This window comes from Scomber scombrus, chromosome 19, assembly GCF_963691925.1.
Source record: "Scomber scombrus chromosome 19, fScoSco1.1, whole genome shotgun sequence".
Lineage (NCBI taxonomy): Eukaryota > Metazoa > Chordata > Actinopteri > Scombriformes > Scombridae > Scomber > Scomber scombrus.
The window spans coordinates 15,711,063-15,832,958 of NC_084988.1; the positions used below are offsets into that span (position 1 = coordinate 15,711,063).

The 121,896-nt window shown below is 40.3% G+C and overlaps 14 protein-coding genes across 15 annotated transcripts in view; 5 read left to right on the plus strand and 9 right to left on the minus strand.

Moving 5' to 3' along the window:
- Window positions 1–3,607, plus strand: part of cipca (CLOCK-interacting pacemaker a) — a 5,649-nt gene extending 2,042 nt beyond the window's left edge. For both annotated transcript variants that reach the window (XM_062440524.1, XM_062440525.1), the window contains exons 3-4: window positions 1–79; window positions 594–3,607. The exon at window positions 1–79 is cut by the window's left edge and continues 91 nt beyond it. In XM_062440524.1, coding sequence (XP_062296508.1) covers window positions 1–79; window positions 594–1,391 — 877 coding nt within the window. In that variant the 3' untranslated portion in view covers window positions 1,392–3,607. The remainder of the gene's footprint in view (window positions 80–593) is intronic.
- Window positions 3,608–4,580: 973 nt separating this feature from the next.
- On the minus strand, window positions 4,581–5,494 carry zdhhc22 (zinc finger DHHC-type palmitoyltransferase 22). The gene is made up of 2 exons (XM_062440898.1): window positions 4,939–5,494; window positions 4,581–4,858 (listed from the first exon to the last, which is right to left on the minus strand). The coding sequence occupies exons 1-2, from the start codon at window positions 5,492–5,494 to the stop codon at window positions 4,581–4,583; spliced, it is 834 nt and encodes a 277-aa protein (XP_062296882.1).
- Window positions 5,495–19,272: 13,778 nt separating this feature from the next.
- Window positions 19,273–35,320, plus strand: tmem63c (transmembrane protein 63C). Its single transcript, XM_062440388.1, has 22 exons — window positions 19,273–19,482; window positions 22,779–22,858; window positions 24,608–24,695; window positions 26,499–26,536; window positions 27,285–27,427; window positions 28,377–28,428; window positions 28,542–28,654; window positions 29,153–29,222; window positions 29,387–29,467; window positions 29,549–29,669; window positions 29,883–30,016; window positions 30,170–30,292; window positions 31,236–31,389; window positions 31,485–31,591; window positions 32,232–32,318; window positions 32,458–32,523; window positions 32,622–32,784; window positions 32,889–32,994; window positions 33,824–33,991; window positions 34,090–34,202; window positions 34,299–34,373; window positions 35,090–35,320. The coding sequence occupies exons 1-22, from the start codon at window positions 19,273–19,275 to the stop codon at window positions 35,318–35,320; spliced, it is 2,523 nt and encodes an 840-aa protein (XP_062296372.1).
- A 9,312-nt stretch (window positions 35,321–44,632) lies between these two features.
- ngb (neuroglobin) lies at window positions 44,633–45,878 on the minus strand. The gene is made up of 4 exons (XM_062440705.1): window positions 45,781–45,878; window positions 45,208–45,316; window positions 44,941–45,060; window positions 44,633–44,785 (listed from the first exon to the last, which is right to left on the minus strand). Exons 1-4 carry the CDS (start codon window positions 45,876–45,878, stop codon window positions 44,633–44,635), a joined length of 480 nt encoding a protein of 159 aa, XP_062296689.1.
- A 2,571-nt stretch (window positions 45,879–48,449) lies between these two features.
- fam161b (FAM161 centrosomal protein B) lies at window positions 48,450–54,216 on the minus strand. The gene is made up of 9 exons (XM_062439770.1): window positions 54,207–54,216; window positions 53,375–53,606; window positions 52,764–53,122; window positions 51,393–51,706; window positions 49,519–49,637; window positions 49,236–49,403; window positions 49,017–49,116; window positions 48,755–48,939; window positions 48,450–48,531 (listed from the first exon to the last, which is right to left on the minus strand). The coding sequence occupies exons 1-9, from the start codon at window positions 54,214–54,216 to the stop codon at window positions 48,450–48,452; spliced, it is 1,569 nt and encodes a 522-aa protein (XP_062295754.1).
- A 1,689-nt stretch (window positions 54,217–55,905) lies between these two features.
- On the plus strand, window positions 55,906–65,378 carry coq6 (coenzyme Q6 monooxygenase). The gene is made up of 12 exons (XM_062439959.1): window positions 55,906–56,282; window positions 56,611–56,745; window positions 58,880–58,938; window positions 60,782–60,908; window positions 62,060–62,190; window positions 62,289–62,396; window positions 62,699–62,761; window positions 62,868–62,975; window positions 63,624–63,826; window positions 64,035–64,150; window positions 64,519–64,685; window positions 65,237–65,378. The coding sequence occupies exons 1-12, from the start codon at window positions 56,093–56,095 to the stop codon at window positions 65,264–65,266; spliced, it is 1,437 nt and encodes a 478-aa protein (XP_062295943.1). The 5' UTR covers window positions 55,906–56,092; the 3' UTR covers window positions 65,267–65,378.
- Window positions 65,379–67,137: 1,759 nt separating this feature from the next.
- On the minus strand, window positions 67,138–72,763 carry entpd5a (ectonucleoside triphosphate diphosphohydrolase 5a). Its single transcript, XM_062440654.1, has 13 exons — window positions 72,319–72,763; window positions 71,860–71,939; window positions 71,409–71,552; window positions 70,957–71,032; window positions 70,471–70,506; window positions 69,976–70,064; window positions 69,811–69,890; window positions 69,611–69,672; window positions 69,415–69,516; window positions 68,569–68,712; window positions 68,397–68,453; window positions 67,420–67,535; window positions 67,138–67,221 (listed from the first exon to the last, which is right to left on the minus strand). Exons 1-13 carry the CDS (start codon window positions 72,761–72,763, stop codon window positions 67,138–67,140), a joined length of 1,515 nt encoding a protein of 504 aa, XP_062296638.1.
- Window positions 72,764–78,509: 5,746 nt separating this feature from the next.
- Window positions 78,510–84,511, plus strand: LOC134000367 (basal body-orientation factor 1-like). Its single transcript, XM_062439685.1, has 11 exons — window positions 78,510–78,553; window positions 78,645–78,897; window positions 78,984–79,049; window positions 80,464–80,607; window positions 80,706–80,786; window positions 81,008–81,078; window positions 81,691–81,835; window positions 82,361–82,854; window positions 83,074–83,178; window positions 83,963–84,021; window positions 84,212–84,511. The coding sequence occupies exons 1-11, from the start codon at window positions 78,510–78,512 to the stop codon at window positions 84,493–84,495; spliced, it is 1,746 nt and encodes a 581-aa protein (XP_062295669.1). The 3' UTR covers window positions 84,496–84,511.
- Window positions 84,512–84,658: 147 nt separating this feature from the next.
- On the minus strand, window positions 84,659–92,218 carry aldh6a1 (aldehyde dehydrogenase 6 family, member A1). The gene is made up of 12 exons (XM_062439684.1): window positions 92,063–92,218; window positions 91,153–91,194; window positions 90,995–91,069; window positions 90,576–90,737; window positions 90,355–90,433; window positions 89,574–89,876; window positions 88,815–88,936; window positions 88,245–88,434; window positions 87,563–87,744; window positions 87,265–87,444; window positions 85,134–85,232; window positions 84,659–85,025 (listed from the first exon to the last, which is right to left on the minus strand). The coding sequence occupies exons 1-12, from the start codon at window positions 92,099–92,101 to the stop codon at window positions 84,921–84,923; spliced, it is 1,578 nt and encodes a 525-aa protein (XP_062295668.1). The 5' UTR covers window positions 92,102–92,218; the 3' UTR covers window positions 84,659–84,920.
- A 630-nt stretch (window positions 92,219–92,848) lies between these two features.
- Window positions 92,849–94,835, plus strand: gstz1 (glutathione S-transferase zeta 1). The gene is made up of 9 exons (XM_062439686.1): window positions 92,849–92,995; window positions 93,099–93,150; window positions 93,251–93,318; window positions 93,674–93,754; window positions 93,846–93,971; window positions 94,088–94,163; window positions 94,254–94,306; window positions 94,397–94,446; window positions 94,646–94,835. The coding sequence occupies exons 1-9, from the start codon at window positions 92,978–92,980 to the stop codon at window positions 94,770–94,772; spliced, it is 651 nt and encodes a 216-aa protein (XP_062295670.1). The 5' UTR covers window positions 92,849–92,977; the 3' UTR covers window positions 94,773–94,835.
- A 105-nt stretch (window positions 94,836–94,940) lies between these two features.
- Window positions 94,941–98,518, minus strand: zgc:163014 (uncharacterized protein LOC100038766 homolog). The gene is made up of 13 exons (XM_062439771.1): window positions 98,346–98,518; window positions 98,092–98,262; window positions 97,907–98,012; window positions 97,620–97,730; window positions 97,417–97,524; window positions 97,175–97,349; window positions 96,975–97,097; window positions 96,641–96,828; window positions 96,349–96,545; window positions 96,157–96,248; window positions 96,013–96,067; window positions 95,659–95,756; window positions 94,941–95,497 (listed from the first exon to the last, which is right to left on the minus strand). The coding sequence occupies exons 1-13, from the start codon at window positions 98,405–98,407 to the stop codon at window positions 95,268–95,270; spliced, it is 1,716 nt and encodes a 571-aa protein (XP_062295755.1). The 5' UTR covers window positions 98,408–98,518; the 3' UTR covers window positions 94,941–95,267.
- A 1,491-nt stretch (window positions 98,519–100,009) lies between these two features.
- tmed8 (transmembrane p24 trafficking protein 8) lies at window positions 100,010–103,318 on the minus strand. Its single transcript, XM_062440333.1, has 6 exons — window positions 103,222–103,318; window positions 102,746–102,857; window positions 102,540–102,621; window positions 102,354–102,447; window positions 101,839–102,132; window positions 100,010–101,657 (listed from the first exon to the last, which is right to left on the minus strand). The coding sequence occupies exons 2-6, from the start codon at window positions 102,853–102,855 to the stop codon at window positions 101,440–101,442; spliced, it is 798 nt and encodes a 265-aa protein (XP_062296317.1). The 5' UTR covers window positions 102,856–102,857; window positions 103,222–103,318; the 3' UTR covers window positions 100,010–101,439.
- Window positions 103,319–104,138: 820 nt separating this feature from the next.
- Window positions 104,139–106,854, minus strand: noxred1 (NADP-dependent oxidoreductase domain containing 1). The gene is made up of 6 exons (XM_062439772.1): window positions 106,697–106,854; window positions 105,550–105,725; window positions 104,919–105,099; window positions 104,716–104,834; window positions 104,385–104,583; window positions 104,139–104,280 (listed from the first exon to the last, which is right to left on the minus strand). Exons 1-6 carry the CDS (start codon window positions 106,852–106,854, stop codon window positions 104,139–104,141), a joined length of 975 nt encoding a protein of 324 aa, XP_062295756.1.
- A 202-nt stretch (window positions 106,855–107,056) lies between these two features.
- Window positions 107,057–121,347, minus strand: LOC134000713 (autophagy-related protein 2 homolog B-like). Its single transcript, XM_062440164.1, has 43 exons — window positions 121,309–121,347; window positions 120,263–120,674; window positions 119,988–120,150; window positions 119,726–119,878; window positions 119,539–119,641; window positions 119,126–119,288; window positions 118,863–119,042; window positions 118,664–118,760; window positions 118,390–118,554; window positions 118,112–118,263; window positions 117,727–117,838; window positions 117,233–117,476; window positions 116,942–117,104; window positions 116,693–116,785; window positions 116,397–116,585; window positions 115,905–116,178; window positions 115,690–115,798; window positions 115,410–115,611; window positions 115,006–115,148; window positions 114,264–114,421; window positions 113,990–114,165; window positions 113,725–113,875; window positions 113,400–113,602; window positions 112,835–112,915; window positions 112,594–112,700; window positions 112,411–112,503; window positions 112,240–112,310; window positions 112,072–112,148; window positions 111,793–111,963; window positions 111,568–111,700; window positions 111,281–111,480; window positions 110,951–111,180; window positions 110,740–110,857; window positions 110,438–110,629; window positions 110,256–110,357; window positions 110,056–110,134; window positions 109,760–109,970; window positions 109,603–109,672; window positions 109,438–109,520; window positions 109,137–109,258; window positions 108,647–108,801; window positions 108,403–108,552; window positions 107,057–108,321 (listed from the first exon to the last, which is right to left on the minus strand). The coding sequence occupies exons 2-43, from the start codon at window positions 120,422–120,424 to the stop codon at window positions 108,091–108,093; spliced, it is 6,231 nt and encodes a 2,076-aa protein (XP_062296148.1). The 5' UTR covers window positions 120,425–120,674; window positions 121,309–121,347; the 3' UTR covers window positions 107,057–108,090.
- Between the last annotated feature and the right edge of the window lie 549 nt (window positions 121,348–121,896).

Genomic DNA, 121,896 nt, shown 5'->3' on the forward strand with positions numbered 1-121,896 from the left:
GCCGCAGGTGGCTGTGATGGGAGGGTCGTATGGTGGACTGTCTCCAATGATAATTATGAACAACTTTGTCCTAAAACAGGTAAAATGTGCTGTATGTCTGCCTTGCACTGTTAAGAGTTGTTATTATTTGTGTCACTTTTTTGGCTTTAAACCCAAGCCTGTAAAAATGTGTTTCAAGTTTGTTCTTAAGATTGCTAGTAACCCAGATTCTTCTCTGAAATTTGACTTAAACCAGAGGGAGCTAGCATAAAACAGATAGTCAGAACAACAGATGTATCACAGTTACATAAAGGGGCTCATGTTGAGCTTTGTATTGTAATTTATAACAGTGAGTTGACCAGCTTTTGCAGCTGAGCTACGAGTTAACATTCCTATTTTTATTTATTTAAGTTTATTTTTTAGCTAGGTTTCTTGTCTCATTTGGTAATAACTCGTGGAATTCGTAATTGTTAATCCAGGATTTATTGTATTGTACGCTTGTTGGACATTATTTTTCAGGGATAACATTTCCAGTGTGCTGTATGTTTATTCCATCTGAAAACTAAAATACAGTTATTGTAGAAAGATAATAAAGGCCTTTTTTGTTCCTCTAGCCAACCCAGATGGCTCCAGCAGAGAAACAATGGGGCTTTCCTTCACCCCTGGAAGTGATGCCTCAGTCTCAAGTGGTTCTTCTTCAACCCATGGTATCAAACAGCAGCAGCAGTTCCCCAAAGACTGGCTCTGAAAATATCAGACAATCAAAAAGCTACATGCCCATCCTCAAGTCATATCCTCGAATTGCCCCACATCCTGGGGAGGCGTCCTCTAAGAGGCATGGATCTTCCAGAATGAGGGGAAGTTCGACCTCGGGATATGACCACCGACAGAGGAGACGCCACCACCACCACAGCCACAGACCCTACAGCTCCCCGAGCCCACAGCCAGCCCTGCAGACTCCAATCAAACTCGTTAGCAACTTTGATGTAGCAAACAACCAAGTGCAGGCAGCTGAAAGTCAGGAGCAACTCAGCGACAAGTCTCCCTCCCCGCTGACAGGGACAAGCTCTTTGCTCCACTACACGCATGAATGTACGATAGAGGTTGACAGCGACAGTATCCACGAAGACAAAGACAATCTGTCAGTGAACAGTGAAAAACTCAAACGTTTCAGCAATACCTACAACATACTCAACAAATGTGGCTTGCTCGGTATCACCATGCGCACAAAGCAGCTGATCAAGGAGAATAAGCGAACCCAAGGCCAGCTGCAGCAGCTTCAGGAGCAAACGGCTCTGCTGCTGGAAGCTCTGAGCAGCGGAGACCCGCAACTCTGGTCTAAACTCCAGCTCTCTCTGCAGGACACAGACAGGGAGCAGTTAGGAGTTAAAGCTCACAGAGTCCTTGCGTAATATACTGTAGTGGTGGTCATGGCCAGCAGTTCTCAATCAGGGGGTCACAATATTTATTTAATGTAAAAAAAAATATATCTCAAATCTTATCAATAAAATCTTTTTTTTTTTTAAATAGTCAGCACCATTTCCATCTAGCATCATAACTAATCCAACTATAACGTATAACTAAATTATATGCTTTTACACTACTGACGGGTATAAATCATCTTATATTTGGGGGTCATGGAGCCAAAAACATAAAGAACTGCTGGTCTAAACTCCAAACATGAAGCTGAAGCACATCCACTACTACCAAGTGGAAGTTAAGAAGCATGCGTACATTTCAAACCCTCGCCTATAATGAATTTTCTTGCCTCTGCTGTTTCAAAATAGCAAGTATTACTTACTATAGGGCTATGGCTTCTATATTTTGAACTTTTAATTGCATAAACGCATGCCTTACTGCACATGTGAGGACAGACAGGGTTAATTTCATATTCATGCCTTGGATGTGATTGCTTTAAGAAAAAGAAAAGAGAAAAAAAAGATTAAGCATTATTTTAAGCCACGGCTTGAGGGATGATGAAGCCAAATGGACCACTTTGGTCCAGACTGAAATGTCACAACTGTTGAATGGACTGCTATGAAATTTTGTACAGACACTCCTCAGAGGATGAATCCTACTGACTTTGGTTATCACGTGACTTTTCCTCTGGCACCACCATGAGGTTGAGAGTTTAGTTCTGTATTGTAATATCTCGACAGCTATTAGATGGATTGCTGTACAATGTGGCACTCCCATTCATAATCCGCAGAGGCTGAACTGTAATAACTAATCTCCTGACTTTTCATCTAGCGCCAATATCTGCAAAACTCATGACATTACCCTCAGCCTTTGCGTTCAGTGTTTATTTGCAAATATTAGCATGCTAACAGGCCAAAACAACAAGATGGTGATGTTAAACATACCTGTCAGACGTCAACTTGTTAGCATTATCAGTGTGTGCATGTTAGCATGCAGATATTAATACTTAGCTCATGTACAGCCCCACTGAGCAGCTAGCGTGGATGTAGCTTGTTACTTTGTAGATCAAATAGAAAACTTGGTGTCGATATATGTGGGCTGTGTTTCAGTTTCCTCTCTAAGGGGCAATGACTTGTCAGTTTTGTTTAGTTACATGGTCTTTAAATGTAATCGTAATTGAAACCCTGAATGAAGCAGATGTTTACTTTGTCAAAAGGTGTCTCCACTGACTGCTTGTGTTCTCAAACAACAGCTGGATAGCTCACAGTGAGGCTACAGAGGGCTGGCTAAATGATAACGTTTTTTTAATTTATAATTTTGTGTGTCTTTGTGTCATTACTATTTATGTATAATATTTTTGAACAAGAGCTCAAGCTATGTTAATAATATAAACAAACCAAGCACATTATAATGTGTCTACCAGTTCTTCTGTCTAACAGAAGATCCTTTTACTACGTAGGAATTTTCAAAAGCTTAAATTGTAGCAAGTGAAGTGTTGTAGCCATATAAGTGTCTTGATCTTTGATCTATCTGTTGCTGCCGTATTCCTTCCTGCTGCAGTTTGAAGCTTAACAAGAAGTTATATTAATTTAAACTTCAAGGCAGAGAAATGACAGCTGAATATTTTAATTTAGTTTCATATCACAGACTCTTGCACTTTAGTTACAAGATTACTGACATTTTTAGATTCTTCTTTCACGATGAAACAGTGTGAATATGAATGTTTATCTGGTTGCCTGTGCCTTTTGACGTCTGTGCTTGTAATGTATATCAGTGCTTGAGCTGCTTAGATTTCTGTATCATTCTGTGGACTACATGTGGAAGAAAGATGAATGTACTTAAAGCCCTCCAAAGAGTGAATATTCCTCTGTGAAATATGTAAGAAATTGAAGCACTGGTTACCACCAGAGTGTCTGTAGAAAGGACAGAATGAAGACATTAAAGATGGTCATAAGAGTTTTAATGTTAAGTCATATTTAACTGTAGAAGTATTTATTTTAGCAACCATATGTTACTGTTGCATTATTTAACAGTCTGGAGTCGTTAAAACTAAGAACTTATCAAATCAGACTTGGTTTTAACAGCAAAAAGAGTTACAAAAGTTTTTTGTATTTATAATCTAAGATTATATTTTGCTTTTTTCCTGTTACTGTGAAAAGTGCTTTCTGTATCTTTAGCAAAAGTCACTTTGACTAATAATTGTCATAAAACTTTGTTTGAAGACCACTTCCTCTCTGTCATTTATTGGGTTTTGCTTGCTCTGAATGTTTAATGTGTTAAAGATGAAAACGTAACTGCTTAGTGTGATTTGAATACTTTTATTGGTTTTTATAACAGGAATAGACAAAAATAGCTCTAAAAAGTAAAGATATTTTTATTGAAATCCAAAACGTGTTTGACATAATGTTGTCATACAGTAGCTGTAGCTGCAGCATAACAGTGAAAAGTCCTTACTATTATTACCAGAGGACCCTATCCTTAGCAGTGTTGTGAATACTTCATCTTTGGGGTCATCTGTAAGCATGTAGGACATGATTTTATGGCACATAGTGATTAATACCCTGGATAATTATGTGGCACATCATCTTTATATTCCCCCCTCACCGCTTCTTATACAGGAGTGTTTAACCTCAGGAACATCAGGCGCAACATGTAACAGTTTATTGTGATAACTATGTCAAGCCTTGTCTGCTAGCCCTTAACATCAACGTGGATTGTTGTAAAAACTACTTTAAAGTTCCTGAACGTCACACTGTAGCATCCTACGAGGAAGTATGGAAGAGCAGCACACTGGGACTGCAAATCTCATAGCACCGCATGGCACAGGCATTCAAATCAGTAGCGTAATACAAAAATGCAAAGCTGTGAATGCATGCACTTATGCAAAGCCGTCTTTATATTTTGATGCAAGCATGTAGTAGTGTATGTAAAACGTACTTGTCTTATTTAAAAGATACACTCACACTAAGCACTTATTTAAAAGTTTCACATTGCTTATATGGCTCCTGTCCTTTAAAGGAATGTATGCTAAGAGCTAACTATTTCACGGACTACTTCAGAGGTCATAAAGCATCCATTTATATTTAAATACAATAAACGGATCTCTAGAAAGCCTTTTCTATAACTTGTGATGCTTGTTTGACCTATTGGGAGTCATTATTGATATCAAGTGTGGTTATCGCTCAGTCCTGTTTATGTGCATCTGAGTCTTCAGAGCATATCTCCACTGTCTCCACAGGCAGGATAAGGCCAAGAAACCAGCGGGTCCCAAAAACATCCTTGAGGTTGGTTCTCCAGGGGCTGCGGTTCTCCACAAGCTGCCCCCTCTGCAACTGACACCAGGTCTGTCCTCGGGCCACCAGCAGCACCTGCTGGCAACAGAAGCCTGCACACACCAGGCCGATGCCCAGCCACACATACAGCATCAGCACCAGGAAGAGCTGCAAGCCTGAGATTGTTCCTGATTGGGAAGAAATAAAATCCTCAGCAAGGTATTTATCTTAATTGATCTTCTTGAATTGCAAGTGTGAAACAACTCACCCATGAAGAAGTAACCGGTGGAGAGGGGAAGAAGAGTCAGGAAGGTCAGCGGGTTCTCAAAAGAGATTGAGTACTCCACTGTAAGAAAGGCCACACCAAGAACCAAGGAGTACAAACACGTGCATGATGTGTAGATGCAGAACATGATGAAATAGCGCATGTTTCTGTTGCCAATGCAGTTTCCAGTGAAGAAGCAGTGATGATCCCTCTTGAGAATAACTTTCTTACACAGTTTGCAGAAGTGGCGACCATTGAGGAGGTAGTGTGAATCCACTTTGTCCGAGCAGTGTGGCGAACACACTGGAACCACAGTCTCATTGGCGCTTTCAGCAGGATATTTGATAGTCATTATGTAATTCCCCAGTGCGTTGAACATCAAGAAAAGGAAAACAACTGTGTGAAGAGTTGTGGACCCCCCCAGTGACGCCTCAGGGGTTGGGAAGATTGTTGGGATGAAAAAGCAGAAGTGTAAAATGAAGGTGACAGCTGTAGCCATGAAGAAGTACGCAGGTGCTACAGCGTTGAGGAGTCTCAGTTTCAGCATCCGGGTGAACATGTCTGTGTGAGAGTAAGGACAGTCAGCAACATGACAGTGGGCTGACTTTTAGGTTAAGGGGAAAGTAAAGGGAAATATGAATGATGATGATTTAGCAGCAGAATAAGTATTTTTGCAACACTTTAAACTGTGTAAAAGATGTTAGACATTGCTGTAAATGTCTTAACCTGTTTAAAACCTGCTTTCCGATTTATGAAATCTTTATTTTACTTGTGAAAACAAAAAAGAGGGCAATCGATGTACATAGGTACATACAAAACAAATGAACGACTTATCAAATATAATGTACTTTATAAATTCCCCAACAATACATAATGAAGAAATTAGCTTCTGCTCATCATTAAAATGCTGTTTAGACATGAAAACATTCTGCTACAACATAAGTAATTGTGCTTTTAAAGCTTTAAGTACGTTTTCTGTATTTCTAGCTGAGTATAATTATGAATGCAGAGCTGTATTTATATGGAGATAATGCTGCTTTTCCTTAAATAATAATGTTATTATAAGCTATTTCACAACTGCTAGATGAGTGATTATTTATTGAAAAATAGTAGATAAGAGGGAATAACTCTAACCAAAAGAATGATACATCATACAGTATGTAGTGTGTGATCTAGCTGTTCTTTGAAAGGGAATGCTGCTGAGAAAAATCTAATTTCTCACCGTCCTGGGATCTCGGGACTCTCAGGGGCCGCTGAGAATACTAAGAATATCTCACCTTCTCCACTGTGATCTCTTACAGTACTGTGCCCAGTTAAATCACAGGATGTCAAACAATAGAGGGAGAGATGGAGCTCCCAGAGACTGAAACTGGGTCTTTATGCTCATATTTAAGTGAGTCGACATGAACACACTGGGAAGCCCTACTGTAGGCCAGCGCATACCCTAATTGACAGAAAGCATACTGTAGGACAATCAAGGACAATCGCGCGTGTTTTACTCAAGAAAGCAGGTTTTATAGCCTACTGGTGCCAATGATTGTTATTTTCCATGAGGATGCGATGCAAACAGTTATCTGCTAAAATGAACCTCATCGTGACCGAGCTGCTGCCTACCTGCAGGCGTCAGAGAGCGGAGGAGCTGTCCTTTCAGCACCACGGAGCCGCGGCTCAGAGATCACCACATTCATTCAGACGCACAGCAGTTGTGCCGTGGACCCACATCTATGTCTTTCTCTCATTATGAGGGTGTCTGCTCCTTTGTGTACCGCCGCCTGTTGGTGTGGATGGGTCTCTTTTCTGACGTTTTTACATACATTTCACCATTTTAGGAAGACCGTGTAGACGCATACTATAATAACAACACACAACCCACGCAAGATAATTGATGTGAAAATATAGAATTAAGGAAATTGCATGAATTGTCTTTTCTTGAAGTAAAATAAATGTATTATTGTGCAGTATTTGGCTTATAGTGTATAGATTGTGGCCACTTTAAATGCTCCTTCGGCTTTATGTGGATGTGGGGGGCTTCAGCCTGCATTATTGAAATTTTACTGATTGAACTAAAGACTCTGAGTTTGGGACAGTGCAAGAAAGACAAATTGCCAGTAGATGGCAATACATCCTCGGTCATTTTACCTCTCAGTGTGAGCGCTGTCATATTAGTGATTTGGATTTTTCACACTGTGCTATCTTCTCTCATCACCTGAACCACTCTATCTTAAAAATATAGCTAAATAAGCGACTTTAATCTTGATAGCTGATTAAAATATTATACATGTCTCGGCTAATTAACTTGCATATCCTGAAATTAGAGGAAAAATCTGGAGTTAACATTGCTCGATGCTCCCTTAAGCGAACCTTCATGGCAGGTGCTTCATTGTCAGACGGTCCCTGAGTAGGTGGGAGTTTCTCTTGTTTCTTGGTGTTGGAGACAAAAACACACACACATACACACACACAACAGCAGCAGCATCCCCATCGCCTAGCGCCAACGAGCGGGAAGCTTTCTAAGGTGAGCGATAATGAATTTTGAACTATCGTGTGTTTAGTCGTCTAAACGCGGACCCGGCTGGGCGGGGGGTGGGGGGGTATTGCGCTATTTGTGGCGCAATCGTTTTCATTAACTTGCCGAGCTGGAGGAAGGTGGGTGTGCAGACTGTTTTGAGTGCTGCAGTCAGCAGGGGGGATACAGAGTCGCCAAATATTGTCTTAGTGGAGAGAGAATCACATGTTTTTCAATTTCTAAAGATCTGATTTTGAAGTGTAGTGAATCAAAGCTCCTTGAATCAGGCTACAGTGATGTTATTGGTCGGTGAGGATGAGGATGTTTCTGGCAACGTGTCAGACTAATACACCCAAAACAGACACATCTCCTAGTCTCACCACAGCACCTATGATTCCTCATGCAGTTTATTGTGTGGTATCGTCACCCTTATCTGCGAATGTGGATTTCCCTTTTGTCAGCTAAGGGATCTATGAGGCTTTAACCATGCTGCGACCATGCTTCCTTTCTCATTTAACCCGCTGTTGTTCAGTCTGTGGGATTCATACAGACACAAAGCCTTTATTGGTCAAGTGTGCAAAAGTAGTTTGACCTGTTGCGTATTCAGTTAACAGTGACTGCAACAAGGCAAGCTTTGACCATGAAAACGCGTAGTAACTCACCACTCCTGCCATAAGCACCTGATTATGATGAAGGGAAATGGCCTTTAAAATTCCAGATATACAATGGCTTTTTGACATTTTATTGGGTCACTCACTGCATTTGCATTTCAGTGCACCAAAGAATAGGCTGTGTCATCCTGCACTGTGAGACTGAGTTTGTAAAAGGGAGTTTCACATAAATGAAGGTTTTATTATTTGTAGTGGAAAGTGAAATTTGGGTTCTCAAATTGATTTCTGAAGAGGAAGCTTCTTATAATAAGACCAATATGCAAACACAGACATCTAACGATAAATGACTGAGTGATAGGAGCTGGTATCATGTTTTAAGGCTCCTGTTCATTATCCCTTCACATTCAGAAAATAAAAAAGTAATTACAGAAGAAAGCTTTTAAATATAAAACAAAAAAACAAAAAACATTGGGATCTGTTCAATTAATTTAAGATGACCACAGACTCAATGCTGTGTAAGGCACAAAATAAAACCACAACATTAGTGGTCATCCTAAAATTGTATTTTGTCGAATGCACTTTTGATTGATTGTGGCATCCTGTGGTTCAAGTGTAAAGGAAATTTTAACACCTCACAACTTAAATGTTGCTTTCTCCTGTCAGTGTGCAAGAGTTTACTACGTTATTTTGTTTGATAATCTATAGGTTTTTCTGTCAAATGTCCCTTTAAATTTTTATGTGAGAGTGGCTGAGTGCAAGGTAATTCTCCCAAGAAACAGGAGCAAATGAGTGCTGGTCATCCTCAAGTATCACACAGGCATTAATATTTCAAGAGACTCAAAGCTGAGATTGGAAAAGAGCTAGCAGCAGCGAGATGAATACAGTGTTCTTGTACAGCATTGGACAGCTTCAAAACAGCTGGTCAATAGTGAGTTACACATTGGAGAACATGTTAAGCAAACATGTACCTCCACCTTTGGACATGAGTTTCTTTTTAGTTGTTTCAGCACCTGGAGCAGATGGACAGCTCCAGCTGCTCACAGTGATCAAACAGTGAAAACGGAGGAGAAGGCACACAAAGATCCGTTGTGGTTTTATAATCGTATTCTTTTTTGTCTGAATTGTAAAGAGTGAAATAAGCAGAACAAACACATTGCCTATTATTAAGGTCTGAGCATTAGGGATATCAAAAATTAAAACATCAGTGTGAAAGATTATTCTTGACCTAAAACCAAAAAATTAATTTATATATAAATGTATGTTAATGACTTTTTTGTCAATGAGAAAGTTTATTCTGCTGATCTAGTACCTTCAGAGCTCAAGATCATGGACAGGCCCAACAAAATTATTTTTATTAAATACTAAAAAGTCGATGTCAGTAACAGTTGATGTTTATGTGATAAAAGTGTTATTATGGGTTATATGGGTTAGCAATATGGATTAAGTCTTAAACCATTTTTTTTTCTTAGTTGCAGTATAATTGTATTCTGTGATCAACAGTAGTAAATACTCTGGAAGTTTGATTGACAAACTGTCACAAAACTGTTTTGTGTCTCATCACATTAATGTAACAACCATAGAAGCTAAAATATTGGAACAAACAGTCTAGCATCATTGCCATTAATGTCCTTATAAACCCAGACATAATGTTATGATATTACTTGATATTAAATGGATAACTACAGATACATTTCTGTCGTCTCACCTTGGATTACTGTCCAAAACTAGTACAGTAGACAAATCATCTTGTCTATTAAACGCTAGTGCATGACAGCTAACTGTTAATGGATTGCATAAACTACTGTGAAAACCAAAGCGGGCCTCTTTAGACTTTCTCTCCTGCCCGTCCACCCCACCCTGCTACTGCTTATGATGACGCCAGTGGCAGGGAGCTGTGGGGTGCAGGTGTACTGTATGTGTGTATGCAATATACATATATCATGTTGTGAGATTAATATTTCTGTGACTAATCTCCCCAGCTGCATGTCTCTGGCTGCTGGATATGATTAAAAATGTCAGAAAACACTTTGGTGAGACCCTCTTGACAGAAAATTGAACATAAACAGAATATCAGAACAAAACAGTGGCCACTGATGTTGCAATACGCTGTGATACATTTATGCTGCATTTGTATAACACCTGCCATCTAACCACAGCAGTTACATACCAAACTGCAGGCTCTGCTTTGTTTTTGTGGCTTTTAAGTCTTTATTGGAGAAAAGGCTCTCTGCTGTTTGAGATTCCTACTGTGAAGTTTGCAGCTATTCCACAGGGGTCCATCACAGCAATGCCGACGCATGCAGCGTTGTCACTGACGTACTGTACACAGAGTACAGTATGTCAGTGTGCTCTTTGCTCTTTATCTACCAGCGCGGAGGGTACTGATATAAGCTTACTATAACACCTGGAAGCAGCATCTGATATTCACAAACATATGCAGATGCCAGACTACCTCATGCTCTCGCTCACACATATTACACATTTTATACTGACTGTGCCTGATGTATGCATCCTCCAGGAGATGCTGAGGTATGTGAGGTGTTGTCTTCTAGATGAATGATCCACACTTACAAACAGTTGTTGTCTGCCATAAGGGCAAAGCCTAGAGGGAAAATATTAATGATGTACATATTTGACTTTGGCTGACTGAAATTTCATAACAGTAAAATTCAGAGCTCAGAAAGACTTTACAAATACAGACTCTGCCAAAAAGACTTTGTAATTTGTAAGACAATGAGCAAACAAGGATGTTGAGTAAAAAATCAATTTGGATATTTTCTGCATTATAATGGTTGCTGTTAGCAACTCAGAACTGAAAGGTTGGAGCTTTCTTGATCAATATTAGGCCCTTGAGTCGCCTGCATTAGCCCAAAATCATAATTTCCCTTTGAAAGTAAATACAGTAGATTAATCAACAAAGGTAAATAATTGTTTTTTGCTTTTTGCTATCCTAAGTCCATTTTAAGCATCAGCAAGCTCATTTTTATATCACACTGAAAGGAATAGAAACCACTGTTCTCCCAGAGAGTAGGAAATCAATCAACAGACATATGATACACCAAGAAGAAAATACTGGCATTATCTTAAAAATTGTTGCCTGATAAAAAATACTTCACATACGGATACCATGACTCTGTGTCTATAGGGCTCATAAGAGTATGGCTGATGTTTTATTACTACACAAACATGTAGGGCTGCAGCTAATTATTAATAGATCAACTGATTATTCAAATATTAGTGCAGTCTTTAAAATATCAGCTAAAAACATGTATCGATGTTCCAGAGAACCTGGTGACTTTTCAAAATGTCTTGTTTTGTCCGACTTACAATCCAAAATCTAAAGATAATTGGTTCATTATCATAGAAGAGTATGAAAACCAGAAAATATTCACATTTGGGAAGCAGGATGCAGTGAAATATACAATTTTTGCTTTGATAATTTAAAAATAGTAACCAATTAATTTTGTCAAATAACTAATCAATTCACTGCTGCAGTTGTACTGAGATGTGTTGTGTTTATATTGACTGCATGTCACTTTTGAATACGATTTAGATGCTTACAGAAAGGAAAGATTTCTCTCTTTCTGTTCGCACTTTTTGGCAGATGAGGGGGTGAAGGTAATTTTGACTCAGGTTTTCTCATGGGTTTATTGTTCGGAACTCCAGCAGGTTTTGCAGTGAAAGGAGCTGTAGGTGGAATCTTACAGAAGCTCGAAGAGATGCAGAGAAAACACAGATCGGTCCGATTCTGTGGTTACGACTGGGTCTGAGTCAGGTTAATCATCATCATCTAGCTTAAAAGAAAAAATCAATTGAATGCATGTTAGACTCGAGTCCTTACTGATGCCAGATGGATCTTAATGAGGAATGACCCAGTCCACATAGGAGCAGCAGGACAGACAGGAAGCGTTCCCCTGGGGGCCTACTGAGCATGTGCAGCCAGACAGGAAGCAGGTGTTTTGTTTGTTGAGAGTGGCTCGAGTGTGCAGTCATCGCTCCAGTCATGCTAGGAGGGGGGGGGGGGGGGGGGGGGGGGGGGGTTGTGTGTTGTATGATAACAACACATTGAGGTGTGGAAGGAGTAAAGGCCCCTCCCGTTCCGCTGAGCAGGTGGTGAGCAGATTGTGCTAAAACCTCCGCCCCCTTCTCCCCCTCAGGCTGAGACTGATTAGGTTGGTCCTCTTCGCACTTCACAACACCCTCTATCCTCCAACCAAACCCATCACAGCCTGAAGCTCCTGTAGACATGAGAAAAAGATGCTTTCACAAAAGGCATCATTAAAACATCCTAACATACTACTGGCCACAAATATGTGGACACTCCTGCCTACATTCTGTGGCTATTTTTTTCGTGATTTGAGCCCCCCACTTCCAGTTTAGGAACATAAACAGTGAGAGTGTTCACATGAAGTGTAGTATTTATACAATTTTGTAGTGAGGACATAGCTAAAATGTTCATAAACAAAATCTATAAACAGAATAATTTATATACATAAGGGTGTTTGTTTATTATTTTAGACAAAGGTTCCAATAATCATCATCACTTTGTTTCAAAGTCTTTTTCCTGAGCAGCAATTGAAGATTATCTTAATCTTCTACAGTATATGAAGATATTTTAGACAATGGTGTGCTTCCAACTCTTTGGGAACAGTATGTTTCAAAATGACAATACCACAGGCACGAAGCAAGATCCATAAAAAGATGATTTACTCAGTTTCATGTGACCTCAAACACAACCAATACCTTTGATGATGAATTGGAGCTAGGCTTGATCACCCAACATATGTGGCTGACCTCACTAAAGCTCTTGTGGCTGAATGGGAAGAAAAAAAAAATCTTGTGGAAATCTCTCTCAGAATAGTGATGACTGTTATAGCAGCACTGTACTAATGTCCATACTTTCAAAATGACATGTTCAATAGTCTCATATGGGTGTACTGTTTGAGTGTCCACACAGAGTCATAGAGTGAATGTAAATGAATGAGAGTAGTGATAAGCCGGAGAAGTCTCATTATACCCCTGATGTGATTGTGCAAATGTGCCGTCAACTCCATTCTCTGCTTTGAAGACATTATTAAACCATTACTCTATCTTTGGTTTGAGTGGATTATTGGAGAGCTCAGCTGTGACCTGCAGGAAATTGAAGAGTTGAAAATCCCTCCACAGGTGTTGATGGAAAACTACAGGGGGTAGACAAAATCATATAAATACAAAATGAAAAAATAATGTCTTCACTAAAGTAACTTAAAAAATGCTGCTATGAAGGTTGAATGTCAGTTATAAGTTTGTGTGTGTAAGCCATAAAATAGGTATGTCACTCATCGCTTTGATGTGTGTATTTTCAGAACAACATGAGGCAACCCACAGAGCTCTAAAGAGGCCAAATCATGTGTTACGAAACTGCAGGTGCACCTGTCAAAGAAAGCTGCGCAATTATATGATTCTTAGCCTCGATTAACAAGTAGATATTGCTCTGTGTCGAGGGCAGTCACGAAATATGTGACAGCATATGCTAAACAGAGATAAACTGCATCAACAAAGAGCTGCGATCAAAACTAAGCAACAGAGCAACAAGTATATGACGTGCACAGAGAGTAGATAGTGGGTTGACATGACAATAGGCATTTAGCATATACTGTATGATCCATCTACTGCACCTTTGTAGTTCACAGTGGAGGGTTAGTGGCTTTAAAGCTGCACATACAGTTTATTGTTTTATATTCACAATGAATCATGTCACCTTGTGGAATGTGAAAGGGGTCTTTCAAAGGGATGACTCAACTATCATGCAACTCTGCAGCTCCCCTGAGCTCTTCAAAGCATTGTCAGCATTTAGTTAATTGTTTTGAGGTTCTGGCTCATACCTCATTTTTGACCTCAGCAGGCAGCTGTTTTAAGTGAAAAAGCTCTTATAAACCCATCTGCCCAGTGCCAAATAGCAGACAACCAAAAAGTTAGCAAGAAGATGGTGAACATATTTCATCTAGCAAACTAAAGAGAGATACTTCCCTCAAAAGTGGGTGGCAATGAAAACAGAACTGAAAAGAGAGTGAATATTGGACCTAAATTTGTCCAGAAACACAACTCCAAATAAATGCTAGACATGTATATAGGCAACTGCTTACCAACACTTTATAAGGTGATAATATGTCCATGTTGTGGTTTCACCTCGTACCACTGCTCACAATCACCAGAAACCATTTCCCAGTGAAGATGCCCAACATGATTCTTTGTCACACGTCTTTCCAAAAAATTAATCTTTAGAAAATTGCCTGAAAGAATCAATTCATGCCGTTTTAAAGCTGGCACTCTTTAAGTAAAAAAAATCTTGTTTTGTTTTCTCTTTTAGGCTTTGCAGTACGCTCTCCTGTATTTCATCATAGTGCAAGTGAGAAGTGAACAGTCTGGTTCTCACTGGTTTCCCCCGCTCTTGTCAGTGGAGGTTTCTTGGCTTGTTAACAGTTGATTGGAAAAGATTTGTTTCTACAGAATACATTTTAAACAGCAGGATTTTCTTTAATCAGGGTCTCAGTTTTAGATTGACATGCAGAGCACAGCTACAAGATGCTCATGCATATTCTACCAGCTATGGGCCTTCGAGATGAAGCTGATGAAAGGGGAAACGTCAAAACCCTTCTTTCCATGCAGGTATCACTGTCTCCAGCAGACAGGACAGTCTCTGCCAGCACAAACAGAACAGGTAGAGGAAAACTGCATGTTTAACAAGGTTGCAGTTCATGCAGTTAAGAACAGAACAACAGCTCTGAAGCCATTTTATTTATGATTATTGCAAGTTGTCCTTGGGGGTAGTGTTTTATCTCACAGTGACTGGCAGTTGATTAGGTGCAGAGGCTTGGAAGTCAGCGCAAGTTCACGTTTTATTTATGGTTCATTTCTATGGCAAAACCGGGCGATCTCCCTCTCATTTCCTCAGGCAGGTGATGTATCTTGATCTAACTGAGTGTTTGACGATAGGAGGGAAAGCTCTTCCTGTGCTGTCCACCACATGGTTTATGGTGTTGATTAGGGTCTGGTACAGCTGGAAATTAGTATTCAAACCAGTTTAAATGTAAATATGTTTCCTTTCATGTAATTTTTTATCTGATAACATAGATCCAACTTTTTATTTCAGCATGACAAAGCAGTTGTTAATAGAGCTGGTAGTGATTTAAAGGATGGTAAAATTGAGTAATGGATGAACTTTGTTACATGTCATCCCCCTCTATTTTTTTTCCAAAATCTTTTCTCAATATTTTTAGCCATGTTAGTAGGCTCGCTCTATGGATGGTAATGTCAGTCTGTTGGTCTGTCCAGCGCTCTGGTTTAGACTGAAGTATCCCTTCATATCCCTAAACCTATTGGAACTTAAAGGACTGAGGTGGTTGGTTAATAGTAAGAAGAGGAAAAACACAGAAAAGAAAATAATACATTCAAATAAAATAAAATTAGATTCAGTTCTAAATGATTTTCAAATATGTACTCATTAATTGTAATCTAATTAATTGCACATATACCTACAGTACTTATTTGAAGCCAATTTTAGAAAGTATGTGAAGGGAAGGGAAATAGAAACAGTTGTTAAGATTAAAAAGCAATTGTGAATAAATAGAATTCCAATCAAACCATTACATTTACAGCAAAATCGAGAGTCTTTGCATTTAAAATATAAAAACATGTTTAATATATAGTTGTATAGTATATATATAGTAATATGAAAATTATGTTTATCTAACAACTAAAATATGACCAAAATTTGGCAATAAGGTTACAGTAGAAATCATGTTGAGGTTCACAATTGTGGCTGGAATTGATGGATTGGAAATCAACTTTGGTGCAGACATTCATGTCACCCTCAACATACTCTGTATGTTCTTGATGCTGATGCTCATATGTTTAATCATCATCAGCTCAAAATGAAATATGCCTCAAATACCTGCAAAACTAACTGCATCCCCATCAGCCTCTGCTGTACTTTAGTTTAGTGCTAACTAGCAAATTGCTGACATGTTAAAGTTAGATGGCGAACATGGTAAACATTATGCCTACGAAACATTTTTGCATTGTCATTGTGACCATGTTGCTATGGTAACCTTAGCATTCAGCTCAAAGCACCACTTTGCTACAAATGCAGCCTCTTAGAACTGCTAGCATGGTTGTAGGTCTTTATCTCTATTTCTATTTTCAGGAAAAATGAGTAGTTGACTTCAAAATCATGATGTTTTAAGACGATCTTTGGTACAACTACATTAGAGGCCGATTCAATGAAATATTATGGGGGCTGTGGTGATAGATTGCTGCATTGAATCAGGGTTTATTGCAAGTCATGGATCTTCTGAGTTACAGTTTAATTGTTTTATCTGTATCACCTCTGGGGTGATATCCTCTCTCTTTTACACACACAGATACCTCAGCTGTTTTTTTCTGGTACAATGAACAGATTAGCTGTCCTGAGCTAGCATTTCCTCTTTACAGTGTGTGCTTTTTTTTTCTGCTTCTCTGTCTCAAAGTCAGGTATAGCTCATCACCAGCTCGTGGCTCCTGTACTTACTTCAGCATCTGTGATCATAATAGTCTAACTGAGCACTGAGGAGAGATTTCATTCAAGTTGCCAGTGGGAGGCACAACACTGCTTCCCAAGCCAAACATCATTTGGTAATCTGCTGCGTTGGCTTGAAAGCCTGATTTAGGGAAGAGAGGGAGAGAAGCAGAGGGAAGGGATTAGAGAGACTTCAGATTTGCAGAGTTGAATGTGATGAGGACGAAATGGATACCATGGGATGAGCATGTCTGAGAGTTTATACACCAGGGCTGAGACAGAGTCTTAAACTGCTGAGTCATGCTGTGACGTTTGTCCAAATGTTGTGTTAAACCACGCCACAGTCATCCTGTATCCTTCAGCATCCTGCTCTGTTGTGGAGGTGGAGAGGAAGAGTTTCACTGCTAGCATCAGCAGCTGGCAGCAAATAGAGTGAGTGACGTCTCTGATGCAGGGAAAAGAGCAGCTCAATGAGCTGATAAAGGTTGGTTTCAGCTTCTGCATGTCTTGAGCTCAGTATATCTTCAGAGTACAGCTTGCAAGTTTTATTTTCCATAATAGGGCATCACTTATTTTAGGTTCAGCTGTTGCTTAATGCCACAGTTCACCAGTGCTTTTTGATTTGTGTGCTACCATCAGCTCATCTCAGGAATATAAGTATAGTCACAGAATATTTTCTTTTCACTGAATCTCTGCTTTTCTGACAAATGTAAAATGCTGTGTTTTTCAGGCAATATGTTTTATTTAAAGATACAATTGAGAGTCAGTCTGGATGCTGTAGCTGATTTATTGTTATGTTATTCATACAACTTTCCAAAATGCCTGTTTTAGAAACAAATCTTCACCTTATCATTTAGTATCCGTAAAAGACAAACAACCTTGGGACATAAATATCCACAATTAAAGGGCCATTTGTTATAATTTATCATTGTTTCCTCATATTATGAGTGGAGATTTTTACTGGTCGTTTTTCTTGAGAACTGCACTGTCCCTCCTTGTGCTGGAAGCCCATGTGATTATTAATCCATATTTAGGTGTAAAATTATCCATTTGTACATGCTGTATTTCATAGCTTAATTCATTATCAGCTGAGAGAGAAAATGTGATTCATGGTACATTAGCTTCTTTGGAAACACAGCTCTGCAGATGAACAGAGTGTGCGTATGTTATGGATTTGCTTTGTGATCCATCCTCAGGGATTCTCCACCCTAGTCTTCTCCACAGGGAAGCTCAGATGCGGTGTATCTGATGACTGCAAGCTATACAGTTTCACAACAGGAAGTAAGACAGAGACTACAGCAGCACATAAAGTGCTGTTAAGAGATGACTGGGTTGTATTTTTATACATTTCTACTCCAGACCTCTCTGACAGTGTGATGTACACTGGTCCAGCCACTCTGCCATTGATCAGCTCACCTTCTATGCTACACATCCTGCTGTGGCTTCTGTTGCTCAAGCATCGTTTGGTAAAAACTTCACAAAACGGTGATGGAGCTTCTCAGGAAGTGACATCATTGGTGCACTGAGAAATCACACCGTGGTTTGGTTCAGTAATTTGTGTATGTTTGGAGGCCTTCAGCGTCCTCTCCTTTTCTGCTTGTTGTCCTCCTCCTGTTAACCTCACAGCTCTTGTGAGATTTGGAGAGCAAAGCTGTTGGCCGGTGTTGTGATGAAAATTTGGCTGCCAATTACTGCTACGGAGCACACAGCCTGTTTACTACAGAGCATGCCTTTCTGTCACAGTAAAAACATCTCCAAATGTATTGTCAAATCTCTTTTTTACCATGAAATCTGAAGATTGATGCCTTTCACTCAAGTATGGCAGTATTGATGCATAGCTTTGTCAGCAGTCTGTTGCTGCTCCATTTCTTCGGACTGTTTATTCAGCGAGGAGTGTACACAAGCTGAGCAGCTGGGAATCGGGACTGTATTGATTGAAAGCAGGGAGTGTATGTGCTGCTGGAGGACAGATGGTTCAGGCCTTCATTCTGTGGTCATGGCAGTACGAGTGATCATATCCTGTCCATGCTTCACAGACAGAGGCAACATGCAGTTGATAACACAGTCAAAGTTTTTATTCTTAAATGATGTTCTCACAACAGAAATAACCTCCTGTTTGTGTGGTTAAATGGACTTTTTAGCATCTTCTTGCTACATACGATGGCTTTTTAAAAAGGCTGCACTACATCTGTCATCCAGTCAATTTGTCATTTTCACGTGACATCTCCACTTCCATTTGTCAGATACAGAAACAGACACAAATCAATGGTCCCTAATGGACTGTGATGGTCATTAGACTGATCGCTGCAAACATTATCATAGCTCCACTTAGAGTGCTGTGAGACACTTTTTAGATTAGTCACAACATTTTTTTGTTAAAAAGAATCAGCCCATTAAATCCCATTTCCTTTGCTTATTGGCGACACCACACCGTCACTGTCTCTATAAAAATCTACACAAGTTATAGTTTTCAGTCTATAAATACAGGCTTGTATGTGAGAGTGAGTGAGTATTGGAACTTATGAATAAGACTTGATTATAAGTAAATAAGAACTTAAACAAGTTACGGCTCAAAGCTTAAACAAAAGACGAAGAGTCATCAGTCTGAAAAATCATCAATCTTAGCTAATGGCACATCTCTCACTCCTTCCTTCTTTGTTTATCTTAGATATGGTCCAGTGCTGATGGCGGACTCTGATCTGTTTGTGACGAGAGCACCCCCTGTGGAGGGGAGGCCTGTGGAGCTGGATGTCCTGGGCTTCCTGGAGTCCTTTGGGGAAGAGAACAGCACGGCTGAGAGATGCTACCGCTCCCACTCTCGCAGCAGCGTCCTCCAGGGTCTGCCGTTCGGAGGGGTGCCCACGGTCCTCGCCATCAATGTTGTGATCTGGATGGTACAGACTGCACACTCGCAACCCAATAACATATACTATTTACACAGTTAACTCCAGAAAAAAACACAATCTTTTGTAGTCTGTTCCCCTTTTCCAAGTCCTGCTCTCTATAATATTTATTTTTTAGATGAATTTTCAAACGCATTTTTCCAACAGTTTTTAAGAAGTTAACACATGGATGAACCGTAGGTACCCTCTTAAACATTAAGTCTATTGATTCTCCTTTCCACCACCAAATAACCTCTTCTTCATATATTTCTGCAGCTAGAATGGCCTTAACAACACGGTTTCTGAATATATCCAGAGCTGCCAACACCCCTTTTAGACAATGTGAAGAGCTCTGATTTAAACAGACAACAAGAGGTCGTACATACTCAGAGGGCTGTTTCAATACTGATACATCCTGTCTCAAGCATTTCTCTCTGTCGTTGATTGTAATGAAGAACAACAGCAGCATCAGGGGTGTTGGGCATCAAACATAAATGTGTGAAATGAAAGCTGACATTCTGCATGTTTGTAACATGCTAAAATACATTTCTACATGCATGTAATTGTAAACCCAAACTTATTTTAACCCTAATCCCAGGTCCTCATTTTAACCTTAACCTTTACCTCCATAATAATCTGCACATACTCCTCACACTCAAATGCATTACAGCTAAACCAGGCAAGATCAATGACAAGGGTGTAAATTATATCACTTTAAACATACTGTATGTCTCCATTGGCTGTGTGAAGTGAAATGCTGTGGATTTTATCTGCAGGCCATGTCTTTATTGAAAGTTCCTCGTACAGTGTGTTATTATGATAATGCTTAAAAACACACTCTGTAATCCAAAATGTAAACAAAAGAGAAGTAAAAACACAAAAAAAGTTTCCAAATCTTCAATCTCTCTCAACTTTACTGATGACTCTTTATACAGAAACTAAGATTTCACTAGATGATGAAATCTAATTATAATGATGCTGTTAAATGTCTGTTTATAGCACTAATGTGTGTTATCATAGCAGGAAGACAGGCTTATATTTCCGTTATGATTAACAGAGAAACACACAAAAGTCAAAACTTTCATCCATAAGTCAAACATACTTCACAATGCAGTAGCCCAAAATAAAGAAAACTGAGTCTTAATTATTGCAAATGTTGTGTACATAGCTGTCCGAGCTGGATCATTATACTGGTCACACAAAGAGGGTCCTGAGGTTAAAAACCTTGGCTGGGAACTCTGTATGAAGTTTGAATGTTCTTTCCTGGGTGGGAGAGAGCATACATCCCAGTGGGATGGGCTCCAGACCCCTGTAACATGCAAAGGATAAACTGGTATATATAATGGGTGGTTGGATGTACAGTCCTGTCAGTGATTTTCATCAATGAAAGCAAACAGATGAGTGACGTCTCATTGTAGAAGTACATTTGATTAATTCAACTGGGTCTTCATGTGGAGTGAATTATATGTCAAACATCTCTACTCAGTTTCCTCTGCTGAGTAAGGGACTTTAGGAAAAAGTCTACGAAATTTAATGAGACTTTAATTAACACTCTAAACGCTGAGGCCTGTCAAAGCTGTAAACACTGCCACTGTGAAGGTCTTTGTTTTCCTCTCCTCGTCATCATGTCTGGATTTCATAATAATACAGATAGATGAACACAAAGACTCAAAATTAAACACATTTTGTAAACGTCATATCAAGTTGCATTAAAGCTACCTATTTAAATATTCCTTTCCCACACTATAATAGTGTTTTGTTCTTTACAAACATACGTGCATATTTGCAAGCTATGCATATTTCCATATATGGTCTGCATCAGCAGGTTTGCTGGCACCAGCCTCAGCACAATGGGTGCCAGGGCCTCCCCCTGTGCTGCACCCAAACCTTGGAACTCCTTCCCCCTCACATCCGCATACTGGACTCCATTACAGGATTCAAAACTGCTCTTAAAACCCATCTTTATAACTAGCTTATTCATTTTAACTGTATCAGATGCGTCTTTTATTTTAAATTTTATGTTGATTTAACCTGTTACTTAGCTATTGCATGTATTACTGATGATTGTACTTATGATTTATTACTCCTTGTTGATTATTGTTGATGTTGAGTGTCATGAAAGTCACTTTTAAATGTATTAGTATTAGTATTAGTATTAGTATTAGTATTAGTATTAGTACTTGTTCATGTTCGATAATAATAAGTTTCCACTTTCAGTTATCAACTATCTAGATTCCATTGTCAGGTCTTGTCAGCTTGATCTCCTTACTGATATGTTGCTCAATCTGCCGCGTTTGTCTTTTAATTGGCTCATTTTATCGCTGCCTGGTTGTCAGGACAACATGCAGGGTTAGGCACTGTCTCTTAATGACAAGCATGAGTCAAAGCACGCTTCCCCCCAGGTAACAGGAGCACGCCTCTGCATCAATTCCATCATCATACAGAATAAATCATCTGTGAGACATGAGGAGAGCATGCCCACGCATTGAGATGAAATCAAATAAAGCAACAGGGAAGTGATGGACACAAGGAAAAAGTTTAGACCCTGACTGCTAATGTGAACATGTATACTAATTATTCATCTACAAGGCCTCAGTCAAGGTAGCCCTGATTGCCTATTCATGTATTTGGATCACTATAGAATGAATCATTCAGTATTAATGGGAGCTTCCCTCCTATTAACGTGGATGTCTAAACTCAAATGAGTTAATGATTTAATGGAGAATAATTAAAATCAAACATTCATCAGCACATTTATTCCATTTTCATTTGTAAACATTCATCATGGCCCAGTTATGCTCATAGATATTTAACCAGGGCTGTTTAGCATTAATATGCTATTATGTACCATAATGTGTGAGTGAATTGTGATGTGTTTTCTCTCTATTTGTGGTAGAATGGAGGCTATTCAGATTTATTCTTGCTATTGTCCACACTCATTCGTCATTAGTGCACAGCGTGTGTTCTCGCGTGCATGCTGACCTGTCTCTGGTAGTTTCCAAGACAACCACATACTACTCTAAAGAAAGAAGACGGCTTATTATTGCTGCAGTATTTTGAACCTGCCTATTATTTGTAAGCTCCTTATGTAAATCCAGAGACAAGCCTCATTTTGTCAGGATCAAGCAGTATGGGGAGGTTTGGTATAATTTTAGACCCAGAGCAGATGAGGACATGTGCGCACGTGTGTGTGTGTGTGTGTGTGTGTGTGTGTGTGTGTGTGTGTGTGTGTGTGTGTGTGTGTGTGTGTGTGTGTGATATGTGTTTTGTAAGGAGGTCTGCATTCATGTGTGTGATCTGTGTTACAGTTCCTGTTGCTCATCTTCTCCTGTCTGAGGAAGGCTGCTTGGGACTATGGCCGCCTGGCTCTGCTGATGGAGAATGACAGGTAAATCCCTCAATCCCTTGCCTTCTTACACTAACAAAAAATCGTATACACCCGCCACTTGGTGAGCCATGTGAACATTTAAGATGGAGAAATAATCCCCAGAGTCCTGATGCTGCAGCCTCCAGCTCCCTCTGCTGAGTAAAAGAAGTACTGCGCAGGAAGAAAAGTACTGGAGAGCTTCTGCTCTGCTCTGTCCTGCTGAGCTGCTGGGTTTTGTTGTTATTGGAGTGATGACTTAAACTTTATTTATTTCTTCTATACATAAACAGGGAAACTGAAACCTCAAAGTGTTCATACAGGCCAGATACAATCATTTACATTTCATGTGAAAAAACAATGCTTTAGATGGAGAAATGTAATCACTCCATTCAGATAAGGGTTGATAATTTTTGTTTCATTGAGGTACAAAATGCCAGAATATTGTGAAAAATTCCCAATCAAATTTCCCAAATCGACATCTTTAAATTGACTGTTTCAGTCCCAGACCGTAAGATATTCAATTTACAATGATATAAATGAGGAAAAGCAGCAAACCTTCACATTTGAGAAACCAGGTCTAGCCACTGTATTTACGTCAATGCATTAATGCTGGGATTCTGTTGTTAATCTGTAGTTTTCTTATTGTCAACAAATACCATGAAAAGACCAAAACCAACAACATTTGGAACTTTCTCTCATTATTTTCCCACATCCCTGCCCTATCTGCAGCACCCAGCTTCCAAGTCCATTTGTTTCTTAGAAAGATATACATCTCTAAAAACAGGTGACAAATATTAGTGCTTTTTTTGTTTTTAAAGAAAAAGCTTTTCTTTTTCTTAATAGTAAGAGAGTAAGAGTATTTTTGTTTTATTAAATCAAAGCATTTGTTGATGACGATTTTCAACTGCAGACTAATGAAAACTTTGTGAGGGAGTAATTTTTTTCCATGCAAGATAGTGTATCTGGGATTGACTGAAAATAGACTAAAGTGCTTACTTTCATATGATTGAACATAGGTACTGAATCAACATATGAATGTGTCACCCAGAGCAAGCATTTGGCTCATTCATGTGTTTACAACTATGGAGCTGTACAGCACAGAAGAATAAGTTATATCAGGCCTTAGCTAGTACTTGTTAGAGGGATCATTTCATGGTTAATTTTGTTCCTTTTCATGGGATATGATATCAACTGACTTATCCTTTCAACAATTAATCAGTTATTAATTATATTCTCAATTTGTTGTCAAACTACTAAATGAGACATTTTGTAAGCACTAATTCAGATACCTTGCCGGTTACAAAATGAGTCCAGCTGCCTCTATGAATCTACAGCTGTTTTCTTCTGCTTGACCTGAATCACCTCTCCAGAGGAGTGCAGGCTTGATTGATTCTGCCTGACCGACGGCGGCTTCATAGCACCCGCAGGCAAGCAGCATCTGTGTGTTTTGCCAAGCGGTCCTCTCTCGTACTAATTCAATTATGCTGCTTAATTTGACACGCTGTTGAACTGTCAGCGGTGCAACTACAGAGAAATATCCTTGAACCCAATCATCACTGGCTTTATTAGATTGAGCTATATTGTATGTGTTTTATGTCCTTGGTATATAGAGGGATTGATTTCATACAGGTGCTGTACTGTGACTTGATGTCTGCAGCAGTTTTCTTTACAGCACTGAGTTAAATATTGAATCTATTGATAGGATTGTTTCAAGTTACAGTTAATATAATGATCCTGCTTTTTTTTGTGTATGTTGTCTTCCCACTTTAGTCTCACGTCTCTATTTTATGGAGAACCAAGTGAGAAAGAGAAATCTCCATCAGAGTCCAGCCCCTCTGATTCTGAGACAAAGGACATGGTGAGTTTTGTTCAGCATGCAGTTTTTCAGTACCTTCTAAAAGAACCAAGCCTTTATAGTATTTTCAGATCAATTAAAGATACTCTGTGGAGTTCAGTTTAAACTTTGTTTGCATTACATTCAGAAAAAACACATTTAATGTGTCCTGAATTTGTAACAAAGATGTTGAATGCATCCCTTACGCTTGAAATATTTACAAAACCTTTTTCACCTTTTCACCTCTTTAATCTGAATTGTTTACATTGTGAGTTCACATCAGTTTGTGGTCTTCTTCTGAGGCCTTACATTAAAGCTGCACAAATCAATATTTTCATATGAACAAAAGATCAATTGTGTAATATAAAAGAGTAAGGTTCCATGTAGTGACAAACCCACAGATAACTATCACCTGACTCTGCAGTTGTGTCTTTTAGCTCCTTGTTTAGATTTTACAGTTTGCAAACTCACTCTGATAAAAACACTGGTCACTAACTGCCTGGCACCAAACTGGAGACAAACAAAGTAAAACTACTAACACGTTTGCTGTATCAACTTCATGTTGTCAAAGAACGCAGCTTTAAGACTATATATTTAGTAATTTTTTATCTGCACAACTAATTAGTACTAGCTCTCAGAAAAGAATACATCAAAGTAAGTTATTGCTAACCATGCTTCAAGAATATTATTAAAAAACGCCTTCATGTTGATCTCCATTTTTTAGCCTTGTCCACCAAGGAAGAGCCTCACTAATATTTAGACATTTTCACTCTTTGCTATTTTCATTAAATTCTTCTGGCCTCCTCCACGATCCGCTCTGTTGCCCAGCTGCCTTCAGCTCCTCTGCAGAATGAGAAAACCCAAACAAATCCACACCAAACAATGGAAAATATTCTACTGTTGCTTCTTTTACTGCCGGCCTGTGCACCACAGCAAACACCCTGGTTATGAGCAGTGCAACTGAGCCCTGGAAAGGCAATCAGTTGCGCATAGGCATTTTATTACTGAATGAGGACAAGAGAAGCTATAAATGTTAAAAGGTGACGACACGTGCTGTATGTCCCCCTAAGGAAGTGAATTACGTCACCCTTGTGCTTGTGCACATGTATCCTCATGCAGACACTGGTGAGACATGCAAAACATTACAGGTTCATCAAAATTCTGCTCTACAGCACCACCAGTGGTTAAAACTGCACAGGGTACCTTTAATCACCATAATTACTGAAATACAAAACTGTAAACTGTGAACAAACAGACTCCAGCTGTCTGTACTCAAAATCGCGAACTATGATGGAGAAGGCATTATGGAGAAATAAAACACTATCATGTGCAATACCACTGATGTTTGACAGTCTGTTTACATTTATTTACAGTAATTATACCAAATTGTCACAGTTAATTTGTCAGTGATATATTGATGTTTAAAAATGCTCCCTGCTGCACATATATAATGAAATACACTTGTCTAAGATGGCACCATGTCAAGCTTTGTCAGAGGAAAGTTTGGGTCATGACTCAGCTGGACTGTCTGTGACTCCATGACACCTGTGTGATAGACTTGAGGTCATTGCCTTCGTGTTTATGACGGTGTAAGACAAAGAGTCAGACTGGAGTCATCGCCCAGTGCCTACACAAAGCTGAGGCTGCAGTAAAGTGGTTACTGCTCCAGACTAGACCTATTAAATCTCCATCTCTGTGTCACTCTGCAGACCGTATTACTATGCAAGATAGTGGATTTATGCAAAAATCCAGATGTGGTGTGCGTACATAAATTATCTTTAATAACCAATCCATTGGATGTTTTTTATGATTCTCCTCTCCTTCCAGGGCTTCTGCTCGTGGCTCGCATCACTTTACCATATGAAGTAAGTACACAAAGCAGTTGCCCTTGTAATTATTTTACCCTTCTCTCGTCTTAGCTCCCATCGTTTTATTGTTCCCTCTGTCTTCAAAGCTGATGTCACCCTGAAACGTAAAGTCTCGTGTTATATCTCACTGAGCAGCGAAAACAAACAAGTCTGGGCTCACGCGACCACTGGTGCCGTGGTTTTCCCATTGAATATTTGCACTTTGCTTCAGTCTGACTGCACACAACAGATTTAGGCCTGTAAAAAAGCGATTTCCCCGGTGTCCATGGTTTCCATAGTATTATGGTGGAGTTTGGGCACTTCTGTTTTTAGTTCTTGTGCCAGTGGCTCACACTGGGAAAGTGCAAACCCACCCTACAAGTTCTCGATGTGTGGGCTGCCATGAGACCAGCTTGCCCCTCTTCTTCTTTTTTCTTTTTTTTTTTGTTCTATTTTATGACCCTGGGTTTCCTGAACCTCCCGTCTGGTAACCGCAGCTTCTGACACCAAAGTGGTGGTGCCACACTTTTACTCATGATGAGGTATAAGCTGTAGGCCCGTTTGCCCTTGCAATAGACAGGCCTGCATACATATGCTACATTAAGCTCTGATTGTCATTACATCTGTATTTGTAGAATTTCCATCACAATAATTACTTCCTGTGTCTGACTTTCTGTCTATTACTGTCCATTTAGAGAGTATGACGGGCCTGGTATTGTCCCATGAGAGCGTCCCCTCTTTCACGTCTGTCTCTCTGTTTGTGCAGGGATGAAGAGATCCGTAGCAAATGTGGTATTGACGCTGTCACATACCTGTCCTTCCAGCGCCACATCATCCTGCTCATGACATTGGTTTGCCTGCTGTCTTTGGCCGTGATCCTGCCGGTCAACTTTTCCGGGAACCTCATGGGTATTTTGGTTCTCATATGATGGTCTAGCTGACTGTGTGAAAGCCCAGGGATATCCTTAACCTCAGGAGAGGCAGACGGGGCACCTCGCAGGGAGAGAGGCCAGGCCACACAGAGACAATCACACACGTCTACATGCCAAAGGACTAGTTGGTTAAATGCACAAAAACTTAACATTAAACAAGCTGTGGTCAAAGCTGAGTAATAAAATGCCAAAATGTCTGACCAAAACAAAATTAGATCAAAACTGAAATGGTCATTTTTAACTCAAATCAAACTGTAAAACAATATAACGACACCAAACTACATAACAACACATGCACATAAACACATACATACACAAAAGCTGCACTTCATCTAAAGGAAGTTGCTAGCATACCAGTGGCAATTCATTCAATAGCTTCTCCAAGTTGAATTGTAGGAATAGAAAGTGCCCCATTTCCTCTCAACATACACATGTAGGTGTCAGGGGTAGGGGGGCGCATAAAACCAGCTGCTACATAGCAACAGAAATGCCTTTTGGCAGTTGTGTGCTTATTTTGTGGGAAGTGTTGAGTAAGCTATTCCATAACAGGGGGCAGGAGCCATTATAGGGTCTACGAGGAGCTGGGTTATCCACAGAAACATTTTATTACTGCTGGCTGTCATCTTATAGACCAGTGTGTCACCCTAGTCATTAAATAAGCCAACACACTTTGACAGACTGCCATGGCAACAGAAAACAAGTGGGCCCTAATTAAAACAGCAGAGTTAGGCATGACTGCGATGTTTGAATTTAGTGTGAAATTTCATTGAGATGACTGAAGTTTCATTAAATTGGATGAATTTTCTTTGAATAGTGACATTGCTTCATTGTTGCTTCACCCTCCAGACAAGAGAGGAGGGGTTTCCTTTGAGTCATTTAGAAATTACAAACGTCTCACTCTCTGTCGTGTTGCATTATTTCTACAGGAGACAGTCCTGAAAACTTTGGAAAAACAACTCTGGCTAATGTTAGCGCAAAGTAAGTCTAACATTGCAGGAATGACATCAAATTGTATGAAAAATCACAGAACTGTGGAAAAACTTGGGACGATCTATATTATTAAATTACAACAATGTTTCTGTGCTTTACAGGGACCGCTTTCTGTGGCTCCACAGCGTCTTTGCTTTGGTCTACTTCATCATCACATTGTTGTGTATGGCTCACCACTCGATACGGCTGGAGTACAGAGAAGACGAGAAGGTCTGTCACCAGGGCCTGGCCACTTTTCCACTGCAGAAATTGTCATCTTCTCAAAACAATTTTTGTCTGTTATTGAGTACCAAAATACTTATTTTCTTCAAATAAGCGAAAAGAATCTGTCAGTGCAGTAAGATTGTTTTATTTTATTATTTTGTATAAACAAGCATCTGTGTCTTGATATAAGATAATAAATCAAGAAAAAAAGCATTTGATTTTGTAAAATTCTTGAAAGAAGTTAATAATCTATTAAAATTATATATTTTTTTATTATTTAAGTATGTTTCTGGGTATCACATGCTTTAACTGGTCAACAGAGATGCAGCAAAGGTTCCTGGCCAGTCTCAAACCAGGGACATTGTGATCACATAGGCCCCCAAGGGTGCCTCCAGATTTATTTTCACTTGTTTTAAGAAAATAAAATAATGGATAAAAGTTTATACAAATAATTTATTTGAGTTTATTACAACATAATTAAAATTGTGGTTATATGTGTTACAGATAGCCCGGACACTGATGATAACGTCCATTCCCAGAGAGATCTCTGACCCGGGACTCATCACCAAACACTTCCAGTACACATATTTTCTTCTCTATTTTATTGCCAAGTCAAGTTGAGAGTTGTCTCACTTGAAAGATGCTCGCTACAAGGAAATCCTGATCACGTTTCTTTCCAAATACATGCAGGCACAATCTCAGTATGTTCATTATGATTCACACCTTTTGCTCCATTTACTAGTGAGGCCTACCCCAGCTGTACTGTCACTGATATCCGTTTCTGCTTTGATGTCCACAAGCTGATGAGGCTGGACTTAGAGAGGTACAGTAGTAGCTATAAATATAGTGCAATGCAGTTTGTGATCAATACCATGCTCCTGTCTGAAGATGCTGGCTCTTCCAGGCGCAAGGCGATGAAAGGCAGGCTGTACTTCGCCACAAAAGCCCAAAAAGATGGGAAGATCATGATCAAGACTCATCCGTGTGCACAGATATTCTGCTGTGACATCTGTGGCTTTGAAAAGGTAGATTTTATCAGCATCACTGAGACTTGTTAGTGACTTTCTTTGTAGACTTGCAGTAGTTTTGATGCACATAAAGGATATTACCACTTGATGGCACTGCAATCCAAATGTAGGCAGATGTAGTGACAACATACAGTCTCTTGCCTCTGAAAATATGGGATCTTTGAGTGTGAAAGATGCAGTGAGTAAGGTGCCCTCTAACTTTCTCTGCAGGTGGATGCAGAGCAGTACTACAGTGAGCTAGAAGAGAAGCGCACAGACGAGTTCAATGCTGAGAAGAACCGTATCTCTATGAAGCGGCTGGGCATTGCCTTTGTGACTTTCCGTGATGAGAGGATGACTGCTGTGTGAGTAAATAACAGCATGGGATTGAGGTCCTCTCATCACATAAACCCTGTCACGGCAGGGAGCAACCATAAAAAGACACAAAAGCAGGCGTTACTGAGTGCTGATGCAGCTTTTCTCTCCACCACTTTTGTACAACTTGTTTTGTTTTCTAGCATTGTAAAGGACTACAGCCGCGTGCGCTGCCATCGCAGACCCCAGCAGTCAAGCATCACAACTGTGGTGCAGTCGCATAAATGGGGGGTCAACTATGCACCTGCTCCCAGTGACATTATCTGGTCAGTACGAACATTACTGCAACTCAAACCGTATACTTTTGGTACTTTTTAAACATCAATGCCCCAATATTCTTCTGCAAATTTTTTCAATATGGACAGACCAACATTCACAATCACATTCACACCTAAAGGGAATTTATTAAACTAACTTGCACATCTGTGAACTGTAGGGAGAAACCAGAGCACCCAGAGGGAACCCACGCAGACACATAATTCAAGTGTAATATATAGTTATACATACCTAATGCATCATTTAGACACATTTCCCTGTAATTAAGTCTGGCATATTTGGTATCTTTGGAGACCTCAGGATTGTAACTAGACTTTAAACCAACTTTCTGTAGGCTTTAATAATGCTTTTGCAGCATGGGTTTGTAACGATGGACCTCAAAGGGCTTGTGGGCTTTATATCTGCATTTGTATTACTATTGCTGGTTGTTGTTTTTTTCACTGAGCTCTCTGTTTATCTTTAAGAAAATGAAAATGTGTGTTGCAAGTCTCAAAGGAGTAACACCATTTAAGGCTTGTTCCCTGCCGATGATTGGATTAGCTATAATGCATGTTTCTTATCTTGGAAAGCAAAATGCAGCAGTGAGATTATGTAACAAATGAGTGATGCATATGTGATTAACTATAGAGATGGTAGCGTTCACTGTGTGTGCTTCATGGCTGACTGGCTGCAGTGTGTTTGTGTACGAATGTTTTGTACTAACTAGATTAGTGGAGCAGTCGCAGGCTGCGGGGTTGAGCAGGGACTTTTGTTTCTTCAACATAACTGAGCGTTGAGGTGTGCTGTTCCCAACCTGCTCTTTGGTCCAGTCCAGTGCAATGGAAATACAAGAAACGTCTAGCTGGCTATTCCAGGCTTATGCCAATACATACAGTACAATCATGTCAGGGGAGAGAAGTGAACTCCTTTCTGTGTTAACTGTCCTGTCACCAGGGAAAACCTGTCAGTGTGTGGATCTCGCTGGTGGCTCCGCTGTGTCCTCCTCAACATCCTCCTCTTCCTGCTGCTCTTCTTCCTCACCACTCCTGCCATCATTGTCAACACCATGGACAAGTTCAACGTCACAAGGCCTGTGGAGAGTCTGCGGGTCAGAGTTTGAAATTGAGTCGAACAGCGACACCTTAAAGCTGCTTTTTGACCGTCTTTGGTCCCATTAATTAATCGTTTTTCTGTTCAATACAGAGCCCTGTCATTACCCAGTTTTTCCCAACCCTCCTGCTGTGGGCGTTTTCGGTTCTCCTGCCCTTCATCGTCTACTACTCAGCCTTCTTTGAGTCCCACTGGACCAGGTACTCACCAGCCATGAAGCACAGCTCTCCTCTCTCCTCTGAAATGGAAATGCCTGTCCTTTGCTTCTTCAAATGGACCCTTCATGTGTAGCTGTCTTCCTCTCAACTCTCAGTATTTATTTTTATTTTTTCATTTCAATTATTTTTTTTTTCTCTTTCACCCTCTTGCTCTTTTTTACTCTCTCCCCTCTCTCCCTCCTTCTCTCTGTCACTCTCCCCGCACTGTTATTCTGAGCAGGTTGTCATAGAGATCTCCATGTGAGGATAATGATATGCACAGTAGTCACCATGCGCCGAGGAAGCGGTGCATGGTGACTAGCAGGAGGAGGAGCAGAACAACTGTGCATAAGGAGACAACCTCATGAAGCACCTATGAGCGCCCTGTCTTTACATAACCACCCCCACAAACATGTTGGGCAGGCGTGATGTGCGAAGGACCACATGCAAATCAACTGTTTACTGGAGTGAAAATTGTAGTTTGTGCTAATGAGCCCAACAGCCCCTGTAACTGTAAAGTCAGCTGACTTTGCATTACATTATTTCACATTATGTATTAATCATGTTGACGGTGTTTTTATATATCTATGTATGCATTGCACAACAATGTTCTTACATTCCCTTGTCATTCGTTATATGTCAGATCTGGTGAGAACCAGGTAACGATGCACAAATGCTTTTTTCTGCTGGTCTTCATGGTCATCATCCTGCCCTCACTTGGTCTGTCCAGGTACATCCACAGTAGATACACAGACTAACAGCATACATACAATAAGACCTCTGTTTTTATAAAAACTTGAGAGCTTTTGAGTGAATCAAATTTCAAATTTTTAGAAGTATATCCTTTTCATATTGTATTCTTTTTGTAGTCTGGATCTGTTCTTCACTTGGCTCTTTGATGTCAACTTCCTGAATGAAAGCGATGTCAAATTCCAGTAAGATTTCTCTTTTCTGTTGAAAAAATATAAACCAAAAGCAACAGGGCTCCAAAAATGACATTACATCACCATGCATCATCTTTTTCTGTGTGCAGGTGTGTGTTTCTTCCTGACAATGGTGCATTCTTTGTAAACTACGTGATTACGTCCAGTCTGATTGGCACAGCTATGGAGCTACTTCGTATCCCGGCGCTGACTGTGTACGCCCTCCGCCTCTGCTTTGCTAAGTCCCAGGCTGAGCGCATTCATGTCAAACGGGTTAGCTGACAATTTCATGCATATCTCAGTGTTTTCATGTGAGGTCTGTTACATTGTGCTTTCAGATTTAAACAGCTCATTATGGTTGTGTTTTTTGGCTGCAGAGTCAAGCCTATGAGTTCCAGTTCGGCCTGGAGTACGCCTGGACCATGTGTATCTTTGCTGTCACTGTGACCTACAGCATCACATGTCCCATCATTACACCCTTTGGTGAGAAACACACAGTAACCCTCTTCCTTCTTTCCCTCTTTTTTTCTGCGCCTTTATCACATCTACCTCCCTGTTTGTGTGTGTGTGTGTGTGTGTGTGTGTGTGTGTGTGTGTGTGTGTGTGTGTGTGTGTGTGTGTGTGTGCTGTCTCTCCTCAAAATGTAACCTCACTCTCCTCTACTGCCTGCCAACCCGGTGCAGACTGTGTGAATTTGCTGCTGTAGTCCCAGACACCCAGACACAGCGAGTTGCGAGCCAGACGCCCACTCTGCTCCTGTCTCTGCCCAGAGCTCAACAAGCTTCTATTTACTTCTGCAGTCAGATCCTCAGTCCGAAGAGGCCCTTTCATACTCCATACCCTGTTATTCCGTGTGTTTGACTTCTGCTGTTTTGGCATTTTAGACAAACAAACATTTCTCCGAAGAAGAGCGGAGGCAAGTTTAGGTTAAGATTTATTTTTACACGCCCCCCTTTAAAAAAAAAAAAAAAAAATCAAACTACACAATAATTTCATTGTAAGATGAACATTACATTTAACTTTTCAGTGAGTGTTTCAAATGTGTCAGAAGTCTTTGGACCCTTATGTGTGGGGGTTGCTGGAGGTTGAGGGTTGGGGAGAACAAAATATAAGATATCAATATAATGTTAAAGTACCATCCAGGGTTTTCAGCCAATTTAAATAATGTACACTGCCTTTAATGCCATCCACTGTCCACAGAATGCTGTCAAGGTTTAGATATTTTACTGTTTTTTCTGCATCTGTTTTCCATGTACTTTTTTCAATAATACTTATGGTGCTGATGAGTCCATGTGTGTGTTATTATGCCTAGGTCTGCTCTATGTGATCCTGAAGCACCTGGTGGACCGATACAATATCTACTATGCATATGTTCCCACCAAGCTCAACCAGCGGATCCACAGAGCAGCCATCAGCCAGGTCATCTTGGCTCCCATCCTCTGCATGTTCTGGCTGCTCTTCTTCTCCGTTCTCAGATTGGGTATTTATTCACCACCATTTCTATCCCATTATAACAGCTTATTACAAGTATTGTATTACAATTGTACAGTGACACTGTTCTCCCTCTTATTGTCACAGGTCCAGTGCATCCCATCACCATCTTCACCTCAGTGTCCCTGCTCTCCTGTGTTGCCTTTTCCCTCTTCCGCTTGTGCCTTAGGAAGCAACCAGACAAGTCGATGAGCTACCAGGTCAGCTCTGCTAAAACTCATTGAGATCAAGTTAAGCTTTAGATGTACGCATTATTAGTGTAATTGATCATTTTCCCATTCAACTCTTTATTTCAGATGTCCGACCAGCCAGCAGAGGGAACGTTCACTGATGCAGACAGGAGTACTGTAATATCCACCACTGCCTCCAATGTACAGTAAAATGCTTCCCATTCTTTATTATGAGCCAGTACAACATTAAATCTCATAATCTGAAAGGATCATATTACTGTAACCTTTTGCAGGTTTCCTATTTTTGCAGTAGCTTTGTGGTAGTTGCTGTTGACACACAGAGATTGATAGCTAACATCAGGCTCAGTCGGGCTATTGTAATTGAAAGAGATTTCCAGGCTGGTGCATTTCAGTGCTTCTTGGAAGCTCATCTGAGAGTCATCTTTTTCTGAACAGTGTTGCATTCATGTACTAGAGGAGTCAGAAAAGCAACACATACGCAGAAATAAACATTGTGATGAAATTTGATAGCATCTCTTAAGTACTCCATAAGATTCAGACCCATACTTATAAACAATGGTAACGTGCAAAAATATGTAATTTGTAAAACTTGCAAAACCATTGTGTGTTCTTTAAAAGCATAACGGTCATGCTGTATTGTCTGTGTTTGCTTTGTTTTTATATCCAGAATTACACATAATTTCCAGAAATATACAGGATAAGATCTTAACTTTGTGTATTGTTGCAGGTGCATGTATATTATGTTACACTGATTGTCTACAATGCAATAGTCATGATGTATACACAAATTTGTGGATAATTACTTCCTAAGTGTAGGGTGGGAAAACAAACCCAAAATTAGTGAAACTCCACAGTGATTTTCTTTGAGCGTGAACTATATGTTCATCTTCCTTCAGCTGTTTGTGGCGTCCGTGTTGTTGGAGCCAGAGCTGGCTTTGACTCCGATGCCTTCCCCGGCTCACCACAGCTACGGCGCCATGGCCAGCTCCCAGAGTTCAACCCATGGCCCAGAGGAGGAAGAGGAGTGCGAGGAAGACCACACCCAGACCCATGAGACTGAGCTCCAAGACCCCCCAGATCCTTACTGTTCCAGCCCACTCATGGACAGCCCTGTGGGCTACCAGTAATACCAAATCACCCAAGCTGATTTCCACGTGTCCTTCACCTGGGGAACACAGATTGCTAAATGGCGCAATGCTGCGTTTTTGCGACTGACCTCAGACTCCAACTTAGCTGCCTCACACCCTGAGACTAGACTGGGCTTGTTAGAAATGACAAAAAATGGACGAGGATAGCAGTTTCTCCTCAGAGTCATGATGAGAATACAGTGGTTGGATCCATGTAAACATCAATATAAATGTATAGACAGCCGTTTACCAAAACATCTCCTGAATCTGAATTGTGGACATGAACCACACACCAATCTCTACAGAAGATACATTAGCCTAAATATACAGATTGTTTTAGTTAAACTATTGGATGCTCAATGACAGGGATTCCATCTTCTTCTATGGCTTTATTTGCAAGTGAAAAGTGATTAAAAGAAATGAAAGAGGCCGGGATAGAATTGCCTTTGGGTATCCACCAGAAATACTCTGTCCATGTTGTGCCACTCGGACATGAGTGGAGGTGAAAGTTCCCATTAGAGTGGGTGGTGTGAGCAGGCTTGCCCCGGCAGACTGACAGAGTGGTCTGGGCACGGGTGATATCTGGTTCCTTAGCGGCAGAGCGCAGGGAGGCTGAGGGTGAGGGCAGCTAGTTGTGAAGCCATCTGCAGTGAGAGCGCAGACAGACGGAGGGCCGAATGTAACTCAGAGATGTACTGTAATATATGTACACTCTCTGTGGAGGCACAAGCAGCGCGACTGTACCTGAAGCTTTGTTGTAACTATTGTCAATTTAAGGTTGCTATTTTTGCTACAGTATTTTTGGTGTAATTAATATTGTGCTTTGGGCTTGGAGATTGGTCAAGAATTTGCAGGGCTGCCCGATCTTAATCCGAGTATTTCTTCATCTTTCTGTTTTGACTGTGTATGTGATGCAACTGTATTTTTATTTATTCATTTTAAATTTTATGGGAAAATTACAAGCACATGCTGGAATTACACTTTCTTTTATTGCAAGACAAAAACTTGGAAATCTATTGAAAAATTTAACAATTTTTGGTAATTATGAATAATGTTGAACCTGAGTGCACCCAACAAAATCCATTATATTTACATATATTAGTTGTGAAATGCTGAAAAACATCACTTTGTTGCTATATTGGCTCTACAGTTATGTATCATTTATGTAATGTTGGTCAAATGTTTGTGTGATTAAAAAAAAATAATAATTGTTATGTCCCAAATACAAACAGCAAAATTCAAACAGTACCCATCTATACCATACTGCATGTTGATTGCATTGTATAAAAGGGGGTTTGCATTTATATCCTTGTCCCCAAGGTCAAGTGTCACATCTGCTTATCTAATTGATTTACATTAAGTCTGTATGTTTACTAGTTTTGTATTCTAGGGCTGTTTTAATTTACTCGTGCTGTTATTTTTTTCATGAAAGTGAATGTAAACTGATTTTCGTTAGTTATTCATGTCTCTTGCTGTGCCTTGAAGAAAACACTCCCTTTCGTGTGACAATCCAGCATGGCCTGAAATATGCTGCATGGACTGAAAACTGAAGAGCGGGAAAACAAACCAGAGATGAAGATACAGCAACAAAAACTTCACAACCCAGAGTGCAGTGCATTTCATTTTATAAGGTGGTGGGTAATTTCCTTACAGTTCTTTTTTTTAGGAAGCAGACAAGCAGTGAGCTCATTCAGACCGAACTAAGCTATTGACAAACAGCTTTTGAACATACCACATGGTCTTCATCACCATCTTCATTTTCATTAAACAGTAGATGTTCACTTCCAATATTTTTGGAACTTAAAGGACTTCTCGTCCATTTTGGTTTAAATATTGAGCTTGATGGTTCATTCATGACCTTCATCTCCACTCAAGGTCCACTGACTAAATTTTTTCTGGAGCTTTCAAGAACAAACAATGAAGGTCAACCATACAGCCAACATGAGAAGCCCCAAGAGTGTTGAGAATAAAGGAAAGTCTGAATATTTACAGTTCTGTGACAAATTAGCCATTATGGTCTTCTGATGAACCATGCGTTACAGTCAAAAGCTCCAGAACAAGTAAGTAAGTGGACCTTGAGTGGACATGATTTTGTCAAATGCAGTTTTCAAGGTCAAGAACGAACTGTAAAGCTAAACACTAAACTAACTTTCTGTGTGTCTTTACGTCACAGCTGTCGTGTTGCTTTTTAAAGATGTTTTGTATCGTGGCCTTGTTGGTGCCTTGTTGTTGATTTGATTTCAATCAATATTTATTCAGTTCTCAGCTGCTGTATTCTTTGATCATACATATCATATAAGATGTATGGCCAAGCTCCCTGTAGAGGATACAAATATATTTCAAAGTTATTTATCCAGTGTCATTGCCTTGTTTCTGATTTGTGTTTGGGGTGATTTTAATTTAAGCATTTTTGTTGATCAGTTGACCCAAATCTCTTGTTGTTGTTTGGTATTGGGAACAATTTATTTGTAGCTGTGAAAGTTACCCAGTGAAAGAAATTCCAGGCAGTGTTACCAACATTTACAAAAGCCCATTTTGTGTTCTGTCTGAGAAATAGTTATTGTGTGTAATATTGTGTGTTGTGTCTTATTTTTCAGTTTTTAAAAAAAAATGATGGCTTATTATTTCATGAAATGAAATATATTTGTCTCATTTTACAAGAAATCTAATTCTAGTTTCTCATGCTACATAAAACAGATGAAAGCTGGCAGCAGTATGAAGTGGTCAGTGTAGAGGATCATGAAGTAAAATCTACTTGGGGAAAAAAAACATCAAAGAGCATTGCATAGTTTCTTCCTCTGAACCGCCAACATGTGTGGGTTACTCTTGCAGAAGCTTGTTTCACAGGTTATTAAACTTGCTTTCCTTTGAAAAATACATAATAAAACCCATTAGGGTATTCTTAGCTCTAATGACCATACAAGAAAGGATTGACCATTTTCTTTCTCAACCAGTTTTACTGTATGCTGTCACATCTATTCATCTACTGTTGGCTTTGCCATTAGAGGTCTATTTGTAGGTACATTTGTTTTTCAGATCTGTCCATTACTTGTAGTCTTGGTTATGAAATTTGTGTATCATAAGTACTTGATTTTATGTGACTAGCCTGCCGTAATTGTGGGTTGTTCTATCTCCAAAATGGTTGGGGTTAAGTGACAGACTGTATTTGAGATTCAGGCTTTAGTTTTCATCTGTCAAAAGTGATGTGATCTGAAATTCAAATTAATTCAGCTCAGTCTACTCTTGTGCCATGAGCTCTCCTCGTTGCTCTCCTGTGCTGTGGTCTATGGGGAAGGGTTTTTTGAGAGGCAGTGGGTCAGACCTCATGAAGTAAGTAATAGCCTACTGCAAGGGTTCATGTACACAGGCTGCTTTCTGGAAATGTGATTAATGACCAGTGTTAAAATGTATCATTTAAAGAAAACAGTTTTTGTTAATAGTTTTTGGGAAATAAGCTTATTTACGTTCATGCCAAGAGTTAGATGAGATTGGACTCATATTTTTACTGAGTAAATATTAAGCTACAACTAGAAGCTAGTTAGCTTATCTTAGCACAGTGACTGGAAATAGAAACATAATGCTATCTAGTTGTTTTTTTTAAACAATAATTTGGACGAATTTGGGTTATGGGGTTGGAAGGGGTTGTTGCACCCGAACTGAAATATGCTGCATTGACTGAAAACTAGAGAGCGGGAAAACAAACCAGGGATGAGGATATGATGACAAACACATAGAAAAACTTACAGTGCGCTCATTCAGACAACACTATGCTACAAACGAACAGCTTGACAGTCCATTTTTGACATTGGAAACATCATCACTCAAGGTCTACCTACTTAGTATTTCTAGGGTAAAGTCACTTTACGAGTGAAAGTTACTGCACCAGACCAAGAAAAAGTCCAGCACATAATCCCCTTTATTCCATTTTTGTATGGAATAAACAAAGATATTTATTGTGAATTAGTACCAGTTAAAGGTTTGGACACTCCTTGCCATTCACTTGAGAGTCCAAACTTTTGAGTGGGGCTGTAGGTGATGGTAGGCAGATGTTTTACATTTGGACATATCTAAGCTAGCTAACGTTAAGCAGCCTGGTTTCTGACAGTGGCTTCATTTTTACTGTACATACATGAGAGTGTTATGAATCATCTCATCCAACTCTCAGCAAGCAGGCATATTAGCCCAAAATACTGAATTATCCCTTTAATATCTGACAAATTGTCACTGCTGGTACCAGCTAGGGAGAGGCAGCCATTTAGCATTTAATGAATGCATGTGCATGGCAGCTTAGTGTTTGAGGGAGTGTGTCTGCATACAAACCAGCTTTGGGACAAGCCTCTGTACATACTACAGACCTCAGTGGCCCCTGAAGCCACATCAGAACGTGGATGGGGCGATTAATAACATGAGCATCTGCATTTATCCAAACCACGTTGGAAAGCAGTAGCACCATGTGATGACAGTTACTATTCCAGCAAAATGGTGCATGCGCATGGTTTTCCCGTGATTTCTCACAATGGATGGATGTCATTTTCTTGCAGTAAAAGGGTTTGAAAATGAGGGGCGTCGGTGGGGTATATACATACAATGCTTTCTCATTGCTGAGAGTTACGAGAGAGAAGAAAGAAAAGTCCATGACATTTCCCCTGTCACCCCTGGCAACTGCTAAGAGCATGCTTCTCAGTGAAAGGTGAATTCCTCTGGGTGTGCGGCCGCTGATCTCCTTTCTCCTGCCCAGATGCTTAGAATAGAAAATGTCTCTGCCTCCTGCAGAAAACATATTGTCTCTCCCTTATGGGTTAGTTTCATCATGCAAATGTAGCTTAATAAGTTGGTGTTGTTTAGGATTTACATAATATTAAGGCTTAATTAAGTATCAGTAATACAATATTTGAACTTTTCTATCACAGAGTGTATATTCTTTTAACAAAGTTGTGTAATGGTATTCACATTCTGTTGTCATTATGTCAAAGGTGAGATATTTTATGGTGAAATCCAGACTGGAGCAAAAGTTTTGGTGGGAAATTGCAATTTATCCTTGACCTTGAAAGCAGTAGTCGACTAAATAAACTGACCACCAGCATTAAGTAGCTGTTCTCAAGGTTTCTATTGTATTACATGATCTCAACCTGAAATATCATCTGCTGAAGAAGGTCATGTGATAAGATCTGAAGCTCCAGAGCAGCTATAAGTGGACGTTGGGACATTGTTTTATCGACGTGGTAGAAAATGTGTCACAAGGGAATTACCCTATTAGATCATAAAAAGTGTCACATATGGTTTGCTTTCCTCATTATATCTAAAACGTGTGAAGATAAGGCATCTAGTGCAGCACACCAGGTAATTTCAGGTCATGTAACCATGGCTACTCCAAAACTCAATAACGTTAATGTCACTTTTGGACAGCCAAAAATCTCACCATTAGAAATCAGCTGTCATTGTCAATGGATTTAATTGGCTATTTTGTTTCTGCTCACACTGATCAATCTGTCTGAAGAATTTGCAAAATGTCGTTAATTCATCAGATTTTAGCATCTGTTACATAAGTCTATAGTTTGCTTATTGTCAACAACTGACATTTTCCGCATTGCTATGAGCACATCCACTGTAGTCAATCCAGCAAACACCATCCGGCTGCTGTAAATATCCTGCTTACTAAAGCATCAGATGTGTATTAATCCACATCAGAAAATAGTCCTCAACAAACACGCTATTTATGTGTTTTAAATAATGTTTGCTAAAAACTACAGTTCCCAGTTGTTTTAGACAATTACTGAGTATTTTTTAAAATTTATTTGAAACTTGACTTGTGACTTGTTATTGAAGATTATGTATTCAGAAGGAACTCATGAGAGACTAGCACATTGTTTGTTTTCGTCTTTTCATAATAATAATTTACAATTATATAGCACCTGCTGTTTCTTTTCACTAGTTGTACTTCATGTGTGTTATAACTGTTTTGCAGCTGCTGACAGACAGCGCATTTCCAGTGTTGTGGTTTTTGCTTTGCTGTCTGAGCTGGTGGGCTTGTGTTGCAGGCTTCAGCTCCTTGAGGGCCATCAGAGTGAACCTCATTATCCTGAGCCTGCACGCCTGGTCAGTCGACTCCTCGACTGACCAGTCGAGGAGTCGACTGATTTAACATGAGTGAGTGATTGAGCAATGCCTTGATTTCCTCCTTCATCAAAAACAAACGTGTGTGCGTGCGCACACAAACACATACATACATGCACACGACTCTGGACCATCACTTAACAGTTGCCATGACAACGTTCAATATCCTTTCATTCCAAAACACATTGCAGACTTTCTAAAAATAATGTATGTTGTCCTTTCTCAGACTCCTCTCCAGACGACAGCCTTCAGAGCAAATCCTTGTGCTCTGCAAGGTATGACTGTAAAGCTGTAGGGACCAATTATAAATTAATACACGGAATCAGTAGGGACCAATTACAAATTTGCACAAGGAAAAGCTACTACCAAAATTGCAGTTCTAATTGTAGCTTTGGTGATTGGTGACCTTAGAGGGGTTGTATCAGTGTCTCCTTGAAGTCCAGTGACTAGACAACTCTGGCTCAGTACTTTTCTGTAGGCTGAACCGAGACATGGAGCATGGAGACAACATAAATACAGCAGACTCTCATTGGGACAGAGGGAGTGAGGATACTGCTGGCAGTGCAGGGAGACAGATTAAGGCCATGTCAGCCACTGCTCCAACAGCAGAACAGACAGCCAGCTCATGGATGTGACTTTTACAATGATACAACCAAATTGTATTTATGTGAAAAAAGAGCCCTGTGTATTCAGATAACTCATCATAAGTACCCTCCCTTCTGCATTTCTCTCATAACTATGGCTTGGCCTATAGGACACACGCAGGCTGATATTCAAGCTGAGACACATGAAAATATATGAAAAAGGTTTTTACCTGTTTTTTAAGGAAAATTAAAACAAACTAGTCAACGTTGTGATGACAGACTGGCTAATTTGTGCAATTCTTGGCAAATTTATGATACTCTGAAAATATTCTTGATGTGACATTGTGCAGTTGCATGAGTAAGTGGGCTGATGTGCCTGAAGTCGCCCTCGTCTCTGTAGCCAAGGGCGATGAGCCATTCGGCGCTTGGAGCTTATGTAACACAAGGGGATGGGCTGTCAGTGGGAAGGAAATCAGGCATTGTGTGATTGATTTCAAACGCTGACAATGGTGTTGTAACTATTATCAGTCTGTGACAAACAATCTGAGAGCAAGAGGAAAACACACTGACCTCGTTTAGCAGTAAAATATCCACAGAAGATCACTTTATTTAGTCTCAAGTAAGCACACAACACGTTTTTTTTTCTCAAAGTGTAGCATGGAAATCCAGTTTACAAAGAGTGCGTGCTTGCATTAACTCTAATAATGTGCGGTTAGTTGTTTTTCTGTTTGTTTTTTGTTTTGGTTGAAGGATAACTAGGTGAAGTCATGGCTGTTCAATAGCAGCTGATAATGATGAGGTAGACAGTGACACACCCAATATGTACAGGACTGGAGGTTAACAGGATAACATCCAGCCAGTTGTCAGTCATGCCTGCTAAAAAATACCTACTGTCAGCTAATTGAAAATAGAGACACGGAGAACAACAACCTGCATAGGGCCATGAACTGATACTAAGAAAAGAAACACTATAAACACACCACCTACACAGTCAGTTTAACAAACACTACATCTGTGGGCTGGAAAGAATTGACTGAACAAACCATTCAGGGATAAAATATATTCATATAAAACTCTGCTTTTATCATTGTCTGTCAAGATTGCACATTTAGAAATTACCTCATATCATATTTTTGTGATTGAATGAAACCTATTCTGTTTTAAATATTGGGTTTAAGTTAATTTACTGGAAATCCACACAAGATAATACAGCTGGTGGATACGCTGTACATCACATTTGAAGGAAAATCAATGCTCTTAAACTACACACACATTTCAGAATATAAAAATAAACTTTATAAATGTAAACTCAGAATAAAGCGATAACCACATATCAGCAGCTTGGATTTACAGTTGTATGGTGTTATTATCTAATACTTGGCGCACTGTTGCTAAGTTACTTGGCATTATGACCATGAATGTAAATAACAGCTGAGGATGATAAATACAGTGTTATGGCAGCAATTATAATACACACATACTGGGCAGTGTTAGCAGACAGTATTAAAACGCATCAATAAATTAAAAGGAAAATTAAGTGTTCCCTTGTGTCATAGTCAAAAAAATAAATATTCACTTCCAGTTTTCATATAGAAGCTCTGTGGCCACCTCTAAAGCCGAGGTAATACTACATTTGTAGCCACAACAACACAGTTTATAAGCATTACTGAGATAAGAGACTAAAGTACAACATAACTACTTTACACCAATAATGACTGGAAACTAATAGCCACGGAACAAAGATATTGTAATTCCTTAAAGACCCCATTTACTCCCAAACTCTAAAGGTCACATAACAGTCTATTGGTTAGAGTTTAACAGTCAGATGAAGCCTATTGAAATACTCACAACCTCTACTGAGGAGAGCATCACACACCATGTAAAGTAAGGTGCACAAGGACGCTGTAACAGTCATAGATCACTGAAGAAAGCTATCAGAGAGTATAACAGTTCTTGTCAGTATCTATTGAAGATTATTAAAAATCAAGAAGAGGTGTACTGATGTGTAATTACCATTTTAAAAAACACATGATTATGACTAATGTGATAAATAAATCTTCTTCTGTAAAGTCACATTGCTTTGTCTCAAAACGTTGAACGTGTTTTGTAAAGTGTCACTGTGTTCCAGTTTGATTAAGAGCTGCCAGTGCTGGCCACAGTAACCATCACAGTTTGAGTAGTGCGTGATGCCTAAATACAAGATCTAGTGTTTCACAATTGTGCAACTCTTTTAAGATACATCACAAAGACCACTACAGTCACTGTTATCATTTGAGTAGATATATCAAAGCCATTATATACAGAGACTCAACAGTTATTCCTTGATGCCTTTTCTCAGGTCCAGACCTAGAGGAAGCAAAGCAGGCTGGCTCAGACCCTCACAGCTGTACAGCAGCATTGCCTGTTAGCTAACAGCGAAGAAAATAAACTCTGTGATTGGTCGATCCGACTGTAAAGTGTAACCACACCATACATTTGCTACACTACATGACCCCACTCACAGAGCAAATGTACAGCAGCCAAAGCCACAACGCTGCAAGTTACACAACCTTATTCCATGGCAACCACGTTGAGTGATTTGACAGCAACTGCTCTGCAGCTCCCGCTGTGCGCCTCAGTCAGCCTTGTCCTCGCCGTTCTTGGCCCACCCTCGGCTCATGGCTGCCACCACAATGCTGTACATGTTGAGCCAGGCTTGACGCAGAGGCGCCGTGTAGGCCTGGCCCAGACTGCACTGCAGCATGTAGAGAAGGGACTCACCCACCACCTTGAAGGAGCCCAAAACAAACAAGTACACAAACACACAGAGAAAGCACGCACATATGGTCACAAAACCAACAGATTTTTTTCCCAAGTCATTCATTTTAGAAATTGCTTTTTGAGAATTTTCTCAAAAGTTGTAGTATTGGATGTAATTCCTACAGCAAATGATTGTGTGTTGACTCCCACTGCCTGATGCTTCCTCCCAAGGTTGAGCAGAAAATCCTCTAAGGAGTGAAGGTCGTCCAGGTGGCTGACTGCTGCATCGATTACAAGCATCACCTACAATCACGTCCACAGACAATTAAAAAAAAAAAAAAACAGGTGCAGAGACACACATATACACAAGCAAAGAGTTCAGAACTATGCATGAGAAGGGTTTCAAATGTCTGTATACTTGTAGTGGTCACTGTGGTGAATTAAACTCACCTTAGTGACATGTTCCAGGAACTCGGGGCTGGAGAGGCAGTCTTGTGTGGAGCCACAGTTTGTACTGTAGTGGAAAAGACTGAGGAGCGCAGGGTCCAGCTCAAACAGTCTACCATAGACACATACCACACTTTTCTATAGGCATATACAGACGGCATGGGTTGCCAAACATCCACACAGACACAAAATCAATCTATAAATCATATATCTACAAATCTCTGCTGCTAGTGTCTGATTTAGCAGCAGCTGTCTCAAAGTAAATTGTGGATTATTGCAGCCGGTCGCCAAGCAACAAGTCAAGCCTCCGGTCCCTACATGGTGAAAGAGTGTGCAGCAAAGGATCTAGCTTGATTCTCTCTCCACACCTGTGTTACTTATTATAACATCACAAATATAAGATAAGTTACAACATAATAAAATAGCAAGATCCTATTACTTCTGCTCTAAGTGTTGTTAGGATGTATGTAAATGAAGGAATAACTGCACAGAGTGACAATCTTAAATGTTTTCTTCTTATATATTGTTATATGTGTCTTATGCAATCTGAAGCATGCTATTTGAGTAGGACATTACCTGGAAAACATGATCACACCGTGAGGAACTTTGTTCTTGCCCAGGCTCTCCCAGCTGCCTCGTATCAGCTCCTTGTCTTTCCCTGACAGCTTCTCCATCCTCCTGTGGGCTGCAAACGTGAGACAAGTTCTTCTGGAGGGGGGAAATGCACAACTCCTCTACAGGATAAGAAGTCTCAGTTTCCGGAAAGCCATAATATTCAAGTGAATCCACAGATGAAACTTCTTCCAACCCACCTGGAAAACAAAGTGGAGCATCAAGTAAGTGTAACACAGCTGATTTGCAAGTAATGCTTCAGATGTAAGGGGGGGATATGATTTCCTGACTACAGACGCACAAACATACTGTACCTTCTTGAGGTCAGTCTTCTCTCAGAACTTCTTCTGGTGCAGCTCAGGGGTGTGTGTGTGTGTGTGTGTGTGTGTGTGTGTGTGTGTGTGTGTGTGTGTGTGTGTGTGTGTGTGTGTGTGTGTGTGTGTGTGTGTGTGTGTGTGTGTGTGTGTGTTTGTGAGCGTGCAGGCAGCAGCCTTGCCTGAAACTCTGGTGCACTTGCTCTCTCTTTCCACTGCCCACGGTGCAGTCTGAGAGACAAGTTCTGCCACACTCTTATCTGTCACACTGGCTGCTATCTCTCTCCCCTTCCCGTTTGCCTCTTGATATGCTCTCTCTCCAGCACTGGGGATATTATTCATGACACTGAAGGAGAAAAAGAGGGATCTCTCTCCTCTGCTCCAGTCAGGCTGCAGTGAGCCACAGCTCCTCCTGCAGGTGAACCAAGGACTAAAACATACGAGGACAAACACAACATACAACATACACTGCACTTAACAAAAATCTTGGCCTTCATACTTTTACCTCATAATCAAGTGAATACAAATAAACAAAGAATCAAGATGAACAACAAAATAACCAGAAAACACAACATCCGTCTTTTGCAGTTGTTAATGTTTTAAGGCAGGTGACCCATTTGAGGCCTATAACATCTATTCTAGGGTGTGTCCTGGGTTGCCTATATTTGCAACCCATGCATTTAAATGTGTGGGAATTTTAATATTGTACAGTGGCTGGAAAAATAAGAGACCTGAACGCGCCACCTTAGTGAAATTATATTGTTCATCTGCTAGAAGGGGCCACTCCTCAAACAGCGTGATCATAACATTCAGCGGCCAAGCGCACAGCCTCTCATTAATCTAAATGAGATGTGTTTGCACCCTCTCTCAGCCTCCACATTCAAGCACTACAGTTTGTTTAAAAAGATGTCACAGGCGCCGGCTCATTTGCGCATTTCATGGAAGCAGGGTCCCCTCTTGGATATTATCTAACAGGTTGGGAGAGATTGGTTTTGTTTTTAGCCAAGCACCGGGGAATTCAGAGGTGCACAGCGTTTTCCTGAGGGACTACAAGGCAGAGTGGGGAGAGATACAAGGTTCCCATGACAACCTGACAGGATGGAGCCCTTGAAGCTTTGTCATGTGATGTCTGAGATCTAAAGGAAGGGATTATTTATTACATCTATAAGTGCTATGTGACAACATTTTTGGCTTTTTCTGTTTTTAATGAATTTTTTATGACAAAATTAATCATGTGCTTATTTTAACACTCACTTTTTTGTTAATTGTGACATAATGGGCTTTTATCTGCAGAGTACACTTATAACACTAAATGAAATAGCACTGCCTTAAGACAAATGTTTTTTTTAATGATGTCTGGATCTGATGCAAAAACTGACTTCAGTAGTTTCAGGAAATGACACACTAGCCTACAAAAAGTAACCATGTGGTATGTACTGATTGGTCTTCATGATGACCCTTTGATTATGATTGTATACATATACAGACATTCCTATGTGGTTTACAGGAAAAAACAATCTCTGAAATTCCTGGCAGTCAGCTCTCTAAGCACAAGCGCACAGTGAAGTCCAGTGTACAAGTGTATTTGATGTGGGTCTATGGGCTTTGAGCTGACCACTGGACTGGTCTGTGTGAATGCAGAATGCACAGTGAGGACTGTTTATTTAGCTGGCAATGTGGCTGTAGAAATAACTGGAACTTTAACCCAACCGACTCTGAAAAGCTCATGTCAGACACTCGCTGTCCTCACGGGACCTGTCCGATTAAAAATATACATTTTTCTGAGAATGGAACTAAATAAAGTATACATAAGAGCAGTGGCAGATAGTATGTCTCACTACGCAAGCATAATTATTTTTATGTCTATCAGAAGCTTCTGGATACATTATGGGTAAAATACAGCACAGTGGGCTCAACTTGTGTTCTCATTTTGTTTCTGAACTGTTTATTCTGGTTCAAGTCTTCATCATCCTCCAAATTACAGTGTTCATATTCCTTAGCAAAACTGTTATAAAACCGAAAGTTGCATATTTATTTTCAGTTTAATCAGCTTCAAATATACACTAGTGTTAAACTCAAAGAATATAAAATTAACATATACAGTTCTATAAACCTTTATATATTTTCTTCCATTTGCAATCCTTAACATTTGTTATTGTGAAGTCCAGATGTTTTGTAATTACTTAATTTATAGTTGCACATCTTAAACAAGCTCCGCTTTTTGCAGATAGTTAGCCGTGACATGAATCATTTTTGAGGACAGTGTTGTTTTCTAGCGGAGAGGCCACAAAAAACTCAGTGCCGCCTGAACCTTTTTGATCATGGCATTTCTTCCCCTTTGGACTTCACGCTCTTCTCTTCCACATCTTCAATTTTCTCCCCGTCGTCTACATTTTCTTCCCTAAATCAGACATGTTGGGTTAGAAAATGGCTATATTGTAATTACATCAAACTTTTACTTGGCTGCAGTATTTGTCTTTTCTTCAGTAAAGACTGCAGGGTAAACAGAAAATTATGTAATGTAATACGACCAAACCACATGAAGTCCTTGGCTCCACAGCACCAGTGCTATTCATAATTTTACCGGACACAGTGTATGAAGAAAACTTGCTATAAATTCTCACTCTGCATAGCCGCTATGGATGTCATTTTCTCTGCTGTGGTCATTCACATATGTATCATCTTCAGATCTGGATGAGGTTGAGGCTCCTTCATCTGCTTCTCCATTTTCTTCAACGAATTTCTCTTGTATCCCGGCTTTCTTTAGCTTGTTCCTGTACGTCTTCTCTGCATTAGCCTTTGCATTTCTCTGGCAATACAAAATCAAAGTTATGCCACTGGAGAGGCATGAAGTGACATAATGTTTAATCTTACTATGTCACGTACCTGTTTCACCTGTTCGAACAAATAGGGGCGTTCACTGACTCGTGCCTTCATGTCCCATAACTCTTTCATGTACTCTTTCATCCTTTTTTGGTCAGACTCCCTGCATGTAAGAGAAGATTATAGTTTAAGTTACTGCGGCAGGCGTGTGTGGTTGTTGTAATGTGAGCTGCAAAGGTTGCTAAATTGGAGAATGAACGCCCTCACTTGACCAGCACTCACCGATGGTGTAGCAGTTTTTCATTATAAACTTCTTTCAAGCTGTTGTGTGGGTCCAGCAGTTTTGCATGGAGGGCAACTGTCTTCCTCATGGCTTCAGACCTCTGTTGGTACTTTCTCAACCAGTCTGAGCTCTCTTGATTCTTAGTGTCCCTCATCTCCATTGACTTTCTATAGGGAGAAAGACATTCTGTATGTCAGCAGATCTAAATATTTAGTCTGTCGAAAGTACATAGGAAAAATCGACAAACTAGTTTAAAAGTAATGCCAGTAAGATCCGACTCACCTGATGGCCATGCAGCGCTTTCTTGCAGCGTCTGTGATGTATGTCGGGAGTGTGTCGGTGGAAAGTGATGTTAAAGCCCCAAATGACTTGCTTCTCCTAAGATTACTTATATTTGGCACCTGTACATGAGAAAAAAAAGTCTAAGTGCAACTAGTTACCATTTTTGTGATCTGAAATAAAAACAAAATATGCTGTTTGTCCGCATTTTGTATTAATTAACTAAGAAATAAAACCCAACATGGTGCAAACAAAGAAGAACCAAAGCAGCCAAAACAAAAATATATACGTGACTCAGATTGGTAGAACTTGTTCATCAATTTGTGGGTTAGGGTTAGTCTCAAGTTTCTGTCTCAATCATTTGTTTGAAATGTACTGTAGGAGAAGTAGTGAAGAACCACACTGTATGTAAACTGATGTATTGTACAAAGGGTTCATGGTAATCTCTAACCAATATGCTGAGTAATAATGGAGTTCTTTTGTTCTTTTTAAAATAAATATTTTCAGTCTTTGTACGTAGCAAAAATTGTGTTGAGAGCAATCAATCCATGAAACCCTTTGTCAACATTCACAGGAATAAGACAAAAAGACAAAGACGAATTGGTGAGATACTGACTTCTTTAGAAATAGTTAGTCATAACATAAAGGTTACTCAGAATAATAGTCGGCAAGTTTTATTTATTATATTTATTTATTTCTCAGAGAAACCACACAGTATACATCTAACTTTCCCTACTTTTACATTGATTAATTGTAAAACAGTTCAGTACTGTGTAATTATGAAATATGTTCACTTTTTTTTAGGGCTGTGATCTCAGGAACAAGGCTAAATATAGTTATATATACTGTAGAAGTGGTCAAATCAGGAGAATCTGCCCCAGATTCGTAAAACAGAAATCTGGTAATTGTACAGTTTTTGGGCAGAGCCAGAGGATATATAAAGAAAAGACAGGAAGGAACTTTCACTGATCACAAAGTTCATTTTACCACATCTTAATTTGAATTAGTGTAAATTACTGTTATTCTTACTTAATTATTGTTATAATTATTTTGTACTCTTTGATGCCCTCATGTGAATCATCCATCCAGACAAATTTCGACGAACACATACTGTATGGCGACAATCTTACAAAATATGTGAATAATCTCATAAAAACAATATTACAGTTTGAGCTCCGTGGGGGACAAAATTTAAACAAGCGTTACATGGTCGTAAATCACAGGCGGTTTAGAAATGTGGTTTAAGTCAAACTGTTATGAGGAGGAGAAAGTTTGAAATCCACCCATTCAAGTGTGGGAAATACCCTGTCTTGAAGAGGGCCTACTTTAGATGTTTTAAATAGCATTACGATGAAGGGGAGTGGTCTAAACTAAAAAAACGCATAAGGCTTCCAAAAAAACTTAATCAGCGTAATAAATCTGTCAATATAAAACTAATCCCTCCCAAAGAAACAGAAAAGAAACTCCGACCTGCTTAAATTCCTTTGTCACATCTGTCACAAATAAACACTTTTTCAATCAAGCAGTGATGATGTGATGAAGTGAAGTGATGAAGACTATAACATGAATCCATCCATCCTTTGGACTTATTGATGTTAATACTCTAAATTCCTTGCCCACCTTATTATATTATACTACTTCTGACAAATCTGTTGACTATGATTTTAAATAAATGAAATAAATTGTATAAAATAACTGAATCATTAAATTGAAGATAATAAATGTAAACTGAGATAAGCAACCATCCTCAGTATTAACTAAAACAATTCTTATGAAATTCATTATAAGAGCAACATAAAATAATTAACTCTAACAATACATTTAAATAACCGTTACAAAGAAAACAGCAAGAGATCTCAGGAGAAGAAAACATTTACCTTTGAGCTTTCGAGGCTCAGCCTACTTTGCCTTGTAGGAAGTGCCGATGTTCTCAGGTGGAAGGGCTGACACTTGGTCATGTCTTTAATCTGTGTTTTTCTCAGCACCTCTGTCTGCAAGGCTTTGTGCAGCCGGCTGAAGTCAGGGACCTGATGGATGATTTTGGGCTGGAAGCTTGGCTTCTCGTCCAAGAATCCCAGCTTTTCCTTTTTGGAGCGCTCAGCGGTGCGAAGTCTCGGCCTCCCGGTGGCAGTGGGATTCTCGTGTAGTGTGGTCTGACTCTGAACGTGGACTTTGCTGCTAAGTTCCTGGTCTGCATAAACATTACAGTCCGGTAAGATAAAAACTGAAGTCATGTCACAGAGTAGCAGTGGTGGAAAGTACCAAAGCATTTCCCAAATATTTGGCTTGTGGGCTCTTATAAAATGTATCTGAGGCCCTTCATCAAGTTTCATGTCTATGAGGGACTTCTCCTCAAAATTATTCACAGTTTCATTTAAATGGCACTTAAAAATAATTTTATTAATACAAATATATTGTGTCTTTCAATACAAACCTCTCATTTCAATACACTTTGGGCATGTAAGTGGTACTATGTAGTTTTGTGAATCATTACGTCCTGTATATTTATTGACAATACCTGAGGTTCCCAACCTGGGGTCAGAACCCCTAAAGTCACAAGATGATTAACAAGTAAAAAATAAGAAAATATATATTTCTACTAGAGCTGCAACTAATTAAAATGTATTTTCATTATCGATTAATGTGTCAATTATTTTCTCAATTAATCGATGAGGTGTTTTGTCCACAAAATGTCAAAAAAAATGGTTAATCACTGTTTCCCAAAGCCCAAGATGACATCCTCAAATGTTTTGTTTTCTGCCAAATAAAACATTTAACAACCCAGAGAGATTCAATTTACAGTCATAGAGGACTTAAGAAACAAGAAAAATATTCACATTTGAGAAGCTGGAATCAGACAAGTTGGACACTTTCTTCTTAAACAACGATAACTGGCGACTAATTTAACATTTGACAGCTAATCAATGCATTGACTTATTGTTGCAACTCTAATTTCTAATGTACATATTATGTGCAGTTTTTTTTAATCATTATCTTGTGAAGTACAGGAAAGATGTACCTATTTAGGCCTCAAAAACTATAAGAATGGATGATCTAAGAATGAGAGGGTCACAGGCCAAAAACAAAAATACTCTTTCATGCTGTCAGTATGTTCTGTCTGTAAAATGACACAAACGTCTTAATCTTAAAAGAAACCTCTCTAAAGGTTCATACTGATTCCAGCCAATATACCACAAACACCACTCATCATCCATTCAGGGAGCAAAAGAGTCGCACATTCAACCCACCTGTGTGTTTCACTCCTTTGTGAGGAGATTTCCCAGCAGAGGCAGTCTTGTGTTTTTGATCTTGTGACTGTGAGATTTCGTTAACCATCGCTATCAGCTTTTCCCTCTTCTCCTTCTCTCTCTCCTGGAAGCTGAAAGGTTTCTGTACAGAGAGCAGGAAGTGTTTCCTCTGCTCATGGCCTTGCTTCCTCTCTTTTTCTCTCAGCTCCACCATCTCCTGATAGAGGGACAGACTGACATGGTCGGGGACGGGAAGAGCACAGAACTTCTTCTGGCACTCTGCCTCAGCTTCAGCCTCTTTCCTCTGCTGTGATGATTTAAATAAAGCTGCACGTTCACACTGTGGAGCTCTGGTTGGCCTGGAGGTCCCATCAGAACATTGCCTCCAGTTTGATGAAGATATCCAGGCGGGAGCAGATGAGTTGGGCCTCTCTAACTGTCTGGGATGATTTGAGACTTTGTCAGATGGCAGGGCAGGTGTATAGGTGGATCTCCTCAGTCCTAATAGTATAATAATAGATAATAGTAGTAGTATAATAGTAGAAGTCTTTTAAAAAACAGATTTATAATCATTATAACTAAACATGAAACAGAAAATTGAGGAAACCTACTTGGTCTGATGGATGGGTTCATTGTTATCACTCGACACATCTTTTGAAAGGAGAGTATTGTGATGAATCCTCCTCTCCAGTTCCTCTCTCTGTCTCTTCTCTGTCTCCTGCAGTTGCTGTTTGAGGGCCTCACGCAAGGAACTGAGCTGCTGCTGGAGCATCAGCTCTGATCTGAGCCCGTCCTCCAGAAAGGTCTCTAGCGTCGACATATTCCTCTGATCTGTGATATTAACTGAAACATTCAGAGAGAATAAAGTAAAAGTTTCAATGTTTGTTCTTGAAAAACAAAATTTCTTCTATGTTGTTTTAATGCTAGACACTTAATCAATTAGTTGTTTTATAGAAAACGAATCAGTTTAAGTCATAAAGCAAGAAAGCCAAACTTTCTGTTTCTTTTTTCTAAAATATGAGAATATTTTTCTCTATCACAGGTTTAAGACTGCTGGTGGAATAAATCACATATCTTTGGGCTCTGGGAAACTCTTAAAGTTTTTTGACTTTTTTAAAAATAATCATTAGCAATGACTTGAAAATAATTAACTGATAATAGTTTTTTTGAATTTGAATGTGTATTTATGGTGATAAAAGGCCAGTTTTGCAGATGACAGAGGACAAACAGCCAAACTATTGTTTCAATTTTAAAAACAGCAAATGCCTGCAACAAAAGTCTTTCTGCAAATTCAAAAAAACGTTTCATAAAAATCTATAAAATTGGTTTCTAAAAATTAAACACTGTAACAAAAAATTATAGTAGTGCATCAAATCAGTTCAGGTGAAAATGAACAAAATGTCTTTTCAGTACTCTCTACGTTAGCTACTTTTTTCCATTTACATGACGCCATATTCTACCTATTGTAACATTCTCCTTGGTCAGACACCTTAAATACTGTATAGTTGTTGGTCTGGGTTTGTATATATTTATGTATTTTGACTCAGTGTAAGATTGTTCTTGCGCATACAACAGGAGACTGATTTAAAATCTGCCTTCATCCAGGGGCGTAGGTTTGGTTTTAACTTTGGGAAAGACATTTTTTGTTGGGCCGCCAAAATAATTACTTAGGTAAACTTGCTCTCTTTTCTCGTCACACACACACACATAAGAGCTTGACTCTTTTTTCTCAGATTGTTGCATTTTATTTTATTGACATAACTATAAAAATAACTATAAAACTGAGACCTAATATTTAAAAATAAAAAATCTTGGACTGTCACAATAACTATTACAGTAAAATAAATCAATTTTAAAAAACCTGTAAGTAATGTGCTGCTCTGTAACTCGCTCCTGTAAAGTTTTGTCAGACCTCACCTGAGAGTTTGTCCTCCTTTAAGTTTGTGGATTTGGGCGACACAGCTCATAGTTTCATGACTGAAATCGAGGTTGACAGTAACAAACAAATCATTTGGACAAAGTGTTAGCTTTTATAATGCTCGTGTCTCAATGACATATAACTCTGCTCTTATACACTAATGAAAAGGGGCATTAAATAATACATATTTCCCCTTCTGATTTCAAAGGTGAATGTTTTGACTGACAGAACATTATTTGTCCAGTGAAGTCATTTTCAATTCAGTGACGCTGGGAGTGTTTAAACTATAAATACGGACGGCTTCAGTCTCCACCTCACAAGCTCCCCCTCTGCTGCTTCAAGTTGAGTGTTGCCAGATCATCAGGTCGAGTATCCTCCATATCCTGCTCTTTTATTATTGGTCATATAGCGCACAACACAAAAACCTGGCAACTCTTGTGAAGGGACAATCCAAAGGTAGACACATGTAACTACCGTATACACAAATATTGCACTCGGGTGAAACAGTCAGGGAACTATGTGTTTTCTTAGCGATTGTTGTGTGAAAAGTAAACAACACCGTGTGAACCAGGAATCATGGACGAATAATCTGCCATTTTTATCCGTGCATTTTATAAGTTTAAGAACAAAATTACATTAAAATAACGAAGAAAAGCTGTATTTAACAGTCGTTAGCTGCAGCCACAGTGTATTTTTTTTTACTGTGAGGCTGCCTAAAAGTTACACATCCTCTGTGTAAACGGATTACCATGACAACCACACCACCGCTCTCTGAAAATAGTGCGTAATGTCGATTTGTTTTTGTTTTTTTCCTTTCTGGCGTCTATACAAACTTACTCTCTATTTTCTGCCACTTGAAAAGCCACACAACGAGAAGTGAATTCAATAAAATGAAGCTGAGAGAGCATTATAGCCGCCTACCTGGTAACAGACGAGTTTTGGAAAAGTATTTCTCTGCGACGACTCGTTATATCTTCGCTGACAGGGAGAGCGCTGCGGCTTATTTTGGAAATATAATTATGTGTGTCGTTAAAATAAAGTTAACACCAGTCTTTTATGACACCTGACACAAGAGTAAGTATCTTTATCTTGTTGCTCAGAGCTCAGTTTGGGCAGTTTTAGCACCGTTTGTGGACAGAAGAAGACACGGCAGCTGTGAAGGTCGTCTTTTGTGATTGGTTGTAAAAGCGGAAGTACTTCCTCTGGAGCGCTTGTCAACACAACATGGCCGGATTAACAGGCACGATACAGCCGCTGTTATTAGGACACATTCAAGGGGAAACGTCTGTCTGATTGTTATATAAAGAGTATCCGATCTTCACAGTCGGACCGGTGTCTCCTGTGTTTTAATAAGCCACCGATCTCAGACTCAGACTCAGAGTAAGACAGGAGACAGCGAGAAGACAGAATAATGCACAAGATCACAAGGGCGACGCTGGCCCTAAACGGACTTGGCCGGTGTTTTATCGCTGAACATCACTTGTCTCTTATAAAAATCGCCAGCCGAGGATTAGCGTGTTCAGAGCATGGAAAGAGTGATGTTTATGATGTTATTATATCTGGAGGAGGTATGGTTGGATCTGCAATGGCATGTTCCCTAGGTGAGTGAGATCCTTCCACCACTGTCAGACCACATAAAGATATAGCTGTAACCTTATGACCCTGCTAAAATCACAATCAGTACTAGGGGATGTCCTCATTCATACTTCCATATCTTTAGGGAGGCTATTTAATCTAAAATATATATCAAAACATCAACTCTGAGATGTGATGTAATAAGATAAATCATTCATAGTCACAGTATGACATAATAGATGCCTAAAATAAACACTTAAAGCTACACCACCAGATTTTAACAACATATGACACTGCCTAAACTCAATCATGCTCTTGTGTTCTTGTCTTTTATACGATGTTTGTTAATGGCAGGCCAGGATCCCAATTTGGTGGGTAAAAAGATTCTTCTCCTTGAAGCGGGCAACAAGAAAGTGATGGACAAGGTCCCAGACACCTACAGCACCAGAGTCAGCTCTATTAGTCCAGGCTCTGCCACCCTCCTCAGCGGTGAAGTATACACTTATACAACGTGATACAAATAATCAGCACTGTAGAACGGTTTATAATGACAGTGTTGTTTTTTGTCACATTCTTGTTGAAAGGTGGCAGACAGAAAATCGTCATCATAGTTATTTCTGTAGTAATCACCTTCCTACCTGTTGTGTTAAGCTTGTGATGCGTGAATATTAAATGTCTCCCACAAGGTAAGCCAGGGATCAGACACTGTCCTTTCACCACGGCTTAGCAGGGATCATACTGCGTCTGACCTGAATTGTTCCACACACAGTTGTTGACAGTAACTAAGCACATTTACTCAAGAACTGTACATTTTTGAGGTACTTGTACCTTACTTGAATACTTCCATTTGATGCTACTTTATACTTCTACTCCACTACATTTCAAAGGGAAATATTGTACTTTCTACTCCACTACATTTAGTGGACAGTTTTAGCTACTTTTCGGATGAAGATTTGACACAATGGATAATATAACAAACTTTTAAAATACAACACATTGTTAAAGATGAAACAGGTGGTTTTCAACCTTTTTGGCTTTTGACGTCTTACAAAAAGCAGTGTCTAGTCGGGTCACATTTCAGATGTCTATGAGCTGTTAACAGCTCCACCACACAGTGATTTTTCCCTGTAAACTTCTCACATGGTTTCATTTCAATAAATGTTCAAATGATCCAATATTTCACTAAACATCAAACATTACAGAAAAAGTAAATAAAACTGAAAGCAGATTTGTGTATCAGAACTTTTTTTTTTCTTTCCTCTCCCATTTATTACCTCACAGCCCCTCAAAATTATCTGATGACCCTTTGGAGGAACCAACCCATAGGTTGGGAACCACCGGATAGAACTAGCTCCACCTCCAGCAGCTACATCAGTAACATGCTGCTTACACACTGATGCTTCAGTATTAATAATCTCATATATTGTCATATATAATAATATATCAGTCAGATGCACCAAACCACTACTTTTATTGCAATAATTTAACTACATGAAGCTGATAATACTTAATAGTACTTTTACTTAAGTATGATTTTTCATGCAGCACATTTACTTCTAATGGAGTATTTTACACTGCTGTATTGGTACTTTTACTTAAGTAAAGGATACTTCTTCCAGCTCTGCCTCCAGACCATACAGGTCATACAGGAATACAGGACACTATTTTTAAAATTATTTCTTACACTAAGAATGTGAGTTTTTTCTGCAGTCTGCATTTTGGCAGACAAGGAAAGAGGGAGTCAAAACAGATGTGATTTTAGGACCTGTAGCTTTAGCAAGGCTTGATGAACTCATCTGTGAAACATGCTCTTTGTCTTAACATGCTCATGCTCTTAATGTACCATCTCATCTCCAGTCTAAAGCCCATGAAGAAATATTTAAATACAAATGTCAGTTCAGACCTGTGTGCTTTGTTTTACTTTGTTTTTTGAGCTGATACATATAATCACTGTTTTGCACAATTACTTCTCACCAATGAGCCATATGACAGTTTACGTTTGGAAAAAAACAGATTGAATTTCAGGTTTCTATGATTTTGTGTACAGCCAAGTTGAGTAAATCTTTTTCAATTGCACATCAAAAACAAACAAAAGCGAGAGGCAGTAACAACGAAGCCAAAACCTCTGAAATGTCTTTTTCTGAAACTCACTCACCAAGTAGTCTTTTATTAGTAGTGAACAATTTATTGACTTAACAGTGTTAAACCCTTCTCTGATTAGAAACTTTTACTGATGAATGACTGGGATGTCAATCAAGATTTTGTAAAATGGTGTAGTGCACAGTTCATGTAAAACGATGCAAAGCTTTGACCTCATTGCCTCCCTCTGGTATGCACACAAAGATATCAAAAGGTATCTTAGGACTTGTTTCATGTTAATGGCACGTTGCCAGTCTCCTTCAGACTTGGCCGCAAACCATTTACAGGTACTAAAGTTGTGCCGTAGGTTCCCACATCTTCAGTGAATACTTTGGTGTCTCCAGTATGTTTTAATTACTTGATAGTTAACTTTACCACACACTATATTCTCCTTGAAAGAGTACTCATGCTTCTTGAAAAATATGTGCCTTTTTGCATTTAAACTGTTTTGTAACTGTTCTGAAATTTGTTTGTGCACATGCAGGTATTGGTGCATGGGAGCACATCACAAAGATGAGATGCAAGCCCTATAAAAAGATGCAGGTATGTTCATCGCACATTGACATTAAGTTGCTTTTTTATCTGTGCAACAGAAAGGGTACTGCTTCGTGCTACTATGTGAAAAGTTCAGAAAAGCACAATTTTAAGAGAAACAAAAATAGTTAGAGCCTGCTGCAACATCAAGCATCTCCCAAAATCCCTCTGTGATACAACTTGATTTTTTCTTCAAATGTACTCCAGACTTTCTAATTTACTGGCATGCTCTATGTATTTCTGTCATCCATCACTCATAGTACCATGCAATTTGTGGAGCGAAAAATCTGTGACACTGAGCATCTACTCAGTCATTCAGCTTAATGAACAAGCAGCGCAACTCGGTATCATATAATCATGTATATGGTATGTAATTGTTCACATTAAAATGGCAAACAGTGGTTTCATCTAACATGCATTTTGTTCATTCCTTTGTGCTGTGTATGCCATTTCAGTTGCTCTGCAGAATATGTGGCCCAAGAAATGCCAAAGAACACAATGTAGATGGAGAAAAAGTAATCTCCTGTTAGATTCAGAGTGCCAGATGATTGGCTGACCGTGCAAGTTTAATTTATTAAAGCCATGTTTTCTATGAAGAATGAATTATTTGGATATTTTCAAATTGGTACTCGTTCTGCCGCTTCTTGTAATTATGAAGATTCATGTGAACAACGGGAAGAAGATGAAAGATTACGAGAGTGGTTGTTTGCTGCAAAGTGAACCCGCTTTACGGCTGTGGGTGCAGGCTCAGTCCCTCTTGTAAGATGTGGTCATTATGTACCAAACTCTCCACCGCAGGGTTTTTCTCTGGGCCTAAGATGTCATCATGCAGTGCCATAGAGTGATTATGGTAGTGTACCTCTCCCATTATACCTTCACTCTGCTACCACTTTTTTGGCTTGTTTTGCAGACTGAATCTCGGTCATATCATCTCCACCATTACACTGGAAAGTATGTACTGCAGGTCGGCGCTAAATAACATTCCTTCCCTGCAATGAAATGCGTTCCCACCTTAAATGTCTACTAAGCATTGAGGGTTTAGATTCGAAACAGAAGGGAAACACACTTTGTGCCACTAAGGCGTCAATTTGCCCAGATTTTTCTCCATAAAGTTCCAAGGAAGTGTATTATTTAAATCTTGCAAGAATAGTAGTAACTCATTCTTCCCCAAAGCTGCATCATTTCACTCCGCATAAAACAAAACCAAAACAATTTTTGGGCTGGTCTCAGTAAATCTTTCCTCCCAACCACTTATCACAAGTTGCAAACCCACTGCCATTAGTGGTTTTCTGTAGGGTATACCCCCTTACTTTATGGCATGTTGGAAAAAAGTAGTGTAGCAGGGCATTACTGCAGAATGATGGGTTGTGTCACCATAGTTACAACCCAGGAGAGGATTAACCTTGTACAAACACCTTTCAACCCCTCATGTTTAACTCAAATGGTGCTTTCAGGGTTGAAATTACAGTAGCCGAAAACTATATCTTATTCTGTCGCTTTTGGTCACGGATAAATATTGACTCGGCTCTGTAATGTTCACAAACATGTCATTTGTTATTTGTGTTTCCAAGAAAATGTTTGCGAAAATCCACATCACACAATGTCATTTGGTCCTCCACCTCAAGAGAGCTCCAATAAGCTGAAGTCAGCCGTCCAGCCAGAGGAGTGTTGGTGACCCTCATAGCTCTCTTGGTTTGATCTATGCAGGCTGTGCCAACCTCTGACAGAAGCTAACAACTTTGATGTGTTCAGCTCAATGAAGCAGTGCTTCTATGCCCAGCTATATATAGGGAAAGGGGATGCATTTAAGGGTAGACTTGTAGACCGCAACCGTAATGGGCCTCTCATTTAGGTTTGGGATGCCTGCTCAGATGCCCTGATCACATTCGATAAGGAGAACCTTCAGGAGGAGATGGCCTACATCGTGGAGAACGACATCGTTGTGGCTGCACTCACTAAACAGCTGGACAGCCTGTCCGGTAAGCAAACGTACACCATTCATGATTTAAACATGAAGTCCCACACAGTAGCAGTGCTCTGTAAGACCTCTTGATTCCTGTTCCATCTGCCTAATGGACACTGAGTCTGGCAGCTAATGCCACCACATTTATTCCATCCTGCCCCTAGGCTTTGTTTATTTGTACTCTCTCCTGGTGACTGTTTTTAAGACAAGTTAGGTTCTTGGAGCCATCCATGTTTTTCCTGCAGTTTCAATCAAACCTCACATTTTGGGAACTGCAGAGTCCCGGCACCCTGTGAGGACACGTGAAGTGGTCCAGTGACCTATTTAAAGATGCCATGTGCTACTAGCTCTGCCACCTCTTAAGACACTAAAGCGCTGACAGGGTATAGTGCTGTATTGCTCTTGACATTAGACCAACTTTTTGGTTCGCAAATAAAACTCAGCTCTGCTATGTGCTTGACTGTTAAAGTGGCATATTTATAAACAGTTTTTAACATTTTGCACCAAACAACGGATGTGTGGTTACGGCACGTTTTTGCCTCATGTGCCTCCCTTTGGTCCGCTTCGTTCTCGTTTTAGCCGTTGTGTTGTTGTGCTCAGGATCCAGAACATGAGAAGTGTGTCCCGCGCCAGCTGTTTTCAATGTAACCCTCTCCAATCACTGGAAGCCCACATTTGACATCCCTGTTCAGCAACCAGTAGCCATTCTGTGGACGGGTCCTGCTCCAAGTCGGCAAGAGCAATCGTAGTTCAAGATCCTTTCATGTTTGGGATGACCAGCCGCTGATATTTTAACTAGAGGGGCCCTTTTAATGTAATATCCAACAAGTTGGCAGCATGTGCAAAGTGTGGCTTGGTGTGCTTGTAGATAAACACTATTAGTCAGTGCAATGTGGCAGGCCAAGGCCATTAAGGAGATTGTCAAATGTGAAATTCGGCAGCTACCATGTGCCAGGGAGGAAAACCAGTGGTGTTTTATGAGGTGGTTTATAGATCTTCCACTGCTTCGGCTGCAGGCAAACCATCCTCTCGTTTTTTGAAGGAAAAAGCAGCAAAGCACTGATGCCTTTGCTATGAGACCAGTTGCCATTGTATTTTAAGAAACATTGCTTTTTCCTTCGCTGCTGACTTTATATTTACCAGTTTTACGTCCTTGTTGTTTGTCAGATAACGTACAAGTAAAGTACAGGTCCAAAGTGGTGAGGTACACGTGGCCCATGCCCCACCAGACTGCAGACTCCATCCCATGGGTGCAGGTCACGTTGGCCAACGGTGAAACTCTTCAGACCAAGCTGCTGGTTAGCTGGATTTCATTATAGTTCATCATAGTGCAGTTATTCTTTCATTCTTTGAACTTTTGTGTTTTATGATGTTGGCTTTTTGATGTGTTTTTCAGATTGGTGCCGATGGACCAAACTCCATGGTGAGGCGGGAATTAGGGATACCCACAGTCAAGTGGAATTATGACCAATCTGCTGTGGTTGCGGTGCTGCATCTGTCAGAGGTACGGAGTGAGAATCACACTCAACACATACCTACATACTTAATTGTAATATGTGGAATGCATCATGTTCATTGTGTTGTATTTATAATTTGCACACTCAAATATTTAAGCAAGCCGCATCATATGTTATATGTTCGTGAATTGGTTTTATTATAATAGTAATTTTAATGTCACATCTGTCAGCAGTACCCTTTATAATGTATTGTTTTTATCTGCATTGTATGAAATTAAAATGTATGCCATACAATACTTTGCCACATAATTTCAGTATAATATTTTTATTTAATTTATGTGTTGGACAGCCCACGGAGAACAATGTCGCATGGCAGAGATTCCTCCCAACAGGACCCATTGCTATGTTACCGGTAATATATCTACATTATTTATTACTGTGGTGTTTTTTTTGTGAAATATCCATCTGTCAAAGACCTTTTTGATAAAGCTTCGGCTTCCACACTCTGTGCTCTGCAGCTGTCGGACACAGAGAGCTCTCTGGTGTGGTCAACAAGCCATCGGCTCGCAGAGGAGCTGCTGGAGCTGGACGAGGAGAGCTTTGTTGATGCCATCAACTCTGCCTTCGTGAGTGTCGCTCTGAACCTAAAACTGCTGATGCTGTATTTACAGTCAGATGCCACATCTATCAGGAAGATGTTGCAACATTTTCGCGTTTTTGTGTGCGGTGCCCTGGATGTGATATGATTTCTCTGTAGACTCACGTGTTAAGCTGTTTTCAGCCATTTATACAAACAGTACCGTCATTGTTTTGGACAGGCTTTATACAATACTAATATTTTACTGCGAGAATGATACATGATATATTTATTCATTTTTTAATGTTTGGAGAAACTCCTTTTTCCCAAGCTGGCTATTTTTACTGGGCCTGCTGATGGAAGGGGTCAATACGGTTGAGTCATGTTTGGTTTCAGGACTGGTTTGCTAATTAAACCTGTGGTCTCCCAGTGTCGACCATTACTGCATGGAATGTTTTTCAAACAGAGCTAATTCAACTGCATAGCCTGCCCGGCATCTTCTTTTAATTAGCCCAGCTCCTGAGGCCCTGCCAAACCAGTTAGTTAGAGAGGGGGGAAAAAAGCACTTTCGCTGGCCTGGAGTTCAGCTTTGCTCCTATGTCAGCTGATTTCTTTGTCCCCTCAAAAGGATAATGTCTGTTTTCTCTCTCCTCTGGCCATTTTTCTTTCTCTGTCTTCATGCCTGCCTGCCTGACAGTGGAGTAATGAGAACCAGTCAGAGCTGATCGAGACGGCTGGCTCTCTGTTCCGCGGCGCCCTCTCAGCCATCATGCCGTCTGCAGGTTCACCTCGACAGCTCCCCCCAAGTGTGGCGGGGATCGGCCCAAAGACCCGGGTCATGTTCCCACTGGGCATGGGTCATGCATCAGAGTACATTAGGCACAGAGTGGCCCTCATTGGGTAAGATAATAATAGTTAACCTGCATATTAACACTCTTTGTAAATTAATAAGATTAAGATTTTTAAAAAGTATCGAGTATGCTTTTAAGCTGTTAGCTCATTCACAGTCTGTAGCTTCACACACATACTTTCATGTTGCACTGTACATAAAATAGCACCCTGCGTGTTGAGTGTGTTTACACAGTGAAGGATATGTTTGTCTTTTCAGGGACGCAGCCCATCGTGTCCATCCTCTGGCAGGTCAGGGAGCCAACCTGGGCTTTGGGGATGTGGCTTGCCTCACACAGCTCCTAAGCCAAACAGCCTTTACCGGGAAGGACCTGGGTCAGTGAGAACTCTAAAAAGACACAAGTGCTGCAACCATGGCACAGTGGTTTCCCCTAAGCTGTTTTCCGTAGCCCCATTTGATATGCATGCTGTTGGTGTGAATTATAAAAAGCTTCAGCTTTTGCGGCAGAATTTATTTGATATTTTCTGTTCATTCTGCCAGGAACTATATGTAAGACCCTGTTCATAAAAACAAAAAATCCTCTCATGTGTTATTGTGTTTATTTTTTTTCCTCTGTTAAATGTCCTGAAGTCAAAATAGCGCCAGCATATTGACTTAATGGTGAAAACATATGAAAGACATACAAACGTTTAAACCATGTTCTCAGTTTTTAATCCCCCAGTCTTTTTGGTTGTTCACGCAGGAGCGATCCAGCACCTGTTAGAATATGAAACTGACCGCCAGCGACACAATCTGCCCATGATGGCTGCCATCGACCTCATGAAACGCCTTTATTCAACCAATGCTGCTCCTGCGGTTCTCCTACGCACCTTTGGTCTGCAGGCCACCAACATGCTTCCAACACTGAAAGTAAGCTCCCAATGTACCCGACTGCACATACCACTGAACCTGACCATCGCTTAGACAATATCAACCACCTGTCAAACCGAAGCTCCGCCCCCACCTTGACCCAACCCTCCACCCTCTCTTTTCTGATTACACGGAGCTTTACTTTAGCAGTGTCTATAATTTCCAGGGTACTGAACCTACTACTATGGCATCTAAGTTTAGCCCCAAATTTAGTGTTACCGAAAGCGTGTGGGTGGGGTTCAGGGTTGGCCTGGGGCAGCGGTGTTGGCTTGTGTTTTCACACCCCTTTTACTACCGACCACTCATGTGAAATGACTTTATTCCCTACTAAGTGATTCAGATCAACACAACTGTAACTGGTTGTAATGGCATTTCACTATAGGAGGCACAAAGTCAAACGTGACATTTTTTCCATATTAAATGTTGTGAGTTAACTGTTTTATGGGTGTTGTATAGAGGTCTGCCGGGCCACTCGCTTGTTAACAGCCTTTTAGTTAAGCATGATTAAAAGATTATGAGTTTTTCAGTTGATGTCTCTTTTCCCTCTGCAGGAGCAGATCATGGCATTTGCAAGCAAGTGAGGCGCGTGTCATGAAGTCGTCGCCGTAGGATATCCAGTGACTGTAAAGGCTGTAAAAAATGTGTATGTCAGAAAAACCCTAAAATAATAATAAAGATCTATTTTACTCTTTACTCTTTTTTTTCTTGTATACTCTTTGGTGCAAAGTAAATCCACATTGACATGTAGTGAAGTGCTTTACCTCTGTCGTAGTGCATCATACATACACTGTTCGGTATATAAAAAACATAAGGATTGTTCATTTTATCTTAAAATCCTCTGCAGTTTTGTAAATACATTGCTGTATTATCCAAGAAATAGTTTTTATTAAAACGAGGAGTGCTTTAAATTGTGTTCACAGTCTGTGCAGTCATAGACAATATTGTAAATCTAATATTTGCACAGTTTAAAACATGATTTTATGCTCAATTTAAAGACTACTTGAGACAAGTGCACCTTAAAACATTTCATTACAAGAACTCTTGGAAAAAGAAAACATATTCATAGGGAAAGTTTTTCATGTTTTATTAAAACATACATGTATAGTATACACTTATACAGTATTTCACTGGATTTAATAAAATGTACATACTGTCTATCATCAGGTTATTCAGCTGATGAACAAGGAGGCATTTTTGAACAATTGTGCAGCATAAAGGTTTTGCAATGCAAAAGCAGTTCCTGTCAAATGATCTCACTTATAAAAGTTTACAATATGTATATACAGCAGTAGTTATGGAATGAGTTGAATACTGAAAAGACCGCAAAGGCGTGACTACACAGAAAGTTAATGTTGATAATATTAATTAAAATACTCTGTATTAGATAAACTTTCAGTTATTTAAATATTTGTACAGTTCACAAGAAAAATGACAAACAGAATTCAATGTAAGTATTGCTTTCAACCAACCAACTTCATCCCTACAAATGAAGGTTTCAAACTTATTTTAACATAATGCCTATTTACATGTTCCCCTTAATTTTGATAGCTGTAAATTATGTAAGAATTACCCTTGATGTAAGTTTTTTCCATTGCTAGCCTAATATGCGGTTCAGACTTGGGGGTGGGGGTGGGGTGGGGGTCCTGAAATGTAGTCATGATTGATGAGGACTGTTCCACTCTAGACAAAAAAATGGCTGAACTTTAAAAACAAAGGCACTAACATCAGACATCATACATGTGACAGCTATACAACACTCTGTGAATCCAAAACTACTTGATGAATATGTACAACCCTGTAGACGACATCAAAGCAACTGATCGTGTCTTGGCTACAATGTCTGCAATTAAAGTGTTATGTGCAAAATTGAAGAAAAGAAGCTTGTCAACTGCTCTATTTCCAATTATGTCCAACTTGTCTAAGGCTAGGGGGAAATGAATTAGGGTCCTGTAAAATAATTTACTGCTAATATAACAAGTCGATCGATTTACTGGCATTTATAAAGACAAATGGTTGTACCAATCTCTTTATAAATCCCACTATTCTGTACATTGCACACCAGCACCACAGTAAGCACCAAAATACCATGACTGGCTGTATTGCTTCTTAACTACCGTCTACACACTTAACAGGTAGGTGAGGAAGACACCCACTTCAGACACTCAGACACCCATAAGGAATCAAAAATGTAAACGTTTTACAAAAAATAAAAGATAGCCCACCAGTTATGAGCTTGACATACAGTAGAAATAGCTGGCCTTATAAAAATATAGTGATTTCTTTTTTCAACAGTTCTCGGAGTTTTCGGCAGGGTGCTGAGGTTGAGGAAAAGATGAGGGGGTTGGGTTGTGTCTGTGAGGGGACGGGCTGATCGAGGGTGGATGGAGGAAGGGAAGCCCCACAGTGACAGACTGTCCCTCTCAGTGCCGGCTGCAACAACAGCGAGCTGCCCTTAGTGGATGTTGAGGTTTCTGAAGTAGTCGAAGGTTGCGCCCAGGGCCCAGCTCGTCTCCACGTTGTTCACCTTTTTGGCTAGCTGTTGAACAGAGTGAGAGGTGCATATTCATCAAAACCACAAAGAAGCAAACAATTTCTTTCATCTGTCATTTTGATTTAGCAAAAGAACATGTTTAAGTCTTATGAAATACTGTACAAACAGAACACATATTTACAGGACAGTTTCATCATGCACCCACATCCATTGTTCACAGTAACCCTGCTCTGACTGGCTCACCTGCAGCACAGTGTTGTCCTTGAAGCCAAAGCCCTCCTTTAACAGGCAAGTGATATATGTCATATCCATGCAGAGGAAGGGGCTGATAGCACGGTATTTGGTCATTTTGTTGCACACTGCGAACACAAAAATCCACAAGTTTCAGACATGACATCAGCACAGGTTTCACGTACAACTGACAAAACGCTTGTGACAAAGCCACCTTGCTGCATCACATGATGACTCCTTGTATTAATGATGAAAACACCTTTTCTAACCCCTGTGCTGCATGATTAAAAGATGACCTTTCTGTTTTGTTTGACAGAGTAAACAGGGAGGTGTGAGAAGAACTCCCGAGGGTCAGCACAAGGCTTCGGGTGGGTGGTGGTCTTAAACAGCCTTTTTACAGAGAGAGTGAGGTTCAGTATGTGTCAACCCCCAGGTGGTGTGTGGCTGTCAGGTGCCCTCCTGCCGGGGCCAGACAGACATCTTCTGCTCAGCTGCCAGCCCAGTATGAGCCAGACTTGTTCACCGAGACCATGTGACAGTGTTCTCACAACACAAACAGCCTTACGTAACACACCAACTCAGTCCTCCTCGCTATAAATCTGGTTTTACATTACAAGTGCCACACACTAAAAACTGATACGCATGGTGTGTATTGGTTACACATACTACAGATTTTATAGCTATGTTAATATATTTTTACATATAATAAAATACATTTTTGTTACAATCTGTCTCCATAAAACGTTTGAGCAAATAATCTGTTACATTTTATTGTTGTAATAAATTCTGTCTGACAGGATAAGCTGCACCAATTTGGCACAATTGTGCCAAGTGTTTGGGGCGCACACAAAGTTTAGTCCTTGTGCTGTTGAGAGCATAGACTGTTTTTTGTAAAATTTGGCGGTTAGACCGATATATATAACTTGTAAGATTGTTGGTTTCATACACCAGTTTATCCAACCCTAGAGAAGATAACATGTAACTCTTACCTTCTTTGGCTCTCTTCTTGAAATCCCTGACTTCAATTGCACCACCCCGGCTACCATCTGTGAAGAAAAAACAAACATGCAATATGAATACCTATTTTGTGGGAAAGATGATAATAAGCTTGAAAGATAATGGCACTGGAAGGTGACTCTTTGCGTGTCTGTGCCCACTCACCGATGAGGCCAGACTCCACAGCTCTGTCGAAGTAGTAGGAGAAAGCGTAGAAGACGCTGCTGCCTTTCACTTCGTAAGGCTGGAGCACTATTCCTTTGATGACCTTCATCACCTCATAGTAGCACAGCTTATAACCCGCATAGCCTGAAGATAGAGAGGCAGTGAATGTAGTTTTGTCAAATAATTATCTAAAGAATACTGAAAAATGTATGATGTCTGTACAAATGAGTAAACAATGAGGTGCATGCAACAGCAAGGGATGGAATGCAATTAAGAGAGCTTGGAGACTCTGTTTCAGGTCAACCATGGGTTGAAACTGGAGGGACTTAACAGATAATATACAAGGGAAGCCCCAGAAGGACAAGTTACACAGCCCCATGGGTATGGTTGACTTAGTCGTGCCGGCAAAACCATGTGCTGACAAGAGCAGCCGTTAACGCGGCCCTGTTGGCCTGTCTATTTTTACCACATAATTGTGAGCGGTCCAGATCAAGCCACTCGTTACACAAAAAAAATAACAACTGAGGGACAAGCCCAGCATCTTTTGGCTACTTGACTGTGGTATGGGAGTGACTGCCTTATTTGTGAACTTTAACTGACAGTTTTCTTTTCGTTTAAATACAAGGTTGACTGCAGTATAATTGTTCAAAAGGGAAGACAGAGAGAGAGGATGACAAGACATGCGTTTGGCGCCAAGGTTACAGAAACTTCAGTGGGTAAATGTTTTCATGTGAGACTGTATTATACTGTACTCTATTGTGTTGAGAGAGTTGAGAAAGGAATGCAGGGATTGCTGGATCCAAGGCAGTGGGAAGGCAATAAAACCTCAGGGTGCTTTTATCTTACCGTCTGGAATCCCGCTAACTTTGTAGGTGGTTCCTCCAAAAGTCACATCTTCTCTGAACTTTTTCGGGAGGCAGGAACTAGTGAAGACTTTCCAATCTAGACCTGGAAAATAAAAACAAGAAAACAGGTTGCAATCTTCCATTGAAGAAATTGATTAAAGAAATATTTTAATGATAAAAAACTTTAGATACTGTACCATCAGCTCCTAATGCTCCAAGAGTTGCCAATCGAGCTGCATACAGTCCATTACCAAGGTAGCTATGTGATGATGATACATGTACATGGTGAGATTTTGGGCGTTGCATATGTTTTTAAAAAACAATTTTTTTACTACTACACAGAACTGAGTTTCCATGGGCAAAATCAAATACATCATATTGTTAATCTGTTGTTTACCTATGTGTGTAGAGTTGATATGTGTTGTTGAACAGGTTGAATCTGGCGATGTAACTGAAGGGAGCAGACTGAACTGTTTTCTGTTGGGTAAACAACAAGTGTTTAGCGGTGTAGATTTGGTAACAACATTTTTAAATAGACGTTAGACTAAAGAGTTTAATTTACCTTTGACTTGGGAAGGAATGTGATCTGTGTAGATCCTCCACCCAAATCCAGGATCCCCACTGTCTTCCTTGTGTTGGAATACAAGTGACCTATAGTATGAGAATGAAGCAGACATCAAACTGAATGTAGATCATACATAATAAGGTGTAATCCATTAGCAGTCAACATGTTTATCTGCAGCTTTATTTAGATTACCTTTACAACCACTAGTGTCAGAAATGATGCTTGCTTACAGATCATGCCCACTAACAGGGAAAATAACTTTTTGGTTTGAAGCTTAAAGGTTGTTGTTTGAAATAATTTTGATAGCACCTTAGCTGTGTGAAGAAAAATATCACTTGTTTTTGCAACCTGTTTGGGGCCAGTGATTCAAGCTCATAACCTCAGACAGGAGACAAGAGTATTTCACTGCTAGGCTTCTGTATACACTGGAGCCTCAGATATGAGCCTCCTGACCACTAACACCACCATAGCAAAACACAAGCAATGTCTTACCTGTGAGGAAGTTCACTGTGACCCAGGCGAGGACTCCTGAAACAGCACATGGGTGAAAATGTCTACATTAGTAAAACCCTGAGAAGTGATTACAACAAACATATGAAACTCTGTATTTGCCCATTTGAATGTAGTGAAAAAAGTAGAGGAGATAACTCTTTCATTAGGCTGATATTAAGGTCGGTCTAACATGTGGGATGGCAGACCAGCCCAGGTAATTACAAGTGTCTCAGATGTCAAGTTATTGCACTCATAAAGTGAAGATAATGAACGGCACATGCTGTATGATGAAAACATAACATAGTGAGGGTGTCTTAATGACCGATGTGGAGGATCTGACTAAATTATTGGGCGTGGGGCAGCAACTCACGCTGTACTAACAGACCTCTTGTAAAAAGAATTACGAGAGCAGTATTGTTTGATGATGAATGAGGTTATAGCACCTGGTTAGACATTATCATCAAAAATCATCAAAACATTACCTACCTTCATTTGTTCCATTCATGATGGAAACACTGCTGTTTGGCATAAAGAAGGGGGATTCAGAAAACACCTCTCGCACCTGTGGAATAAATGTATCATCATGTCAATATGACTATTTACTGGCTATGTGTTAAAACAATACTGTACTGTATTACACTACACAGCCAAGTGTACTGTGTCTGTTCTCTTTTAGAGTGACAGATACTATAGTTCAACCAGAAGCACGGCTGGAACAGTAGCCTAGATTTGATACTCGAAATGACGAATATGGTTACTCCACACAACCCCACAACAGCTGTTTTTTTGCAACATGATAGCCACCAAATGGGCAGACTTGCTGCCTCTTTTTTTTCAGTGACACTTGTAAGCACTTAGTGGTTTCTCATCCCGCTCTATGGCGGGATGGGTGGTGTTTGTGCCAAACTGTCTAAGGGCAGAAAGAAAACGTGCCACACCTCCTTCAGAAGAGAATGTGCCTTGTCTTCAGGCAGCAGACGCAGACCCGCTGTGGCCTTCAGGACAACCGGGGTCCTCTTCCACTCGTCCTCTGGCACTGTCTTCTTGGCAATCTTCAGCAACTGTCGGATGGTGTTGCCACCCTGCAGAAAGAGATGGCAATCAGTTATAGAACAAGCAGCATAGCGTTTGATAACCAAACTAAGAAATCACTTTCACTGATCAAAGTCCTGTTTAAGTCAAATGTAGGTCAATACAGCAGACAGGAGTGGACAGCAGTGTAAGCATCAGCAGAAGGCATTTTCATAATTACACAGTGTTTACATCACATGAACCCAACCCAAAGAAAAAACAGTGGTTTGGTGGTTTGCAGACAGTGAACAACTCCCTAATATACCTGATAAGAATAATACAAGATGGAAAACAGCAAATAAAAACAGGCACACATACCTCCTCAGGGTTGTCTTTATACGCAGACAGTCCAGGCTTCACTGCATGGTACATTTCATTGTCCAGAACTGGCAGCTCAACTAAAAAAGAAGTCAGCATCAGTGAACAGATCATAAATTACAGAGCGAACAGTGTGACATTTCAGGATATAAATAAAGAAGCTTCAATTAATTTAATTGCATAGCTTTTCTTTTACAACTAGTGATATTTAGACTGCAGTACGTCACCTACATCCAGATTGAGTTTTAGAGGTCTGCTTCCTACACAGTTGAGTCAGACAGGCAAATTAAAAATCCAGCTGGGCTACTTTTAGATGATGTATTACCCATGCTCTCTGTCCCTGCATGTTTGTCCTTAAACCACACACTGAGTGACCTAACAGCAGACAGAGCCTGGAGCCTACAACATGTGCAAAGCCCTACTATTGGTTTAGAGGCACAAAGAGACTGGAGCACTTACCAGGGTCTTTCTGGATGAATTTGTAGATGTGGATCCTGGTGCCTGTGCTCCCAGCGTCAAACATGATCCCATAGAAAACCCGGCTCTGGTTGACGGGAGAGGAGGCTTCAGGTACGGGCTGAAAAACCTCAGGTGGGTGGTAAGGCTCAGGTGCAGGATGCAAGACTTCAGGCACCGGGTGGAAAGCCTCTGGTACGGGGTGGATGACTTCAGGCGCCGGGTGGAAGACCTCAGGAATCTCGGGGTAGGTCGGCACATCAGGCTGCGACACTTCAGCCACCGGGTTGGAGACTTCAGGGAGGAGGTTTTCAGTGTTGGCGGAATGCTCCCGGTAGCGATAGAAGTGGGGGACGTACCGGTGGTGCCGGTAGTAAGTCGCCTCCGATAAGAGGCTCCCAGCCAAGAGCCAGACGGATAGTGTGAGGAGCAGACTCGGCGTGGCCATTGTTTTCACAAAGCCGGAGAGAAGAAACAACAGGAGTTTAAAATAAATAAATAAATAAATAAAGGAAGGAAGAAGAGCTGAGGAGGAGAAGAAGGAGAAGAAGAAGCCCTGGTGGATGCTGGAGTAAAGCGCAGCCTTCTCACAGATTGACCTGGGCCCTGAAGAGAGAGCAGTGAAGATGGAGAGAAGCAGAGTGGATGCGGTGCACACTCAGGACTGTCTGGCCATCTGTTTACAGTATATAAAGACATAAGGGCTTGGCGTGGGGCCACACGGAGAGCAGCCATCCACCAATCCTGTAGAGGTCCATCCCAACTCCATCAGGAGTCCCCCCCCCCTCCTGTGAGCTGAGCTGGAGACTACCTGCCCTCCAACAGCATTTCCCTCTTCTTCTTCTTCTTCTTTTTTTTTTTTTTTTTTGTTAAGGAGGAGGAGGATAATTATTTTTGGCTATGTTTTTCCCCTCCTCATCTTTACTGGGTACTCGGAGCCAAAACTCCTTGGGAAAGGAGAATGGGGTTAATAAAGGAGTCAAAAAGAATGGCTCCCCCTGAAAAAGACTCTGAAAGAAAAGGTCTTTAAATACATTTTATGGGTGTATTTAAGCCTTGCATAGAAACTTGCCTCAGAAATTCCTTCACCATTAAACTTTTTGGACTTTCGCAACTTCTTGAGTGTTCAAAATTGGGCTTCTGTCTAAATTAGGAGCGATGCTCGTTGTATTTAGATGTCATAAAGAAACATACATTTTAAAATAAATTAGCCTACTTCAGTTTTGAATGCAGCAGCTTAAATATTATCATGTTGTAATGTTCACACTCATTTTGGATTAAGAATTTAAGTAAGTCTTGTTTTATTTAAATACCTTTGGGCTTTGTGTGTAACACATTAAATTAAAAATGTCACTAAGAGAAAACACCAAAAGTACTTTATTTGAGACTAAAAATGTGGCTCATTATTGCAGGTAAGATGGATTCTGGTTTTAATTTCTGATGTAATACAAACTTTGCTTAATCATGTTCAGTGGTTGGAAAGAATCTTGCACAAAATCCTTTCAACCTTCCTTTCGTGATTCTGCAATAATCAGCACATTAAATCTGCAGCAGTTTCACCAACTTTAAAATATGCAAATATGACCTGCGCTCCAGCTGGCATAAAAGTTAAAAGAATGTTAGCAATCATCTCACTCCCACTCATCCTTGTGTTAACCACAGGTTTTCCAAGGGAGAAATATTTGGGCAGCGAGGCACGTTTCATGACAGAATGCATGAAAAGCATGAGTGGCTGTTTCTCCGATTTAGGTGGGTGGCTGGCATGGTATCATACTACATGCTGCAGTGTATCAACTAATTTTGTCTCATGCAATGATCAGAGTCACCGGCTTTAGTGCAGAATGTGCACAGAGGCACAGCAACTTGAACTGAGACCTTACTTGAACTGAGATTTGTACTGGGCTGTGATATTTTTCACCCACTTTGTATCAACAGAAAGAGGACAGAGATCTGAAACAAGTGGCGCTGGTAGTCTGGCAGTTGAAGCATCCCTGGGGAACTGACCCTGTCCCAACCCTGACTTAACCTGTGCTTATACTGCTTCACCTCATGCAGCGGGCAACTGAGGCAGAGACTGAGCTGTCGGCCAGCCCAGGCACGAGGGTAAGGGAAGGGCAGAGGTCCTGCAGATGGGCACAAGAGAGTGCAGGAAGTCCACGGAGAGGACAATGTGGGGAGGGTGGGGCTTGGCACCAGTGTTCACCCATCATGCCATTCCCCTCCCAGGACACTCAACTGTGCAAAGCACTGTTCCAACACTGTAATTTGGACTAAAAATATTGGACTTTCTTTCCTCCTTCCTTTTTTCTAAATACTGTGGCTACTTTTTCAATCCTGTGGTTCACCAGAATGGTCGTTCGCCCCTATCAAAGCGTACATATGCTGGACCTCTCACTGACTTGTGCCCATAGATGTCCTGGTTGCATGTTAACAGTGTGATAATGTGATAGATAAAACCTGAATTAAAATGTATTATTAAAAAAAGTTTTATCTGTAGTGTGCGTGAGTGTGAGTGATCAATCTAAAACCGTAATAAGATATTTGCTTACTGTAAATGTTCAGACACATCCAGGATAGCAGTAATCCACCTTGATCCACCTGCAGTGAATCACACCATGTTTTAGTTTTCGACACACACCTACATTTGCGTTGCCATTATAATGTGATGAAATAGCAACTTTCCTCCAAGTAAAAGGTTACACAAATCTAGATTTAACAACAGAAAAATTAGAAACATAAAATTACATACAATAAAGTGATCTATTGGAAAATCTAAAATAGGTCACCAAATCATGCTGGGATGTCTTGTAACAGCTACTGTATTTACAGTGAGTGCCTGCCTATGACATGACACAGCACATTACAAACACCATGTTTTAGAGGAGAGGTAGTCTCAATATGAGCTTTGGTATTATGTTTCAAGTTAACTGGAACCATAAAGCATGAGAAGGGACCCCAGCTTTGTAATCTACACTGTGCAATATATCATTAATATGTTGCAATGTTACCCTCAGGAATGCCATGTTTGTGGGTGTCCTACCCCAAAAAGTCCATTGAAGAGACCCAAACCTTGTCATTACAATTCCAATGATAATGACAGCTTTGAAAAGCTCAGGGTTATTTCAGTTTTCTCTCCTCACTGTCATAGTAATTACCTTTAAATTTAGTCTTAAAAACTCTGTTCACGGTGCCAGAGCAGAGAGCGACCCTATATGATTCAGTTTACAGTAGCTACACCCAACACTTTTGTGATATCTGCTTTTTTGTTTGTAGAATAATCTATGGTGGACACGCTCAGACTCCAGCTGAGAGCTGAACAAGATGATGGAGAGAATTTTGTGGTTCTGAGTTGGAATTATGACCTGCGCTAACTTTACATTGTTTCTTTTGGATGAGCTTCTTCGAACATGTAAGCCAACTGCATTTAACATTGATCCTAGTGGTTTTCCCATAACTCCAGCAAAAAACAACTGTGGGGGATGGCAGTAAGTAACACATAGTTCTTTTCAGGACAACATGGACAATACTGCTGACAGAAGCCAAATGTATCTCATGTCATCATGTGGGAGGAGATCATGTGCAAACAGATCCTGTTTGATAGGGCCCAGTATGAGAGGGATGTAATTACAAGACAAGTGATGAATACAGCCATGCAGTGTCAGTCCAGAGGCTGCTGAGCACAGCATACATCTGTATCTAATGATCTACCACAGCGCTTGATTGATTGAGATCTTCATGCGAAACTCACATTAAGCAGGCGCTCGCTCTTTTGCAAGGAAATACACGATTAAACAAACGTGCAACCTTGGCGATATAAAAAGAAATACCTAGAAGATCATAAATAGCTTAAATTCTAATAATAAAAAAGATGTCAACCAAAACGGTCACACTACATTGGTAATATCTTGATAATTTAGGAACATTTTCTAACAAAAGTGCAGTGTTTTGATAAAGGCTGAACCCAGGTAGTAAGGAAACAATTATCTGAATAATCAGATAGTCAAATGACAGAAAATTAATCACCCATAACTTAAAGTCATATTTTAAGTAATTTCTCAAGATAAAAATTAAAATATTTGCTGGCTCTAGCTTCAAAAATGTAAAAATTTGGTTGGATCTCATCTGATGCTCTGTGAGATTATAATGTGTATTATAATTTTATACGCATGAAGGTTGTCCTGAATCTGCAGTACTTCAGGAGGCTGGTACCGTACTGTATGCTTTTTTTGGATCAAAGCTTTATAAATGAAAAGGAGGCAGAGTTGCTATCCCCATGAGACAGAGATATCCAGTTAAGCTTTTTGAACTGAGTGAAACTGAATATCCATAGACCATAGACTGTATAAATGGTTGGGCCACAGTCTAAGAGGTTTAGTTTTCAGGTTATGTCTCCTCTTGTCAAATGTTTATGGTTTTTAATGCTGATATACTTTTTTCCACCTTTTTTTCCCTAATGTTGAGAACTGTGTGAGTTTGTGTGATGAACTCAGATGTATAGTTTAAAAGCCCCATGAAATGAAAATACATTTCCCAAGTTTTAATCCAGTATCCCTGCATTAATTGTTCACTTTGATGACTCATCCTGCACTCAGGGGTGTTTAAGAAAAGTTCATCCAATCAAATGTGACTTTGGTTGGGTAGCTAGCCACACCGGTCACATAAAACCACACTTCACCGTTTGTGGGTGGCAGTAGCTAACAACTAGCTAGCAGTATGGAGAGAAATAGGAAGAGATGTTTGAATGTCAGTGGGAAAAAACTTTGTTTTCATTTCCAAAACAATGTGGCTGCTGAGGTCTAATGCAGTCATCTCTCCCTCTTCCTCCTGATCTAACAGCAGAGGGGTGTGTGGAGCCATGATGTGGCTTCTTCTGACCTGGCATAATAAGAAAAGCAATGATGGTAATAGCAAAATCACCCAGTCCAGCTTTTTGAGTCTGTATTGGACAGATATCTGATATCAACATTGGTATCAGTGCATCTCTAATAAAATGTAATGCACTGGATTGAACTGCTCAAAAAGTTGTTTAAATGTACTCTGCTTCCATAGCTGCAACATCCAACTGCTGCTTGCACTTCAAATTCATCTGCAATCATCCAATAACATAAAAGATCATAATTTAAAGCTTAAGGGGGCCATTCTGCTGCATAATGGGTGCTTTTGTTTTCTTTATAATAATCATAACATTTTTATTTATATAGCACTTATCAAAACAGTTCCCAAAGTGCTTCACATAAAAAAAACACGACAATAAAAGTGCAAAACGACCAACATAAAAAAAAATAGAAACAATAATTAAATCCATAGTAAAAACCCATAAAACAGAATGAAACTAGAAGCCTATGTTTTTTCAGATTATTTAAGATTTTCAATGAAGGACTTTTACTTGGTATTGAGTATTTTTACATTGTGGTGTAGCTCCTATTGTCTTAAAGAAGGACCTGAATACTCCTCCACTTAAGTTGGAAAAATGATTCAAAATGGATTTCAGACATAACATTTTAATATTCCACACCAGATACACTGCTAACAGTCTAGTTTAGGCTTATGTATCAAATGCGCTAGACCATACATACACTGTGTTATAATATTAGACTATATCGGCCACTTCATTAGGTACATCTGTGCAATTTAATTAAATCCAATACAACAGTTCTTCCATAAATTCTACTTTTTGAAGTTTACACATTTTCAGTTTTTGTTGATATTAAAGTACCATTCTACTTTATGTTTATTACCGAGGTCGTACTGATCGAGGTGCATTATATTGACTAGTGTTCCTAATATTTAGCAGAATTATCACCTTCCTGACAATATTAATAAAAACTGACAATGTATAAGCTTCATAAATGTAGAATTTAAAGCAAAGCTGTTGTATTAGATTTCACAGGTGTATCTGATAAAGAGGCCAGTGAGTGTACAGTCTATGTACTAAACCATAGAGATACACGTATATTGTCTATGTACCTTCATACATTGCAAACGGGCCTGTTGCAGAGGATCGTTTCCTCGGTTACAGCGTCTCCATGACAACAACAGCAAACAGTCACAGCAGGTCGACTTACACAGGGGCTTACTGCCGTTACCGTTAACGGTAAGACCCCCGGGTAATTAACCTACCGGGCAACTTTTTTTCTCTCTCTTACTAGCACGAGGTTGTTTCTTTTAGTAAAGTCGTCGAGTAGCTCGCAGTGATGCCGAAGAAGAAAGTCGCCAAAGTAAAGAGGGCGAAAGCCGGGTGAGTCTAAGTCTATGTAACGCTACATTTGAAGTTAATGTTACTCTTTGTTTTAGCTAGATTAAACGTTCAATTTTCTGTTTTACCACAGGAAAGGAAAGAAAGAGGGCAAACAGGAATCGAAAGCGGACAAAGAGTCGGATATGGAGAAGGCCAAGGCCAACGCTGCCCTGTGGGAGCTGAGGCTACAGGTCACCGACCAGTCGCTCGTGCAGTACCGCGAGGCCTGTCGCAAATTGGCACGAGCCAATGAGGAGCTCACCAACCAGCTGTACCGCGCGGAGAAGGACAGCATGGACGTGACTGGCTTTTTGAAGAAAAGAGATGCAACGAAAGAGGAGAAGGTTGTAAAGTAAAAAGTGAAGCCGTAGGTGTGAATGAGACGAAATTAAATCAGTTGTTTGAATGCGCTGTCATCTATTTTTAACAGATCAATATGCTGCAGGAAACACTCAAGACTCAAGAGGCCCTTGCACGTCGAGAGCAAAACAAACTGGTGAGATATGAGTTTAAAAACAAACCACACGAAAAGAAATGCAACTCAAGCTTTTATGTGCCCCACAAAAGTTGCCCTGGCTAGCATGTTAAATGGCTTAATAGCAAAATACAGTATTGCTGTGATATAATTTACAGTGTGCGACATGTAGCATCTAAAAAATGTGCTGCGTTGTATCTAAACTGTTGTCCTCTGTGTAATTATGTTTATTATCTATGAAAACAACAACCAAACAAAGCCACCAACGCGTCACATTCCTAGTTACATGGTTTAATTTTATTTTAAACCATGTCAGTGGCCACAGAGAAAAAGCATAATTTGAAAGTGCTTGGTAGAGAAAAGGCACTGCTGGTCTTGATGTGTTAACCATACCTCGCATGTCACACAGATCTTAACACAAAAATACCAGTTTAACTTACATAACATAAACCAAATGAACTTATTTATCTTTTTATCCTTTCTGACCTCTGTTGATTACTATCAATCTATCAAACTGACATGACAAAATTCAAGTGGCTTTACTTGAGAAAAAAAAATGTCCAAAAACCTTTTGCCTCTTTTGTTAACAGCTGTTTTTCATCTCCCATCTCTTACTTCAAGCTGGTAAAGTGGAGTCCAATAAGCTTCTGAGGAAGAAAAAAGAGGCATGGTCTAGACCAACTTGAAACGTCCCTATTTTAGACATGTATGTCACATATGTCCAGTTAGTGGAAAAAAATACTTTCCTGTGGTTGCCTTAAAATATGTGACTTCAAGACCTGATGCTTACAGCATTTTTCTTATTGTGAGGTGATGAAATGGCTCATCTTGAAAATGGACTTAGCTAATGGAAAACTGCTCCATCAAAGGCACTCAGGGAACGTGAATGCCTGGTTTATGTCTAAGGAGTAAGACAGAACGAAACTTCAAGTGTTGATAAATTCAGTTATCCAAATAATTACTCCATAAAGATTTTTACAACTGGAGTTACTGCACAGCATGGGGAAAAGTCAGACTCAAGCAGCAGAAATCCCTTTTGACTTTAAACGGGTGGATATTTTGAAGATATCTGAAGAATAACGATTAGGCCTAAAGTTGTAATCTGATGGTTGATAACCTCTCATTTAGTCATCATGTACAAGTTTGTGGGTGCATGTTTTGCTAGTCTCTCAAGACTTTGGTCACTTTGTCACATCTTTGCTCAGGCTGGCTTTTCCACAGTAGCATCTTGAGGTATTTAGCCTGACAGATCTGTGCTTAAGTTGGCTAGCAAAAGATGCATGACCTGAGTGAACTTGGAACAAAAATGTCCTCCCTCACTGACACAAGCTGATCTCACTGGTGGGAATTTTGGAGCAATTTCCTCTTGTTGGCACACATTTAACACGTGGAATGTTACATTTTGTGTATCTGATTATATGATTGGTGTCAACAGATTGAAGACTACACACTTGAAATCAACGAGATGAAGGAACTGTTCAGAAAGAAATCCAGTGACTTTAATATGATACAGGATGGGATGAAGAAAATTAAGGACTTTCAGAAGAAGAAAGCTCAGATGGAGCAGGAGCTCAATGATGTGAGGAAAAAACAGGATGAAATGTTTCTTCGTGAGTGCTTGTTATTTTGTCAGGATGTGTAAATGGTATCAGTAACTATGACTTTTTTATTTTGTAGATAAAAGAGAGCATGGACATTGCTGAGAAGAAGCACAGGGAAACCATAAACAAAATGGAGTGCAAATTCTTCAAAGAAAAGGTAGCAGCAATTCTTCAAGGGGCACCTAAAATGTTCCTTTTCTGATCAGTATGGATGATAATAACAAATAATGTGGTAAAATCACTGATGTAAGTAGCAGATGGATAATTGTGGGATCTGTCCTCCTTTTCATGAACATATTAGAGAAGATGTTGGTTAAAAAAGTAGGGACTGCTATTGTCCCAGGAGGAACAGTACAGTAAGTGTAAATTTCCCTGCAGGCTCGTCTGGAGAGAGAAGCGGAGCAAACGATAGCCATGGTGGTGGAGAAGGCCCACAGTGAAGCCATTGTGTGAGCGTGTTTCCACTTTCCCTTTATGGTCTAATTTTACAGCTTAAACTGCACCTTGACATAGTTGGAACACAAAGAAAAAATAATTTACTCATATAAATATAGACGTATGTAACTATATATAATCAGAACTACGGTTATTTTCTTGACCGCACTGATTCATCATGATCATGGCAGTGGTGTGTCACCTCAGCCAACGTTCACATCCTCATCCATCCCAGTGTGTCTTGCAGGGAGGAGGATGACAACCATAGTTTATTACTTGTGAGGCTATAATTTTTTTTTTTTTTTTTTTTTTTTACAGCTTATAAAACATCAACATTGATCCTGGTGTGGTCCTGCCGGTTTTAGTGTCAGTGATTGATTCAGTTTTGAACACTCAGCTTGTCTTAAAAACCAAACTACGTTGATAAGTTCACTGTAATTAAATTTTCTGTATAAGAACCAAGACACTGAGAGAAAAAATGCATGATATGTTTTGCATGCTAACATCCAAATATACACACAGCTTCCAAAATCCTTCACCAACTTGAATAATAGACAGTCTTAAAAATGTTTTAATTACAGACAAATTTCTCTGTGGTTCCCTTGTTTGTACTGACAACTATTTAGGCAGCTGGACGATGCCTCACGCTCTGTGTTCAAGGAGAATGTCCGTCTCAACGAAGCACTGAAATATCACATAAAGGAGGCAGAGGACCTGCAGAAACTGACAGACTCATTGGCTAAGGAAAAGGCGTCCCTGGAACTGGACATGGTATGTGTGAACCAAAGGACAGCAAACAGCAGTGTTACTATTAGACACAAGCCGTCCCTGGATAGAGAGCATTCATCTCGATAAAGTCATTTTCAATCATTGCAGTTTTGAGGAACACACAGTATATTTCAGGTGGTTTTTCCCTTGTGTTGTTTACTTGTGCTAACCCTGTGTATTTTGCTTGTGGTCCCGCTCCCACCTCCCCTCCCCTTTTCACTTCTACTCAGCATCTCAGTGGTCAGTGGTTGCGGCGAGTTTCCACTGGTGTATGGGTTCAAATTCAGTGGCTTCTCTTTCGCAGGTTTCTGGCACTGATTCTTGAAGACAAATAAATATTAGGCACATTAATCTTACCACTGATGATGACAGTAAATCAAGGAAGTAAATCTGCCTTGTTGAAGCTTTAGCCAATCACTCAACGGCACACACTTGAGCACAAGTCTGTATATGTTTTACCTATGTTTTTCCAATGTGAGTGTGTTAATCAACCGTTTTACTGCTTTGCTCTTCTGTCCACTCACCCAGAACACATTTGAGACGATGATCAAGAAGAATGCTGCTCAGATGGAAGACCAGAAAGAGGAGGTATTTAAACTGAAGGCAAAGGTAGCATCACTGGAGCAGGCCTTAAAGCTAAAAGCTGGGGAAGCTCAGCGAGAGGAGGAGAAGGAAAAGGCCCTGGTCAGCATCCAGGCCCAGGCCAGCCAGGTAGAGTTGGAGAAGCTGCAGAAAGTACTTGCTATGCGGGAGAGAGAGTTGGGGCACATCAAGCAGCTAGCCCACACCATTGTAGAGCAGCGCACAGAGGTGGAGCAATTCTTCCATGAGGCACTGGCTCAGGTGAAGCAGGAGATCATGGGCAGCAGGTCGCAGTACAAAAAGGAGGCACTGAAGGCTTATCGCTCGAGGGTGAGAGAGGCCACAGCAGGAAGGCTTAAGTTTCCACCCATCCGCACCTTTCGTAAAAGCCCCCACAGTACCAACTCTGTCTATTCAGACATGGAGGCGGCTGCAAGGTGGTAGGTCCTCTCATCATCATTTCCATGACTGGTACTACTGTGTGTGTCTGTGATATTTTTGAATTCGTCTTGTATTGGTGCCAAATCACCTGCAACTGCAGTGGTCAACAAACCATAACATTAATCATAGGTTCATCTTGATGCCACCAGTGTATGTAAAGGAATTTATACAGTAGTAATGGTTTATATTCATTTTAATTTCATCCACCTGTTTTGCAGGACGCATCGACCAGGCAGTAAAGTTGAAATTTCAGATCTGACTTGGGAGCAGAAGGAACAAATGCTTAGGCTCCTCTTTGCCAAAATGAACGGACAAATGGCAAGGTACTAAAACCTCTTAATTGTTTTATTTTTGACTTATTAAAGACCTGCTGGTTGTTTGTTATTCGCTCATTGACTTCATCACAGATAATGCAATTACAATCCATTTGTAATCCCTGAAAATGGATTGAAACTTCAAGATCAATCAACTCTGAAGAACAAAGTGCAGTGACACCAAGCAGTAGTCCAGGCTGAACTTCTGGTGACTCCTCCCTCTTTTTAATGTTTTAAACAGCCATTTTCTCAGCAGAAGAGGATACCATAAAACATCAGTTAGGCTTCAACCAATTTTCTTTTCCATTCAGCTGCTTAAAAAGAATGAAGAAAGAGTCTGGGCACAATAGTAAAAATAGGCCTGGCCGCAGAGTCATGTGCTTGGAAACAAACATCTGGTCACGTCGATTTGCTTTCAGCCTATTGGCCCCTCTTCACGTGCACTAGGAGTTTATTTTGTTCTTTGAACACTTGTGGTCAGAGAGCAGCTGGTAACATGATTTTCAGAAAGGAGTGTGCAGGGGTTTTTGGATGTATGGGGGTATGGCAGGCTAGAGGAGATGTATATTCATGTTAACAGTGGTCTGGCACCTAGTCCAGCAGAATAACAGAACATTTGGCGACCCAAAAGAGTCAGATAGCAGCATGCAAGTCCATGTGCGTTGCGTTGACCCGGAGTAACCCTCTTCTAATACAGGCTCCAGGCCTGGGTGAATACATGCAGCAGTGTGCTAAAACATGGCTTTCCACTATGAGGCTCTGTATTTAATTGCAACTCTGCATTTCCTGATAGGAACACCAGCCAACATCTGGTGTTGTCTGCCTCCTACGAGAAGAAGAACCTAACCGACAGTGATGCTGCCGGGTAAGACACTAAAGGAATGTACAAACATAAAAGTTGTACCTCATCCTTTAAAGCTGGAGCAGATTTATTTGTCCCACATTCCATGTTTAGCTGAAAAATCATTGGCTGTGAGAACATGAGCACCTAAATGTGATTTATCAGACATTTAATTGTTGCATAATGAGGACTGTCTTACAGAATTAGAGAGGAGCTCTCCGCGGCGACCTTCATCACCCAGGCGCCTGAGTCCGTTCTGCCCTCGAACCCATACAGCCTGCCGGATATACACACCACATGACCTCTGTGTGGCCTCTACATTGCACATTTCACTCTGGATTGTTTGCCTCTGCTTTGCACCCTTCCCACAGAGTGTCAATCATGTGTGTAGAGTAGAATACGAGACGTTTGTTTGTGCTTATTATAAATATCTTACCATGCATGCATGTATATGTGGCTTCTGGGTGTTCTCTTTCACACGTTAAGTTTGTTTACATTCTGATATAGCCCAATTTAGGGATCTTTTCCCCAAATTCAAAATTGCATTCTGAACACAATGTGCTGATACCAAATATGTAATCTCAGTGGAACACAATGTAGTGAGTTAAATTTGACACTCATGGGGACACTATAGTAAAGACACAGTACTGGTGTTCCAGTAGAGAAAATACTTTTTTTTTTAAGCAACATTTACGTGGCTGTACACAGGTTGTTTGCATTGCTAAAATCTCAGCCACAGTGGTATTACATTTATAGTGTCTGTATATACAAAATTAGTATACAATCTTTATGAGGGGAACTATTATTCAATAAACAGGATTTATGATCTATTCACATTGAACTTAAGTCTGTTTTGTATGTGGAAGAAAGGTATCTTCTTGTAAATTGGGCTGATCAACAGATGGGGTAATTAGCGTCCCATAGTTGGCATGGTAACTGCAGGACTTTTCGAGGTAGCATCTTCAGCTTTCCACTGTGAGGTTACAGTTTTGATCTGTGTGTAGAACTGGATGCCCTGGAGAGAGTAAATTTAAAAACAAACAAACATTGACATCAATCTTGTACATATCAAATTTTGTTTTACATGAAATAACAGGATACATTTATTTATTTGTTTACGTACTTGTTTTCCATAGAAGTTCATATCGCCTCTGAAAGATCCTCTGGATCCAGTAAAGGAAAACATAGGCAGTGGAACAGGGATGGGAACATTGACTCCGACCTGCAGAAAACAAGTAGTGTCTCTTTCATTTCCTTAAGTGTAAGCTTTGTAAAGCGAATCCCAGGAATCCTAAATTGCTAGGATGAGTAAAATGCGGCTGATGAAAGAGGCGGTACAACCATGCTGTTTAAAAAACAAGCTCACAGTTGTATGCAAAAGTTTGCCTTTGACAAAAAACATATTTTGGGGACTTTTTTTCAGTTGAAAAGATGCAAACCGCCTCTCGGGTATATGGAACTTAAAACAATATTTTCAGCAAACATTAATGCACAGTTACTTTTTATGTCATATTGAACACAAATAAAAACGCGGCGTATGCAAAAGTTCAGGCACCCTAAGAGTTCAGAAGTTTCAGATTCTTTTTTTTACAAAGTCTCAGACCTTTATCGGCTCGTTAGGCACATCAACAACTGTCATTAGGAAATGTGTGAACACTCAGGGGGTTCCTCTGAGCAGACTCCATGCACCACATTGTAAATGTAATTAAGACACGGCCTTTTTGGGGAACTGTGGAGGTCAAGATGAGATCTGGAAGTTGGAGAAAACTTTTTGTAGGGGGGGTCAGAAAATCAACACCCCATTTGCAAAACCTGCAGGAAGATTTAGCAGATTCAGGAGTGATGGTGCACCGTTCCACTGTGCAACAATGTTTGAACAAACAAGACCTTTATGGAAGAGTCAGTTGAAGAAGACCATATCTGTATCCTCATCATTGAATTCCAATTCCACTTAATACCAGAAAACTATGGAAACAAACATCCTGGCATGTGTAAAAAAGCTGAGAAGAGGATGTCTTCTACAAGAGGATAATGATCCTAAAAATAAGTTGATGTCCACCATGGAATACGTCAAGAGGCGCATCCTGAAGGTTTTTCTGAATGCACTCTGACAGTCCGCTGACTTAATCACTGAGATTCAGTGGGTAGGTCTTAAAAGGGCTGTGCATGAAAGACGGACCAAGAATACTGCAGAACTAGAAACATTTTGAAAGAATGGGAGAAAATCCCAAATACAAGTATTCAAAGACTCAGGCTACAAAAACTACTTAGAAACTGTTATATTTGTCAGAGTGTTACCAAGTACTGATCATAAAGGGGTGCCCAAACTTTTTTCATATGCCACAATGTTATTTGTTTTTGTTCATCTATGACACGAAAAGTAACTATGCACGAAAGTTTTCTGGAGATACTGTGTTTATGTTCCACATCCTAAAGAGGCTGTGTTTACCTTTGTTCAATTAAAAAAACTCACCAAAATATGTTATTAATCAAAGGGTGGCCAAACTTTTGCATACAACTGTACATGATAACACTAACCTAAGCTAAACCTGCGGCTTAGATTTGCAGTTTTGAAAAGTATCGCATGCCATTATGAAGGGAAGAAAAACTAAATAAAACACTTTGTTATGAAGGCAATAGAGACATGGCACGGCCTGTTTAGAGTGTTTAAAACAGCGGCAATAAGTTTGAACACAATAAGGCCTTTTGGCAAAAGTACAGGGAGGAGAAAGAGGAAAAAAAGCACATGTTTGTTGCATCGAGGTTTGGAGAGGAGTACAGCACATGGCCTGCACAGCATTCCCCGACATGTGAACAGCAAACACAAGGCATAACTAGGCTCCACAGGCAAACAAACAGGTTAAAGCCTGGCCGTATTTATGCATAAACGTTCAACACGACCCTCGGAATCCCTTTTGAGTGAAATCCAAGAGTTCTCCTCGAATACTACCTGGAAAACTGTTTCTATGTCCCCCTGTTTAGATTGAATGGACACATGTTTGCTGTAGCTATTTGTAGTCTCGACTAGTGGGGAAGAGGAGGGTAGGGGGTTGCCGAACATGTGTATTTTGGGTCAGGGGCAAACAAGGCTATACTTGACATGGAAATTTATTTTTTTTAATGTGTGTGAAGGTTTTCAAATAGAAATGTGAGGTGCTCCCTTGCTTGAGATGCTGTATAGACATTACAGAAGGATGTGAATGTCTCCTTTCTCCCAAAACAGAAGAACACATTTGGAGGCTGCAGCCACTCACCTGGCCCACGTCCACTTCGTGAGTGTATTTGCGCGCAGTGGCACCATTTGTTGTGAAGATAGCTGTACCGTTTCCATAGGGGTTGTTGTTTACCATACTGATGGCATCATCTAGAGTGTCTGCCTCGAGAACAACCAACACAGGCCCGAAGATCTCTTCAGTGTAGCACTTCATCTGAGGCTGTGAGAGCACAAAAACAGAAAACCTAAATGGCAGTTTAGTCTTGGAGTTGTTTCTAAATGATGCTCAGATGCAAATATGTTTTCATGTGTGCACTTTAAGACACAAACCCACATACTGTGACACTGCTGAGGATGGTAGGACCCACAAAGTTGCCGTTCTCGTAACCTTTAACTTTGACGCTTCGGCCATCCAGGAGCAGCTTCGCTCCCTCGTCCACACCACTCTGGATCAGACTGCAGACTCTCTGCTTGGCTTGCGGTGTGATCAGAGGTCCCACATCTGCACCAGGCTGGTCTCCTAGCAGTGCCCCAAAAACAAACAGCTATAAGATTACATACAATGGCATTCTCATGATGCGAGTACACAAAGGCACCGACATTCAAATACTTCTTTACCCACCAAAACGCAAAAGCCAGGACGAGGGGCACCCTGAGGCACTCCCACAAAAAGTGGATACTTATGGGTTTCCTGTACGCTACACAAATTAGAGTCCATATCACTGCAAACAGCAAGAATTGTTCACCATTTTACGCCACATCAACTTCCTTTCTCAAAGGATTTGATGCCCTGAACCGCTATTTAGGTCTGTACCGCAGATCTGGCCACAAATTTGCAGCATGGCTGACTCAACAAGCCATCGCCTTCAGCTGACTCCAATGTGAAGTTACAACAGGGCAAAAGGCAAGAGGTGTGGTCAGGGCGGCGTGGGTGGCCCCGAGATGACTAAACCAAAGGCCCCCTGGGAACAGGGGCTCGGGACAGACAGAGGTGAAGGGTGGGGTGACGGGGCGCGGTACCTGCATTCACGCGCAGAGCCTTGGCACGGTCCACCAGCTCCGGCAGCCAGCTTCGCGCCTCGCCCACCAGGATGGCTGTGGACAGAGCCATGCAGCGCTGTCCTGCTGCCCCGAAAGCTGCACCCACAAGCTGGTTCAGTGTGTTCTCTTTGTTGGCATCGGGCATCACCACACCATGGTTCTTGGCTCCCTACAATACACTAGAAGTGGTTACGCTTCTGCAGTTTGATGTCCACATTACAGCAACTGGTTAGTGACAAATGAGAACATAATATCAGGGAATTATACAAACGTTTTATAGTAAACCTGTTCTACATTATAGCCAGATGACAGAGATTGATGGACATAAATAAAAATAACTACATGTAACATTCATTATTCTTAGTCAAACTCTTCAGCAGTGATGCACAGCTGCAGGCTCTGTTTTGCACTTCATCTCATCTGTACAGCTGGCAGTGAGGAGGAGCAATGAGGGGCAAAAAACATGAGAATCTGTTGACCAATGCTGCCACCTTCTGGACATTTTACAGAAAGTTTCATGCATGAATCCTGTGTAGCAGGAACACTCACCATGTTGGACTGGACCCTCTTTCCATTTTTAGAGCCCCTCTCATAAATGTACTCCCCTGCTTGATTAGAGCCGACAAAGCTGATTGCCTTGATGGCCGGGTGGTCACAGATGAAATTCACAGCTGCAGCAGGAAGACAATCATATAAAATGAATTGCTGATAGACAGGCAGTAATCATTAACCATTAATATGTCTGATACTGGGTGGTTCTGCATTACTACAGAATGTCATGCAATTATACCAAGCACTGAAAGTTTTATTAGTCATCAATTTTATAGATTTTGGTCAATTATGAAGTAAAAATACAGAACATTTCAAATTAGTTTGCTTTTTCATGTATTGATCTACTCCTAGTTTGGAAGTTCAATGAAATAGGGACTAATTAACACAGGTATGCATTTCTTTCTTGATATTAAAGAAAAAAGTGACTTTATATGAGCCAAAATGTATTTTTAAGTTAAAAAACATGAAAATATAAACTTAGCATAAGATGGAAGCGAATCAAGTTGAAATTGACTTGGTTTTAACAGATTAGTGTCAGAGGAAGCACAAGTTCGCTACATAAGTAAGTTGTACAAATGATTAAAAAATAAGTCATGCGTTTTCGTGGCACCTGGGACTGTGTCACGTAATTATCAGATATTTCCATGAATTTGGCTCATGGTACCACAGAGAGCCTCCTAGTCCTTGCATTACACAATCACTACCTCCCTCACGTTCTATCAGTTATAACTACAGGTAACAGAGACCAACTCTCACCGTCATGTTGCCCGTGGATGATGTTGAGCGTCCCATCTGGAGCGCCGGCATCCTGCAGCATCTTGGCCAGCAGCATGGTACAGGCTGGTACCCGCTCTGACGGCTTCAACAGGTATGTGTTGCCACACACCATGCCCATGGGGATCATCCACAGAGGGATCATGGCAGGGAAGTTGAAGGGGGCGATGCCAGCACACACTCCGAGGGGCAGGCGGTAGGTGTAGGTGTCCATGTCCTTGGTGATAGAGGGCAGGGTTTCACCGAGCATCAGAGAGGTGACGCTGCAGGAGTGCTCCACAACCTCTGCAGAGAACATATAACCCAATTCATAATGCATTCATTTGTCTCCTTCAATCGAAGAACTGTTCAACAGATATTAACATGTCCGTGTCATTAATTCATTTTTACAAATATTATCAATGATATTCATAATTAATGAAGATGAAGAAGAAGAAGTAGAAGAAGAAGAATTACTTATTTCTCAAAACTGTTTAAAAGAAATACAATCATATTGGCTGACAGACAGGGAAAGTAAGGTTAAAAAAAAAAAACAGCGCTCAAGGTTACATAATGACTGTCATGTAAACGGCTCATGGAGTAAAATGCCCTTTGTTCTAGCTCACCTGATCATCAGATAATATACAGAAGCTAATATAACTCATGAACCATTTCTGCAACCACAAAGGCCCACATAACATATAAGAGTATAAAGGTATGTCTGTGTGTGTGCACATTTGTTTGTGTACACGTGTGTCTGTGTGTGTGAGAGAGAAAAACTTACGCAATCCTCTGAACACATCCCCCTCTGCATCTGCAAGGGTCTTGCCCTGCTCCACTGTGATGGACATGGCAAGTTCTTTCTACAACACAAGATTAGCCATCAAAGCAGTTCTGTGTTCAGCTTCAGGTTTGATATAATATGAATATAATATATGAAGAGGTTAAATATGACTTTGTGTATGTCTCCAGTTGCACTTTACACTTTCCGACCCTTTGACTTACAATATTGTCCTTGATAAGCTGCTGATAGCGCAGAAAGACCTGCTGTCTTGCCAAGATGGAGGTCTCGGACCAGGTGTGAAAGGCTCTGGAGCAGGAGTCCACGGCAGCCAACATCTCCTCTTGTGTGGCTTTAGGTACACGGGCAATCACCTCATTGGTAGCCTACAGAGGAGAAAAGGATGAGCGGACCCGCAACATTCATTAAAAGCTGCTGTAATATGTTTAACCACAGACAACTGTTTGTAATAACAGGTACAGGCATAAATGTAACATGTAACAGGTTAAACAACTCCATGGACTTTACTGCTACGGTATGAGCCATGTCAGGGATACCAAACCTGAGCATTATGAACCTGAACCACTACTGGTTTTAAGGGGATAAAATGCACTGTGTTTAGCGATGCAGGCCAACTACTTACAGGATTATGAATATCCAGCCATTGTGTAGTTTTGGACTCAACAAACTTCCCATCAATGAACAGCTTGGTGGTGGGCTGTGAAGACAAATGTTACATCACAACTGAAGGTTAATGATCCATTTATGAATGGCTGACAATGAATGAAGTTTTGTACCCACCACTGAGGAGGAGTAGCACATGCGTCCAACATTAAGCGGGACCTGAGAAAGACACATTGCAAAAAGTGTGATGTTAGAGCTGCGACAATTTGTTGATTAATCAGTTATTTTCCAACTATGTTGAAAATCGTTTTGAGTCATTTTCTTGCAGTTGAATTCCCTGGAGCCTCTCAAATGTGAATATTTCCTGGTTTCTTTAGTCATCTGTGATAGTACGTAAACTGAATTTATCTGGGTTGTGGACTGTTTAACCAAGACAAAACAACTGCATCTTGGACTTTTCTGACATTTTACAGACCAAACAATTTATCAATGAATTGAGGAAAAAAACGTCAGATTAATTGATATAGAAAATAAAAACTGCAATATAGTATATCTAGCCATCAAAAAATATATATAATGGCAGATTTGGTTTATACATTTAACAAGACATTAAATGCACATAACCAGCTGTTTCCAGTTGCAGCCGGATAAGATTAATGAGCAACTACAAAGAGTGGAGTTATGAAAAGGCCAGAAGGGACAAGGCCAAGCTAACTGCAGTGCAATGTGAATGCAGTGTTACCAGCAGGTGCAGAGGAATAACTTAACTTTATTAGTTTTAGTGATTAAATGCAACTACAAATCTACACAGAGAATAACTGAGCGAGTCCACTTAATTTTATATATCAGCTGATGGGTGGCTCTGGGTGACCTTTCTGAAATCCTACAGATTATTTGTTTTGAGCATGCATCAAAGTCATTCTAAACAGAGGAAACAACTGTTAATCAGTCTGTGAGAATAAATCAGTCCAGATTTAAATTCCTGCAGCTCATGACTCTTGGCACTTTTCAAAACACCATGTGAACTGTCAACTCTACCTGTGTCATTTGCAGCTGTGCAGAGTTTCAAAGCTTTAAAAAATCTTACCTTTGTTTTAAGCACTGATCTTAAAGCTGTTGTCGCCATGGTGGAAATGTTATAAAGGTGACAGGCTAACTTGTTTTGGTCAACTCCGCAGGTAGGACAGAAGCCAGCAAGAGAGATGACAGCACTCAGCTTGCTCCTTAACGCAGATGTATGAGGTGTGGGCGGGCCTTAATGATCTCTGAGGCTTGTCATTCGCTACATCAGGAGACCTCCGATGAATAAGGCGGCCTGGTTGGTGTACTGAGGGCACGTTCTGTCCAATCCCTGGAGGAAATCTTACAAAAGCCCGCCTTGGCGCTCGATACCGACCAACCATTGGATAAAAGAATAAGGCAGACTTCCTCGTACTGGCTGGAGGTTATGTAACTCGGCGTTGAACTGTGACCAAAACCTCTACTAAAAAGTACAATAGATAACCTCTAGCAGCCAGGCAGAGAGTGTTGTGTTAGAGCTGTGCAAGGTTTACATTACATATTAACTCTCCTAGGAGAAAGGAAGAGGGACTTTACGCGTGAAATGTGCAAGATACCATAATCGACGACTCTTTGAGCAAGCTGCACAGCTTCCCCTCAAAATCAAAGTGATAGCGTTATCACAGCCACAACAATGCACTTGTCCCTTCTTTGCCTCGCCAAGGTACTGTTATAACACTGTTAGCCGTTTGCCGTGTGTGTGTGTGTGTGTGTGTGTGTGTGTGTGTGTGTGTGTGTGTGTGTGTGTGCCCCAGATCTCTAATGTCAACCATATGAAGCCCCGATGGTGCTTAGTCATGGACCAAAGAGTAGGTAGGAGGGATTTTAGGAGCACATCCTATTGGCTGCTGAGGGATGAGAATTTGGGGAAATTTGCAGTAAAAAAAACCCTACTTTCAACAGTTGATTCAGTGTAGCTGAATGAAAACTTTGACCAAGAGCTATGGCAACCCAAACTAAGGTGATCCAATAGAGAGTAAACATGTTTGACTGTGTCAAGAGGGAACTGCTTTCAAATGGACTGAATGCTTTCCATCTTGCTTTTGTGTTTTTAAATTCTATAGCCTGTTCTTCATGGATACTTCAGAAGCTCCTGCTCCTGGAGGGTACGCATTGGTAAGTCAAGATTATTCCACTTGGCATGTTTTGTCCACTTTAATGTTAATTAAAGTTATTTTGATGTTAACATAATGATAATGAGCCTTTTGTGTGCCAGCTTTTGCTCTTAAAGGGATTGAATATGACCAGGTTCCAGTCAATCTAATCAAAGATGGGGGTCAGCAGGTACGGTATGATTGATTGATGGGTAGATGTAATGATGTTATTGGTTGAAATGAGTTGGTTAAAGCCTACGTCAGCACATGTTATATTTTGTTTTGCAGGAAGAAAACATGATTTGATTTTGATAGAGAGTATATCAAAACATACTGTTAAATAGATGCACAATATGACCAGGGATGTGATCTAAAAGTATTAAAAAGCCATTAATGTCTAACTGTATTCCAGCATCTTTTGAGCAAAGCAAATGGGATGAAAAAAGCGTTACAGCATGATGAAATAAATAAATGAATAATGGATGAAAATACAAGTTTAAGAATGACTGTATTAGTCTCACAAAAGGTTTTTCTATGTGCTCCAGCTTACAGAGCCGTACAAGGCTTTAAACCCTATGCAACAAGTGCCTGCAGTTGAAATTGACGGTGTCACACTTTCTCAGTCAGTGAGTCCCCCAAACCCCAATCCCATTTAAACCAACAAAACTGGGTTTTATGCGACCAGCAGAAAGACTGAGAATGTGTTTGCTCACGCAGCTGGCAGTGATCCAGTACATCGATGAGACCAGGTCGGGACCTCGGCTTCTTCCAGCAGACCCAAAGAAGCGAGCCCAGGTCCGAATGATAAGTGACATGATTGCCTCTGGGATACAGCCTCTGCAGGTGAGTAGAGCAGAGCACAGTCCAAAATGTTGCAAAAAGCCGAGCTGAGGCAGACAGTTCAAAAAGGCATAACACAGCTCAAGTAACTTTACAGTATTATTTGCTGGATTTTTCAGAATTTACATGTGATCCAGAAGATTGGAGCAGAGAAGGTGCAGTGGTCGCAGTACTTCATTAATCGTGGTTTTCAAGGTTGGTAGAAACCCATTTTCACAATCATAAGTTCATCTCAAAATCCAAATATTTAAATATCAATCACACGCATATTTTGTTTTCCTCCAGCTCTCGAGCCCATTCTGAAGCAAACAGCAGGGAAATACTGTGTAGGCGATGAGGTACGAGCATGATCACCATAATGAAAGCATGAAAATGAAAAGTATGACACACAAAAGGGGCTTTAATCTAACAAAGTAATTACCTTTCAGATATCCATGGCAGACATCTGTCTGGTCCCGCAGGTCTTCAATGCAGAGAGGTATATGATCAGACATGTAATAAAACTGCAACATAAATACCACATTAATATTCATAGTTACACTGAAAAACAAGAAAAAAGTCATTTTATAATTATATTTTTCACCCTCATTGTTTGGTGTCTGCCTGAAACCCTGCTGAACTTTATACACTATACTGTACAGAGAAGGATGACCTCTTTATGTCTTTAATCTTTACAGGTTCAAAGTGGATGTCGGACAGTATCCAACTATTCAAAGGTTAAATCAAACCTTACTTGAGATTGAAGCTTTCAAAGAGAGCCACCCATCTTGCCAGCCAGACACACCGCCTGATCTCCGTGAATAGGATAACAACTCATCAGCTTCACAGTCATCACACTACTTCTTAAATAAAACGCTGTGAAAGTCATCTTATTCCTGTGCAGTTACTTTAAATAATAAGGAAACTTTGAATTAAAAATATTTATTAGCATTTTTATATCAATTTTGATTAAGACTTTATCCATTTTACTTCATCCAGCAAATAGATAAAAGGACGAGTGATGTGTACAACATGCAGATCACAGATTTGTTATGCAAAGTACAAAAAACCTCTCAGCATTTCCGGTTTGGAAAAGTATGGGTGGTTATTAAAGAGACTCATAAAAATAGGCTACAATAGAAGAATAGGCAACAGAATATACAACACAAATAGCACATATGCAAGAAAAAACAGTCAAAAAGAATCAGTACAGACAAATACACCTGTCACATTATCCGGTCAGTTCACAGTATCGTCCACTGTTTTTAAAGAGATAAAATAAATAATTGTCCTGTTTGAGTTTCTTCCCAGACTAATCCATCATTTATCGACAGGAATCTCCACTGTGCACTTGACTGCGTCACTGTAGAAGGTACCAGAGCAGTCTGACCCACCAAACACCAGCAATGTGCAGTGCACACCGACATGTTCACCCTGTTCATGCTTCTGAGTGTCTGTTAAGATGGAGCTGCCCAAATTGATCATGCTGTGTCCAGCACGAGGCTTAGAGCAAAGCAGAGGAGACGCCACTGAATTCCACATATTGGTGTCTAAGGAGAAATGAAGGCAGGATGATTTACCATACAGTTAGACAGGAAGACTCTAAATAAATGTACGTTTGTCATAATACAAAACAAGAACCCCACATTATATTTTAAGCTAAATTATGCATATTATTCACACACACAAAAGTGAATGGTTCAGCACTCACCAGTGTTGAAGATATGTACGTCCTGCAGGGCTCCAATTGCACTGCAGCCTCCACTGACTAAAATCCTGTTGTCTGAAACTGGCAGGGCTGCATGAAACCTGTCCATGTACAGTATGTTTTTCAGCTGAGCCATTATTGTTCTAAAAGGCAGTTTCTACATAATGTTTAAATAACTAATTATTATTATTATTCTGTGTTCAGCAATAAAATCTAACACAAAATGGAGAAAAGGTGGTATTTTGTGTAGTTAAAGCACATGATATTGAAGTGCTGTTCTGTCTAAAATGCCAAAAATACTAAAACCAGATGGCCACATCAATGACATTTCTCAAGGTTGATTGGATCTGTCCTCACCCTCGAGGCAGTGGTGGCATGTTCCCACACTTCACAGCTGTGTACTCCATGAATCCTTCACCCAAGAAAGAAAAAAAATAAGTATCAGAGCAAACTTGTGACACAAAATGATTTCTTAGTGCAGTCACTGAATCTTCATCTTACCCAAATCCAGAACATGGAGATCGTTGAGGTAGGTCGCAGTCTTCCTGCCACCAAATATTATCAGCTTCTGTGAGAGAAGCGTGGCCGACTGTCTGTTCAATCAAAAACAGTGGAATCAATGAAAATGTAAAATAAAAAATGCTTTTGGGTTGCAGTAAATGTAGCGTAGTTGTTTTTGAAAAGGACACTGACCCAAACCGAGGCAGAGGTTTGTCCCCCTCCACAATGGGCTGGTACCACAGTTCAAACTCTGGGTTGAAGATGTATAAAGCATTACTGCAGGATTTATCCCCAGAAGAGTGGCTTGGCTGAACTCCGCCGAAGACAAAAAGCTCTTTCTTATAAAAGACTGCTGAATGATACGCCAGAGTGGGAACATTCCCTTTTGCCTAAAATGGGGCGAATTTACAAAAACAAACATTCTTTTCTGTATTTCTTAGTATTTGAAATGGATAACGTCAACACTACGTTGCAACAAACCCACAGTGACAACCCTCCACTTCCAGGTCAGAGTATTAAGGATGTACAGATTGCTGTAGCAGTGGCCCTCCCTCAGGCCACCGTAAACAAAGACTGCCTTAGAATCTGGGTCATAGGTTGCAGAGTGTCCTCGGGCACATGGTGGTACAGGTCCAGACACAGAGGAGTTCATGGGATACCAGAAATCATTGTCTGGAAAGAGGTCAAACAGGAAATCAGATATGAAAATGAAAATATTTTAGGTTTTCCTAGTTTCTTCTTGACTGCTTTTAGCCCCTAAACAATCTATAACCAGCAAATGGCCTCTGATAAAAGTAAAATCATCAATCTCCACTGACCTAACTCAAGCTTCCACAGGGAGTCCTTGCAGTAGTTTTGATCGGTAGTTTCTCCTCCAATGAGAATGGCAGTTTGAGAGTCACTGAGACACATCGAATGGCTCCAGCGCTTTGATGGACACACTGAAACTAATCATCAAACTTTGTCAAAACCTATTTTCGAGATGTGACCACAAAGTTTGCAAGGCTTTTTTCCTGACCTCTGCTCTCACTCTTTATCTGCACCATCATTTCTTCTTGGCTGTTCATCCTCGACAGCCTCATCTTTTTCGGGGTTGAAGCTTGAGCTATATCTTCAGTGAGGCTGTCCAAATCCTCAGAGCTCCACGTCAGGTGGCCCCTCTTACTAATAACTGTCCGTCTGGGTGTTTTATCCTTTCAGTGGCACAGAACAAGTTACTTACCTCACATGCACACATTTATGATATATTTTGACTCTTACCGTGGGCCAAACTGATGGTTTTGCTCCCCAAACGGAATCGCTGGTGTCGATTTTATTAACTTGGATCTCAGCAACGCTGTCACCCAAGTGTGAGGAGTTGGGAGTTATCTGCGAAGCACAATTTGAATATATCGGACCATTTTTTAAATGTCGCAACAACAGTGACGATAACTAAGGATCCATTTTTTGCTGGTTTATCTCACCGTTTCATTTGCAACACTTTGGTGTAATGTGCTGGAGAGATCATTGAGCTGTTCTGGGAACAGACATTTCCTTTGTACCAGTGGAGTGCTGCTGAGGATGCTGGCTTTATCCTTGCATGAAACAAAACAGTGAAACAGCACTGTATAATTTAACTCAAGAGCCTAAAGGAGTGTACTCCGCTGAATCTGGAATATTAAACTAGTCTGGTAGATGAGATATGGTTATGCTTTTGATACTTGATTGTTTTTCTTATGCTTAACATTAACCAGGATCTACAACCTCTTACCTCTCCACACACTGTGAGCACAATCTTGCCATAAACTCCTCTCCTGCCTCTCTCTGCTGCCACTGTGACAATGTCAGTGCTCCACTCTCCCTCCCAGGTCAGGCACCTGGGTTCAAAAGGTGAATTTACCCATTTAGACATGAACTGAACCGAATGTGTAGAGAAATATATCCTCCTCCACATACCTTGTTTGAGACGTCAGAGTTCCGATTTTCTGGGCCTGCACCTCTGCACTGACCAGAACCTCTGCTGTGATTGTTGTCTCACTGCATGTCCACTCTCCAAGACCAAAGATGACCAGGTGCTTAGGTAGAGGCAGCGGAATGTGGACTTGAAAACACCTGCGGTTGGATTTGCTGCAGAGGATGAGACCCATGTGTTTGAGCAGCTGTTTCAATAGAGGGGAAATAATGCATGTAAGTTTGAAAAAAAAGCCTACCTAATGAACTGGCGGGGAGCGTCACGCAGGGACCAAATGGCATAAAAGTTAAGCCTCCCCATTACTTCTAACACAAAAACCCCTCGGAGTAGAAATGCCTTGCTGTTTCCGCGGATGGGAGGTCAGGAACATATCGCTGCAACCTGTAACTCCGGTAGTGACTTCCGATTGGCTCAACCGAGCGCGAGGCCGCTGTTGGACTGCACACCTGAGACCAAATAGTTAATTAGTTTATTAACGAGAAGCAACGCGCACACCAACGCTTTAGGGACAGCTCAGTTGCGATTCTTCCACACTATTTTTTGACTATTACTGAGTAATGTAACAGTTAAGTATATACAATAATGTCTTAAAAGTTCTATGTGAATTATCACAGATGTGATTTTGGGACGAAATCTTGCAATGTTCTGTTTTCATTTGTCATAGAGACATTAAGGGGTCATTTTAGGCTGTAGTTCGCTTGGTGTTGGATTGGACTGAGGTGTTGATAATATTCAGCCCCCCTCCTGGGGTAAATGAGTAAAACAATATAACAACATCAGCACAAATTATGGACTGTTAACATTGGCCTCAGAGTTAAATCAACACCTCTCTGACACTATCAAAAAACTTGAAGATTACATCTAGATACTCCGCTTTGAAAAATAATGTGTATGGTTTTATCCTACAAAAAATATTCCAATTACATCTCCTTTTCCCTCATTATAAAATACATAATCTGCATTATGTTTTGTAACTGCAGGATGCAAGCTGTCTCCTATGTCACTGAAGATCCCATTCTCAGCAGCATACAGTATGTCCTCGAAAGGTTTCAAGTTTCTGCATCACACTTTTGTAAAGTGTATACTAGACCACAACTGGCTCCAAACTCATTTAGTCAATAATAACGCTTGCAGATAAATGCCTTGAGCTAGGATTAGGAAGAGCACAGAGGAATTTCAACAGATGAATGTGAAAACAGCCTTCTAGTGTCACTCTGCACAGCGAAGCTCAAACATCCAACTGAAGGAGCAAGAAGCAAAACAATTTCTTGACTGGAGATGGACTTCAATACTGAAAAATAATAGATTTTTTTCAAGGCTTTGACATTGTAATTGCATTACATTGCACATGCAGGTATAGAATATATATTTGAAAATTGAAAAGTATAAAAAATATCAAATCAAATTAGTATCTGATAAAGTCAAAATGTATCAGCATATTTGATAATCCACTGCAAACAGTATCATTTGGATCTACACATATGTTTAATTCAGATGTAATACTTTGAGTTAAAATAAATAAAACATGATCATGTGAGAGTATATATTTTTATTTAAATGTGTAAGTCCAGGAAAACATCAGTGACGCTAGATGTAAGTCTGGGTTCTGTCTGGCCTTTGGGGAGAGCTGAAAATAAGACCTGGTTTCATCAGCACCTCTGTAACAATTACATCAATCCCCTAATGCCACAATTTAATGGAAACACAAGGGACCATCCTGAAGCTCTTTCTAATTGTGGATCAGCAGTGAGACTGTTATGAAATGACAGCGTATTGAGTGGAATGAATAGATTTGGTTGAGACTCTTTTTGAAAAAAAGTTAATCATGTTACAGCACAACAAACCCCTCTGTGCACTTGTTCACGGTCTTTATAGAACCGACAAAAATATCCACAAAGAAAATTACACAATCTTCTCTTTATTGTGGAATATATAGGACATTTTCAGGAATCATAACTTAAAAGGTACAGTACAGCAAACATGGGAAGCTTTTGAATCAGTTGCTTTGCATCGTATTCGGCATTAACAACCAAACTTGTGACATCTTTATTTTGAACATGCGCACAAAGTGACAGAAGCGTCGTTTTTTGAAACAGGATCGAACAATTCTATTCAACACAATCAAATCCAAAGTACGCCCGACGCACAGAGAATATCCAGAATCACTGACCTTCACTCACATAGACCTGTGCACAAAATACATTTAGATGAAATATTACAACTGCTCCCTACTTATGAAACAGCAAATTAAAAATGGGGGAAAGGCAAATGTAAATATTGAATCTATATTACATAATAAGCGCTTTGTGTGATAAGGGATGGCTTTTTATTTGTGTCATAAAAAGCACACTCTGGATATCTGTTGCCTTGCTTCAGTACATTCAGCATTCTTGACTTTAATCCTCTACCAACACACCACTATGCCAGTAGTATTTGTATTCCATTATTATAATCTCAGTTAGCTCATGATTAGATTTAATACAAATTAAAATAAAGTTACGGCGCAAAGCAGAAGGTTAAATACAAGAGATGAGAACAAGCAACATAATCATAATCGTAAAAGGTGCACACAGACACACACACACACACACACACATACGCAGACACACACAACAGCATTGCTGATTAAGCACCTGGCCAGGTGAAATGTATTCTGTGCAGGTGTTCCCTGGTCACTGCTACTATAGAAATGTTACAGCTGAAGACAATATAGGTTTTATGATGGGCACTTGACCAAATAGCACAGTGCACACATGGGAACATGGCACATATGCAAGGCGTCTTCAAATATGTATCAGCGAGGAACTGGAGCAAATGTTGCATTCAAAACTATCCGACAGTATACATATGTTCAACGTGTGGCAACACAAGCTGACAGTGATAAAAAATAGATATGCCTATATTTAACCTTTTCTATTATAACTTCATCTTTTCCACAAGTGGATTCAAAAATAGTTTGTCGTTCTTAAAGGACCAGTGTGTAGGATATAGTGGCAACTAACTGTTAGGTTACAGATTGAAACCAACTGAATACCCTTCCCTCTGCTTTTCCAAGCATGTAAGAGAAACTACAGTGGCGGCGAAACTCCCAAAAAACGCGACTCCTTCTACTGTAGAAACATAACGGTGCCACATGGCAGCCTCCATGAAAGAGGACTGGCTCCCTATGTAGATACAAGGGGCTCATGCTCAGGTAACAAAAACAAAAACATTCTTATGATTATACACTAATTAAATTAATTCCACTATATGCCACTAAATTCTACACACAGCACCTTTAAAAGTAATATTCTTTTGTAAATTATACATTCATAAACAAATAAATTGGCATCTCAGGCACTGTAATAAACTCTGTAGTAAAGAGTTTTATTTCGCCATAGTGAGTAGGAGTTGTCAAACTTCAGGAGGTATGTGCCTTCACCTGGAAAATCGTGGCTCCCCCCGAAGACGGTCAAGTGGCTGTCCTGGCGGTATACAGGTAAGATTTCCCCCAGGTTTGAGTTGGTCTGACTTTTGGAGCCCTTCTCAACATCGCCGTTACTGACGGGCCCTGAAATCACATAAACCACAAAGTCAACACAATGCCTCATTGCCCAGCTGGAGGAAAACAGGCTGGCTGATATGTTTTACAGAATTAAACTTAACTACACTGAGTGAAAAGGTTAAAAACATGCCTAAATGTGATGTCACTAAATATAGACTACTTCAAATTCTCAATTGCATACACTGACCTTCCAGCTCCTCCTCTTCATCTTCGTCATCGCTTGACTCACTGATGTGCACGGTGATAGACCGGCTCGTGACCGGAGTCCAGTCAAAATATATGCCGAAGCCAATGTCATAACCATCTGTGGCAAACTCCCAGCACACTTTTTTGGCCTCGGGGACAGTGGGCACATGAACTGTCATGATGTCGCCTCGGTACACTGTCACCACGCTGTCCTTCTCCGTTCGAAGCTTTGCCTTGAGCTCCTTCAGAGCAGCAGATGTCCATGTTGTGGGGGGGTTCAGGGGTGGCATTTGGGCTGCATGAGGAGGAACAAATATCAAGTGTGTCCGCAGAGAACAAAACCACTAATAATCATTAAGCTAGCTTTGATAAGCCTACTAAAATTGTAGATGGATCATTTCAAAGCGTAAATTATACCGTGCTTTGATGTTTTCTAACAAATTACTAAACCCTTTGACTCCAAATCATACATAAAACAAAACACGAGTCATAATGGCATGCTCAGCAGGTCCTCACCTTTAATCTCACTGGAGAGCTGACAGCTCCCAGCACTGTTGTTCTCCTCGCCTCCTTCCCCCAGAGCTGGCTCAGCAGGGGCCTCTTCATTACTCTTGAAAATGTACACACACAAAACTCATTATAGCAGAAACATATTAGATTTCGTCATTGACAGCTAATCTAAAACACTTGATTAGTAACTACCTCAGAAAGCTGCCCTGAATCATCCTTGGTTTCCTCCATCTCAGGTTGTTGCTTGGGGTTTGAAAGGTCTGTATTCTGGAGCCTGGAGTGAACGCAAAGCACTGGCATTAGCAGAAATTACAATATTTATAAAGCAATGACATCAGGACGCAAGAAGTGTACGTTTCAGCAGCTAATAGGCAGCACTTTGTGCAGCAACAGGTTACCTGTCCGGCGGTCTGTTGTCGCACTGTTTGGATGTTATTCCCGGAAAAGACGAGAAGGACAGAGATGACAGCCGTGACTGGAGCTCTGATGTAGCTTCTAATCTCTCCATGGCTATAAAGACAAGACAAACATCTCAGTCTGCGTGGCTGAAAAAAAGATGAAACCCCGCCCCTTCCCACCACTGGGAGGGAGACAGATGACTACACTGCTACTAGCCTCCAAACGCACCCTGGATAAAGCAAACCTAACTAGTGCTGCCTCTAATGAGCCTGTTTACCACAAAAACAGGCTGACTAATGAATATCTGAAGCCTGAAGAGCGAAATGTGTGTTTGTTGGGCTCTGGCTTCATTAGCAGTCCCATCTTCGTAAACTGACATTAGCTTAGCCCTCGTTAGCTTCCCAGCCAGCAAAACAATCACCAAACGAGTCGTGAAGCCGAAACTGTTGCAACACCGGACAAAAAGTAATCTTACCACGATGCAATGCTGACGATCTGATGACTGGACACGGTCTTACTTTAGTCCAAGTCAGCCCATCAGGAAATACGCGTCCATATCACTGCAATCATGTGACCTATGTGATGGGAAAAAACACGAATTTCTAAGACTTCCGTGTTTTTCGAGAGAGTTGTGGCAAGACCCTGTGCAATAAAACTGGCTGTGCCTCTACACTGAGGAACTTTGGCTGTATACACACACACACACACACACACACACACATATTTAGATATAGAGAGAGATGGATATATGATGTACTTGTAATATGGCATAGTAGATAATAACAGCTGTGCAACAATTGATTCGTAAGTTAAGCAGAGCCACAGTTGATGCACAGTAAACATGATATTCTTTAAGTTCATGTATATTTGTATGGAGGTGTTGTATGATATGCAGTGTCAGTATTTCACAATAACAAAATCAGGGGGAAAAAAACAGAATTTTAGAAGAAAGAAAAAAAACACCAAAAGAATATTATGTGTTAATCTGTTGGATACATTTATTTTCAATCACAAATCTGCGGATGCCTCATCCTTCATCACAGTGTGTATGAAAGTGGAAACATCAAATGATCAACAATCAACTGAAAAGAGAAGATCCTTCACTCTGCACAGCACAAAATAAGATAATGCATGTTTGACATGTGTGCAATGTCTCATATGTACAGAGGATAAGAAGATAAAAACATTGCCTGTAACTTGTTTTCCAAGTATTTACCATGCACAATAAATCTGTGAAAAAAACTATGTAGGCCTATACCAGCAACAATAAATCCATGTGTTGCTAAAACACACCATTAAGACAAATGTAATATTGAATGTAATACATTATCTAAAATTGTATTCGTCATATGGGGAGCACAGACCTTAAACTATAGGAAAAATAAATACATTTCAGTCCCATTTTTCTGTGGTCTCCAGCAGTGATTTATATGCTGTAGAGATGCATTGCTGCATTGGTTTACTGTTTGACAGAAAGCGCAGCAGTGGTGTCTCCCTGTTCTGGGCATCAGTGAGAGAAATCCAGGGAAATGGCCTTTAAAAAAACATTTTTTTTTTAAATAAAAAAAAGTCAAAAAACAACATTATTGTATTGAATTAATCTAAATGAGCAGCATTACATACTTGAACTATACTCACTCATCTGCAAGCAGGGAAGATGCATAAGATGAACTGATGAAACTGTGTGTGTTTAATTCCACAGTGTGTGGCCATTTCTCTTTAAAGATGCCTTTGATCACAGAGAGAGCATCACTGGATCCCAGACTGGCAGAGGTGCAGATATTTAGCAGGCTGTACAACACTGCACACACCCAGTTCAGACCCAGAGAAATGCCTCCTATATAAGGGAGTCACATGTCATCTCAAACCATTATACAGATACTGATATAAATGATCAATCAAGGGTTGATACTCTAGCTGAGTATCTGAACATCAAATTCAAACTGTGAGATACCAATATGAAACATACCATTCATTGTAAGTGGACATGATGCCTCCATGAGAAAGGGGCACACGTCTGCAGTGTCACAAGCTGCAAAGACATACTGCGGTTTGACAATGAAGTCATGTGCCAATAGTTGTGCCAATCTGAAATAAAAGATCACCAGAGAGGGAATCAGTGACTGAAAATCCATCATTATCAGTTAAAAGTGTGTATGAGTGTGGTCGTACCTGGTGACAGGCACAGCAGAGGTGAAGCTGTACACCAGGCAGTATTTTGACAGGTGAGAGTGGAGATCAGCACAGACTTTAGGCAGGTGAGACGGCAGACAGCAGAGGAACAGAACATCTGCCCATGCTGCCAGTCTGCGATTGTCAAAGAAACATTCAACACCTGACTGGACAAACACCACTGAAATACAGAAGTGATAAGACAAACATGAGCAAGACTGGAGTATAAATGGCTGTACTATATGTATTGTATAGTAAATATGATTCTTTCAGTAAATGAACTGAGCTCAAGGTGCAATTTAGTTAAACTGACTCATGTATATGAACATATTAGTATTTAGGAACACATGAAACTAAATTCAGTCATGTCTTATTCATATACAGCACCATTAAAAACAATTTCTTATTCAAGTGAATGAGAAGGTGTGCGAATGTTACTTTATATGAAAGTAATACAATATATACATACATTTATAATCTTCTAGTATGATTTTGTGAACACCTGACAGTCAAAAGCCTTTTCACTTGCAAAACAGGAAACATAATGCAGTTCCCAGTTATATCTATAAGTAAACAGAAGCTGAAACTATTACATACTAAGTCAGCTTTTTAAAAAAAAAAAACCCAAAACCTGCAGATTCTGGTCTTCTAGTAGAGATTTTAATATGAGATGGTTTGACGCCAGTCTTTTCCAGGAGGGTGTGTAGCAACTGTTTTCCCATGTGACCCATTCCAAGTATCCCCAGGCAGAGGTCACAGTCTTCTCCTGATGCCAGTGAGTCTGCAGTGCGACGTTTGATGATACCTCTAAATGTAAATTTGTATATAAAAAAATTAAATAATAGAGGATGTATTCATGTCTTTTACATAAGTAAAATTAACAATACCTCAGATTGATAGGCAAAGTGCTTTATTAATCTCAGCAGCGTTACCGCAGCGTAGTCACACATGAATCACAAAACAAACAACAGAAGGATAGTCAAAGAAGGTAGACAAGCACATGAAATAATGAAAACATAAAGTAGGGTGTGGACAGCTGCAACGCTTTCTGCATTATGTTTATTTACTCGGAGACTATACACTTGAGACCAACACAATTTATACATATTTGTCATTTGAACAGAAGACGTCAGGTGTTGCATCTATAATATATTATCCATTGTGTCAAATCTTCATCTGAAAAGTAACTAAAACTGTCAAATAGCAGAAAGTACAGTTCCCTCTGAAATATAGTGGAGTGTAAGTATAAAGTAGCATCAAATAGAAATACTCAGGTAAAGTAAAAGTAGGCTACCTCATATTTGTAAATGTATGCATTATGCATTTCATCTGTTTTATTTGTTTCAGTCAGTTTCCATGTATCATGTACAGTTGCTGAGGCCGATGTTTGGTATCACTTTTATGTGGTCATATTATGTTCTGTAATATTGTGAAATTTTAACATGTTTTTAGGTGGATGCTTTAAATAGGCCCATTCAGGGTTACTGCCTCTCCCTGCGCTGTATATAATGACATTTTTAAAAAATCATTATTATTATTATTTGTTTTTGGTGTAAATTATAACTTGTGCAAACTAAACTAAGTAGTTACTTTGCACCACTGCCTATAGTGCATGAACTCGCATGTAAAATCTCGATTTTTACTTAATTGCGGTACTTGAGTAAATATACTTTATCTTATTCATAACAGCTTCATAAAGATTGACTTAAAACAACACAAAAATGGGTGATATATTCTTCCAGAGTAGCACAAACACTTTCCTTTCATCATTTCGTTACCTCAGTGAGTGGACGAGATTAACCAGGAAAGATGCATGTGCGCAGCAGCAGATTGTCAGTGCAGAGAAGCGAGCACGGAGGTAAAGTAAGTTTTTCTCATCTCCTGTAAGCCCACTCTCCAAAGAAAGACTGCTCAAATTAGCAGTTAAATCCACCATCTTCACAAATTTAACGAAATAATTTTATACGGTTACAGTCTATGGTTACAACGCAGCTTTGCAAGAAAGTTAGCTCGCCCGTCTTTGTGTTACCATGTGTTACCATGGCAACGTTAGTAACTTCCGACCTGCCGGAAAAACATTCATGACAACTTTTTAAACGTGTATAAATAAATAAATAAATAAATAAATAAAACAGCCATTTCTTGTCTACTGTCGTGGATTTAAACGTTTTAATTCCCTTTCATGCTTTTAATACAAATTCAAGAATCAACTGTACACATATGTACAAGAAATATTCTTCTTACACATAAACAAGGAAATGAGCAAATCCTATGAGTGCAACACAACATGGACACGCCAAATATCAATATTCAAAACATACACTTAAAAAAAAAATCCATGGAGCAGGATGTTAAGACTTTGCTTCAACATTTTGAGTAGATGTAGTTTCCTTGTACAAGTTTGTGTCAACAATTGAAACATATGTGAGCAGCAGACTGAATTCAACAATTAAAACACTTCTTCAATTCTGAAAGTAACTCCTCAGGACAGCAGCTTTTGTGAAAATTACACAATTTTGATCACAGCTCGAAATAAAATTGTATTATAAATTTGAGTCATCTTCCCGTCTATCATTCATTTGGGCGAGTAACCCTTAAAAAGTGCTGATTACAGAACTTTACACAGCTGTTCAGTTTCTACATTTGTTCTCTTATAACTCCATGAAATGTTAGGAATATTTACAATAAATAACAAGGCCCACATACAGTACGTATTATATAAATTAAGCGTCATCACAACTATAATATTAGAGTTTGTTGACACCAAGTAGGATAAGAGAAAGCAACCTCACACAACTTGTAAACAGAGCTGTTTGAAAATGAAGCAAATGTTTGAGCCTCTTGAGACAACAGCCTATTTCTTCATTGTTATGATTTTACATTTAAAATGCCATTTCTATCCTACCACAGAACGTAATCCACATAAAGCTGATATGTGGCTCATTACTTCCTCGTCCATCCCTCTGATTTAACGTACAAGTTGGACAATGCTGATAACCATGAAGGCACTGTGAGGGAACTGGTAAGCTGACAAAAGCTGAATCACAGCAGCTCAAATTGCCACGAGATGAACATTACTGTATTTACAGCAGGCCTGGCTATCCACCTCTGAGAAGTTCTTCTTCAAAAAAAATGCACAGCCACGGTTTCAGTTACCATATGGCAACAAGGATTACTCCTCGCCTTGCCTCCATTTTTGAGACTCCTCCTGGCGTGCGTCAGGGTGGATCTGGTTCCTCATCCCACCCAAGACATTGGAGGTGGCTTCGGTGGCCATAATGAGCGGCTTGACTACTGCTGGTGGCAGCTGTCGGAGAACCCCACCCACAGCCCCCGTCATCCCTCGCTGCTCATGTTCCCGGGTGGCTGTGTCATAGATGGTCAGTGCAGTGTCTGTAATCCCCTGTAGATGGACACAACATGCAATCCTCATCAAAACATCTTTTCATGAATATCATTGCTATAAAAATGTAAGTTCTCGTACCTCTTTTACAACAGTATAAGCTTTGGCTACACCTTCTCTCAGGTCAACGGGCTGATGAGCTAGTCCATAATAGGAGAACCGTTTTATCCTCTTTGTGTCTCTCTCATCGGGCACTGGAGACACCATATCGTAGGCTGTCTCAGCTGCTGCCTAAAAACACAACCACAGAGTAATGTTTGAATCCTCATAAAGTCATTACTAGTGAATCCAGACTCTTTTAATAATAGCGGAGAGGCCAGTTTACCTGGATGGTCCGCACCATCCGGTTGGTGAGCTCCAGAGCAGCCATTGCAGTGGACGTTCCAAAGGAAGCAGTGCCGCGCTGAAAACCACGGACTATCCGTCCATCTTTCCTGTACTGCTCAATCGGAAGCCACACCAAGTCCCTGAATCCCTGAACTGAACACAACAATCATGTCAAGACAGTAGCTCAGAAATCAACCTGAATCAGTAAACTCATAAATTGTAAATTATATTCACGGGTTTTATCAATAGAATCGTTGATGTTGATCCAGCTTTAACAACTTGTTCTACACTTTCAGCAACACAAATAAAGGGGAAAACGTGTGCATGGGACAAGGCCAAGTCAACTCCGAACTCCATGTCTGTATTACTTGTTTTACTTATTGCGTCCATAATTTCTAATAACTATCAGAAGTGCCACCTGAAATACAGATAAATCTGATGATATTTTTTAAAAAGCTGGCGATAGGGTAAGAACATTTTCTACTTACCCAGCTGTACCAGAGAGTGAATAGGTCCCACACCTCCCAGTAGTCCTGGAAGCTGGTTTTTCTTTATGTCATTTAGCCACTCATTTATTGCATAGGAAAACAGCTTATCCACACCTAATAAACTGGAAGACAAAAAAGTATTAGTTTCTCAGGAAAGATTATTGTTTGAAGAGTGAATCACACAAGTAATACAGAAATGTTTCATGATGTATCAAAAAAATCTGCCTTATTACAGCTGAATTAGTAATATCAAATAATTAACAACCAAGTCTTGAACGATGTTCTACAGAGATGAACTTACCCTTGTCTGTAGCACAGCTGTCTCAGTTTTAGCTCTGAACAATTCAGCTGTGTCAACCCGATAATGATCCCCGCAAATGTTCCCTGAAACAAAACAGCCATAAAATCATTCATAAAACATAAATAGGATAGCGTGGAATGTATTCGCAGCTGTGTGACCATTTACCTGCTCCATTGAAACATGTTTCCCGTGGTAATCCAAGCGAATGGGAACCTCAGAGGTAAATCGAAACTCCCTGTTAGGAAAAGGAAACGTCACCAAAAAAAAAGCAATTCAATTTATTCTTTACAGGGGTTTTATTTTTCAGCTGGTTAGCACTGACCTAAAGAAGATTGGTTGGTCTGTGAAGGATGGTGCAGGCGCTTCATTTTCATTCCCGTCCTCCCTGCCAGATGTGGAGAAACCATTGTGGCTCAAACGTCTCTGAGCAGGCACTGAGATGATGGGGGCCGGGTCCTGGCTGCTAACGGTGTGCTTGGAGAAGCTGCAGGAGATCTCTGGGGCAGCAGCTTTTTTTGTAGAAACACAGACAGCTGCAGAACAAAACATTATCATCAAGAGTCATTATATGAAAGTGAAGTTTACACCAAATGATTAGGATTGAATGATACATTTTACCTTCTTGAGCAGGCGGTGAGAAAAACTCAACTTCAGTAGCAAGACTAGTAAAGAAGTCCTTCAGGAAGAATAGTGCATCCTTCAAACAAATAAAAAGTGCTTCTGTCACTTCAGAAATGTTGCGGCCATGATTAAAAGGATGCTACTGGAGGTGCTGAGTTTGCTTGATGCATGTGAAATATTCTCTGTGAGTCTTTTACCTGATCAATATTGAGGCGAAGAGGCATCAGGGAGACACGCAAACAGCACTCCTGTGGCGCCTGGCCTGACTCCGGACACATGTGCAGCGCCTTTACAGACAACTAAGAGCAAAAGTAGATGAGATGTTAACACCTGGCTAAGACTTGAGTCAGTTAAAGTGCAAGTGTTTTTCTGTCCTCACCATGTTAGAATGGGCCTTTCGAGGCATTTCCTTGCTGGAGTACAAGTACAGGAACTTGTTCATCTGTGAGGTAGCCAGTCGGTCTCTAATCTCCAAATCCTGTACAACAAACACCTGCCGGGACACTGGCTGATCCACTGCTGACCCTGAAGCCACCTGGGTCTGTGGGTACACCTCATGCTGAAATCTCACCTGAGAAAAAGGTAAGAAAAAAGCAGGTAAATGGTAAAGAAATGAACTAATGTTTACCCTGCATGAAGGCATCATAATTTATGTTTAACTCAAAAGAAGAGGAATTTTACCTTGCTGAGTTGGATCTCCATCAGGACATCCGGATTTCTTCCTTTTCCACCTCCTGCCCATCCTGAAACCCTGGCCTGTCTGACTGGAGTTTGAGATGGGGAGCTATGGGGAGTGGACCTGCAAGGCAGAGAAAAGCATGGAAATTAAACAAGTCTGATTACCTTTGAAAACATGTACACAGTGTGCACAGTTAAACATTTCATGGCTCACCCCCGGCTTCTGGCAGGAGACGCTGTGAAAGTTGCATTCCCAAAGTCTTTCCCACCATAAAGGTGCCACACGACAGAGATCTCCTTGATGAGGTAGCGCACCTCTGGGATGGGAAAGTTCATAGCTCCCCGGCTGGAATCACTCCCATCCAGAGGCTGACTGAAGTGATCATCTTTGATTTCCACGGGGTCTGAGGTAAGATGCTTTACCACTGGCTCCTGATCGCGATCCTGAAACACATATTGCTGACAATGAGGCAACAGAGTACAAGCGAAAACAGTCAATCTTTGTGTTACGCAGCCGTAACCGTGTGACTGAATACATTCCGACCTCTCCTCTGGAACCCGGTGTTTCAAGGATACAAAAGTCGTCCGTCTCCTGGGCCAGGGTAGGGACAGGAGTGATGAGAGGAGAGTGAAGCATGGGGTAAGTGGGGCTTGAGTCCTGGGTAAAATTCCCACTCTCATCTGGGAACAGGAACAGGTCTGAGCGAGGTGGGTCGTGGTCGTGATTGCGCTCCTCGTGTGCACCTGCAGATGAGAAATGGTAGAAAATCTATTTAATTTACATCATTCACTGAGTTAAAAATTGAATTTTTACTGAACAAAAATTTATACCATTCAGTTGCAGCCCTGGTGCATGCTGCCCATCAGTCTCCTCCATGGCTTCACTCATCAGATCCTGCAACATCTGCTGCTCAGTCTCGGCGAGCAGTGAGGTCTGAGATGAGGGCCTGCTGGGAAACTCCGCCTGTCCAAATATACACTTAGGCTAAGTATGTATAATCAATAGAGATTTTTAATTGTATTTTAAATGTATTATTAGGTTCTAAGTGGTGTCACCTTGTTTCTTTGTGTAGTGCTGCTGTGCTTGGCTTCAGGTTCTGCAGGGGGCAGCAAATCTCCATAGCTGGCTATATACTGGATCAGGTTCATGAGGGCAGCACAGGAGTCCGAACATGTTCTGATGTGAATGACGTCACTTGAACAGCGCAGCTCAAATCTCGGCTCAGACTGTCATCAGAAACACAGTGAAAAAGAGTGTACAAATGTGTGATAGTTGTTTTTTAGAGATAATGTTAAAAAAACACTAATATCATTTATAACATAGAGAACTCCTACCAATTTTCCATCCAATCCAGGTTTGACAGCTGTAATCCTCAACTCCAGTGTTCCCATGTCTACCACTTGGACATAGTCTGTGACAAAAAAAAACAGAGGTATACATTGGTAAAGCATTTGAAAACATTTCAAACAGTCTGTTCACAAACTTGACTGAAGTCGACTTACCACGCACTAAATTGACAGAGACAGCGTTACTCTTATCTGAGAGGAACAGAGCAGCTTCGTCCAAAATGATCCTGTGAACAACACGTTGATTAAGAAAAACTCTTTGGTATCTCAGTTACAATTAAACATCTCAATGTTGTACCAGCAACGACACCAGAAGAAGTTTCATACCTGAGTGTTGAGGACGAGTGGTCTAAAGAGACACTGCTGGAGATGCTGAAGGTTTCTACAACCAACAGTGATCGGAGTGGCAGGTAAAGGGGTCTGTCAAGAGAAAAACAAATGCTACATCAGAAAACACACAAAGATGACAACTACCTTATCACTGAGTTGGAGGTCTGAAGTCTACTTAACCTGTAGTCTAAAGAGCAGCTCCAAAGATGTAGGTGCAGGGTGGTGACAGATGTAGGAGGTGCATAACCCAACACAGGCTCATCGGAAACATTCAAAAAGTCAACAATCTGTTGAAAATAAATAGGTAATTAAGCTACATATGTCTGATTTTATTTCAGTATATTTCCTTAGAAGGTTCTTTGAACAATTGGTGTGAAGGAAACAAAAGAGGTGGTGAATTGGCAGCTCCATTTTATCATACCTGGTCATACCAGCCCATGCTGGGTGGAACCACTCTGTGTTGAAGCGTGGCTCCTCTCACCCCAACAGCAACCAAACACTCCTGCATTAAAAAGGAATGTCAGCACAGTGAGCAGAAAGTGACTGAAATAGATACTGCATTCAAAGCAAAAACAACTGAAAACTGAAAACACTCAAAGTGATATTATGGGTTATATGGGTACTAAGGTATTATGGGCTTTCAGAAATAATTACATAATTGACATGTAATCATGCTGGACACTGAAGCGTGGCTGTGAAAACTCAATGTGCATCACTTATAAAAGGTGGGTGATTACTGTGCCCTTACATGGCAAGGTCAGGATTTAGATTGGAGAACAGATCCAGAAATATCATTAAATGTCATAATAGCCCCATCTACAGTGCAAACATGGTCAAGAAAGAGTATCATCACAAACATTTCATACTAAGGCTACCTTAACCGATTGATCTCAAACACACAAACTCTTTATGGAAAATATTAAAGAAGTGTTTGAGACAGTTTTAACTTCTAACTTGTAAATACTAAACCAGTGTGAGTACTCTACCTTGACATTGCGTTCTGCATTCTGTGATGAGATTTTGACGGCGACAGACACCATGCTGCGAGCTTCCAGACCAATACCCTCTGAGGGAGTTGAGGATCTTTCAGGAGGCGTCTCTGATTGGTAGATTGTTGGCTCTAACCAATGAGGATGTGTCCTGCATGGCAACTTGATGTCTGAGACAGAGGTGCCTCCATCTACAAGTCCTGAGCAAATTATCAGAGTGGGATATTAGTGAAGGAGGCATAAGTGTAGTTGCAACACATCACATAGCCAGCATAATAATCTATATATTTTAGATTACATAAGTGAATAAATGTTGGTTTACCTTGGTGATGCATGCAGATATTGCTGGTGTGGAAGCAGATGTAGTGTTGGTCTTTACAGCCTTCATACTGCGTTACGCTGAACAGCACTGCGTTTTTTATCTCCAACCAGAACTCACCATGTTTGTTTTTCAGTATAGTTTTATCCTCCTTCTGGAAAAAAAAAAAGATGGAAACTCAACCTCAAAATCCATTCAACAAGCTGTTGGGAATGTCTACATAAAACTGTGAGGATAGTAAGTGGTACAAGAAGGGATCTCAGTTTACCTTAGCAATAGTTTGAAGAGCCACCAGGCCATGATTGACACTGAGGATGACGGAGAACAGGCTCTGGGAGGTCTTGCTCTGCGCTTTGGGCTTTTTCTTCTTACGAGACCTGAGGCCAATGTCAGTGGCAGGAGAGTAGTAGTGCATGTTCTCTTCCTCAGAGCCACTGGTCTCTTCTGCAAAACAAAGCATGTCTGCTGGTTTAAAACATGACTTCACACAAATGATTTTTGTAACAATATTGAGAGACTGCAGTTTTATTATGCCATCTCACCCTCAGGACCAGTTGAGCGGAATTGGCTGAAGCTGTCCTTGGCGTAAGTGTTGATCAACTGACTGGCGACAGAGAGCCCGACTCCGTATGGCATGCTCTCCACTGTCTCCACTGGAGATGGAGCAGTGGGCTCCCACAGCAGCAGGTCATTGTTTATTCTAAAATATGAATAATACACACATGACACCTTATATGGTACAGGTAGAGTATGACAAAAGAGATTAAACATGTTTGAAACATGTTAGCTGGCTGTTAACAACATTTAGGAACAAGATGTATTCAAACAATAAAATAGGAAATGTCAACTTCTATCATGTGTTGATTTTCAGTGAAAAGGTTTTCATTTCATTTGCTCTACTGGCCTCCTATACAATTATTTACTTATTATGGTGTGACACATTTTATCTTTATGAAAAAACTGCAGCTCCTGTGATTTGGATATTGTATTTGGCTGCAATTTCAATAATATTTCGATTAATCATTCAGCCCTATTTACCTATTAATTTGCTGTATTTTTATTTGGATCCAGGCATGTAGTAAGGCAAGGCAAGGAAAGGCAAGGCAAAATTTATTTGTAAAGCACATTTCAGCAACAGGGCAACTCAAAGTGCTTTACATATAGTGCAAAAGGAGAAAATAAAAAAACAAATTTAAACATACAATATTATTTTTTAATAAAAGAACAAGAGAAAAAATTAAGACAGCTAAAATGTAGTACTGTATCATATTACAAAGTCCGTACCTGTTGTGTAATTTTTCATAAAATGCCTTGCTGGGGAGAGCTAACTGCACATTGGGGAAACACAGCTCAAGGATGAAACGAGAATTGTTCATGGTTTTTTCCTGGAACTCTGTCATCTCAGCTACATCGCCAGGAATAACCATCTGAAAGGGAAAAAAATTACATTTTCCAAATGTGGACTCACTGCCACATGCTCTGTCAACAGCTTTTAAATGCAAAGTTGTGCTCATGTTGCTGTTTGCATAATTATGCACCTGTCATATAGTTTAATACCCCCGAATGCAAATTTATCCACCTGCACATACCCAGTAATACAAGCCAAAGTGCACCTGCTTTAGACCCATCATCAAAGTATTTAAGCTTTTTTGATGTACAGTACGTGGCCCTTTATAGCAGTGACTCACCTCTTCATTCTCATACATAACCCTACGTGAAGAGAAGGGTGATGGTTCTGGTTTCCCAAAGTCACACACATCCTTCAATGAATGAGCAGCCCCTTCCTCCTCTTCCTCTTCAAGCGAATGGTCCTCAGCTCCCTCGTCGTCTTCAGCTGTCACACGCTCCAGGATTGAGTGGACTGCGGTGGGGTTCATCTTCAGCACGATCCTATTTAGAGAAATTTAATGTCACTTAGAGATGCATCTAAACACACGGACGAGGCTGAGGTTGGTTAGAGATACATACCTCGGCCAATCAAATTTTACACTCTCAGATGTTGTCATGGATCCGTCCATGGTGTGGGACACTCTGAGGAACCGGGTAGCTGGTTGATCCGGCTCCTCCTGGAACTTCCCTGTGGAAATGGAGAAAAAGATATAAGCAGTTAAAGAATGGTTCCTCAGTTTAAATTTTTTTTTCAGAGGGCAGTTTGGAAACTTTTTTCTTCTCGGACCACTTACCAATAAGCTCCCTGAAAGTTAGTTCCATCTTGGTTTGATCAGGGGAGCTGCCACCCATGAACTCTGTTTTCACTTCCAGGTCTTCCAGCTCCAGGTAGAGTACTTCTTTCTGCAGAGACTTTTTGAACCAAGGGCCCCTCTCCTGATCTGACCGAAGGTCAGGAATGGGAAACCGGACTGCAAGGCCCAGCATTGGGGCACTGACAGTCAGTGATACATGACAACTAGAAGGTGTGTGACTGTCATCAAGGAAAACCTCTGTAAAGGCCTTGTGCTGTAAAATGATAAACACCAGCTTAATATACAGTATAATTATGATTGAATACAGCCTGTAGATATGCAGAAGTTTTTACTCTTTAACTAACTATCAAAGTGGATTACATCTGGCAGATATTAACAATAATCATTATTCCTATTATGACATTATATTATATTTGTGATATTAATATTCCTAGAAACTCTTTCAAACTTCAGTTTCTGGAATACCCTTACCAAGCTGACATGTTTATTATAGGATGTGTACATGTGGGAGGCCATCATCTCTGTGGTGACCAGCTTCTGAGGCTGAAGTAGTGAGTTGAGACGGTCTACGATGCTGATGTCCAGCTCACAGCGCACAGGGCCCAGCTCCACCTGGATCTCAGCCTTCCTGGGGATGGTGCTGAGACGCACCTGGCCACCCTACATAAGATACAAAACGCTGACTGAGTGGAATTCACTGCAGGAAATGTATAGGAGTATCAAATGTTAGCACTGCAGTTTCACATTGGATGAATAAATGCTTTTACCTGGGGGCCTCTGCGCTCAGCTTGTTTGTAAAGCAGGTGAAGGCAGGTGGTAAGCGGCGCATCAGCACTGGCTGTGGTGTCAAATGTCAGGAGCTGAGGTGTGACAGAGAAAGTAGTGAGGTACATTCTTAACGTCATGCCAGCCCCAGCTTCAAGCATATGGATTGTATATGCAGTGTTTAACCAACTAATGCTGAGTGCAGCTGAGTGCAGAGCTACATGTGCTTAGCTCAGGCTTGCAACTCTAACCTCAGTGTATTGAATGCCTCTTTGGGAGCCACCAACAGCAGCCTCCGAGGGGAACAAACACTCCAGCAACTCCATCTGGTTAAGGGAGACGTCGGTACTAAAGGTCCGCAGGCTGGATCCCTGACAGTGCTCATAGTTGACCTTCAGACCCTGGCCCACAAACCTGCAGATGTAAATCCGGGTAAGACAGACATTTGTGTCCTCCAATCATGAAACTGTCCCAAACTAAACTTCAACAACACATTAAGTACAACCTTGCATGACAAAAATGAATGAAAAATAAAATTGCACCTGAGGTGGTCGTGGGGACAGGCCTGATTGAAGACTGTTCGAGACTGAAGAAAAGCAGCCGGGTCAAGCTGGCCTGGGCCCACCATGCTGAAAAAGTGTGCAGCCATAGGGCCAAGAGGACTGGGTGTAGCATCTGGTGGTGGCAGTGGGTCGATGTGGAGGACTGAGATGGCCAGGCTGCTCAGTGTTAGCCTTAAAACCAGCTCTGGCCTTGACTCGTCACCGTGGGTTTTGGATGGATGAGCTGAAACACATGAAAATATTTAATTTCATCGTAAAATAAAAACCCTGTGCAAGACAGTGATGAGTTTGTAGATTTTCACTGAGCCAAACACAGCTGATAACACTTTGAACTGCGGAGGAGGATCTAAACAGGGAGATATGCTGATGTAATCGTTGGTTGGAATGAAAGCCTGCATACTCCTTTCCCTCTCTAAAGCACATGGATATGGAGGGATTAGTATTAAAATATACAGATTTATTCTGATACTCACAAGTTTGTCTCAGTAATTTATGATGGAGCTGTGAGTCCCGCGGCTGGATGGGAGTTTCATTATTCTGCTTCTCTCTCTGTCGTGGTACTTCCATGTAATCATCCCACAGAGCCTGAAAACGCACACAAACACAGATGCAAGATTATACTGACAGTTGTTCTTTTTCAGTAATTTCAACACACTTACTAAAACACCCATCTTCAAAATAGTCGTTTTGGCTGCAAGTCATTCTTATACCTCCTAATTCTGTCAGTGTAAAAATTAAATGACACTATACTGCCATTTTCTCAGGATTTCAGGATTTTATTGAATAACTGCACCACTAATCGCTTTCACTCTCACCCACTTTCTATTTTATTCAGAGTTTACAAGCATGTTGACTTACTGTTGTGTTTCCAGAAGGAGACTCTCCTGGGGAGGCTGAATAGTTGCTATTCAGTGACAAATCCAAGTCAACAGTGGGTGGTTCACCCAGAGGGGGGAGGGATGACAAGCTGTGAGACATGTCCATGTCAGCCATTGAGAAGAACACATCATCTACACCAACCACAGGTTAAAAAATAAAAGAGAAAGACAAAGAAAGGACAATTCTTATTATTATATGATTCAATCTTGATTTTTGATGAGTAAGAAAATGTGGCGGTTAGAGATCAGTGTTTCAACCTCGACTTGACACAGTCCTGGTAGTCTGGCTATCAAAGAGTTCGGGGTCAGCTCCTGGTCCTGCAGTATCCTTCTTCAGGCATCGGTTAAGTTCCATATGGAGCCGATACTCATCCTCCTGCTGCATGGGTCGACTCTTTCTATCCTTGGCCCATTCCTGTGTACCTTCACGGAAAAGAAAAGAAATACTCTATTCACTCTATTTTCAAATAGTTCATTTGATGACTTTGCTACCCTGTTTGATCCAAATATCTGGGAACAGATGGGTGCTCACTTCCACCAGAGAAAGCTCCAAACATGTCCAGAAGAAGATGAACTTGTCGTGGGGACAGCAGAATAATCAGTGTGTCAATATGTCCAACAACATCCAGCTGAAAAGCAAAGCACATACTGGTTACATGGAGAGCATAAAAAGTGAATAAATTAGTCATATAATTCACTTCATATTTTGTTATCACAAATGTTTAATTCACCTTTGCTCCAGGCATAGCTAGGTTGTTTTTCAGAGTGAGGGACAGCTCAATTTTGCCACTGAGAATCCCAATCTGCACAGGTTGAAAGGGTGTTGTAGAGGACACCGGCTCTGTGAACTGCGGATGAGGCTCGCAGATGATTTTGGGATTCCAGCTAGGAGACAGCTTTGGCTCAGTCTCCTGACAAAAAAAGTGAGATAAGATTATAAAAAAGGCTGACACAACAATTTTATACTGAATTTCTAGAAAATTGTTACACCAACCGTTGGAGTGGGTGAAGATTTGCAACCAGCTCGAGACACATCTGAGAACTCGTCCCAAAATATGGTGATACCTTCCATCTGCAGGTTTTTATGTGCAAATGTGGTTGGCTGATGCACATTCACATTTGAGCTCTCCTCGCCTGTTTCATCGCAGTAAACAATCCTGAAACAACCACAAGACACGCTTAGCCGAAGAAGAACCTTCAGTAAGGCAGCAAACACTGATGTAAATGTGCAAATAAAGACTTACACCACATACAATATACTGTATATTATGAATATTTTCCATACTGTATTTGCAGCTTTTTAACCATCCACATCTCAACAGTATAAAAACTTCTGTGTGCTCTCGTCTACATCATTTGCTATCTGACTGATTATCATCTGTTTTCCCATTGACTGTTTAAACTTACTTGTTGATCCTAATCTCAAGAGCAATTCCAGTTTTAGAATTTTCTGGGATGTGTTCAACTCGAAGAACAGTATCCAAAAATGTCACTTTGACTCTTCTCAGAACTGCAAGAAAATAAATGACAAGAAATTACTTCAAGCAACACTGGGCTGGTAAACCTTTTTAAATGTTTCCTGGCATTAATGTACCCGTCTCTATTGTTTCTGCAAATGTTTCTAATCCTTCAAAAGGCTGGAAGGTCTCTCCCATGTCGTCTGTAAGTTTCTGGCTCAGACATTCTTTGGCAAGTTGCATGCTGCTCGTCATGAAACTGGACCAGTACATGGGTTCAACACCAGATGCTGGAAAAACAACCAAGGTAACAATAACATGAATTATTTGGCAGCTTGTTGTAACAAAATAACAACATGATTTCCACGATCCTTTTCCAATTATCCAAAATTTCCCTACCTGCTCTTGGTCTTGGTCTTAACACCATCTCCAAACCCTTGACCTCTAGGGCACAATTTTCATGTAACAGGGCCGCCCATGGGACAGTCAGTGAAATTGTCTGGATGAACCCCGCAATTACCTCGAAAGGGGCGTCTGCCGTCTCTAGGAGCTCGTTCAGTGACTGAAGAACAAGAGACAATACTGAGGCTTTTAGTATTTCATGCAGATTTTTGTATTTAAATCAAGGTTATTCATCTGCTGCATTTCCTGATACAAAAGTATGACACACTTACCCATTTGTCCAGTGGCACTTGGGCAAGTGTTCCCGTGCCTTGATAGAGGTCTAAGCTGAGCTGATCCAAGCTCAGCTTCTCCTGCAGAAAGTTGCCAAGGTACCGATGCAGGAGGTATCTGCAGGCCCGCTTCTTAATCGACTCCGAAAATGGCCAAGGCATCTTATCTCAATATGTGTACAGTACAAAGGTAATGAAAGGGTCTTGAGGCTTTTCCAGAAGGCAGCTAACCCTAACCCAAACGGCTATGAGTCAATCAATGGTGTCACAGTTGTGTCATCCTGTCGACTTAAAGACATCGACAAATCCCAAGCTTAGACATCCTTCACATCCCAATATCAGGGACGCTTTGGAGGATGTGTTGACACTCAGAGATGTGTGCGGGAATTGGTCCGACTCCAGTTTGCTGCGCCTACAGAGACACAAACACGTTGTCCTTCTTTGTAACTTGAGACTAGACACAAAATGTTTACAGTCCAGTGTGGACACAAAGTCCAGATGAAGACAGACAGTTTTACGTGGCTGTTGCTGCTTTTATAATATAACGCAACATATACATTGTCCGGATAACATTAATGTTACTCTAAGCACCCATTTGCCCTCATTCTCGTGCCAGCGTGAAATAAACCAAGCAAAAGCAAATTGCGAAATAGATGCTAGCATGCTGCACACTGCTCGTCTTTAGCTAGCCGGCTACGTCCATGTAAACAGAGCTGTCATCGTAGTCAGGAGACCGGAGATGAGCTTTGACTGCCGGCCACACAAAGACATGTCATTTAGCTAACTAGCCAGCTAATGATGGTGAGGTTAGCACTGTTATCTGTCCTATAAACCATCTCTGTCTGCTGAGAGAGACAACATTAGCTAAGCCGGCTAACGTCGCGCTGGTTAGCTCCGAGGCTAACCTAAAAACAAAACACTGGTCAAGATATTTACTGAAACATCACAAACTCTGACAGAAGCACTAGGTATATGCACCGCTGCAATGTGCCGACGGACAGGCAGCAGACACAGAGGTGAAGATGTGAGAGCTGCTGTGAAGTTACCTTGTGACTGAGTTGTTTACAAACACTTTCATGACTCCGCACCTTCAGTAGGCACACTGCGGGGCGGGATTACCCCTCACAACTTTATTAACTACACAGTCACAACACACTCATCATTCAGTCTATAGGCCACATAGACTGATGGATTAGTTGATTTCTATACTATTTATTAATCTCTATTTTATTGTACAATTAGTTATAATATTTTTAAGAGCAATCTTAAGACCTGCCGTTTTAATCTGCCAATTTAACTTTATTCAGTGATTTATTTATTTATTTTTCTGTCTTTTATTTTATATTTTAGCCTGTTTTACTACTTGGACTATTACTACGATACATGGACCCATTACGATGAATGATGAGTACTATATAAATAAATGTTTATTGATTGATTGATTGATTGATTGAATTAATGAAACACGTTATTGCTATTTCCATGAATCTTGTGGTCATCAATAATTATGCAGTCTGAACAGTACAAGAAAAACATTGAACAGAAATGTCCTGTCTGCATGATGATGGACTTAATAGCCTACTTAAGTAAGTGATGACAGACTGTTAGAGGCAATGATCAATTATTACACTGCA

What these genes read in the sequence shown, in the direction of transcription:
- zdhhc22 (XM_062440898.1), bottom strand. Translation starts at nt 5,494, where the DNA reads ATGTTCACCCGGATGCTGAAACTGAGACTCCTCAACGCTGTAGCACCT. An exon ending in CACCGGTTACTTCTTCATGG is followed by an intron (nt 4,859 to 4,938) that starts GTGAGTTGTTTC and finishes CTTCCCAATCAG; the next exon opens with GAACAATCTCAGGCTTGCAG.
- tmem63c (XM_062440388.1), top strand. Translation starts at nt 19,273, where the DNA reads ATGGCGGACTCTGATCTGTTTGTGACGAGAGCACCCCCTGTGGAGGGG. An exon ending in CCCTCACTTGGTCTGTCCAG is followed by an intron (nt 32,319 to 32,457) that starts GTACATCCACAG and finishes TTCTTTTTGTAG; the next exon opens with TCTGGATCTGTTCTTCACTT. An exon ending in TCCCATCATTACACCCTTTG is followed by an intron (nt 32,995 to 33,823) that starts GTGAGAAACACA and finishes TATTATGCCTAG; the next exon opens with GTCTGCTCTATGTGATCCTG.
- ngb (XM_062440705.1), bottom strand. Translation starts at nt 45,878, where the DNA reads ATGGAGAAGCTGTCAGGGAAAGACAAGGAGCTGATACGAGGCAGCTGG. An exon ending in GGTGTGATCATGTTTTCCAG is followed by an intron (nt 45,317 to 45,780) that starts GTAATGTCCTAC and finishes TGTCTATGGTAG; the next exon opens with ACTGTTTGAGCTGGACCCTG. An exon ending in TCCTGGAACATGTCACTAAG is followed by an intron (nt 45,061 to 45,207) that starts GTGAGTTTAATT and finishes ACGTGATTGTAG; the next exon opens with GTGATGCTTGTAATCGATGC.
- fam161b (XM_062439770.1), bottom strand. An exon ending in CAAAGGAGTGAAACACACAG is followed by an intron (nt 51,707 to 52,763) that starts GTGGGTTGAATG and finishes ATGTTTATGCAG; the next exon opens with ACCAGGAACTTAGCAGCAAA. An exon ending in AAGCGCTGCATGGCCATCAG is followed by an intron (nt 49,404 to 49,518) that starts GTGAGTCGGATC and finishes TTCTCCCTATAG; the next exon opens with AAAGTCAATGGAGATGAGGG.
- coq6 (XM_062439959.1), top strand. Translation starts at nt 56,093, where the DNA reads ATGCACAAGATCACAAGGGCGACGCTGGCCCTAAACGGACTTGGCCGG. An exon ending in AGCCCTATAAAAAGATGCAG is followed by an intron (nt 58,939 to 60,781) that starts GTATGTTCATCG and finishes CCTCTCATTTAG; the next exon opens with GTTTGGGATGCCTGCTCAGA. An exon ending in GACCCATTGCTATGTTACCG is followed by an intron (nt 62,762 to 62,867) that starts GTAATATATCTA and finishes TGTGCTCTGCAG; the next exon opens with CTGTCGGACACAGAGAGCTC.
- entpd5a (XM_062440654.1), bottom strand. Translation starts at nt 72,763, where the DNA reads ATGGCCACGCCGAGTCTGCTCCTCACACTATCCGTCTGGCTCTTGGCT. An exon ending in ATTCATCCAGAAAGACCCTG is followed by an intron (nt 71,940 to 72,318) that starts GTAAGTGCTCCA and finishes CTTCTTTTTTAG; the next exon opens with TTGAGCTGCCAGTTCTGGAC. An exon ending in CAAGAAGAGAGCCAAAGAAG is followed by an intron (nt 67,536 to 68,396) that starts GTAAGAGTTACA and finishes TTGTGTTCGCAG; the next exon opens with TGTGCAACAAAATGACCAAA.
- LOC134000367 (XM_062439685.1), top strand. Translation starts at nt 78,510, where the DNA reads ATGCCGAAGAAGAAAGTCGCCAAAGTAAAGAGGGCGAAAGCCGG. An exon ending in GTAAAGAGGGCGAAAGCCGG is followed by an intron (nt 78,554 to 78,644) that starts GTGAGTCTAAGT and finishes GTTTTACCACAG; the next exon opens with GAAAGGAAAGAAAGAGGGCA. An exon ending in TGGAGCAGGAGCTCAATGAT is followed by an intron (nt 80,608 to 80,705) that starts GTGAGGAAAAAA and finishes TTTATTTTGTAG; the next exon opens with ATAAAAGAGAGCATGGACAT.
- aldh6a1 (XM_062439684.1), bottom strand. Translation starts at nt 92,101, where the DNA reads ATGGCGACAACAGCTTTAAGATCAGTGCTTAAAACAAAG. An exon ending in GGCTCTGCGCGTGAATGCAG is followed by an intron (nt 87,745 to 88,244) that starts GTACCGCGCCCC and finishes GGGCACTGCTAG; the next exon opens with GAGACCAGCCTGGTGCAGAT. An exon ending in TGAACTTCTATGGAAAACAA is followed by an intron (nt 85,026 to 85,133) that starts GTACGTAAACAA and finishes TACTCTCTCCAG; the next exon opens with GGCATCCAGTTCTACACACA.
- gstz1 (XM_062439686.1), top strand. An exon ending in TCAAAGATGGGGGTCAGCAG is followed by an intron (nt 93,319 to 93,673) that starts GTACGGTATGAT and finishes TATGTGCTCCAG; the next exon opens with CTTACAGAGCCGTACAAGGC. An exon ending in CATTAATCGTGGTTTTCAAG is followed by an intron (nt 94,164 to 94,253) that starts GTTGGTAGAAAC and finishes GTTTTCCTCCAG; the next exon opens with CTCTCGAGCCCATTCTGAAG.
- zgc:163014 (XM_062439771.1), bottom strand. Translation starts at nt 98,407, where the DNA reads ATGGGGAGGCTTAACTTTTATGCCATTTGGTCCCTGCGTGACGCTCCC. An exon ending in AACCATCAGTTTGGCCCACG is followed by an intron (nt 97,350 to 97,416) that starts GTAAGAGTCAAA and finishes TGCCACTGAAAG; the next exon opens with GATAAAACACCCAGACGGAC. An exon ending in GGAAGTGGAGGGTTGTCACT is followed by an intron (nt 96,546 to 96,640) that starts GTGGGTTTGTTG and finishes GCCCCATTTTAG; the next exon opens with GCAAAAGGGAATGTTCCCAC.
- tmed8 (XM_062440333.1), bottom strand. Translation starts at nt 102,855, where the DNA reads ATGGAGAGATTAGAAGCTACATCAGAGCTCCAGTCACGGCTGTCATCT. An exon ending in ATTCAGGGCAGCTTTCTGAG is followed by an intron (nt 102,448 to 102,539) that starts GTAGTTACTAAT and finishes TACATTTTCAAG; the next exon opens with AGTAATGAAGAGGCCCCTGC. An exon ending in GCTCTCCAGTGAGATTAAAG is followed by an intron (nt 102,133 to 102,353) that starts GTGAGGACCTGC and finishes CTCCTCATGCAG; the next exon opens with CCCAAATGCCACCCCTGAAC.
- noxred1 (XM_062439772.1), bottom strand. Translation starts at nt 106,854, where the DNA reads ATGGTGGATTTAACTGCTAATTTGAGCAGTCTTTCTTTGGAGAGTGGG. An exon ending in TAGAAGACCAGAATCTGCAG is followed by an intron (nt 105,100 to 105,549) that starts GTTTTGGGTTTT and finishes TCTGTATTTCAG; the next exon opens with TGGTGTTTGTCCAGTCAGGT. An exon ending in TCTGCTGTGCCTGTCACCAG is followed by an intron (nt 104,835 to 104,918) that starts GTACGACCACAC and finishes CTTTTATTTCAG; the next exon opens with ATTGGCACAACTATTGGCAC.
- LOC134000713 (XM_062440164.1), bottom strand. Translation starts at nt 120,424, where the DNA reads ATGCCTTGGCCATTTTCGGAGTCGATTAAGAAGCGGGCCTGCAGATAC. An exon ending in AATCTTCACCCACTCCAACG is followed by an intron (nt 119,043 to 119,125) that starts GTTGGTGTAACA and finishes TTTTTTTGTCAG; the next exon opens with GAGACTGAGCCAAAGCTGTC. An exon ending in CTTATACTGTTGTAAAAGAG is followed by an intron (nt 108,322 to 108,402) that starts GTACGAGAACTT and finishes GTCCATCTACAG; the next exon opens with GGGATTACAGACACTGCACT.